The sequence below is a fragment of the Orbicella faveolata genome, unplaced genomic scaffold (assembly GCF_042242905.1).
Source record: "Orbicella faveolata isolate gen_17 unplaced genomic scaffold, um_ofav_v1 contig_1, whole genome shotgun sequence".
In the NCBI taxonomy this organism is placed as follows: Eukaryota; Metazoa; Cnidaria; class Anthozoa; order Scleractinia; family Merulinidae; genus Orbicella; species Orbicella faveolata.
Window position 1 is genome coordinate 29,315,648 of NW_028301536.1, and position 140,082 is coordinate 29,455,729.

Consider the following 140,082-nt stretch of genomic DNA (forward strand, 5'->3'; position numbering starts at 1 on the left):
CGGGCTCTGGAACCGAGTTTGAGGACCTTGTGACGTCACTGGTTGTATTCACGCAAGAAGCGCTTAAGATTCTCTCTTGTTTTCACTTGATTTATTTAAGTTTATTCTTCATATTGTCGATACCTACTAGTTTTCTACCTTGTAATTTCAGTCCAGTCTTGACAGGAAATACACATCATAAACGTTGGAGGGCGCCAGAGAGTGTAGATTCACTAAAATGAATGCTACAGATTAGAACAGCTCAGTATACTTTTCGAACATCTTGAGTACTCGATTGGAGATTTCGAAGACGAGTGTGGCAACTTTTGTATCACGTCCTGAAGTCTAAACACGATATTTCGTGGTCTGTTTTCAGCCTGGTTCTGAAATCTGGATTCTCACGTTTATCTAAGGCCTATTAACAAGGTTCGAAAATATCCTCAGCAACTTTGCTGCATTAAAAGCGGTAAGCGCATCAGCCATCCGCACAATCATGAAGTTATTGGTCCACAAGCTTTGAGTCGAGTACTTTTTTGCACACAGAGAGCATCTTTTTATGATACTAATAAGTGAGAGTTCTTGCGGTAGACAAAATGTATCTTTGAAAATTGTGATCCGCAGCAGGGTTTGCTTTATCGCCGCATACGTATCAGTGTAAACAAAGCGGGAATTTTGCATCTCCTTTACACGTATCTCCCAATTACAATATTTCACGACCGATGGATAACTTAGAGTTCTTTAGCACATACTTATGTCTATGATCTTCATTTAACAGTATTCAAGTTCAAAGCAATTCGTTAAACGTCACTAGTTTATTATTAAACAGAATTTGAACTAATTTGCATTTATGACCTATCACCGCCGACATTGTCACGCTTTCTCTCGTTTCCTGAAAACATATAACTGTAGGGTCATGGCAACTAAGTTTACCTTTATAGTTTAAATTCGCTCCCTCGTATAAAAGAAGAGAGTTTCTTAAATTGTTGCTGTTGTGATAACTTGTAGGATGTAGCAGATACAACTAGACTGAATGTCACTGTAGCACAATCTCGTCCGCGGTGAAACGCACAAAGCGTCCGGTTTCCTCGAAGCGAAGCGACTCCAAAACTCGAAACGTTGTTGCTGCGATTCGTGCAGCAGCACTCCGGATAATATTTTCAAAAGCCGCTTTCTCTTGTTTTCATGCCTTTTTTACTTTATGGGTGTAGATATTGTTTAACTGAGTGCTGGCCATTTTTACTAAGAGCGCCGATCATTTTGCGATCCAAGAACTCCCACTCGTTTGCTTTCTTACATAAAATATCCAATTAAATAGACTGAAAAGCCCCAGGATCGACTCTCCACCTCTTCATGTCTAAGGCTACTGTTATTATCTGCTTTAGAGCGCTGTGATGTCCTTAAGATTTTTTGGGAGGACTTCGAACAGTATTCTCTTCTCCTATAATCACTCTAAATTTTCAGCCCGGCATGAGAGTAATACAACCAGTGACGTCACTAGGCTGTTTTGGCCGCGCCAAGATGGCCGCCAATTTTGGGCTTAATCAGCCAACTTCGAACGGCTGAAAAAAAGCAGTTTTCGGTTACCGTATGCGAAAAAAAAGTCTGCAGTGTTTCCAAGTAAGGTTGAAACTTTATTACTAAGCAAAAATCTCACATACGAAAATTTCGTTTCAGTGCCACTTTAATATCATCGACATGTCACTGAAACAGATTATGACGCCTTCCCTGGCCGCAAGACGAAGAACCCTAGTGAGAGTATGTAAGGAATGCTAGGAAAATTTCCTACCATTTCTCTGCGGTACTTTCAGTAGAAGCCCCGTACGTCCCGTCATGCGGAGCGTCTGCAAAACTGCTCTCTGTCGAGATTCTTAAGCCAGGTAAACATCTAGCGTAATGAAAGTGAAGAATGATCATCGCAGTTAATTTTCCAATTTAAGCAATTGGAAAGAAGAAGCCTGAAAAAATCAGGGCTTCAACGGGATTCGAACCCGTGACCTCCGCGATACCGGTGCGATGCTCTACCAACTGAGCTATGAAGCCACACATTGGGAGCGAGGTCAATTAATTGAGTTCATATCTTCCCGTGAGGAGTGAAATGATGTGAAGTTTATATGAAATAATTCATATATGAACTGCGGTAGTAGATGAAAGTGAAGAATGATCATCGCAGTTAATTTTCCAATTTAAGCAATTGGAAAGAAGAAGCCTGAAAAAATCAGGGCTTCAACGGGATTCGAACCCGTGACCTCCGCGATACCGGTGCGATGCTCTACCAACTGAGCTATGAAGCCACACATTGGGAGCGAGGTCAATTAATTGAGTTCATATCTTCCCGTGAGGAGTGAAATGATGTGAAGTTTATATGAAATAATTCATATATGAACTGCGGTAGTAGATGAAAGTGAAGAATGATCATCGCAGTTAATTTTCCAATTTAAGCAATTGGAAAGAAGAAGCCTGAAAAAATCAGGGCTTCAACGGGATTCGAACCCGTGACCTCCGCGATACCGGTGCGATGCTCTACCAACTGAGCTATGAAGCCACACATTGGGAGCGAGGTCAATTAATTGAGTTCATATCTTCCCGTGAGGAGTGAAATGATGTGAAGTTTATATGAAATAATTCATATATGAACTGCGGTAGTAGATGAAAGTGAAGAATGATCATCGCAGTTAATTTTCCAATTTAAGCAATTGGAAAGAAGAAGCCTGAAAAAATCTTCTTCTTTCCAGATGCGAAGGAATACAATTGAAGTTTATTATAAAAAAGATCATTTATTTATATTCTAGGCCATTTTAGCTTGATGGCAACTCCAGAGGAGTAAACAGTTTGACTGCCACTTTGTAAAGTGAAATAAACGGAAAATAAATAATTCGCAGTAAAGTTGGTAAGAAGAGAAAATAATTTCACTTGTGTTCTAGTAATAATATTTAAAAACTTAAATTGAGGCAAGTCTCAGGAGAAATAAGGTTGTTGTAAGCAGGCTCGTCCACGCGGCCTCTCCGATTATTCAACTGAAATCTCGTTCGTCGCTACTGGTGCATTTAGCTTGAAATTTAAACGAAAACTATTTGGTCATAAACTCTGGTTCTCTTGTCCAGATGGAGGAACGTCCACCAAAATATCTTGTACTTAATACTAGGCTTCCGTGAGCGTAAATAAACTTAGTTTCTTCAGTACAAATTTAATGCTTAATTTTCCATTGTCGTATAGATTTTCCTTTTTAGGAAAGTTAATCTAATAGCCTTTGCCAAATCATTTAAATCGCAAATAGATTGCGTTACACTGTGTTTAATTTCTTGAGGAATAAATATAATTTATAGTTGTACACGATCCAAGGATTTTCTGAGTTTTCCAAACAATCTTACCGAGTTATTTTAATAGATACTCTGACCATTCCTCCAATTTCCAAAGTTGATAGAAATCATCCAAATAGCCATGGATCGATTTTATGTACCGATTATCGATTACATTTCTACCTACCCCTTTGTCCAAGGTTGTTAGAAGGTTATTTTCGTTTTAATTTTCTTTTCTTTTCTTTTCTTTTCTTTTCTTTTCTAAAGATGGTCTAAACTGATACCGCGGTTCTGGTCTCTTAAAGCTCTGTATGCTGTAGTGTTCTTGGGCAGGACACTTCACTCTCATAGTGCCTCCTTCTACCCACTTAGGTGTATGAAGGGGTACCCGCGGATTTAATACTGCAGGGTAACCCTGCGAAGGACTAGCATCTTAACCAGAGGGGAGTAAAAATGATGCATGTTACAGATCAGAAACCAGGCTTTATGGGTCACTTTACCCGACGGGCACTTTACTTCGTGTGCCGTTTAAGAATCACGAGAAATATTTCTCAGTTTGGGGCAAGTTGATTCTCCAAGTGGTTTGCAGTTTGAAATAAAGCACGCTTACATATAATTGAGACAATTATTAAGATATCATTGTTTTACCATGACATGATTTTCCGTTCAGTTGTGATAAGGTTGCAAGAAGGCCAGCATAACCATCCTTACTGATATGTGTACACGCTATTAGGAGCTAGTTGAAGAATATACTTAATTTAGAGGGCCTCAGATTCGATGACTTAATTTAAAGACTTTAATGGTCAGTATCATTGTATGACTGCTATGATGGTAAGGTCTTCCGTGACGAATTAACGATAGCTTTTTTTTTATTTTAAGTGTTTTTTAGATATGAGCTGGTTTCAAGACAAACACCTAGAATGAAACAAATTAAGTGAATAATCTATCTTTACATTTTAACAAGAATAATGATAAAGGTAATTCGGTGAATCACCTTTGAGGTATCAACAAAGAAACATTCCAAAACAAATGAATGAAATTCATTGAGCAAAAATGGATTTTTTTGTATCTGAAAGGGTTAACTCTTCTAGATGACGAGCGGGTAAAAAGCTGATTGTTTCTTAAAAAAAGCATTAACCACCTGAAAACTCAAGCCAGTAAATAATTAGAAACCAGCTCAGTAAAGTAAATAGTTTCAGTCCTTTATACTAATTTACGCAGACCTAAAGTGTTTACATTTGGAAGCTGAGATTCTTGGATCCTTTGCCGTTCCATTTCAATCTTTAAGATTCTGAGTAAATTAATTTTTATCAATTTAAAGACCTCTTCATCTGGAAATAACCTTAAACTTTATCATGAGAGGAGCTGTGGCAGTTATATTTCTATCCTGCGTTAGCCTTACACTTCTCGGTGAGTATATACCATCTCTAATTTACCTCCACCAGAAGTGGTATTTACCTCCACTGTAAAATATCTATGGCGTTTATGATGAAAAAGTGGTTCACAGCCGTGTAAAATACGCGCATTATTGTGAAAGGCGACGAAAATGGGAGCAGACAAACTGAGGTGTTTTTGGTTGAAAGAGAAATGTTGAATTGAGAAGTGATAGCTGTAACGCGGAAGTCATGACTTGTCCTGTTAGGAAGTGTTACAGACGTAAATGGTATCTGATTTTTCGTCGTCATGCAACTGAAGATGGTTTTTCGTTTGTCTTGGCTGATGATATAAATTTCCTTTTTAGGAAGGCAAGGAGTTCGTGCTAAGCCACCAGGCAAAGGTTGATACAACACACTGCATGTTTGTTTACTGGTTCACTGAAGTGTTGCTAGGTTAACTAACGTGATCTCAAACATAAAGAGCAAATCGTTAAAAAAATAAACTCGTTGACGGGGAAGGACTGAGACTAGTAAACACAGCTTAGATAGATTGCTACACCGGAACATTTAATGCATTCAGTCTAATTCTTGAGATTTATTTTGCTATTTCATGGTAACAGAATTATTCCATGGTGGATCCCTTGAAGAGACAAGAAACAAAAGGAAAAGAACAATATATGACGAGGAGGGATTCCCGGCTGATGACGATAATGATGACGACTATAATGATGATGACGATGACATGTATTACAGAAGACAACAGCAACACCGCAGATATTACAGACAATCCTAGAGCAAGACAGCCTTGTTAAATTGTACATTAGATCGTGTTAAGGGATGCAATGTAGTTTGGCTAGAATCCCGTATCATTAACGCTATTAAAATACTGTGTAAAGAAGAAAGAGTAAAAACGTTTGACCACTATATCTTGAGTGTTGTTTGAAATCAACGCGCGCACCTTAACTCACCACCCTCCACCCCCTACCTCCTGGGCTAAATAATAGAGATCATTCATGCATTAACTTTTTTTTTTACCGAGGTTGCCTTTTAAAATGGCGCTGGTAACCGTTTAATTGTCTTGAATAACATGAATTTGACTCGACGTCTCAGTGCAAGTCAGGTGTGCAAGTTTGTTACTTTAGCTTTCCGCAGTTTCTCAAGATGGAAGCCAAATTCTGATTAAAGATTCATCACACTTTTTGCTAACAAGACACACATACATTGTACGTTATCCTCTGTTAAAGTTGTCCTCAAAGGTTTTATGGATTTGTTTTACCATGAGCCATTATGTAACAGTTGACCTCGTTCAACCCTCATTTGTAAAGCGACGAGTACAAAATTACGAAAATATAATTTTTACATTGTTTTCTATATAATGAATTCAAAACAGAACTGGTGAAAAGCCGGTTAAAATTTGATTTTGTTAGGTTAACAGCCGACGATTGTTAACTTCAAAAGCGACGGGCTACATTTTCGATACAACTGAAACAAACTGTACGCGGACGAAATTTGCGAATAGGAAACAAAATGCGTTCACTAAATTTTTTGAACATTCTTGATACACGGCCAATTATTCTAGATACACGTGACAATTATTTTCTTGGTAGATTTTGTTTACCATCAGATGATAAAGGACTTTTCTTGAAACTGTTTTCACTAAACGAATGAATCACGTTATTTATTTATAAATTAAAAAGAGGCTCTGCAGTTGAAACCACAATGGAGGTCGAAATTGATCCGCGCAAGTTATAAAGATTTGTTAATAACGAGGGCAGATAAAAGTATATTCAATGCTTCATTGTGCCGTGAAAAACGTTTAATGCGACTTGAAGCTTTGTTCAACATCTTGACAGCTTTCTAAGGCCAGGTAAGTACAATTCTTAATACCCTAATCATAGAGGTCTAACGCAACCAACTTCTAAAATGTAAAAATGTCGTCGCATTCAGATGAACTGTTAATTGATCCATTCCTCTGATGGTTTTTATTGACATATAAGTTTTTGTAGGCGGAGATCAAGTTAGTATCAGTTACCCATCCTTACTAAATAAATACGATTTAAAATACCAGTGGCAGTCATTAGATTCGTTGGTTTATGACTTGAAGCTTTGTTCAACATCTTGACAGCCTTCTAAGACCAGGTAAGTACAATTCTTAATGCCCTAATCATAAAGTTCTAACGCAACCAACTTCTTAAAATGCAAAAATGTCGCCGCATTCAGGTGAAGACCGTTAATTGATCCATTCCTGTGATGGTTTTTATTGACATGTAAGTTTTTGTAGGCGGAGATCAAGTTAGTATCAGTTACCCATCCTTACTAAATAAATACGATTCAAAATACCAATGGCAGTCATTAGATTTGTTGGTTTATAAAGACCATGATTGTTCCCGTGGAAAAAAAACGGCGACACCCGTATAGGATGTAACCAAAGCCTATCGGCTCTAATTAATATGCACTTCACTAGCGAATTAATGATTTTGACGCGTTTGCAGGTTGTTATTCGATAATAAGTAAATACTTAATTTCATCTCAGTCCAAGATTGAATCTCCCATGTGAAGTTTTACTACGACATGTTGACTTCAAATGTTTTCGTTCTAGAAGCATTTTTTTCCTTTTGCTACCGAAGTCAAAAATTTGTTTGCTCTCTTAATCAGATTTGCCAGAGGAAGATGGAACAAACAAGTAATTCGAGAGCATTGTTTCATTTTTCCGTTAACTTCGTTATCCAAACAACAAAAATACTGATTTAACTTCTACAGTTTTTTAAAAGCGTTGTCAATATAATTAAGATCTTTATTTCAAGAGACGTTTTAAAGGGATGCCCGCCTATCTTTTATTTCATGCTTTACAGGTGTATTAAATTCATCGAACAAATGAATGTGGCACTTGTATTTGCGCTCGCTGCAAGTCTCGTGTTTACAACTGTAAAAGGTATGTTAGTGCTAGCTCAGTTGAATACTCTACCTAGGTCTTCCAATTATACTATAAATCTACCAGCAATCTATTACGAATGCCGTTCTCTGATTGGCTACGCTACTCACTACCTATTCTGTCGAAGATAGTCTAGCAGGGCGGTTGTTACAAAATGGTGGCCGCTTGATGCAAATAAAGTTTTGAACTTCTAGCAGGTTAGACGAGTAGAAACAATTGGATTATTCGCTATCGATTCTAATCGGCCTGCTGATAGGAATCACGAGCTCATAATCTAATTATTTAAGTATGTGTTCAATGTCTTATACACTGAAGACAGTGAGTGGTCTGTAATTGGTCTCGAGCATTCCCAGTCTCTTAGGCCAATGTTAGTCATCCTAGTTCTTTAATTTGTTGGTTTAATTTTGCTTGCCGCTACAGTGTTTTTGCACTTGACTAAACATTGTTTGAAGTTTCATTCAGTTAATTGAGTCACTTGAAGATGACTTTGTTATTTTGATTTTCAGGCACACTTCAGAGAGATGTCATCACGTACATTAATGTATTTCGTCATTTACATTCCGTGGGGCCACTATTAGTCGATGACGTCATCCAGAAGAGCGCTCAAAATGCGGCCACGTTATTTATGAAAGCAAAAACCAAAGATTCCGTACCTATTTACAGATATAGCGCCAACTTTTGTACTTATAGCGGCTCTGAAGCAAACCTGGATCGCACGTGCGTGATATCATGGTACGTCTCAATGAAGTATTACATTTGGTGCTATCCTCGAGCCGAGGGCCAAGCTCTGCCATTTGTCAACATGATTTGGAAAGCAAGCACTAAGGCAGGAGTGGGAATAGCGAAGGGAAATGATGGAACTTTCTACGTGGTGGTCTACATTGCTTTGCAAAATGAAAATAACGTCGCAGGAAACGTGCCACCAGTGAAAAGTACGTGACTAGAGCGGTTTTCAATTGAGCGTCGTAAAACCAAATCAATTACTTACCAATGAATATTAGACTACACAGCTTATCCCAAACCGTAGTAAAACCAAAACCAAAGCCAAAGTAGTTGTCTGATTACTTTGACACTCAGTTGAAAACCATTCTATACAAAGCAGTAATTAAGAATGCAAATTCCTTTTACTTGTCTTGGTATATTTTCCAATAACAAGAAGACTAATAAGTGTCAAGTAGATTCCTCTTTCTTTCTTCTCTCTGCCTCCATGCAAGAAAACCGATTCAAAACAAGGTCTTAAGTGCTATAAAAATTCTAATAATGTTATGTTCAATCTTATAATAGCTTTTATTAGTAGTTTAACAAACAAACGAGGCGATAGGGTCAATTCAGTGCTTTGAATTGATCCTTTCACTTGGTTTGTATGCCTTTTTCAACAAATGAATGTTTCACCGCAGACTCAACTACAGTAACAGCCATGGTCCATGTAAATTACCAGCGCGAGGCCTTTCAAAATTATATTATGATTTTATTGTATACAATAATACACAACATGACGGGTTGTGGTATTAGTGATGGCGAGAAAAATCAAATGTGTGTAATGAATGCAAATAATTATTACCTAGTGGAGCAAAATGTTGCTTGTCTACGTTTGTCTTTACTAATGTTGAAATGTTACAACTTCAATCTGTTCCTACACCTCTCAGCCTAAAAATTATGCAATTATGCAAGTAACATTAATTTATTTATTTTTTTAACAGTCGTTATGGAGGCAAGCCCAAAAGGTGAGAACTTTGAGAATTAGCATTTTTCACTATACTAGTTCAATTTCTCTGCCCTAGATTTAGAAATGTTATCTTGACTTGATTGCGTAAAATATATCATTTTAACTTTCAGCCAAGTGTCCGCCTGGTTATTCACGATTTCGCACTTCTTGCTTCAAGTACGAAACTACAGCAGTGACCTGGGACGAGGCCGTGACACGCTGCGCAAGAGAAAATGCCACTTTGGCCTCAATCCGGAATGTTAAGGAGGAAGAATTTGTAAGAGATCTACAAAAGACGGGATCAGGTGTAGAAACTTGGATAGGTATGATGCGTGGATCTTCAAAGCTATTATAAATATTAAAGACAACGAATTGTACCCAACGTTGAAGGTCATGAATTAAACACCCACCTTTTAATTGAAAGCAGTAACCTGGACACAGGCTTAAAGCGAAAGCTTCTCTTGCGCTCTATTCTTTTATCTTTTATCGGGAAGTACGTGTAGCTTGCCACGCAACTTTTCCTTGTGTCAAAGAACGACTGCTGGAAATATGGGTGAGGCTGTACAGTAAGCTTTATGAAAACCGTGAGACTTAATCTTTTTTGAGATCGAAACGTAATTTTTCTTCCTTTGAATCATGTCTGATTCAAAATTGACTACCTTATTTCACACCAGACAACATTTCTGAAGGGATGTATGGTAACGAAAAAAATTGTTGTCTTGGAAAAAAAGGACACCCAATTCCACACTGAATTGCACAAACCATACTCTAAGACCAAACTGGCTTCAAAATCTAAACCCTTCGCCTGTTCAAGTAGTTATTTAGTTCACGTAGGGTCCGGGAGATACCTCAGGATCTGTTTGTACTCTAAACTTACAAAATTTAGTTCAGCCGCATATTAGGACCAATTCGTCATAACGGCCACTTTCTTCTTCATCATTTGAAGGCCTGCATGACAGTTTGCATGAAGGACGCTTCAAGTGGTTCGATGGAGTAAGATTCCATAAGCATGTGTGCGTACCAGTGCACGCTGATGGCGGCAACGTGGAAAATTGTGTGGCATGGAGCATTAACAAGCCAAAGGGCTGCTGGGATGATAGACGTTGCAATGAAAAGATTCCATTCACATGCAGGATTCCTATTGAAGGTAGATAAGAATATTTTTTGGTTATTGTATGTGATGATTTACGATAACTGCAATTTTGAACTGAGTAATTTAGTGGACATGACAAATAAACCGTTCCACTGGCTTTAAATTAATATGACAAAAACAAAAACAGAAAGAAGGAGAAGAGTTTCTAAGTCCACTGCTCCCATGTTGACGTTTTAAAATTATCCCTACTGGTTCGCTCTAGTCATTAAGAGACCGTACATAGTTCTCTTGAATTCCGAGACTTGACATTACTAGGTAGGTGATGTAATTTGTTTGTCAATTTGTGAATCATCGTATATAAACCCTGCAGTTAGATACCGCTTCAGTCCTTGGTACACCCTGTTATCGAAGTAAACCCGTCCTATTTAATTCTTTGTACTTATTCCTATCAACAGGCAAATCAACTTACAGAACAGAGGTTTTGTTCAAAAAATTCCGTTGGAGACCTAATTATAAGGACAAGAGCTCCAAAGCGTACAGAGATCTGGTGAATGGCATAAAAGTAACGGTACGTAAATATTACCAAAAAAATAACTCCAGGAAAGTCAAATATTACTGAATTATTGTTAAATCCTAATAGTTTGGGAAAACAGGGCGATGGCGTCACTACATTTCCATTACACTGTGCTGAACACTGTGACGTTGAGCTTAAAATGGTATGTAATCTGAGTATTTTGCTGGGCTTTTCCTTTTTCCTCTTAGTTCAAAGAAATCTTCACGCGGATGTCAGGAAAAAAGAAAGGAGGGTTTCGAAAAGTCAAGGTCAAAGGCGTTAGGTACCTGTTTCTTTTCGTTCTGGATGTAACCATTTTAATAAAGGTTACAAGCTGGGTTTTGTTGTTTTAGATTTCTTTTCAATTATGTTTTTTTAAATCTAATGTTATATTTTCTTTGTTTATCCTGCTGGATAGGGCAATCTCTTTTAAAGGAAGGTAAGTTGCATGTCTTGTATTTATACTTTTAACCTTGGTCTGACAATTCCGGCTACCTTAGGTCAATATTCGCACGTGTAATAACAAATCACAAGCGCTTCGGTAATAAGTTATTGATACGTTTCAAATACTTCCTTGGATGCTTCGGTGGTTGAAACGTTAACCCTTCAAGTAGTCTGTCATAATATCCAAACCGCACCTCATTCAGGAACAAAGTACACGGCTCTTTCAGGATAATTCGGCCATAGTAGTACGATGTGAACGATAATGACACAATTCAGTTTGAATGCTCCTAATGATCACTTCACTCATTTCCCAACAGGCCCGCAGGTTTGGGGATCGCGGTTTCAATCAAGTTCAGATCGTTTACCCCAGACCCTACCCTCCGATTCCAGAAATTTCTGCGTCCGTCAGAGAAACTTTTAAGTATGGCCATTGACAAACCAGGTATGGCATGATTAAATTTCGGTTCTTCTTTCTGTTTTTGGCTTCCGTTTTTTGTTTCCATCGCTTAAAGTGCCACTATGATGAAATTCTCGATATCCATTTCTTTACATTTTCGTACACATTAGGTCGTTCCTAGATATCTTGCCAAATTTCAATTTTCTGCGAACATTAAAACTCGTGGTTTTTCGGACCTTAATTTCCGAGAATTTACGGCCGCCATCAAGTTTCCTTGATCCAAGTCTTGGTTGAGAATTTGAGAAAATGACGTAATTTTCTCAAAAATACCACACGGGTTGAAATTATAATAACAATTAGCACAGCAATTCGCATAAAGAATAACAAAACCTTTGGCTCATATATTCGTGCAATTTTTTACATTAATTGTTATCATAATTTCAACCCGTGCGGTATTTTGAGAAAATGACGTCATTTTCTCAAATTTTCAACCAAGACTTGGAACAAGGAAAATTAATGGCGGCCGTAAATTCTCGGAAATTAAGGTCCAAAAACCACGAGTTTTAATGTTCGTTGAAAATTGAAATTTGGGCAGATATCTAGGAAAGACCTAATGTGTACGAAAATGTAAAGAAAGGGATATCGAGAATTTCGTCATAGTGGCACTTTAACAGTTACGAGCTTCCTCGGCAAAAGCGATTTAGTAATTTTGTTTCTCACTCGGAAACTTCAAAATATAGTAAAATCGCATCAAATAAATTTATTGATATTATTCGATTTTGAACTAAATGTAGAAATACAATAGCATCTGGGAGGCTATTAAAGCAATCTAAATTGTATTAGCAGTAAAAAAAGGGAACTACACCTTTTTAAAACAAGAACAAACCTGCCCTTCTCGGTAAAAAAAGCCTGTCAGTATAAAGTTTAAAGCTGAATGAAATTCCTTCTTTATTGTTTCATCCTGCAGATAAGGTCGTAGGAAGGACAGGTAAGAACACAAAGTAGCTGCTTTATGTGATTGCTGATCAATTAAGTTTTACAAAGCTAAGTAGAATAAGTCCAATTAAATGTGAATTAAAGTTTTTAGCTCTACGTCACTGGTAAAGTTTCTCTTGAACATTTTGGAAAACAGAATGTAATTGTGAATCCCTTTCAGATTTGGTGGTTAAGTGGTAAAAAATTGTGTCTTTTTACTTTCTTAAGGGAGAGCTGGAAACTACTGCTACAGTACATGTGGCCATCAGAGCAAATGCAGTGCCTCGCTCCACCAGCCCTCTTATGGTTATTACCCAACATACCCTGCACCTTCTCCTCCGCCGTACGCCACTCCAGCTTACTCTGTCTACTACCCAGGGGGCGTGCAGACAGTAACAACCACCGGTGATTCTTACCCGTCAGGGTGTCCGATGTCATGCAGTCAGCATCCTACACTGGATTGTTATATGCAGTGCAATGACGAATGCTGCGAAAGCAGGGATGGTAAAAGGAAATGGAAGACCAATGCGCTGACAGCTAAGTCCAAAGAAAAATCTGCAAAGCTAAACGGTGATCTTACTGACGAAGAAAGAAAACGGTCTAAACACAAACCTGATGTTTTAGATGACAAAGTGATAACATCCCAAGACAACACTGACAGCATCACACAAGCAAGTAATGTAGAAAATGCGGAAAATGGTATTTCAGATGATCTCATCGACGAAGAAAGGAAACGGCCTAAACACAAGACTAATGCTTTAGATGACAAAGCGATAACATCCCAGGACAACACCACACAAGCACATAATGAAGAAGATGCGGAGAATGCTATTGCAAATGATATCACTGACGAAGGAAAAAAATGGCCTGAACACAAGCCTAATGTTTTAGACGACAAAGTGATAACATCCCATGACGACACCTACAACATCACACAAGCAAGTAATGTAGAAAATGAGAAAAACGTTATTGCAGATAATCTCTTTGACGAAGAACGAAAACGACCTAAAGACGAGACTAGTGTTTTAGATGACAAAATGATAACATCCCAAGACACGGCACAAGCACATGACATAAAAGATGCAGAGAATATTATTATAGCCCTTAAGAAAAAGATAAAAAGTCTTCAGATTCGTCTAAAGAAAAAGCGTCGCCCCGAAGAACACAACCAACTCGACAAACTTTTGAACGATTCCATTGGATCAAATGAAGACTATAACAGCGCCACGTCAAACGAAACCGAACTGTCGAGTTATGATGAGAAAGACAACGACAGATACGACCAAGGAAGAAACCAATCGACGACAACTTCACATAATCTCATTAATGATGATGACCAAGAACCGAGCAACTCTCACGATGAAGGAGAGTTACATAATGGGTTGGAAAATGACACAAGAACCGCCATGAATGAAAGTAGTTACAATGAAGAGAACAACGTAAGCATCACAAATAATGACAAAGAACCAGGCGTTGAAATTGACGCCCTGATAAACGAAGAGAACAAGATTAGCCCAACCCAAAACCCCACTGTCCAGATTACAAATGAAATTATTGATGACAAGGAGAAGTTGAATAAAAACTCAGTTGTTGATATGGACGACCTTGATGAAAAAACTGCACAAGAACCCGACGAAGACGAAAGTAGGAGCCGCAGTATTTTAACTGAGCCACCGAGTGAACTAGGGCTTGATAGTTTAAAGGATACTGCGATAGATCCAACAGAGGAGCTGCTGAATGAAGAAGCAATTGATGATGCCGGTAAATTTGGAAGAAAAAGAAATTTTATCCGTAAACGGAAAAAGCCACATTAAAATCACTCGACAAATTCCTGCAATTTAAACAAATAACCACTTTGTGTTAATTCCAGTTCATTCATGTAAAGACTTGGTAATTGTTTTTATTGCCACGTACCATTAAAAGAAAACAAGGTGCAAAATTTTTCCGGGCACCGTCTAAAAATAAGGTCTTTGCCAAACAAAGGGAAAAAATGTTTTTTTAAACACCCCTATGCCAATAAGTAACCTATTATGAAACGCACCCATATTCTAACGTCACCAGAAGTAGTAGCAGACGAAGAAGCGGGAGCAGAAGCAGAAGTAGTTGCAGTAGCAGTAGCAGTAGCAGTAGAAGCAGTGGCAATAGCAGTAGCGCTAGAACAAGCAGCTGTAGCAGTAGCAGCAGAAGCAAAAGTAGTCGCAGTAGCAGCAAAAGCAGTAGCGGTAGCAGCAGCAGTGGCTATAGCATGCAGTAGTAGCAGAAACAGTAGCAATAGGTATAGCAGCAGCAGTAGCAGTAGCAATAGCAATAGCAGCAGCAGCAGTAGCAGTAGCAGTAGCAGTAGCAATAACTGCTGTAGCAATAGCAGTAGCAGTAGCAGTAGAAGTAGCAGTAGTAGCAGCAGCAGCAGTAGCAAAAGCTGCTGTAGCAATAGCAGTAGCAGTAGTAGTAGTAGTAGCAGCAGCAGCAGCAGTAGTAGTAGTAGTAGTAGTAGTAGTAGTAATAGTAGTAGTAGTAATAGTGGTAGCCCTTGTAATAGTAGTAGTAGCAGCAGTCGTTGTAGTAGAAGTAGCAGCAGCAGAAGTAGCAGCATATATTTAACACGATAAAATAGTGACCACCACTTTACATGTAAGTTGGAAAACAGTAATCATTAAAAGAGACAAAACCAAAATGGGGCAGTAGTTAGGCATCACGCCCGGCAAACGGCTTATTGGAGCTCCTTAATTAAATTAACTGCTCAAGACTGAGTCGAAGGATTATGGCAACGCATTTAAAGTAACACACGCTTCCAATTATTACACTTCAATAATATGTAAATATTTAAAATCCATCAAATATTTTCGCTCGCGCGAAATTAGTTTAAACGTGTCACGTGACTGAACATGCCCCAGCTAAAATCGGGATATCCGAGTGGTATTCCCAAATTTTCAAGACATCCCACAAATATTTGAAGGATAATAAACACAATAGCCTCCTCCGAATATTTGTCCGTGGACATTGCCTGTTCCACGAAGCTCACAGTTTCCTATGAGCGAAGCTATGCAAAGCTCGAGGAAACTTTCTTGTCACAGATAATATCCGCGGACAGTTCAAGCATATTTTTGCGTCAGATGTAGACTATCGTTTCTTTGTTATCAAATATCCTCTGATAGTTGGCCGACAAACTAGAGGATCGAGTGGGTAAATTTTTTCCAAAACATTATTTAACAAACTGTCAAGGAAAAACATTTAGCAAAAAAACAGGCTGATGGGGCAGAAAATCTTGCGCACTCAGTCCGAACATGGCATACCTTACTAACATGGATTTTTTCACAATTGTTTTAAACATCGAGCAAGTGCCGAACTTAAAAACGGAAATTTTGATCAAATTTTCCAACGTCGCAAGTTAGTTTTCATGAAAAATCGCTCTTCGAAAATCCCGAAATAAAGTTGTCGCGAAAGTTTTTTAAAATCAGGTTTTAAGTCTTTGGGCCTCCATGCCACAAACTAGACATTTAGTTGTCGACAACTAATTGTGTCCGTTGAAACATGACACACATTTTAGCATGCGTATTGTGTTTTGAGCATGAGTAGTGAACGTTAGTTCCCAAGCTCTCGCTGACTTGACTTAGTTGTCGATAACTAGCACTCCAAAGTGTGGAATGTTCGCATCGGACACAATTAGTTGTCGATAACAAATAACTAAATGTCTAGTCGTCTGAGGAGGCCCTCTGAACCAATGATTCCCACTCACCGGAAAAATGGCTTTAGTTGTCAACAACTAAAGCAGTTTCTCTTTTCGAAAAGTGAAACTGCTTAGTTGTCGACAACTGAAAGTTTAGCGTTTAGTTGTCGACAAGTTACCTCACACACGACGTGTTTTAGTTGTCGATAACATTTAGCTGTCGACAACTAATCGTCTAGTGTGTTGAGGCCTTAATTATAACGAGGTACAGTCTGCGTCATCCTCTCTTTATAACATTAATAAGTTTTAAAGAGAGGGAGCTCTCCTATCTTTTTGTAAACTTTTATAAAAGACCAGTTTACAGATATTTGCATAAGATTCGAGGGCAACATTGAAGTGGGGCAATGTGGGGCTGGATACTCGAAGGTTTTGTTGAGCTCCTTATACGAGCTCAGTCACGGTATTTTGAGTTGTTTTGGCCACATACAAAATTACCTTTAAATAGTAGGAATCCTGAAGAAAAACAGTTTAGTAAGATTGAAAAATATCAAAGAGATAATGATAAACCATAAAGGAACAAGGATGGCTAAGGATGGAGAAGATTAACACGGATTACAAACGACGAATTTGAAAAATTGGGGCTAAACTTTTCAATATGCGCAAACCGTGACGTGGCTCCTTTATATCATTATAAAAGACAAAACATTCCATAGGCCATTTCCGAGTTACCACGTGCCTCTGTTTCAAAACGAGTCCTTGGGCAAAACCTTTCATATGAAAATGACTTTGATTTGCATGAAAATAAACCTGTCTCAGAAATGGCCCATTGGAATGTCAAGAGAACTAAAACTATTTCTATTCATTATGTTTGCAGAAAAGACATGTAAAATGCAGTTCATGAGTTAAAAGTTAGTCCTTCGTTTAACGAGCTGTTATAAAAACCCAACGATCGAAGAATTGTGCATTTTGTTTATCTGTATTCTATTTACAGCATTTGGTTTCCTTCACTAATTTTAGGAACTCGAGAACATTACAATATTTTACAGCTTGTGCTGATAGTTATTGCCTTCTATGTTTAGCAGTATTAAATCCGTTTTTCTTCTTGAAGAAAGTGTCGACTTCTGTGTCTGGATCATCATGTAAAATCTCTCTTGATTATTAATTCAAGAGCCCTAAAACTATAGTGTGTTATTTTTGTTATTTTCAATGTCCTATATTTTCAGTCTGGTGGAGGCATGGTGGCCTCATGGTTAGTGCGCTCGTCTCGGGATCGAGCGGTCCGGGTTCGAGTCCTAGCCAGGGACATTGTGTTCTTGGGCAAGATAATTTACTCTAGCAGTGCTTCTCTCCATCCAGGTGAACAAATGGGTACCGGCGAATTTAATGCTGGGGGTAACCCTGCGATGGAGTGGCATCTCATCCAGGGGGGAGTAGAAAAACTCCTAGTCGTTTCATGCTACGAAAACCGGGATAAGCTCTAGCCTGATGGTCCACTTCCCTCGTTTGCAGACTTAACCTATATTTCCGGTGTAGTGACTGAAAAAGGAAAAAGAACTATTTGGTTAGGACTCACACTACATGATTGCAGAGATTCAGTCACGGGTATACGAGTAAGAACAATACAAACATAGCATAGGCAGCTCATAACACCGAAAAACGAGATGAGCAACCCAAAACTAGGTTAACCTGAGACAAAGGGGAAAACAAACATAGCCGGTCTTTAGAACTTGCATGGGCAGGGTACCATAAGCGTTGTTTAACAAATCCCCATGAACCACGAGAGTATTTTGTAGAACCCCTGGCTTGCTTAAGGTCAAAATAAAATTCAAAACAGTTCGTCCAGTAGACAAAGCCGGTTTGCCGTCAAAAGCATAACGTTCAATGACTTTTTTTGTTTCAAAAGAGCTTAAATTTTACTAGATGGGGAAAGGACAAATTATGGGCACACCTCTAATTATCTGATTGTTCAGGTTTTTGATACAACCTAAACTAAAAATAAACTTGTGGAATTGCAGGTTTCTAAAAGTCAATTTAAAATAAACAATTCTTCGAATCTGAACTTCTTTTTCGTAGATAATGAATATATTTATGTACTACACTAAAGACTCAACAAATGGCTGTACTGTGCTAATAGCTAACCTTGGTGAGTATTTATGATGTACTGTAGCTGTAAGTTCTAACTCATTAGGGCCTGTCAGTTTGTAATCGGCTTGCTTACAAGGATTTAAAGATTTTACTTTATATAGGTCTTCATCGGTTTTGTTCTCGACATGCAGTAGACGTTGTTTTAATTCCAGTGAAATGCCGACTTCATCCCTTGAATATTATCTCATTCAATTATAACGAAACGTTGCCTTAATCATTTCAGTTCAAATACGTTATTCTTGGCATATAGAAACAACCACAAAAATGTTGTAGATATCGTGATATTTCAAAAGATATTCTCCATGCCTAAAGATTTATCTGAAATACTTTTCAGTCTTGCTGAAGTCTGACCAATGCGCTTGCCAATCAACGCACAAACTGAAATTCTAGACTTCCTGGATTGAGTTTCTTTATAACATTTAAGAGTTATTTAAAATGCTTGCTGACTGTCCACGATTTCTCTGTCCACGGTTCTTACATTGTGGTGCACCACCAATTTCTCCGTTAGGTAGACTATTACAAAGACGACCAGTTAGCAAAACAATTTAATGGCCATCTTGGCAAATTGATCGCTTAAAGCTTCATCCCACAGCTAACAGTATAGAGGCTTGAGTACTACTTGTAAGAGTATAATCAAAATGACACAAGCACGCCTTCTGGTCCTGTTATTTCAGAAAGTACATCAACTTCATTTTAACTTTTCTAAAAAAATTCATCGATTGATTGATTGATTCCTCACCAATCTACCTCATGCCAAATGGCACATGGTCTCATTCAGTTTAAATTTTCTTGTTTAATTTCATATTAGTGAATTTTCTATAGTCAGGAAGTCATCTCCTTACTTCGTTCCCCGAATGTAATTCAGTGCATGCCTTTATTACGAGTTATGTATGTATGGTTCTCATATAATCGTCCAGATCGTTTCGATCGTCGCGATCGTTTGCAACCGCCGAGTTAATCAGAGGCGATCCAAGCGATTGGGAGCGATAAAGGGATTTTCATATAATCGCCCCAATCGTCTGGTATGAGTAAAGCGCGCGGTCAAGGCCTAGGCCTGATGGAACACTCTTTCGTTTCTTCAAGTAACGTCATCTTCTCTCTGCCTTGGGGACATCCAAACCAAACTTTTCTCCTATAGCTTTCCAAGAGTTAAACCTAATATATTTATTTTAATTTGAAAGTGAAGAATGATCATTGCAGTAAATTTTCCAATTTAAGCAATTGGAAAGAAGAAGCCTGAAAAAACGGGATCCCGTTGAAGCCCTGATTTTTTCAGGCTTCTTCTTTCCAATTGCTTAAATTGGAACATTCACTGCGATGATCATTCTTCACTTTTATCTACAACCGCAGTTCAAATATGAATTATTTCATATATACTTCACATCATACTTATTTTAATTTATATTCATTTGAATACTTGCTGTATATACTCTCGGATTTTTGGACTTCTTCCATGAACAACGCCTGATTAAACTCTAATGTTTTAATGACCATGTTGGTTGTGAGGCCGTGTTGAGTCCTGGATAATACTGATGCACCATGGGACAGTTTAGATCGCTTCGATCGTCTCCCGGTGAGAAAGTAGTTCTCATAAAATCGTTCACGATCGCTCCGGTCTGCGACCAATCGCCCGGATGAACACGGACGATCCCAGCGATCGCGATCGCCCTAATCGCTACCAGCATTAACAATCATCTGTGTGAGACCACTTTTTGAAGTGACAGCGGTGATTGAAACGATCGGGGCCATAATATGAGAACCAGCCTTAAGCGTTGTCCTACGTCGTTAGCCTTGCGGCATTCAGCTGGCACGTGCCAGTGTTGGACATTTACACAGACTTGTTCTCTAGGACCTTGAGCTCAGTGAATGTCGGCGAAGATTCTCAAGGTTTTAGTGAGTAAAAGTTAGAGAAGTCAGGGAGATTATGGAAACAAAACAGAAATGTCATACTGGATCTTATTTAGGTGTTGCCGTAACATGTGTTAACTTCCGTGCTAACATCTCTCGCGCTTTCCACATTCCGGGTAGGATAAAAAAAAAAAAAAAAAAAAAAACTAACTAGCACTACTCTAAAAAACAATGTCAGTTCACTGAAGAAAAGTTCACGCGCCATGCTTCAAGGTGGCCCAATCCTGAAATGTGATTATTTTCTGCCAAATGATGGGTTTCTATTTTTTTTTTTTTTTTTTTTTTGTCACAAAAATAGTTAAAGTTTTTGAAACGGTGGAAATGGTTAATTGAATTATGTTCTGTCGGTCAACGTTTATTAAACGTCGTTTACTCGAATATTGTTTTAACGGGTTACTTGTGAAGTTCCACCGTACATTGAAAAAGAAAAACTGGATATTATCGGAGTAGTGACAATAGCAAATAGTTATTATTGTTAGCGACGAGAGAAAACGTTTCAGTGGATGATTCTGGTTTTCTTTCAGACTACAATGGCGTCACTACACTTCTTGCTGGCGCTGTTTCTACAGCTAGCCATTGCTGCTCTTTTCTTTCAACAGAGCAATGGTAAGTTCTCAAAAGATTCTAGATCCTTTCTGCAAAAGAACGAGAACAACAATGTTCAAGAATGGTTATTCAACCCAGGGTCCTTCTGGATACCAACCATGATGTTGAATGGGCCACCCTAGCTAAATAAAGGTTTTTCTCACTTACAGTTACCCAGTAAAACGAAAATAACGAATACGGTAGTTCATAAATAGCTGTGTCTCAATGGATAATGCTTATGGAAAAAAGTGAGTCACTCTTTTGCTTGCAGTATGATGTTCCGTCTACTCTCTTTATTGTTTTAATTAATAGTTACTCAAAAGAACTATTTCATACCATCCAACCGATCTAATCGTTGAAAATAGATTCGAACTTAGATAAGGACTTTCAACATCAATTAACTTTATTTTAACAGGAGCCTTCTGTAGACGACCGGTTGATATCGCCTTTGCAATAGATGCCTCGGGCAGTGTGGGAAGTTGGGGATATTACCAAGAAAAGACCTTTGTACGCAATACCATCGCCAGATTCGGAATCTCGCGCTCAGGCACACACGCCGCGGTCATAGTTTACAGCACGAGTGCGCAGGTCGCGATATCTCTCACTCAGTACACCAGCTACCCGAGATTCCACTCTGCCGTACAACGAATTCCTTACGCTAGAGGACTGACAAGGATTGATTTAGCACTGAAAGTGGCAGCCGAACAAGTGTTTTCGGATGATGGCGGTGTACGGAGTAATGCCCCCAAAATACTGGTGCTGATGACGGACGGTTTTCAAACTCGTACCAGGGATTCCTTGCCGCTTGACAAGGCGGTGCTGCCTTTGAAAGCTCAAGGCGTGCAAGTGTATGCTTTGGCTATAGGAAAATACACCGAAGAATATGAATTGAGGTTAATCGTGGAGAAGTCATCACATATTTTTCGATCCAGCAAGTTTAGTGGTCTAAAGAGAGTGATAGGAAGATTGGCAGTAACCACATGTAGAAATGGTGAGTATGCACTGCAGTAAAAATCAAACCGTTCGTGATTAATTTTCTGTCTTCTGACACGTGCGCAATTGAGATTAGTTACAAATTCATCACATGCTAGCTCGCGCTTCGTTTTTTTTTCTCAAACCGTTTACTTTTAACAAATTGTGTATATCGCTCCTTGTTTCTGGATCGTTGCCATCGTTCTTCCCGTACTTATTTAATTCAAATCTCAAATGCAAACGACCAAAAAAGTAAAATATTCCTATGTTAGTTAAATCCGTTTTAGTTACGACGAGATTAACGCCAATTTTTTTCTTCTAACTAACAGCTCTCCCTGTGGCATTTGCGATCTATCCACTGAACACGCAAACCCGGGGAAGGGACATCAGTGCACGAAGAGCCCCCACGGGGTATTTAAGTTCAGTAACCAGTGCAATGGGGCCGTATGGGAGACCTGGGGGATCTTTTTATCTACAAGGAACACCCAACAGCTACATCGACTTCCCTAATTCAGCTACAGGAAAACTAGACACGTGGACGTCAATTTCTATATTTTTATGGGTTTATCCCGAGGAAAAACCCGGCCCGATCGTCAACTATCGAAAAAGCGGGCACGGTCTTGGTCTTTGGCTATCAGGCACGCGTGTGCTTGAGGGTCGTGTTTACGGTCGTCGAAATTACTACAAAAGAAAACTGCACTTTACTCATTTCGTGCCAAGAAGATGGTATTATGTGGGTCTCATGTACGATAACACCCACGGATATGCAACCTTGTGGGTCAACGGACGGGTGGTAGGATGATTTCCATTGTACATATTTGAAAAATGTATAAATATCATTAATAACTCCCTATTTAAACTATGGTTCATGTGCATGAGGTTACTGCTCCCAAACACATTTAAAACGATAGCTAGTGTTACAAAAACGCGCATTGCGCTTAATTTTCGTTCGCCGGAACTCCAGAGAACAGGCAGTTCCCGTATTTCTTAAGGCCAATTGCCTTCCAGTGTTATTCTTGTTTTTCCACCAGTTTTACTACTTGATGTATGATGCGTACAAAAAAGCCCCTGGCCAATAAACCTGCTGAATCAATTCTTAAATTCAGTACAATACTTAACTAACTATAATACCAGATCATCCACGAATAAGTGCTTCTATGTAAAATTTTCAAGAACAGAGAAAACGATAAATCCTTTAAAAGGATATCCTTTATGCATCAGATAAGCAAATTTTACCCCAAACCTCGCTATTAAGGCGGGATATAACCTAAAATTCTGAAAGAAATTCGAAATTTTGTTTTTCACGGAACTCGAATCTTAAGGTATTGAAGTTTTATTCAGTGACAAGTACGGTTACTGTAAGTTTAAAGCTCGTTTTCTCAAAACGAGTTATTTTCGCCTTCGAGAAAAGATATCTTGAGAAGAATTTATTCAATTGAGCTAAAATTTTCAGGATTTGTTGTTCTTAGTGCGTTCTGTGGGATAAGCATAGAACTTTTCCATGCAGTGCATTCTGTCGAAGTTATGTATTGACACGTATGCTAGATTTTCTGTGAGATTTAACTGGTCATCACTTCGTGTATTTTTAACTTTTCAAAAATCTCTATGCTTATCCCAGCAAGCTATTTGTCTTCTTTTATAAAATGTAAAAAATCATTCCTTTAGATCAGTTTTTGTAGGAGTGATCTTTTCTCAAGTAAGCCCTGGCATTCGCCAGCAGATGGCAGATTTAATCAGCCGGTGTCATTAAAATTGTGTCCTAGACAAATTTAGAAAGCAGCAAAGATGAAAAGAATACCCTCGTGAAAACAACACGATGGTACCTGAGGTTTGAGAAAATTTCTCTAGCATGTGACGTAATCATGCATAAGACTTATTCACTGGTAATTAAGCTTCAATTAAAACGTCATAATGAAACGAATTGAAAACAAGGAAAGCTAGAGTGGGGATTACATCCGGAGGGGCTTATAACCGGATGTATTTTTTGGTTTAGCGGTAGATGGGTTCATAAGCGGGGGCCTTATAAGTGGGGCGGGGGGGGGGGAAGGGCTTATAGGCGACAGTTTACGGGGTTTATTAACAATAGGTTTAGAGACAGACAAAAATTACTTTACGAGATTATCTGAATACTAACTAGTAGCTCTGATTTTCAAAGAATTCCAGCAAGTTTTGACATTTTCTTTTGCATTTATTTGATGTTTCAGGTTTTTCGCACAAGAATGAGCCGAATACACCTGGCTACCCAGCATTCCATTCGAATGGGTGCCGTGAGTGGTGTTAATCAGTACTTTAGAGGTCGGGTCACGTGCCTGCAAATATATGGAATGATGTTGACCTCCAATCAGATAGCGACCATAAAGAAGAAGTGTGCTGCTAGGGACCGTAAGTGGCTTAATGTAATCTCTATGCAATCAGTGTATTTAACAATTATTCCACGAGCGTGCGTTAGATAAAAGATGGTTGATACCCGACCAGGCGGGAAGCATCGAGTTGGCTATAACCATCTCATATCTAACAAGCGTGAGTGGAATATATATTTTTTTTTATTAAAAACGCCCCTAAAATGTAGAACAAATTAAAATAAAAATAAAAGCGCCCCAAGGAATCACGCGTACGCTAACCATTTGTGTAGAGCAAGGTATAATGGCTCATATACCATGATGGCTAAGCCAATGAAAACTCTTGAACTGCATTATCCAATGATCCAGTTTTTAATATGATAATGTATTGTTGAATTGCATTCCTTTGAATAACCATTTTCTCTTCCTCTTATATCACGACTTTTTTTTATTATTTCAGAGAAAGATCCTTGTCTTTCCAGCCCATGTAAAAATGGCGGAAGCTGTATCGTCGCTTCAAAAGATAAAACTGGTTATCGTTGTCGCTGTAAACCTGGTTATCGTGGGCATAGATGTGAAGGTAATAAATAAACAAATAAATAAATAAATAAATGAATAAACTTCAATTCGTTTTCTCTGTCACTTCTGGTTAAAGAAATTATCCGTGTGGCTGCTGAAAAAAAAGCAGCCTGCTAATTGCCATTGCAAGGATAGTATTAATCACCTTGAACTCTCTATCCGCTGTCCACTACTTATTATGTGGCTTGTGTTTGTAGCCGATATAACGTGCGCTCTGAATGGCCAATTCTAGACCATTTTTCTCCGGTGATGTCCACGAGCCGTTTACGGGTCTGCAAAAGCAAAGCAAAAACCGGGTCAGCGGTGCTCATGGCGGTCGGATGTGCTTTTACGATCTCCTGCTACTTCACGTTATTTTGCCTGCTTTTACGAGCTTCAGCAACTGACTACAACTACTCTGGGAGTCCACTAACATCTGTGACTTCCAGCATATCTGTTGATCTACGAATTTTATCTGAACGACAATTTTGTGACGAATTATTGATACTTCCATCTGGACCACGTGGCGGCCATCTTGCTTTGGAAGGACGGCTTCGACGAATTAGGTATTTTTCCATACGAATTGCTTACCATACGAATGGAATTACTACAGTCAATTCATCTCCCTTTAAAATTATATGCAGCGGTGATGTTGAAACTAATCCAGGCGACGAAACTGTCGTTAATTCGTCTTCCAATGCAGTATCTTCAACCAGAAATCTTCGATGTTTACTACTCAATGCCAGAAGTTTGAGAAACAAGGTTCTTGACTTGCAAGCCTTGTTGCTGGAGAATTTTTTTCCGGTCATAGCTATTACAGAAACATGGCTCGACGCTAGCTTCATGGACTTCGAATTGGGTCTGAATGATTACTCTATTCGTCGCAAGGACAGACAAGATCGTAGAGGTGGAGGTGTCTTACTAGCGGTACATACAGACTTAATTTCGATACGAAGAAGGGATCTGGAGATCGATGACAGAATTGAAACCGTAATGGTGGACATTTGTCAAAAATCAATGGACAACATCCTATTTGGAGTCTGCTATAGACCACCTAGTGCTGATATGGAATATTCCCTCATATTACGTCAATGTCTGGAGAGAATTGAAATGACTAGATTTGCTACCTGCTATCTTGTGGGCGACTTCAACTTCCCAAGCATTGACTGGTATGGTTTGACTCCCACCTCAATCGATGCATGTACTGTTGATTTTTGTGACGTGCTCAACGATCATTTTCTGGTTCAATGTAACTTCAATCCAACAAGAATGCTAAATGAAACTGATGGCAATATTCTTGATTTAATTCTGACCAAAATCCCTGATTTGGTTAGTAATGTTGAAGTACTGACTGATCATTTTAACTCTGATCATTTTCCTGTCAGCTTTAGTACATAGTAGTACATTTTGAGTTCACAGCAGTGGGTAAACCGTTTGTGCTTAAGCAACTTAAATGCCTACTGACTCAAGAAAGCTACAGGTCTAGATGGTCTACCTGCTAGACTTTTAAAGGACAGCGCAGTTGTGATAGCTGATTGTGTAAAACATTTGATAAATCTTTCTATTGAAACTGGTGCAGTCCCGTCTGAATGGAAGCAAGCAAAGGTTGTACCCTTGTTCAAATCTGGAAACAAAGATGATCTGGACAATTACAGGCCTATATCAATTTTACCGATCTTGTCGAAAATTCTGGAGAAAGCTGTCTTCCATCAGCTACATAGCTACCTATCAGAAAACTCTCTTCTCTCGCCTTATCAATCGGGGTTTCGCGCAAATCATTCAACTCAGTTGGCCGTTACCTTCCTTACAGATAAAATTCGTGGTCATATGGACAAAGGGCTATTGACGGGGGCAGTGTTTATTGACCTGAAAAAGGCTTTCGATACTGTTCCTCATGACGGTCTTTTAAACAAGTTGTACAGATATGGAATTCAAGACCAGCCTCTCTCGTGGTTTGAGAGCTATCTCACTAACAGGACTCAGAGAGTGTCCATTGAAAATCACCTTTCTTCTGCCGCCAACATCAGTAGCGGAGTACCTCAAGGTTCCGTGTTAGGGCCTCTCTTGTTTATTCTTTACATAAACGATCTTCCTTTGGCCGTTGGTCTGTCTAGTGTTATGTTATATGCCGACGACACCGTTATTTTTACTGCTGCTTCAAACATTGACCAACTACAGCTGAACTTAAGCCTTGATCTCAATAACGTCTCTAACTGGTTAACAGCGAACGGTCTTTTCCTCAACCTAAAGAAAACTGAGTATGTTTTATTTGGAACTCGGCAAAGGCTAGTCAGATCTGAATCTCATAGTCCGCTTTGCATGGAAGGAAAGGAAGTCAACCAAGTAAAGTCATTCAAGTACCTAGGAGTCTTGCTAGATGAGTGTTTATCTTTCAACGATCACATAAGCTATTTAAGGTCAAAAGTTGCTAGCAGACTTGGCCTCCTGTCACGATTACGAGGTTGTTTAACCACGGAAGCAGCAAATAAGATCTATTTGTCCACGGTGCTACCGATATTAAGCTATTGTGATACGTGCTTTTGCCCTCTGGGAAGCACTAACAGAAAGACTCTTGAACGCCTGCAACGACGAGCTGCGAAAATCGTATACGGTTTTAAACCTGACATAACCACGGAAACAATACTCGAGAACCTACGCTGGCCCTCTCTTACAAAAACCATGGAAAAGCACTGTGCACTGTTAGTTAACAAGTGCTTGGTCGGAGAAGTTCCTCTATACTTTAAAGACTATTTCCTGTTACGCTGCCAGAGCGACAACCAACATGTTTTTAACAGATGCACTAGATCGTCAATCACTGACATTATACTTCCTAAATTTCGTTTAGATGTCGCTAAAAAGTCTTTTTATTATCATGGTGCATGCACATTTAATAGCCTTCCAACGAACATAAAGATTTTGCCACCTAAGGAACGTTTCAAGGCTATCTCCGATTTTTTTTCTTAGGTTATTTTTTAGAACATTTTCAATTCGATATCCAATTTTTATGAGAACGCTATTACCTTTTTAAGCTTTTTAATGTTTTTAAACATTTCAGCGTATCTTTTAAAGTAGTTAGTTTTTTTTATAGATATATATTATTTATACATGCTCTTTTTATTTTACGTTATACAGGGCCCCCGTTGATACCAGTCCTGCGACTGAAGGGGTCACCCTGTTTAAATATCGATTATTATTATTATTATTATTATTATTATTATTATTAAAATTTTGTCTGGTCGCCCTCGTAAGACTATCCCAAGGAAGGTCTACAATTTTAAGAAGGCAAACTTTACTAAACTGAACGTAGGATTGTGCCTTCTTGGAAGAGGACGTGGACATTTGTACTGAAAGAGTCAACGATCTATTATTGACTGCTGCTGATATGTGCATTCCAACCTTTACTGTAAGAAAGAAAATTAATCCTCCATGGATCACCAAGGACATTCTCAATAAGATCAAAAAGAAAAAAAGGTTATGGAGAAAACTTAAAGCTCATCCATCAGAAGCCTTAGCAGAAAGTTTAAAAAGTTACCAAGATCAGTCAAACAGCTTATAAGATCTGAGTATAAAAGGTATCTGCAGCACCTGTCCAGTCAACTGAAGGCAAACCCAAAACGATTTTGGAGCTACCATTCAATTAAGTCGAAATCAAAAAGGCTTCCTGAAGTAAACACTTACAACGGAAAATCTGTGGCGAAACCTCAAGAACAAGCTAATTTATTCAATATTCACTTCCACTCAGTTTTTTGTAAACAGAGTACTCGGGTACCAACTCCAAAACAGATTGACTTACAAGACTCAAGACTTGATGTCCTCACCAACCATGTGACACGTGGCACTAAAGAAGTTCAAAAATTGCTTAACCAACTTAATGCTAATAATTCTTGTGGAGTTGATAAAATGCCTGCTCGCCTACTTAAAGAGACTGCTGTCACATCTGCAATTCCCCTGAGTGCACTGTTCAATTTATCATTCAATCAGGGACGCCTACCTAAATTATGGAAATCAGCAAATATCACACCTATACATAAGAATGGTGATTGAGAGCCAGTAGAAAATTATAGAGGCATCTCACTCTTGACTATAATTGGAAAATTCCAGGAGAGAATAGTGTACCATGCTATTTATAATCAAGTTATCAGTTTTATACACGACTCTCATCATGGGTTCCTCACTGGTCGCTCTTGCACTACCCAACTACTCTTGGTACATCATGACTGGTTCAAGGCCTTGGATAGGAGTGGCCAGGTCGATGTAGTATTTATTGACTTTTCAAAGGCTTTTGATCTTGTCTGTCATGACATTCTCTTGACCAAACTTTATAAATATGGTGTTCGCGGAGTATTGCTTGATTGGTGCAGAGATTATCATGTTAACAGATCGTCAACAGCGTGTAGTAGTGAAAGGAGAGGCTTCTGATTGGCTACCTGTAACCTCTGGTGTCCCACAAGGTTCTTTGTTGGGACCTTTATTTTTCATAGTGTATATCAATGATTTACCTGGGGTAATTAGTAAGGGCAGTTCAATCGCTTTTTATGCTGATGACAGTAAAATGTACAGGTTATTAATACTCAAGAAGATCTGTCTAATTTTCAGAGTGACATAGATAAAATATCAGAATGGTGTAAGAGGAATAAGATGATAATGAACACTAAGAAATGTAAGATCATGCACATAACCAGGAAAAAATCACCTTTAGTTGGGGAATATTTTATTGAAGGTCGACCCTTAGAAAGTGTCAATGTGCACAAAGATTTTGGACTGTTTACTGCCGGTGATCTCTCATGGAATCAACATATAGATAAAATTACTGCTAGGGCTAATAGAGTGTTGGTGTTATTTGTCCTCCGTATTTGCGAATACACAACAACTGGCGACGAGGATGGGATCCAGCTAAACAAGCACAAGCGGTAAACGGAAGTGGGCTCGTGAAATTCACGTGAGAAGTTTAACGACACGACAGAAAATGCCGGACGAAGCACCGAACACGAGTCAAACCATTGGCAAAGTGACGAAGTATGTTGTGGGGACGGATTGGGAGTCCTACACCGAACAGCTGGATTTTTACTTCCTCGCAAATGGCGTTGGGGATGCCAAGACGAAGAAGGCTGTTCTTTTGACGAACCTCCCTGTGGAAACTTATCAATTGGCGAAGGATTTGGTGGCTCCCGCGCAGCTGAAGGATGAAGCCATTACGTACGATGTCATCGTGGAACGAATGAAGAAGCGACTTAAACCCGAAAGGTCAGCACTGGTCGCGAGGTATGAATTCGATAACCGAGCCAGGAATTCCGGTGAGTCAGTTAGTCATTATGTAGCCACTTTGAAGCACTTGGCCACGGAATGCAAGTTTGGAGAAGCTGTGCGAACTGAGCGTCTCCGTGACCGGTTAGTCTCGGGTATTCGCGACCCGAAGATGATTACTGACTTGTTGAAAGTAAAACTCGCGGACCTTACTTTTGAACTTGCGGTTCAAAAGTGCCTAGCTATAGAGCAAGCTAATAAAGATGTTCAAGTGCTTCAGGGAGAACAAGGGCCAGACACTCCAGTCAATAAACTTGACACTGCCCAACCTAGGGAGGGACAGGCTCCACCCAAGTTGCCACAAAAGACACAGGGTTCCCGGGGTAAGGACACCAAGCCACCTAAACCTTGCTACCGTTGTACAGGGTCACACAACTCGCAAAAGTGCCCCTTCATTAAGGAACGCTGCTTTCACTGTGACATAATTGGACACACACAGCGAGCATGTAAGAAGAAACAAGCCACTCAACAAGTTACTGTCGCTGGAGTAAATGTTATGGAGGGTGCTGATTCAGAAGAAAGCGATGGGGAATATGGGGAACTTTACCATGTTTCTGACAGTAAGAATAGAAAGCCCATTTCTCTTGAAGTCTACCTCGAAGGTCGACCTGTGATCATGGAGCTGGATACAGGTTCTGCTGTGTCAGTTGTGAGTGAGGGGGTGTATAAGGAGTACCTGCGTCATGTTCCGTTAAAGGACACCCCTTTGAAGTTGCGTACGTACACGGGCGAGTCAGTAAAACCTATGAGGTTTTGCTATGTGACTGTGCAGTACAAAGGGCAATCTAAAGAGCTTCCAATTTACGTGATGAAGAACGAGGGACCCACCCTGTTTGGCAGAGAATGGCTGGAGTCCATTCAATTAGATTGGCCTTTACTTCAGTTAGAAACATCAGACACCAATCCAGCCCTGGAAGAAGTTTTGAACAAACATACAAGTGTTTTCTCGGACGGTCTAGGCAGGATGAAGAAAATTCAGGCGCGGGTCCAGCTAAAAGAGAGTGCTCAACCGCGATTCTGGAAAGCCCGCCCGGTAGCGTTAGCTCGTAAGCCAGCAGTGGAGGAGGCGTTGAGAGAGCTAGAGGCTGAAGGGGTTATTAAAAAGGTGACCACTAGTGAGTGGGCTGCTCCAATTGTGACCCCTGTGAAGAAGGATGGTAGTGTTAGGGTGTGCGGTGACTTCAAGGTGACAATCAATCCACAGTTGGATGTGGACGAATACCCTCTTCCACGCATCGATGATATTTATGCCAACCTTGGTGGAGGTACATTGTTCAGCGTTATTGACCTGCGTCATGCCTACCTGCAAATGGAGGTTGAGGAGCAATCCAGGCCATTCCTTACCATCAACACAACCCGCGGTTTGTACCAGTACCAACGTTTACCTTATGGCGTGGCTTCAGCACCAGCCATTTGGCAGCGGGCCATGGACCAGGTCTTACAGGGTTTACCAGGGGTCTTCTGCTACCTGGACGATATCATTGTGACCGGCAGTACCATGGAGGAACACCTTGAGCGGCTGGTTGCGGTGTTGAAGAGGCTGGAAGAGTATGGCTTGAAGGCAAACCGAGAAAAGTGCAAATTACTCAGAAGCTTTGTGGAGTATCTGGGACATGTCATCTCTGCTGAAGGACTGCACCAGTCTCCCAAGAAAGTCAAGGCCATCACCGAGATGCCAACACCGCAGGATGTCACACAACTGCGCGCTTTCCTAGGCATGATCCAGTATTATGCCAGGTTCTTACCAGACTTGGCTACCCATCTGGCTCCGCTGCATCGGCTGTTACAGAAAGAGGTGAAGTGGTCTTGGGGAGCTGAGGAAGAAGCTAGCTTCAGAGTGGTGAAAGAGATGCTTCTACAAGACAGGGTTCTCGTGCACTATGACCCTGACTTGCCACTAGTTCTGGCCACAGATAGCTCCTCTTATGGTCTTGGCGCTGTCTTGTCACACCGGTTACCCTGGTTACAGACCATTAGCCCTTGAAGTAAATAATGGATCCTGGAAAGGCCGTGCCAGTTACCGCAGCAGCAAGGATACAGCGTTGGTGTCTCTTCCTAGGCGCTTTTGCATACAGCATTGAGTTCCGAGGGACCAAACAGCATGCCAATTGTGGTGGTCTATCCCGCCTTCCGCAACCACGGGCACCTGTTGACAAGCCAGATGAAGTGGAAATGTTCCATACGACTGTGGTCGAGGCCTTACCAGTCACCGAACAAGAGCTGAGAATGCAGACTCGGAGAGACCCAATACTTTCCCGTGTCCTAGAGCTCGTGCAGTGGGGATGGCAAGAAGCAGAAGTCCACCCAGAGCTAATCCCTTATGCTCATCGTGCGCGTGAAATCACGATCCATCATGGGGTTCTGATGTGGGGTAGTAGAGTAGTCGTCCCAACCAAACTGAGAGAGAGAGTTTTGAAAACCCTACATGAGGGTCACATCGGTATGGTCAAGATGAAAGGTCTGTCCCGGGTTTACGTTTGGTGGCCAAACATTGACAAGGACATCGAAGGAGCAGTCCGAAATTGCGAAGGATGTCAGGAGACAGCAAATAATCCAGCTCGTGCACCCCTGCATCGATGGGAGTACCCTGCCCTTCCCTGGCAAAGACTGCATGTTGATTTTGCTGGGCCATTTCAGGGGAAGATGCTGATGGTGGTGATCGATGCACACAGCAAGTGGCCTGAGATTTTCGTGCTGGAGAACACCACTGCTGAGGAGGCCGTGAGTGCACTGCGTTCCCTGTTTACCCGCATGGGACTTCCCGATCAGATTGTGTCTGACAATGGGCCCCAGTTCACATCAGAAACTTTCAGGAAGTTTGTTAATGCAAATGGTATTAAACATGCCACTGGTGCACCTCACCACCCCTCGACCAATGGTCAGGCAGACTGGTACAGAGACTGGTACAGAGTTTCAAGAAAGCCGTGAAAGCGGACAAGTCTGGAAGAACCCTGCAACACAAGCTTGACAGGTTCCTGTTAGCATATCGATCAGCTCCACATGCAACCACTGATCTTAGCCCTGCACAACTCCTGTTAGGCCGAAATGTCAAGACAAGGTTGGACCTAATTAAGCCCGACATTCAAAGAGAGGTCAACAAAAAGTTGCTCCAGCCAAACAACAGCACCTTGAAGAGTTTTGACCACAGCCAGAATGTTTGGGTCCGCAACTACCGTAGAGGTCCAAAATGGGTGCGGGGCACAGTCATTGGGCAAACGGGTCCAGTCTTGTACACAGTCAAGGTAAATGACCAAACCTGGAAGCGCCATATCGAGCAGCTACGAGATCGCAACATCTGTCCATCTGCAACGGAAGTGGTGAATGATGGTGCTGTTCCTGAGGAGGTGGAGCATGGAGTGCCTGCTGTTGTGGGGTCCGAGTGGAAGGATGTGCCGCCCCTGGCCGTGAGACCAATAGAGAGGGTCACCCCCCTGAGCCTGAAAGTCAGCGACCGATTCCAGAACCTGAGTTGATTGCTACCCGCAGCGGTCGAGTTGTCAAAGCACCCACCAGATTGAAAGACTATGTTTGTGACTAAGGAGAACTGTACTGTTGTGACTGTTTTTACAGTACCGGCATTTTACCTGAGAGACTTTGTTATTTGTTCTTGAACTTTGTTTTATTTTTGTTTTGTTTTGTTTGTTAACATTGTTTAGTCTTAAAAGGGGAGGAAATTGTTAGGTTTTCCCGGTTGGACTCCCTGTTTGTCACGTGATCTGTTTTCCATATTTGGCCTCCCACGAGGTCCTCGCGTTCAGTTGAATAAAGAGTGTTCCGCCATCTTGGTTTAGTCTTTTATTTGTCCTCCGTATTTGCGAATACACAACAGTTGGGATTGGTTAAAAGAACTTGTGGAGATCTCAAGGACATTGATACAAAGAAAACACTATACTGTGGTCTTGTGCGACCTTTATTGGAATATTCATGCGAAACTTGGAACCCTCATACAAAACGTAACATTGATAAATTAGAGTCTGTTCAGCGAAGAGCCACCAGATGGATTACTAAGTCTGATGATGATTACGGTCTTAGATTATCGAAGTTAAAATTGTTGTCTTTATTTAATAGGAGGTTTATTAGAGATACTACATTTTTGTTTAATGTAATTAATGAGCGTTATGATATAGATATCTCAGACAAGCTCATATTTTGTAAGGACAGAAGCACAGGCCACAACTTGAGGGAAAATGACACACAGGATCTTGTCCCAAATCTAAGTAGGACTAATGGTTTTAAATATAGTTTTTTTTTAACCGGATTGTTAATGAATGGAATAGTTTACCTAATCACATTAGAGAAGAAAATTGTATTGGAACTTTTAAAAGGACTGTTTTAAGTTATCTTATGGATAATTAGAATATTTGTATATTTGTATTTGTATTTGTATTTGTATTTGTATTTGTATATTTGTATATATATTTTAAATTTTGATAAGTGGGCACATCCCTAGTATGGTGCCATTGCGCTTTTGGTTGTCTCCTTCTCCACTGCTTTTTGTTTGTTTGTTTGTTTTTAGTTAGTTATCTTAATTTTTCATAATGTATTCGTATTGTATGGAGTAAATTGCAATAAATAAATAAATAAATAAATAAAAAGCCATATAATAAACAACTTGTTAACCTCAATCGATTGTTCGGTAAAGATCTCAATCCTTGACCTTGCCGTATTCACCTCGCCATTGTTTGGGCAATAAGGCAAGGCGGTCTCACTCACGGCACGGTTAACAAGTAGTTATTAATATCGCCGTAATTTGCCCGTTCCTCGTTTGTTATTCTCTTTACTGTAAGGCAAAATTAAATTTGGATTGGCGTATTAAACTTAGTTTAATTAAGATTAATTAATCAGGCTATTTTACTATTGCTGGAGCTGGAGTTTAATATTTAGGCGCATAAAAAACGAAAAAGACTGTCCAAGGTATATTACGAACCTATTACCTAGAAATACAGATAACAGGAGTGTCACCAGAGCTAACCGCTATGGAATGTGTAATTTGGTGTGTCCACGTTATAATAGGGAAACTGAAGGGAGGGGGAGTACTTTTCTAGTTCGTGGGTTTAAGCTTTGGAATGCGATTCACTCGATAAGAAAGACACCGTTGACGCCTTTAAAACTGCTCTTAAAAAATACTTTTTAGCCTAGTTTCTATGTTACGTGTATAAATGTCTTTTCATCAGAGAATTCTGATGTATATACTTTCTCTCATTTCCTAGTATTTTACATTTTTAATTTACTGTATTGGTCTTAGTATTATTATTACAGTAGAATCTCTATTAAGCGGCCCCCTATTAAGGGGCCAACTTTTATTTGGCGGCCAGCGGCCAAAGTCCCAGACAAATTGTCAGCTATACACTGTAATAAAAACATCTATTCAACGGCCACCTCTATTAAGCGGCCGCGGCCAGCTCTTGCCGTCCCAAGCGTGATTTTGTTTTCTTTTATACCTCTATTAAACGGCCAGGGAGATTTGAAGGTGGACGTTTTTAGCCAAATAAATCTAAAAGAATGACTGTGGAAAAGCAATCGTTTCTTTGGCTTTTGTTGACGTTATGGACCGTATTATAACCATCATTGTTCTACTTTTTCTCCACTTGCATTTGTTTGTACATATATATTTGATAAAGTGAAAACTGGACCACGCCCAATGTTGTTTTCGGGTGAACCTCTATTAAACGGCCACCTCTATTAAGCGGCCAGTTGTCTCGTCCCCGAGAGTGGCCGCTTAACAGAGGTTTGACTGTATTTGTAATTTAGATTGAGGGCCACTGGTTTATCAGTTTTTACTGTCGTGTGCTACCCTCAAAAAATAAAATTGTTACTTTACAGGAATACCTACAACAAGACCAACAGGAATACCTACAACAAGACCAACGGGAAGACCTACCACTAGATTAACAGGTAACCATTCCTTATCTTTAATTTTCTTCTTTTTTATGAAAGCAACAGGCTAGAATAGATACAATGGAAACGAAAAAACGTGTTAAGGTAACGGACAACAGTTCTTCCAATAACCATGTGTTACTGTGGATAATAAGTACTGCTGCTCCTCGTGGCTCCGGGAGACGTTGAATGAATGACAAACCCGATACGTGTTATCGAACGTCAACTAACAAGTTGTCTCTTAAAAACACTAACATCAACACAAAAAGGAAAAGTAGGCAGTGGAAATTAATATACATTCTCAGAGTCAGGCACGATCTCTTTGAGTTGTCTTCTCATGGAATAAACTGATTTGGTTGCCTCATATTTCGTTTGATTATATGATTAACACAATCCTTGTGACAGTAGATTTTTAGTGGGGAAACATCATGTTCTCTTTGTCTTTGTAAGGTTCACCTGCCCGAAAGATTTCAACTACAACTGCAGGAAAGTCCACCACTCCATCTGGCACAGGACGAGTTACCACACCAGGCGTTATTACGAATATAGGTTGGTTACTTCAAAAATCAAACTTTGCATAAGTTGGGTAAAAGCAATAGCATTAGGTTTAAGTTATGTGAATTTCGTCGTTTGACCAGCTCAAAGTCTTTACACCCTTTATTCATTTCTATGCATATCCTCTCACGTGTTTGTTTCTTTAAAATTTCTTATTTCCATGGAAAATTCAACGGCATACATATATCTTATGAATATACTTTAAAGATATTTTAACATCTTTATTGTATTTTACGAGTTCTTTATCTTTTAACCATACATCTATCAGTGGTACATGTATGACTACATTAGAGTGTTGGTTGCTCTTGGGAATACAAGGCAAGAAAGTTTCCTGAAACAAAATCGGAAGAGGACTCTAACACCTTCTCTGAGGAGTGGGAAGATTAAATTCTATTTATATGCAGTCCATAGAAAGCCGATACAGTATTTGAAGCCATGGTATTGTAAAATTGAGTATAATAAAAGTTAATTAGAAGTCAGTTAAACGTTAAATCCTGTTTTCGTTTCAGACGGATTCAGAATAGAAGTTGTGGAGTACATCAACCGATTCCGACGACTCCACGGCGCAGGCCCGCTTATCCTCTCGACTCGCATTTCCATAGCCGCTCAGAACTGGGCGCAAACGTTGCTCAGTCGTGGCACCACGTCGATAGATCCGAACACGAGTTACGGCACGAATGTCTTCTCAAAGGTTGGTGCTCAAACGGGATTGGCTCAAACGGCTGTGGTCACATGGTACACTTCAGTGAAGCATTATGACTGGGCGAGACGACAGTTAAAAGTTCTCGCGTTGCCTTTCATTCACCTTATATGGCTCTCAAGTAACTTTGTAGGCGTTGGATTGACCAGGTCGCGAACTGCAAAGTTTTTTGTTGTGGTGTACTTTGACCCAATGCCAGGAAATAAACCACCATCTTTACTGAAAGACAACGTTCTACCATACACAGGTACATTCACAAAATAAGTCAAAGTAACTCTAGTAAAACGGACCTGAATGTCTCAAAGATGACTTTTTTTATTATAGCTCTTGACATGTCTTGCGTATTATTCTTATCCTCTTACTCTTTTTTTATGTTCTGCTTAAGTTAAAGTGTTTTCAAGATTTACATTCCTTTAATTGACTAGTCACTATGTAATCCTGTTAGTTAATTACATTCTTCAATTCCCTTTTATTAATTAGTCAACAAGACGTAATCGAGGACATTTTATAATGAGATTTGCTTTCTCTGATCTAACTACCTTACGTTTTGAAATTTTTTTAGATGTGTTCATCCTGCTGCAGAGTGGTGAGTCATTTTTTTATATTTCTTATGTTTTATATTTTCGTAATGCATCCGTAGAGTTGCTGAATGGCACCCGGCTTATTAATCGTTATTCTCCAACATGACATTTGGCAAAATTGTAATTATCTAGTCGCATTCGTCTTCTGTTCTATTCACAACATTTGTTTGATTATTTACAGTATCCTCATTTAGCACAGTACTGATGATAAATATTCTGACCCAGTGAATTATTTATTTTATTTCATTTTCTCTGTAAATTAAATTAAATCAAATTAGCCAGGCTCTAGAGAGCGGTCTTCATATGAGTGTCCAATAGCGATTGGTTTTGCATCAACTACGCTACACGACTGGCTTAAAAAAAAACTCGCGCCACTATGTCATCCAATCAAAAGTAAAACCAAAACCCATTGTGACTCGCTCGCACTCTTTTTCCCGCGTTTCACGTCAGCTATATGAAATTACTTCGAGTTTTGATTGGTTAACTGTATTCTTGTCTGTGTCCTTTGAAATTGGTTTTGGTTTTACGACACTCAATTGTAAACCGCTCTATACATACAAGACTGAGACGTTGTTTAACACTGTGCTGTTTATTTAATAGCCATAGTGTCTTGCAACCCTGGCTATACGAATGAAGACGGCACTTGTTACAAGTATCACTCAGACAAGCAGAATTGGGACGGAGCATTGTTCCAGAGCGCAAAGGAAAACGCTACCTTGATATCGTTTCACAAGACATCAGAGGAAACTTTCGTACAGAAACTGGTCCCTACAGGAAAAACAGGTTTAATTTGGACAGGCCTGAACGATCTGATTACTGAGGGAACTTATACTTGGTCTGACGGCACCAGCGTCGAATACACCAGCTGGAAAGTAAACGAACCAACTGGATCAAAAGAGGATTGTGTTTGCATTGAAATGTCCAGTTACGGCACCATGTCCGATGCTCCATGTACTGAGCCTCATACTTACATTTCAAGGCAACCACTTGAAGGTGAGGGCTTCACTTCAAGATTATTGATAATTTTTGAGATAGATTTTTTATAATAGGAACAAACATATTTTCTTGTAGTGACCACCGTTCGTACGAAGTGGAATGCTATTTGATCGGACTGGGAAACGTAATCGTTTCCTTTCTTTCCCTTTTTTTTAAACTGCATACACAAAAGAAAAAGATCTCAATGAATGAATGATATATGTTTGCCACAACCTGATGATCCATCCTCGCCCTTCCTAAAATTAATACTTGCAAATAAACACGAAAGATACCAAGACAGATTTACAGCTAATAACAAAGACAAGACAAAAAGACAAGTATGAACTAAAGCAATAATTTTCATTCACGAAAACGTTGTCTTCTTTTGAAAACAAACATTTCAGGTCTCATAACATATCGAGTGAAACTTCAGCTGGTTTTCTTACTGTGGACAGATGACTATAGCCAAACGACCACACTATCGTATATGGAGCTGAAACAAAAGATAGAAATACTGGTAGGCATATAGTGCCGTAAATGGATAATTGATTCCCTTTATATAACCGCAGCGTTACAAATTCCCTCAACATAATGTATTGCGCACCCCAAGACATTGTGGACCTTTTAGGGATAATGTAAACAAAAGACCAGCCAACTTCAGAAGTGGTATTCTTGAGCCCCGGGACCACCTATTGACCACCTGGTCACTCCTCCTCCTGGTGCAGTTAATAAAATTTATCCCTAAGCCTGAGTACCTTACCAGCTAGGCTGACGCAATCATTATCTAACTCTGGTTCTCGTTACACGTAACCATAACTTTGTTGCATTTCTTTCGTTGCAATTGTATCTTACAGGAAGAAAAAAAAAAAAAAAAAAAAAAAACAATACAAGAACAATAGCCAGGGCTTGATTGCTTGACCCATCGGCTTTATCATGATCATCATGCATCATACAACATGAAGGGCTGCAAAGAACGTTCAAACTTTCTAGATGGACAATGTCGATATAGATATAGATATTTCCTATTTTTATGTTTATTATTTATCTTTTTTACAATCTTCTTTTCAGCTGTTGGAAATTTTTAAAATCGACACTACTTTTGTATCGGGATACGTCGAAGAGTTCACGTAAGTAACAGTTCAAGCCGCAATATTACTGAATTGAATAATTTTCAAAGCGAATCTGTTCAATAATGGTGATGTTTACAAATAATATATTATTTCTTATTTGAAATTTAAAAAATAGTAAAAGTACGAAGCCATCCCCTCAAACAACAACCAAACCAACAAAGCCCGGAATAACGACACCTGGTTCCCAGACCACCACATCGTCTGTCTCCGTTGCAACTGGCAGACCAACTGGCAAACCAACGACCAGACCAACACTGTTTTCACCAGGAACCACGCAGGCCACAACTCCGGCTTCAAAGCCAACTTCGAGTGGGACCTCCAAGTAGGTTGCTATTTAGTTTTTCTCAGCCAATTAAACGATTATTATGCTACAAGTCGAAGGCTGCTCGAGTATGTACGATTCTGAATTGTCATTAGGTGTGCAAACAACAGAACGACAAACCGACTGACCAACGAATAGACAGACGCGCAGGCTGAACGACAAACAGATGACATAGACAGCCTTCTTCATCAACTGCTTTATCTCTCGGTAATTTGTATTTGTCATGGTGAAATAATGGTGCCTTATAACTTGCCTTATAACTTGCCTTATGACACTCTCAGCGTGGTCGTCTAGCCAAATGGCATTTCGGCAAGTGAATGAGCAGGATCATATAATGATCAGTGATACGACTCAATTTGTCATCGCAATCCATATTCTCTCCCTACTTCACTACAAACTGTCTCAGTGGAAGTCATTGTTTCTTTAAAGCCCGCTACTGGTTAAGTATATTTTTTGCTCGAATTCGCCAGTGTGAAGCCCACAGTAACAGTGTCAACCATTCTGAAGTTTGGTCCTGGTGTAGCTCCTGACCCAACTAAGCCACTTCAAGACCATTTGAGGAAGAACCTTGGGCGACTTTCAGCTCCTTTATATCAGAAATCCCTTATTCAGTCTGTTAGGATAGTGCATCCAGGTATGGATTTTACTTTACATTTTCTACATAGATATTGTTACTGCAAAATGATAGGTTTTGCATTCGCGATCGTTGACGTGGTTCTCATTATTTCCTAAGATGTTTATGTAAACACGTTAACACAATGCCTTTCAGATCATGACTGTCTGTAATAGCGATTTAACTCTTGATCTACCAGAAGTGGGCGGCAAGGGAAGAGTTCAGTGAAGGCTTTCTATTTTGAGAAAGGGGACCGGGATTTTTGACGACGCTATCAAAATAATTTTGCAGAAGCAGGTGTATTTTGCAGATAAGAAAATGTCTTTCTTACTTTAAGTCTAAGGCAAGTGTTGCTCGTTGCAGGCGTTCCACCAGCGGTATTGGGAACTTGCACCTCAAGCTGCCTCACAACCTGCGTCGTGTCTTGCAACCCATTCTGTTGTAACTCTAAAAAAAAGTATTTGAATCAGATGGCTATACAACCACCAAGACCTGTACAGCTACCGTGTATCCCTAGTGCTGACAACATTTGTCCGCCTCAGATGAATCCCCCTGTAAAGGCAACGAAAGTAACAGATCCTCCACAGCATATAATTCATCTGCCACCTCCGCAGATGCAACCACCATGACGTGGCTCCTTTATATCATTATAAAAGACAAAACATTCCATAGGCCATTTCCGAGTTACCATGTGCCTCTGTTTCAAAACGAGTCCTCGTGCAAAACCTTTCATATGAAAATGACTTTGATTTGCATGAAAATGAACCTGCCTCAGAAATGGCCTATTGGAATGTCAAGAGAACTAAAACTATTTCTATTCATTATGTTTGCAGAAAAGACATGTAAAATGCAGTTCATGGGTTAAAAGTTAGTCCGCCGTTTAACGAGCTGTTATAAAAACCCAACGATCGAAGAATTGTGCATTTTGTGTATCTGTATTCTATTTACAGCATTTAGTTTCCTTCACTAATTTTAGGATCTCAAGAACATTACAATATTTTACAGCTTGTGCTGATAGTTATTGCCTTCTATGTTTAGCAGTATTAAATCCGTTTTTTTTCTTGAAGAAAGTGTCGACTTCTGTGTCTGGATCATCATGTAAAAGCTCTCTTGATTATTAATTCAAGAGCCCTAAAACTATAGTGTGTTATTTTTTTTATTTTCACTGTCCTATATTTTCAGTCTGGTGGAGGCATGGTGGCCTCATGGTTAGTGCGCTCGTCTCGGGATGGAGCGGTCCGGGTTTGAGCCCAAGCCAGGGACATTGTGTTCTTGGGCAAGATAATTTACTCTAGCAGTGCTTCTCTCCATCCAGGTGTACAAATGGGTACCGGCGAATTTAATGCTGGGGGTAACCCTGCAATGGACTGGCATCTCATCCAGGGGGGAGTAGAAAAACTCCTAGTCGTTTCATGCTACGAAAACAGGGATAAGCTCTGGCCTGATGGGCCACTCGGCTCGTTTAATTTGCAGACTTAACCTATATTTCCAGTGTAGTGACTGAAAAAGGAAAAAGAACTATTTGGTCAGGACTCACACTACATGGTTGAAGAGATTCAGTCACGGGTATACGAGTAAGAACAATACAAACATAGCATAGGCAGCTCATAACACCGAAAAACGAGATGAGCAACCCAAAACTAGGTTAACCTGAGACAAAAGGGAAAACAAACATAGCCGGTCTTTAGAACCTGCATGGGCAGGGTACCATAAGTGTTGTTTAGCAAATCCCCATGAACCACGAGAGTATTTTGTAGAACCCCTGGCTTGCTTAAAGTCAAAATAAAATTCAAAACAGTTCGTCCAGTAGACAAAGCCGGTTTGCCGTCAAAAGCATAACGTTCAATGACTTTTTTTATTTCAAAAGAGCGTAAATTTTACTAGATCGGGAAAGGACAAATTATGGGCACACCTCTTATCATCTGATTGTTCAGTTTTTTGATACAGCCTAAACTAAAATAAACTTGTGGAATTGCAGGTTTCTAAAAATCAATTTTAAATAAACAATTCTTCGAATCTGGACTTCTTTTTCGTAGATAATGAATATATTTATGTACTACAATAAAGACTCAACTAATGGCTGTACTGTGCTAATAACTAACCTTGGTGAGTACTTATGATGTACTGTAGCTGTAAGTTCTAACTCATTAGGGCCTTTCAGTTTGCAATCGTCTTGCTTCAAAGGACTTAAAGATTTTACTTTATTGAGGTCTTCATCGGTTTTGTTCTCGACATGCAGTAGACGTTGTTTTAATTCCAGTGAAATGAATTCATCCCTTGAATATTATCTCATTGAATTAAAACAAAACGTTGCCTTAATCATTTCAGTTCAAATACTTTATTCTTGGCATATAGAAACAACCACAAAAATGTTGTAGATATTGTGATATTTCAAAAGATATTCTCCATGCCTAAAGATTTATCTGAAATACTTTTCAGTCTTGCTGAAGTCTGACCAATGCGCTTGCCAATCAACGCACAAACTGAAATTCTAGACTTCCTGGATTGAGTTTCTTTATAACATTTAAGAGTTATTTAAAATGCTTGCTGACTGTCCACGATTTCTCTGTCCACGGTTCTTACATTGTGATGCACCACCAATTTCTCCGTTAGGTAGACTGTTACAAAGACGACCAGTTAGCAAAACAATTTAATAGCCATCTTGGCAAATTGATCGCTTAAAGCTTCATCCCACAGCTAACAGTATAGAGGCTTGAGTACTACTTGTAAGAGCATAATCAAAATGACACAAGCACGCCCTCTGGTCCTATAATTTCAGAAAGTACATCAACTTCATTTTAACTTTTCTAAAAAAATTCATCGATTGATTGATTGATTCCTCACCAATCTACCTCATGCCAAATGGCACATGGTCTCATTCAGTTTAAATTTTCTTGTTTAATTTCATATTAGTGAATTTTCTATAGTCAGGAAGTCATCTCCTTACTTCGTTCCCCGAATGCAATTCAGTGCATGCCTTTATTACGAGTTATGTATGTATGGTTCTCATATAATCGCCCAGATCGTTTCGATCGTCGCGATCGTTTGCAACCGCCGAGTTAATCAGAGGCGATCCAAGCGATTGGGAGCGATAAAGGGATTTTCATATAATCGCCCCAATCGTCTGGTATGAGCAAAGCGCGCGGTCAAGGCCTAGGCCTGATGGAACGCTCTTTCGTTTCTTCAAGTAACGTCATCCCCTCTCTGCCTTGGGGACATCCAAACCAAACTTTTCTCCTATAGCTTTCCAAGAGTTAAACCTAATATATTTATTTTAATTTGTAGTCGTTTAAATACTTGCTGTATATAATCTCGTATTTTTGGACTTCTTCCATGAACAATGCCTGATTAAACTCTAATGTTTCAATGACCATGTTGGTTGTGAGGCCGTGTTGAGTCCTGGATAATACTGATGCACCATGGGACAGTTTGGATCGCTTCGATTGTCTCCCAGTGAGAAAGTAGTTCTCATAAAATCGTTCACGATCGCCCCGGTCTGCGACCAATCGCCCGGATAGAACACGGACGATCCAAGCGATCGCGATCGCCCTAATCGCTACCAGCATTAACAATCATCTGTGTAAGACCACTTTTTGAAGTGACAGCGGTGATTGAAATGATCGGGGCCATAATATGAGAACCAGCTTTAAGCGTTCTCCTACGTCGTTAGCCTTGCGGCAATCAGCTGGCACGTGCCAGTGTTGGACATTTACACAGACTTGTTCTCTAGGAGCTTGAGCTCAGTGAACATCGGCGAAGATTCTCAAGGTTTTAGTGAGTAAAAATTAGAAAAGTCAGGGAGATTATGGAAAGAAAAGATAAATGAGACTCAGCAGTCGTTTTTCACAACAGAAATGTAATACTGGATCTTATTTAGGTGTTGCCGTACCGTGTGTTAACTTCCGTTCTAGCATCTCTCGCGCTTTCCACATTCCGGGTAGGATATATAAAAAAAAAAAAAAACTAACTAGCACTACTCTAAAAAACAATGTCAGTTCACTGAAGAAAAGTTCACGCGCCATGCTTCAAGGTGGCCCAATCCTGAAATGTGATTATTTTCTGCCAAATGATGGGTTTCTATTTTTTTTTTTTTTTTACAAAAATAGTTAAAGTTTTTGAAACGGTGGAAATGGTTGATTGAATTATGCTCTGTCGGCCAACGTTTATTAAACGTCGTTTACTCGAATATTGTTTTAACGGGTTACTTGTGAAGTTGCACCGTACATTGAAAAAGAAAAACTGGATATTATCGGAGTAGTGACAATAGCAAATAGTTATTATTGTTAGCGACGAGAGAAAACGTTTCAGTGGATGATTCTGGTTTTCTTTCAGACTGCAATGGCGTCACTACACTTGTTGCTGTTTCTGCAGCTAGCCATTGCTGCTCTTTTCTTTCAACAGAGCAATGGTAAGTTCTCAAAAGATTCTAGATCCTTTCTGCAAAAGAACGAGAACAACAATGTTCAAGAATGGTTATTCAACCCAGGGTCCTTCTGGATACCAACCATGATGTTGAATGGGCCACCCTAGCTAAATAAAGGTTTTTCTCACTTACAGTTACCCAGTAAAACGAAAATAACGAATACGGTAGTTCATAAATAGCTGTGTCTCAATGGATAATGCTTATGGAGAAAAGTGAGTCACTCTTTTGCTTGCAGCATGATGTTCAGTCTACTCTCTTTATTGTTTTAATTAATAGTTACTCAAAAGAACTATTTCATACCATCCAACCGATCTAATCGTAGAAAATTGATTCGAACTTAGATAAAGACTTTCAACATCAATTAACTTTATTTTAACAGGAGCCTTGTGTAGACGACCGGTTGATATCGCCTTTGCAATAGATGCCTCGGGCAGTGTGGGAAGTTGGGGATATTACCAAGAAAAGACCTTTGTACGCAATACCATCGCCAGATTCGGAATCTCGCGCTCAGCCACGCACGCCGCGGTCATAGTTTACAGCACGAGTGCGCAGGTCGCGATATCGCTCACTCAGTACACCAGCTACTCGAGATTCTACTATGCCGTACAACGAATTCCTTACACTAGAGGACTGACAAGGATTGATTTAGCACTGAAAGTGGCAGCCGAACAAGTGTTTTCGGATGATGGCGGTGTACGGAGTAATGCCCCCAAAATACTGGTGCTGATGACGGACGGTTTTCAAACTCGTACCAGGGATTCCTTACCGCTTGACAAGGCGGTGCTGCCTTTGAAAGCTCAAGGCGTGCAAGTGTACGCTTTGGCTATAGGACAATACACCAAAGAATATGAATTGAGGTTAATCGTGGAGAAGTCATCACATATTTTTCGATCCAGCAAGTTTAGTGGTCTAAAGAGAGTGACAGGAAGATTGGCAGTAACCACATGTAGAAATGGTGAGTATGCACTGCAGTAAAAATCAAACCGTTCATGATTAATTTTCTGTCTTCTGACACGTGCTCTATTGAGATTAGTTACAAATTCATCACATGCTAGCTCGCGCTTCGTTTTTTTTTTTTTCTCAAACCGTTTACTTTCAACGAATTGTTTATATCGCTCCTTGTTTCTGGATCGTTGACATCGTTCTTCCCGTACTTATTTAATTCAAATCTCAAATGCAAACGACCAAAAAAGTAAAATATTCCTATGTTAGTTAAATCAGTTTTAGTTACGACGAGATTAACGCCAACTTTTTTCTTCCAACTAACAGCTCTCCCTGTGGCATTTGCGATCTATCCACTGAACACGCAAACCCGGGGAAGGGACATCAGCGCACGAAGAGCCCCCACGGGGTATTTAAGTTCAGTAACCAGTGCAATGGGGCCGTATGGGAGACCTGAGGGATCTTTTTATCTACAAGGAACACCCAACAGCTACATCGACTTCCCTAATTCAGCTACAGGAAAACTAGACACGTGGACGTCAATTTCTATATTTTTATGGGTTTACCCCGAGGAAAAACCCGGCCCGATCGTCAACTATCGAAAAAGCGGGCACGGTCTTGGTCTTTGGCTGTCAGGCACGCGTGTGCTTGAGGGTCGTGTTTACAGTCGTCGAAATTACTACAGAAGAAAACTGCACTTTACTCATTTCGTGCCAAGAAGATGGTATTATGTGGGTCTCATGTACGATAACACCCACGGATATGCAACCTTGTGGGTCAACGGACGGGTGGTAGGATGATTTCCATTGTACATATTTGAAAAATGTATAAATATCATTAATAACTCCCTATTTAAACTATGGTTCATGTGCATGAGGTTACTGCTCCCAAACACATTTAAAACGATAGCTAGTGTTACAAAAACGCGCATTGCGCTTAATTTTCTTCGCGAGAACACCAGAGAACAGGCAGTTCCCGTATTTCTTAAGGCCAATTGCCTTCCAGTGTTATTCTTGTTTTTCCACCAGTTTTACTACTTGATGTATGATGCGCACAAAAAAAGCCTGAATTAAATTAAATTCAGTACAATACATAACTAACTATAACACCAGATCATCCACGAATGAGCGCTTCTATGTAAAATTTTCAAGAACAGAGAAAACGATAAAATCCTTTAAAAGGATATCCTTTATGCATCAGATAAGCAAATTTTACCCCAAGCCTCCCTATTAAGGCGGGACGTAACCTAAAATTCTCAAAGAAATTCGAGGTTTTGCTATTCACGGAACTCGAACCATAAGGTATTGAAGTTTTATTTTGACAAGTACTGTTACTTTACGTTTAAAGCTCGTTTTCTCAAAACGAGTTATTTTCGCCTTCGAGAAAAGATATCTTGAAAAGGATTAATTCAATTGAGCTAAAATTTTCAGGATTTGTTGTTCTTAGTGCGTTCTGTGGGATAAGCATAGAACTTTTCCATGCAGTGCATTCTGTCGAAGTTATCTATTGAAACGTATGCTAGATTTACTGTGAGATTTAACTGGTCATCACTTCGTGTATTTTTAACTTTTCAAAAATCTCTATGCTTATCCCAGGAAGCTATTTGTTTTCTTTTATAAAATGTAAAAAATTATTCCTTTTGATCAGTTCTTGTAGGAGTTATCTTTTCTCAAGTAAGCCCTGGCATTCACCAGCAGGTGGCAGATTTAATCAGCCGGTGTCAGGTTACAATACAGTTACAGGGTACAGAAATACTTTTTCCATAATTTTTGGTCTTTAAGCTTTTTAAAAATGTATACTTTGCCATGGTTTGGAGTTAAATCTTAGCCGCGAGAAAATGTTTAAAACATGGTGTTGTTTCAAGTCCCACCTTAAAATGCAAATTAAAAATTGTGTCCTAGACAAATTCAGAAAGCAGCAAAGACGAAAAGAATACCCTATTGAAAACAACACAGTGGTGCCTGAGGTTTGAGAAAATTTCTCGTAAACGAGGCTTGGTGGTGAAGTTTGAGCATGTGACGTAATCGCGCATACGACTTATTCACTGGTAATTAAGCTTTAGTTAAAACGTCATAATAAAACGAATTCAAAACAAGGGATGCTAGAGTGGGGATTACACACGGAGGGGCTTATAACCGGATGTATTTTTTGGTTTAGCGGTAGATGGGTTCATAAGCGGGGGCCTTATAAGTGGGGGGAGAGGGGGGGGGAGGGCTTATAGGCGACAGTTTACGGGGTTTATTAACAATAGGTTTAGAGACAGACAAAAATTACTTTACGAGATTATCTGAATACTAACTAGTAGCTCTGATTTTCAAAGAATTCCAGCAAGTCTTTTTTCTTTTGCATTTATTTGATGTTTCAGGTTTTTCGTACAACAATGAGCCGAATACACCTGGCTACCCAGCATTCCATTCGAATGGGTGCCGTGAGTGGTGTTAATCAGTATTTTAGAGGTCGGGTCACGTGCCTGCAAATATATGGAATGATGTTGACCTCCAATCAGATAGCGACCATAAAGAAGAAGTGTGCTGCTAGGGACCGTAAGTGGCTTAATGTAATCTCTATGCAATCAGTGTATTTAACAATTATTCCACGAGCGTGCGTTAGATAAGAGATGGTTGATAGCCGACCAGGCGAGAAGCATCGAGTTGGCTATAACCATCTCATATCTAACAAGCGTGAGTGGAAAAATTTTTTGTAATTAAAAACGCCCCTAAAATGTAGAAACAAATTAAAATAAAAATAAAAGCGCCCCAAGGAATCACGCGTACGCTAACCATTTGTGTAGAGCAAGGTATAATGGCTCATATACCATGATGGCTAAGCCAATGAAAACTCTTGAACTGCATTATCCAATGATCCAGTTTTTAATATAATAATGTATTGTTGAATTGCATTCCTTTGAATAACCATTTTCTCTTCCTCTTATATCAAGACTTTTCTTTGTATAATTTCAGAGAAAGATCCTTGTCTTTCCAGCCCATGTAAAAATGGCGGAAGCTGTATCTTCGATTCAAAAGATAAAACTGGTTATCGTTGTCGCTGTAAACCTGGTTATCGTGGGCATAGATGTGAAGGTAATAAATCAATCAATCAATCAATCAATAAATACATAAACAAATAAATTTCACTTCGTTTTCTCTGTCACTTCTGGTTAAAGAAATTATCCTTGTGGCTGCTGAAAAAAAAAAGCAGCCTGCTGATTGCAATTGCAAGGATAGTATTAATCACTTTAAACTCTCTATCCGCTGTCCATTACTTATTATGTGGCTTGTGTTTGTAGCCGATATAACGTGCGCTCTGATTGGCCAATTCTAGAGCATTTTTCTCTCGTGATGTCCACGAGCCGATTACGGGCCTGCAAGAGCAAAGCAAAAAGCCATATAATAAACAACTTGTTAACCTCGATTGTTCGGTAAAGATCTCAATCCTTGGCCTTGCCGTATTGACCTCGCTATTGTTTGGGCAATAAGGCAAGGCGGTCTCACTCACGGCACGGTTAACAAGTAGTTATTAATATCGCCGTAATTTGCCCGTTCCTCGTTTGTTATTCTCTTTACTGTAAGGCAAAATTAAATTTGGATTGGCGTATTAAACTTAGTTTGATTAAGATTAATTTATCAGGCTATTTTACTATTGCTGGAGCTGGAGTTTAATATTTAGGCGCATAAAAAACGAAAAAGACTGTCCAAGGTATATTACGAACCTATTACCTAGAAATGCAGATAACAGGAGTGTCACCAGAGCTAACCGCTATGGAATGTGTAATTTGGTGTGTCCACGTTATAATAGGGAAACTGAAGGGAGGGGGAGTACTTTTCAAGTTCGTGGGTTTAAGCTTTGGAATGCGATTCACTCGATAAGAAAGACACCGTTGACGCCTTTAAAACTGCTCTTAAAAAATACTTTTTAGCCTAGTTTCTACGCTACGTGTATAAATGTCTTTTCATCAGAGAATTCTGATGTATATACTTTCTCTCATTTTCTAGTATTTTACATTTTTAATTTGCTGTATTTGTCTTAGTATTATTATTAGAGTAGAACCTCTATTAAGCGCTCCCCTATTAAGGGGCTAACTTTTATCTGGCAGCCAGCGGCCAAAGTCCCAGACAAATTGTCAGCTATACACTGTAATAAAAACCTCTATTCAACGGCCACCTCTATTAAGCGGGCGACCAGCTCTTGCCGTCCCAAGCGTGATTTTGTTTTCTTCTATACCTCTATTAAACGGCCAGGAAGATTTGAAGTAGGACGTTTTTAGCCAGATAAATCTAAAAGTATGACAATGTGGAAAAGTGATCGTTTCTTTGGCTTTTGTTGACGTTATGGACCGTATTATAACCATTATTGTTCTACTTTTTCTCCACTTGCATTTGTTTGTACTTATATATTTGATAAAGTGAAAACTGGACCACGCCCAATGTTGTTTTCGGGTGAACCTCTATTAAACGGCCACCTCTATTAAGCGGCCAGTTGTCTCGTCCCCGAGAGTGGCCGCTTAACAGAGGTTTGACTGTATTTGTAATTTAGATTGAGGGCCACTGGTTTATCAGTTTTTACTGTCGTGTGCTACACTCAAAAAATAAAATTGTTACCTTACAGGAATACCTACAACAAGACCAACGGGAAGACCTACCACTAGATTAACAGGTAACCATTCCTTATCTTTAATTTTCTTCTTTTATATGAAAGCAACAGGCTAGAATAGATACAATGGAAACGAAAAAACGTGTTAAGGTAACGGACAACAGTTCTTCCAATAACCATGTGTTACTGTGGATAATAAGTACTAAGTGAAGTGTGATCATCGCAGTAAATTTTCCAATTCAAGCAACTGGAAAGAAGAAGCCTGAAAAAAATCAGGGCTTCAACGGGATTCGAACCCGTGACCTCCGCGATACCGGTGCGATGCTCTACCAACTGAGCTATGAAGCCACACACTGGGAGCGAGGTCAATTAATTGAGTTCATATCTTCCCGTGAGTGAAATGATGTGAAGTATATATGAAATAATTCATATTTGAACTGCGGTAGTAGATGAAAGTGAAGTGTGATCATCGCAGTAAATTTTCCAATTTAAGCAACTGGAAAGAAGAAGCCTGAAAAAAATCAGGGCTTCAACGGGATTCGAACCCGTGACCTCCGCGATACCGGTGCGATGCTCTACCAACTGAGCTATGAAGCCACACATTGGGAGCGAGGTCAATTAATTGAGTTCATATCTTCCCGTGAGTGAAATGATGTGAAGTATATATGAAATAATTCATATTTGAACTGCGGTAGTAGATGAAAGTGAAGTGTGATCATCGCAGTAAATTTTCCAATTTAAGCAACTGGAAAGAAGAAGCCTGAAAAAAATCAGGGCTTCAACGGGATTCGAACCCGTGACCTCCGCGATACCGGTGCGATGCTCTACCAACTGAGCTATGAAGCCACACATTGGGAGCGAGGTCAATTAATTGAGTTCACATCTTCCCGTGAGTGAAATGATGTGAAGTATATATGAAATAATTCATATTTGAACTGCGGTAGTAGATGAAAGTGAAGTGTGATCATCGCAGTAAATTTTCCAATTTAAGCAACTGGAAAGAAGAAGCCTGAAAAAAATCAGGGCTTCAACGGGATTCGAACCCGTGACCTCCGCGATACCGGTGCGATGCTCTACCAACTGAGCTATGAAGCCACACATTGGGAGCGAGGTCAATTAATTGAGTTCACATCTTCCCGTGAGTGAAATGATGTGAAGTATATATGAAATAATTCATATTTGAACTGCGGTAGTAGATGAAAGTGAAGTGTGATCATCGCAGTAAATTTTCCAATTTAAGCAACTGGAAAGAAGAAGCCTGAAAAAAATCAGGGCTTCAACGGGATTCGAACCCGTGACCTCCGCGATACCGGTGCGATGCTCCCAATGTGTGGCTTCATAGCTCAGTTGGTAGAGCATCGCACCGGTATCGCGGAGGTCACGGGTTCGAATCCCGTTGAAGCCCTGATTTTTTTCAGGCTTCTTCTTTCCAGTTGCTTAAATTGGAAAATTTACTGCGATGATCACACTTCACTTTCATCTACTACCGCAGTTCAAATATGAATTATTTCATATATACTTCACATCATTTCACTCACGGGAAGATATGAACTCAATTAATTGACCTCGCTCCCAATGTGTGGCTTCATAGCTCAGTTGGTAGAGCATCGCACCGGTATCGCGGAGGTCACGGGTTCGAATCCCGTTGAAGCCCTGATTTTTTTCAGGCTTCTTCTTTCCAGTTGCTTAAATTGGAAAATTTACTGCGATGATCACACTTCACTTTCATCTACTACCGCAGTTCAAATATGAATTATTTCATATATACTTCACATAATAAGTACTGCTGCTCCTCTTGGTTCCGGGAGACGTTGAATGAATGACAAACCCGATACGTGTTACTGATCGAACTTCAACTAACAAGTTATGTCTCTAAAAAACAGTAACATCAACACAAAAAGGAAAAGTAGGCAGTGGAAATTAATATACATTCTCAGAGTCAGGCACGATCTCTTTGAGTTGTCTTCTCATGGAATAAACTGATTTGGTTGCCTCATATTTCGTTTGATTGTATGATTAACACAATTCTTGTGACAGTAGATTTTTAGTGGGGAAACATCATGTTCTCTTTGTCTTTGTAAGGTCCAACTGTCCGAAGCGTTCCAACTACACCTGCAGGAAAGTCCACCACTCCATCTGGCACAGGACGAGTTACCACACCAGGAGTTATTACGAATATAGGTTGGTTACTTCAAAAATCAAACTTTGCATAAGTTGGATAAAAGCAATAGCATTAGGTTTAAGTTATGTGAATTTCGTCGTTTGACCAGCTCAAAGTCTTTACACTCTTTATTCATTTCTATGCATATCCTCTCACGTGTTTGTTTCTTTAAAATTTCTTATTTCCATGGAAAATTCAACGGCATACATATATCTTATGAATATACTTTAAAGATATTTTAACATCTTTATTGTATTTTACGAGTTCTTTATCTTTTAACCATATATCGATCAGTGGTACATGTATGACTACATTAGAGTGTTGGTTGCTCTTGGGAATACAAGGCAAGAAAGTTTCCTGAAACAAAAACGGAAGAGGACTCTAACACCTTCTCTAAGGAGAGGGAAGATTAAATTCCATTTATATGCAGGCCATAGAAAGCCGATACAGTATTTGAAGCCATGGTATTGTAAAATTGAGTATAATAAAAGTTAATTAGAAGTCAGTTAAACGTTAAATCCTGTTTTCGTTTCAGACGGATTCAGAATAGAAGTTGTGGAGTACATCAACCGATTCCGACGACTCCACGGCGCAGGCCCGCTTATCCTCTCGACTCGCATTTCCATAGCCGCTCAGAACTGGGCGCAAACGTTGCTCAGTCGTGGCACCACGTCGATAGATCCGAACACGAGTTACGGCACGAATGTCTTCTCAAAGGTTGGTGCTCAAACGGGATTGGCTCAAACGTCTGTGGTCACATGGTACACTTCAGTGAAGCATTATGACTGGGCGAGACGACAGTTAAAAGTTCTCGCGTTGCCTTTCATTCACCTTATATGGCTCTCAAGTAACTTTGTAGGCGTTGGATTGACCAGGTCGCGAACTGCAAAGTTTTTTGTTGTGGTGTACTTTGACCCAATGCCGGGAAATAAACCACCATCTTTACTGAAAGACAACGTTCTACCATACACAGGTACATTCACAAAATAAGTCAAAGTAACTCTAGTAAAACGGACCTGAATGTCTCAAAGGTGACCTTTTTATCTTAGCTCTTGACATGTCTTGCGTATTATTCTTATCCTCTTATTTTTTTTTTGTTCTGCTTAAGTTAAAGCATTTTCAAGATTTACATTCCTTTAATTGACTAGTCACTATGTAATCCTGTTAGTTAATTACATTCTTCAATTCCCTTTTATTAATTAGTCAACAAGACGTAATCGAGGACATTTTATAATGAGATTTGCTTTCTCTGATCTAACTACCTTACGTTTTGAATTTTTTTAGATGTGTTCATCCTGCTGCAGAGTGGTGAGTCATGTTTTTATATTTCTTATATTTTATATTTTCGTAATGCATCCGTAGAGTTGCTGAATGGCACCTGGCTTATTAATCTTTATTCTCCAACATGAAATTTGGCAAAATTGTAATTATCTAGTGGCATTCGTCTTCTGCTCTATTCACAACATTTGTTTGATTATTTACAGTATCCTCATTTAGCACAGTACTGATGATAAATATTCTGACCCAGTGAATTATTTATTTTATTTCATTTTCTCTGTAAATTAAATTAAATCAAATTAGCCAGGCTCTAGAGAGCGGTCTTCATATGAGTGTCCAATAGCGATTGGTTTTGCATCAACTACGCTACACGATTGGCTTAAAAAAAAACTCGCGCCACTATGTCATCCAATCAAAAGTAAAACCAAAACCCATTGTGACTCGCTCGCACTCTTTTTCCCGCGTTTCACGTCAGCTATATGAAATTACTTCGAGTTTTGATTGGTTAACTGTATTCTTGTCTGTGTCCTTTGAAATTGGTTTTGGTTTTACGACACTCAATTGTAAACCGCTCTATACATACAAGACTGAGACGTTGTTTAACACTGTGCTGTTTATTTAATAGCCATAGTGTCTTGCAACCCTGGCTATACGAATGAAGACGGCACTTGTTACAAGTATCACTCAGACAAGCAGAATTGGGACGGAGCATTGTTCCAGAGCGCAAAGGAAAACGCTACCTTGATATCGTTTCACAAGACATCAGAGGAAACTTTCGTACAGAAACTGGTCCCTACAGGAAAAACAGGTTTAATTTGGACAGGCCTGAACGATCTGATTACTGAGGGAACTTATACTTGGTCTGACGGCACCAGCGTCGAATACACCAGCTGGAAAGTAAACGAACCAACTGGATCAAAAGAGGATTGTGTTTGCATTGAAATGTCCAGTTACGGCACCATGTCCGATGCTCCATGTACTGAGCCTCATACTTACATTTCAAGGCAACCACTTGAAGGTGAGGGCTTCACTTCAAGATTATTGATAATTTTTGAGATAGATTTTTTATAATAGGAACAAACATATTTTCTTGTAGTGACCACCGTTCGTACGAAGTGGAATGCTATTTGATCGGACTGGGAAACGTAATCGTTTCCTTTCTTTCCCTTTTTTTTAAACTGCATACACAAAAGAAAAAGATCTCAATGAATGAATGATATATGTTTGCCACAACCTGATGATCCATCCTCGCCCTTCCTAAAATTAATACTTGCAAATAAACACGAAAGATACCAAGACAGATTTACAGCTAATAACAAAGACAAGACAAAAAGACAAGTATGAACTAAAGCAATAATTTTCATTCACGAAGTCGTTGTCTTCGTTTGAAAAAACATTTCAGGTCTCATAACATACCGAGTGAAACTTCAGCTAGTTTCCTTACTGTGGACAGATGACTATAGCCAAACGACCACACTATCGTATATGGAGCTGAAACAAAAGATAGAAACACTGGTAGGCATATAGGGCCGTAAATGAATAATTGATTCCCTTTACATCACCGCAGCTAGCTAGCGTTACAAATTACCTCAACATAGTGTATTGCGCACCCCAAGACATTGTGGACCTTTTAGGGATAATGTAAACAAAAGACCAGCCAACTTCAGAAGTGGCATTCTTGAGACCCGGGACCCCCCTCCCCTTGACCACCTGGTCACTCCGGCTCCTCCTCCTGGTGCAGTTAATAAAATTTATCCCTAAGCCTGAGTACCTTACCAGCTAGGCTGACGCAATCATTATCTAGCTCTGGTTTTCGTTACACGTAACCATAACTTTGTTGCATTTCTTTCGTTGCAATTGTATCTTCCAAGAAAAAAAAAAACAATACAAGAACAATAGCCAGAGCTTGATTGCTTGACCCATCGGCTTTATCATGATCATCATGCATCATACAACATGAAGGGCTGCAAAGAACGTTCAAACTTTCTAGATGGACAATGTCGATATAGCAAATATTTCCTATTTGTATGGTTATTATTTATCTTTTTTACAATCTTCTTTTCAGCTGTTGGAAATTTTTAAAATCGACACTACTTTTGTATCGGGATACGTCGAAGAGTTCACGTAAGTAACAGTTCAAGCCGCAATATTACTGAATTGAATAATTTTCAAAGCGAATCTGTTCAATAATGGTGATGTTTACAAATAATATATTATTTCTTATTTGAAATTTAAAAAATAGTAAAAGTACGAAGCCATCCCCTCAAACATCAACCAAACCAACAAAGCCCGGAATAACGACACCTGGTTCCCAGACCACCACATCGTCTGTCTCCGTTGCAACTGGCAGACCAACGACCAGACCAACACTGTTTTCACCAGGAACCACGCAGGCCACAACTCCGGCTTCAAAGCCAACTTCGAGTGGGACCTCCAAGTAGGTTGCTATTTAGTTTTTGTCAGCCAATTAAACGATTATCATGCTACAAATTGAAGGCTGCTCAAGCATGTACGATTTTGTATTGTCATTAGGTGTGCAAACAACAGAACGACAAACCGACAGACCAACGAATAGACAGACGCGCAGGCTGAACGACAAACAGATGACATAGACAGCCTTCTTCATCAACTGCTTTATCTCTCGGTAATTTGTATTTGTCATGGTGAAATAATGGTGCCTTATAACTTGCCTTATAACTTGCCTTATGACACTCTCAGCGTGGTCGTCGAGCCAAATGACATTTCGGCAAGTGAATGAGCAGGATCATATAATGATCAGTGATACGACTCAATTTGTCATCAAAATGTGAGATGCAAAACTAGCATAAATTGCAGACGTTTACAATCCATATTCTCTCCCTACTTCACTACAAACTGTCTCAGTGGAAGTCATTGTTTTTTTAAAGACCGCTACTGGTTAAGTATATTTTTTGCTCGAATTCGCCAGTGTGAAGCCCACAGTAGCAGTGTCAACCATTCTGAAGTTTGGTCCTGGTGTAGCTCCTGACCCAACTAAGCCACTTCAAGACCATTTGAGGAAGAACCTTGGGCGACTTTCAGCTCCTCTAAATCAAAAATCGCTTATTCAGTCTGTTAGGATAGTGCATCCAGGTATGGATTTTACTTTACATTTTCTACATAGATATTATTACTGTAAAATGATAGGTTTTGCATTCGCGATCGTTGACGTGATTCTCGTTATTTCCTAAGATGTTCATGTAAACACGTTAACACAAAGCCTTTCAGATCATGACTGTCTGTAATAGCGATTTAACTCTTGATCTACCAGAAGTGGGCGGCAAGGGAAGAGTTCAGTGAAGGCTCTCTATTTTGAGAAAGGTGACCGGGAGTTTTGGCGATGCTATCAAAATAATTTTGCAAAAGCAGGTGTATTTTGCATATATATAAGAAAATGTCTTTCTTACTTTAAGTCTAAGGCAAGTGTTGCTCGTTGCAGGCGTCCCACCAGCCGTCTTGGGAACTTGCACCTCAAGCTGCCTCACAACCTGCGTCGTGTCTTGCAACCCATTCTGTTGTAACTCAAAGATAGTCGCTGCCAATAACGTCCAATACACCGGCATGCGACATGCAGTGATAGCCCAGGCAGCCCCTAAAGGATCGATTCTTCCTCGTTTGTTTAAGTACCCAATGAGCCCACAAGTTAACATGTTTCCTGCGCAAACTGTAGCTCCACAAGCCCGGCCTGTAACTGTGCCAGTAACTCTGTCCGTGAGATGTGTTCCAACCCTACAGAGACCTTGTCCACCTGGAACTCAAGCTGCCCAAACGATACGGGGATCTTATAAAATGCCTCAGCCGGGAATTCCCCGGAGAATCTTTCAGCCGCAGCCACGTCCAGTACTTGTCCAGCCACTGGTGTTGCCTGGAGCTCCTATTCTCACGCCAAAGTATTTGAATCGGATGGCTATACAACCACCAAGACCTGTACAGCTACCGTGTATCCCTAGTGCTTACAACATTTGTCCGCCTCAGATGAATCCCCCTGTAAAGGCAACGAAAGTAACAGATCCTCCACAGCATATAATTCATCTGCCACCTCCGCAGATGCAACTACCATGTATTCCTAGCCTTTACAATCCTTGTCCACCTCTCATGAGTCCCCCTGTTAAATATAAGACGACAAAAGTAACAGACCCACCACAACATATAATTCATCTGCCACCTCCGCAGATGCAACCACCATGTATTCCTAGCCTTTACAATCCTTGTCCACCTCTCATGAGTCCCCCTGTTAAATATAAGACGACAAAAGTAACAGACCCACCACAACATATAATTCATCTGCCACCTCCTCAGATGCAACCACCATGTATTTCTGGCGCTTACAATCCCTGTCCACCTCTCATGAGTCCCCGTGTTAAATATAAGACGAGAAAGATAACAGATCCACCACAGCATATAAGTCATCTGTCACCTCTTCAGACGCAGCCACCATGTATTCCTAGTGCTTACGATCCTTGTCCACCAGCGATAAATCCTCCTACCCAGACTACAAAAGTAGTGGACCCACCACAACACGTAATACATCTGCCACCCGCACCACCCGCACCTCCACCACCTTCATCAAATTTCTTTCCCATGCCATTATCTGTTCCTGTACTGTGCATTCCTCGCCCTTTCTATCCTTGCCCGCCAACGGCTGGAGCAAGAAAGCTTTCGAAACCCTCGCATATGAAAGGGAAGTCTCGAGCTGTCATGCCTAAACCAATTGTAGGTTCCTATCCAGTTCCTTATGGAAAACAACCATATTGGCAGCCTCCAGTTGCATCATATACCCCGTTTGCCCCACCAGTGATGCCTCTTTCCCTATTGCAGCGACCAGCGCAATACACACCAAATATGTATGGCTATCGTACTCCGTTTCAAGGGTATCGCCCTCCTGTATGGCCACAGGTTATGAGAAGGCCCCTGGTGACGTCCCCTTGGGTTCCAATGCCTCAGCGCCAGTATCCTCCTGTCATGAAACCAGTTCTAGATGACAAGCCAAAACAGAAACCACCTAGACCTATTCCAGCCAAAGGGCCCATTTCTCTAAAAGGCTCTATTTTAGTGTATCCGAAGCCAATACCAGCTATTCCTCCTTCTCCTCCGGCTGCGGGTCCATGTATTCCTACTATAAATAATCCCTGTCTTCCCTCTCGTCCGTATCCTATGGGACAAAACACTTTCTCCATGATGAAACCCTGCATCCCTTCCGTAGCGAATCCCTGTCTTCCAAACACAGGAAACATACCAACAAAGCCCCCAACAAAACCAGACGAGAGTGAGGCAAAACCTATCCTGTTAACAAGGCCACTGCAGGTGCAAGGGAGTGTATATTTCAATTTTCGCCCACCTCCTCAAGGATCAGCTGCCCGTTCCTCCGCCCCAGTGCCATGTGTTCCAACTGCGACTACGCCGTGTTCACCATTAATGCCACCACGTCAACCTTTTATGCCACCAAGCTACGTTGCCTCGAAGGTCCTAAATCCTTTCTCTAACCTAATGACTCCCAAAGTACCTCAGCCAGCTATTGGGGGTGTTGTTCCTGCCCTTGTCAACCCGAATGTACCAAAGATTCCTCCTGCAGCTCCACATTCAATTATTGTTCAGCTTCCTGAAATTTCCCTTCAGGCAGCCCCAGCGTCGTCTCTTCCACGGCCTTTCATTCCTCCCCAGCCGTATACACCAGTCTTTCCAAGCAATTGCCCCGTGTCATGTACTCACTTTCCAGGTGTTTTCTGTCCACCATATTGCGCAAGTTACTGTTGTAAAAACAGAGGTGGAAACCGAAAGAATACTAAGAAGAAAACAGAAAAGAAAAAGAAGGAAGTTAAAAAAGGAGGAAAGGGGACAAAAAAGAAAACTAAAAAGCAAAAGAGCATTTTGAAAGTGAAGAAAACTAAAAAGGGGTAATTTTGATTTTATTTGTTAGTAAGTCGGTACATAGTTAGTAGAGGTCGGTATAATCATTGTTTTCCAGCGGAACTAACTGAATCTATTAATGCAACAAACACACACCAGCGACAGAAGCCTCACCTGAATTCCTACAGAGGAAAATTCTTGACATTCCTCTCAGTCTCACATATGGAGAGAGAAACAAACAGCCACCGCAACTCGGGCATTTCTTCTCTAAGCATGTAAAATTATGATATGTTTTGAAAAAACAGGATTCGTTTGTAGAACGATTTAACCAGTATCAAATCTAGCTCGACATGAGTGGCTAGCTATTAGAATAGTTTAATAAATAGACATTAAAATTATTCAAGGTACCGTCCTTTTGTCGTCATTTTTACAGCTAATACTTACTAAGTAAGCTAAAACGTTCTCGAGGCGTAGTATATTCTGTTTTATATAGAAATACATTTACATTTTTATCGCTGATTTATGTTATACATCTTAGTGCTCTTGGTGCTGAAATTCATTTAAGAAAAGCATCCGTTCAAGAAATGCATGGAAAAATAAAAGACAGAGTAGTCTTCAATTAGAGTCTTAATGAAAGTTAGGGAACAAAATGAAATAATAACTTGACGTAGATGAATACCTCAATAGCACGAGAAAAGTACGGAATAGACAGATATATCTTCAGTTGTAAAGTACGTGTTAAATTCCTGACTGAGTTAGAAATGGTGTGAGTAAACTAATATAGAATACCATGGTGCTGTGAAAAGATTACTGAAGGACTATAGCGATAATCCAAAAAAATCAGTTCCCTTATTGTAGTTAAATATAAATAAATCCATGCAATTCAACGCTGAATTTGTCTGTTTTGTCATTTAAAGATTCGTCTGTCGAGTCAATAAAACAAATCTCAAACTAACGTCAATACATTCAATTGATGTTAAGAAGATTTCGCACATAATTTTGAACAAATAGAACCCATTTGATTACAGGCGAGTGATAAAATTTGGTCCAAGGCCAATAGTGCTCGGCATCAAATTCATAGTGCACAAAAATGATCCCTTTTTAATTGTTCATTCCAATTACTGAGAGAAACTGGAATAACTGTGACCACGATCTAAACTTTACGCAGATATTTCGTTTTCCAATCCTTGGAGATACTTGTCTGTAAGAGTTCCAAGATACATAGTTCCATCTCTCAGATAGAGCAAACCAAGTTCGAAGTGAAAGCCAGTGGAAATATGCTAGTTTGTTCACAGTCTATTATGCAATTAACCTGATGTGTTACGGCGTTACAACAATCATTCTAGGCAATACGGCGCGGCGTGTAATTCTGGGTTGAAAAGTATCTCCTATCACTCGTTCCCATTTTTCCTGGTATGTCTACCCAGTCCCCATTTGGTTTGGCGTGACGTGAGGTGACAAGAGATGTGCACTGAGCTAGCAAATTAAACAGTAAGTAAACGGGACGTTTTGGGATTCACAAGCAATTAAATGGTGTTTTTTAATTCATATACCAGTGACCACATACAGTGTACGTAATCCTAGTCTATAGTTGTTAGCGCTTTCATCAGTTGTAACTGATTTGCACATATTTTAGGCACAATCTTTTTGTGTGAAAAATATCTTATTCTCGTGAATTTACCCAACCGGCGTTTGTTTTAAACAAAGTAGACGTTTTGGGGGAACATCCTCATAGGATTGTTATGAAATGGCGTTAAAAAACAACCTGTTAAACTTCTTTCATCTAAGGCTGAAAACAATTCCAGAAAGTTGTAAGCTGGATGTACTCTACTCATCAAATTACTTATTTTACTATTTCGATAATAAAACAGCATGCGCCAATATCCTAGAGACTACAAGTTTGTTGGAAAGCTATACTTCCTTTTCCAGTATTTTTTCATACCATAGAATTGTTCCAAAAACACCATAAATTTTAATGACATAAGGGAGCCCATTTCCTCGAGCCTTCACCGAATTCGGTTGTCTGCAAAAATAAACTTGTGACGTTAGTGCAGTAATATTCAACAGCAAACATACATTTCTTCTAAATACATCCATTTATACACATACTTTTATGAGAAAAGAGACAAACTTGTTCCTAAAATTGAACTAAAACGCCGACATTTTTCGTTCATTGTTTCTCCAACCTTGGACGAAATCCCATCAACAGCCAGATGGCGTCATGTTTGATTCGCTATTTTCAGCAACCTGGTGTTTTACCATGTTTTGACAAAAGAACAACAAAACAAATGGACAATCTATCGTTTCTGTTGGCCAGCCAATTGAAAACATTGAGTGACTTATGATTGAAAATATTTAAACCTTTGGGATTGAATCACTACAATCAGACTAGGAGGTAGTTCTAAGTGAGCCATGTCTGGAGGGTTCTAGCCAAGACCAAAGGACTTCATATATTTGGCTCCGAAAACTGCCTTATTAGATACAGGTAAGAGAAATTCATCGCTTTGACCGATTTATTAACAAAGGTCGGTCGTATTTGCAGCCCGATTTAACGGTAGCGTTAAATCGATTAATGATGGCATTCTGATAGAGGTAAAACATTGAGTAGCGTCGTCGGTCTTTGAGTGAAAAGTGTTCGATATATGGGGTAAAAATGTCATCCTAGACAATGTGAAAAATTTTACTTTATCTCCAGTTTTGTTTCTTTTTGGAATTTCTAGTTCAGACGCAAATTTGATATTTTGCGGATTAACCTATATTCTGCTCTTTATCCCCGTGGCTTAAATACGTAAGCCCTTCTTTAAACATTTCGGTATTGAAACATCATTGAAAACAGATGGAGATAAAGACTGAATTAAGAATTGAATTACGTTATTTTGGACTTCGCTTCAAGTCTTACGTTAAATCGTTATTTTAACTTGTGACCGTCCATGAGTAATGGAGCAAAGAGTGTTTTTTTTAAATCTTGTTCACACCATGAAGTGATCGTTTATATATCAAAGGAAAACAATTTACGAAACGACGAAGTAGAAATGTCATCAGCCTGTAAACAAGAAAATGGATCTTTCGTTAAGGTCGCATGTAAATGTGATAGATGGGGTGGAAAAGAAAACACTTGTTACAGCTGATTAATTTCAAAACTTTGCATCGTTTTTGCCAGTGTTTTAGCTTTGTTTCTTGTAATTTACACGTTTGTGGCAACATAAGTCTTCAGTCGATATTGTTATGAATTTAGCATTCCGTCGTGATATGGTAATTTAACTACATGAGATAATATATGTTATCTTTCAAATGATTGGCATGTCTTGACTTTTTCCGAGATCCTGAAACATGCCAACTCCTTTGAAATTTATTTTAACCTGTCCTTTCCTTGGAACAAAAAAAATCCAAATTTCCCCTGTAACACTGCAGGGTTTAATTGCTTCAAAAAAGAGGCCTAGGAGAATACCTGATGTTACACCCACCTGTCATGTTTATAGATTGTATGTTATTATATGAAATGATCCGTGCAATATGTAATACTAAGTGACTGGTTTGTTCATCGTAGGGACGACGCTCTTTGATCAGCAAGGGAAACTCGAGATTGAGGTGAGGGAGAATCAATTGTCGAACAATGAATAGCGAGTTTAACTTAACCTTTGGCTCTTTTTCAGAGTGAATCTTTCATATCAAATATTTCATGTGAGTAGTTAAAAGCGAAAACCTCAAAAGTCACACGTCTTTCCCAGAAGTCTTGCCATCTGTCTAGAGAAATATAAGCAACTTATATATTGTTGTGATGGACTTTTCATGTAAAGATTGTGTATTGTTAAGGTCTTAATTTTTCTTATGACTAAATCAAACTAGCTGTCATATAGGACAGAGCTGAGCGTTTGCTAGAGTCGACTTATTCTACATGAAAGAGTATTCTGGTATGCCTTGATGTGTGAATCAGCAAAGTAGCATTCCTTTGAGTTCCCCAATTGAGATAAATACTGTAACTTCTCCGTACTCCGTTCATCAGCGTTACTATTGAAGGGTACAAAAAAATCCATTCCATATATTCTCTAAAGAACCTTGCCTAAACTTCCATTTTTCAGTCTATCCCGCAATATATTCTACAGAAAAAAAGCTCTTATTACATAATAGAATATATCCTTGTCGTACTGCGTAAAAATACCGCAACTGTAAGTTAGCTTGTGTAATGCTCTATTTCTTTATGTGTTGGAAGATTTCTGCTACATGCATGTTAAACGACATGTTAACTGATACAAAGACGTAACGTTGCTCACTTTTACTTTGTATCCTTCGTCGCTACAGGTTTGGAAAGCCTAGCCGACTGATATGAGGGGATTCTTAGCAATTTTTCTACTAACGTTTGGTCTCCTCGTAAGAGCTAGAGGTGAGATTCCTTAAGTTGTGGGATAGATTAAACAAACGATATATTAATGCTGAATTTTAGTTAGATTTCTGAGTCACTATTGTTGTAGATGCAATATAACGTGCCGTATTATGAAATAAGATGGACTGCCGTGTATCATCACCTCTTGTCAACAGACTATGTTCTATCATGTCAAGCCCCTTTCTAGTCGCTCAGTTAGCAGTCACTTTGATTATGTCGGACTAGCCATACTTAACTGAACAGAGGTGCTCATAATAAAAGCATGTTTTTCTTAAGGTCAACTGGTGGCTTTTTTCCCAGACTGAATTATTAAAAAACCTTTTTTCCCAAAGCATTATTACACAAACTAAGCGGATTTAATTCCGTGTTAACTGACATATTTGTGTATCGAGAGAGCTAAAGACATCATTCTGCCGTTAAGTTCTTTAATTGAGGTTGCCGTGTTACAGATTGGCAAGCTCTTTTATCAGGAGTAAAATGGAAAATAATTAAACACCATCACTGGAAATTTTCCTAAATAGACACATTTTGAGATTTTGAGATTTCATTAAAACCAAATTACGCGAATTAAACCAACTAGTCCTACAAAAAACTGCTAAATGAAAAGACTTGTTGTATTAGCTAATGGCAATATATTTAATGTCTCTCTTTTTCATCTGATAACTTTAGAACATGACAGGTTTTCTCCAACAAGATCCAGTCTCAATGACGGTTTGTGCTCAGATTTGATCTTTATATTAAAAATAAGTTCTACCCCATTTTAAGGCCTAAAATGTCAGTTCAGTCCATGGGAAAAGGAACCCTTTCACAGCAAAACCCAATTAATACCTGCCGAAGAATGGCGAATTTTGGGAATAATTTTAGTTCTTAGAAATTATACTATTCTAATCAGAAGTTTATTTAAAAATAAAGTACAATTCTCTCTTTCAATCAATAGACCAATCAGGGTGGCACATGTAAAGTTCTAAACTAAAATTCTTAAAGATAACTAAGTATAATAACGTTTGATCAATAACTATAACAGCCACTACTTACTTAAGAGATTTAAAGATTTCAGAATAATAATAAGTTAAGCCCTTTGGATTTTTTCCCGAAATATTAAGAAATAACTCATAGGAGTCTATTGTATAGCTAACAAGGGTTAAACTCAGATATCAACACATCTCATACACACTGACTCTCTTTGTGGCGTGCGCCAGTCGAATAGCGGGCTTAGTTACCGATCGTTACCGTTGCTAGATGTATCTATAGTGTACCAGTCGTGACAGTGCGTTCGTCAATTATTTGTAATCATTTCTGCATGAACAGAAAACGTGTTTGAATCGTATGTTATCTCTGACTTACACTATCAGGTTTACCAGCTTAACGGCATCCAGCATGGTGTAGGCATGTTTTCACAAATAACACTGACCAATGGCAATGATTTAATTGCAGCATTTACTGATAGCAGTGACGAGTCGGCTGCACCATCATCGTTTTCTGATTCCGCATCACGACATAACAACAACAACAACAGCAACAACAACAACAACGACTGGCTTACTGATGATGATGACGATGATGAGGATGACGTCATGGACGAAAGTCAACTAAACGTGCAACCAGCAGCTAAAGCGGCAGCAGCGAAAACGGCAGTCAAGCCAAAGGTAGCTGTGGTTCCACTCAGTACTGGTAAGTTATTGGCCTGTCTCCGAGTGAAATCAATATCACGCTGTTTTAATAAGTGTCTTATCTGCTGTCCTACTGTTAATTTCTCTTATTTGTTTTCTGACCAAATTGATGACATAAATCTTTAACTGAAAGCTACCTTTTGTCTAAGTTTCCACTTGCATGTACAGATGTTAACACTTATTACTAAACATAATTTTCATTCCATCTCATCCATCTCATATTTCTCCTCAGCGCAAATAGCGAGCAAACTGCTCTACGGGCTAAATGGTTTGCGTCGCAGCTTTGGAGCAGGGCCTGTAATTTGGTCGCCAACCCTCGATATTGGAGCTAAGGCCGCTAATGACGCAATGCAAAAGGCAGGTGTAGTCAAGAAAGATCCCAACATCAAACACGGAACCCTGCAGTGTATAAAACTAACAAGTTCAGACAAAGTGGTTGCAGAATGTTTATCGTTTTGGGGGCGGCAAATGCAGGATTATGATTGGTCAAAACCAGCAATCAAGGAAAACAACAGATTTTTTGTCACAGCCGTTTACAAGGCAGCGACACATGCTGGTGTTTCGGTCAAGAAAGGACCTTCGGGAAGATTCTTTTGTACTCTGCTGCTAGATCCTGCCCCTGATGCATCTAAGTTGAAGGACAATGTGAAATCATACACTGGTAAGAGTGTTTTTAATGTTCCTCAGAATTTTCAGTAGGCCTAGTAAGTACCTAGTCACTTTGAGTCACAAGCCTTCCAATGTTTTTAAAGGACATCATATAAAATTGCCTTTTGCACCTTTCATTTTCCGAGAAACAAACCACAAGACTTTGTATTTTCCACTCCCGAAAGTTATTGGTGGGATATGCACTTGACGGACTATGAGTATGTTTGTAGGTGGCACATTTAATTTTCCAAACTTTAAAGAAGTATTCAATCGCTTTCAGCAGTTGGTTACTAAATATATCTTCATATTTCTGTCGTTGATCGTTGATCATGCAACCTCTTCTGCCTGGTCCTGTTGAATTATCAAAGGGACTTTATAATTTCATAATTTCTGCAACTAGTCAATTATCTTTTTACTGCAATGCAGTTGTTTCGACTTACTTTGATCCCTCTTTGTTTCAGATCTTTTCACTAGTGTTCCTGGAGGTAAAATATTTGTGTTGTTTACCGTTTTATCGCTAACATAGTTATGCTTAATCCTCTCAGCCCCAATGCAAGCTTCATTTCAATATATGAAGATAAGCTTTCAATTACGTACTGACCATGCTTACATTAGCTGAAGCATGGTTTGACTGATCTTTTACCAGTTGAGAGATATAGCTCTGATAAGATAAGAGGCAGCGCTTTCATTGTTATAGCCGCCATGTGAATGAAAAGTGCTCACTTTGTGCAAGCATAATTCTTCCTGATTTTGCCGCTTTTCACCCTTTTTTGCTATTTCTTCGTAGCTAAATGTTCGACTGGATTTACCGAATTCGGAGGATCCTGCTACAAACTTCACAAAGACAAACAAACCTGGATGAATGCAAACGCAGAATGTATCAAGGAATCTGCATTTCTGCCGCCAATCGGGAGTACAACGGAAAACGAATTTTTTAAACAGGGGCTCTTGAAAGGCGAGAAAGGTTTCAGCTGGCTCGGTTTCAATGACCGCCTTTCAGAGAGCATGTATATGTCAGTTGAGGGATCACAAATCCGCTTCATGGACTGGGTTAACGGTCAGCCTACCGGCAAAAATGAAAACTGTATAGGGTTCAATAAAGACGCTAAATATGGAACGATGGCAGACTATCCATGTACCACAGCTAGCACATATGTGTGCAAAAAGCCCTTGGAAGGTAAGTAGGAGTTTCATTCAAAGTAACAGACGACTTGAGTGGTAAAGTCACGAGACGTAAATTTTCCATAAACTAGAATCAAGACTCCCAGATTTGTTGAAGAGAGCAGTGTTCCAAAATTTTGCCTATAATCTGACCGTGCTTGAGTAATCTTTTGCCACCGTAAAAAAAGGATGATGTTTCATATATTCACTTTTATATGATTTCATTTTAGTCATGAAATTGGGAGCAATTGAGTAATTGGAATTTGCTTGTTCATTTTAGGTGACATAACCTATCTCCTCAAGATTGTAATAGAATCCATGCTGTGGTTGGACGATTTGAGCAATCCTGGCTCCCTCGCTTCACAGCAGCTTTCCAAAAAGCTCCAACAGGCGGTATGCATAAAACATTTCTTTGTCCAGATAATGTTTGCTATTAACAGTGATTGAATAGACTAGCTTTTAGAAAAAGCAAAACTGCATGTACCTGGATCAATTTTAAGTTTAATAACAGAAAAATAGATAAATGAAGTTAATGAGTGCATGTCAGTTTAACAGAATTAACCAAAAGCGACAAAGGTTGTGCAGCTTGGGTTCCAAAATGATCAGTCTCAATAAGAAAGCAGCGATGTTGTATAATCATTGATAATGGATCATTTGCTTCCCCTTTGATGTGTAGATCAAAGAAATTTACACGAAGGCGGGAGTCAAAAACCTTAAGGCTGTCACTATCACCTCCGTTAGGTAAGTTAGAGCAAATTCCTTCAAACTAACAGCATTTAATTTGTTATAATTTGTAAGTTGGACAGATATTCTGCTGTTACAATGACGTCAGTCATTTTATCATCCCTGTCATCATAGGCCAAGTCAAATCCTGATGCTTTCTTTGAATGGATAATTCCTTAGTGATGGACATCGTGGTAATTCACGAATATGTGATAAATACTCACAACTATGTGAAAAATATTTTCTCTGAGGATACTTACTGAATAAAATAATGTCATCCCTTTCAGCAATGGTTTACCACCACAGCCAGCACAAGCATACCCAGCATACAACTATCTGGGCAAGCGTCAGGTGACTGCCATTAGAGTCACCCCCGCACCTACCACGCCACCCAAACCCAAACCCTCAGCTGGAGCCGCGAGCAAACCTACTGTCAAACCCACACCTCCCAAAGTTCCAACAACAAAGTAAGGAGTGACGTCTTTCGATTTGATGATATTACAGTGCATTTCATTACTTAGTTAGTGTAAAGGCTCGCAGTAAAGAATAAACGCATGGTTTCCATTACAAAGGTGTAATTTAGCTGCCAAAATGTCCTTCTTAAATGCTTTTTGGAGGATTTTTTGCAGGGCACAGTACTAACTTATGTATTGATCATTTTGTGCTCGGAAGGAAGTAATTTATGTCTGAAACGAAATATGAGTTGTCTCTTTAACTTGTGCTCCAAATGAAAATACTTTCATATATTTTCAGGCCAAAGAAGAAGGTTACTGTCAAACTTTCATTGACGTTCGGACCAAGCGGCATTCTACCTGACCCAACCGCACCTCTTCAGGATTATCTTCGTGCCAACGCCAACAAACTACCAGCGCCATTGAACGAACAAGTTAAACTGCTTTCCATTAGCATTGCTCCTCCAGGTATATAAAAACGTTAATTTTTTGGTAATTATACTTTTCTCTGACAACGTTCAACTTCGTCGCTTGTTGTAGTTCCATCACAAATCTTGACGTAAGCAAAAGGTGAGGTCTAACTTTTCAGTTATGTAGGTCATTTTGTACGATTTCCATTCGTTCCGACGCATGACAACAGAGTAAACAGTGCAAATCTAAACGTTTGCGGTTATGATTTTAGGTTCAGCGTCCTGCCCTCCTATCTGCTCCACCTCATGCGTGTCAAGCTGTGCACCGAGTTGTTGTTTCAGACCGGCGCCTGCCCCAGCTCCATACGTACCCCCCCAGCCATGTGTCCCCACTCCATATAATCCATGTCCGCCTAAACCAGCACCAACACAGCCAGCGCCGACACAACCGAAGGTCCCAGCCAAACGACCCGCGGCAAAATGTACACCGACTCCATCAACACCGTGTCCACCACCAGTGCCTTATCCTTACCCACCGCCAGCATTTCCTCAGTACCCGGCTCCACCGTGTGTTCCAACTGTAATGAACAACTTTTGCAGGAACCTAGTCGCCAAGCCGCTTGCAGCAAACAGAGGAGGGTTCTTTGCTCCAAAGCCTGTCGTGAATCCTGTCGGCATTACTTACAGATATCCACTTCAACCGGCATACAGGCGTATCATGCCTAGGTTGGTATCTTCAAGGCCGGTGTCTCGCGCTGTGTTGCCTGTTCCACAGGCAGGGGGTTATAGGCAGTGTGTTCCTACTCCTTTAAACCCATGCTCTCCAATAATGATGCCTCCTCCTCCACCTCCGCCTCAGCCTATGATGATACCTCAGTTTCCTATGCCTCAGGTAAGCAATCGATTTGCTCCATTGTGTTGCATGCCAAAACGTCCATGTTATAGCGGTACGAAACACCATAAAAATCAAATACAGCTAGTAAGCAAAGGACAGCAAGAGTTCCGAGCGGCCTTTTATGAGATTCAAAAGCGGGAATTTATAACAAGGATGAAGAGAATTCGATAAAAATGCTTGAAGAAAAGAGCAAATGCAATAAATTCACTGACTAACAAGTGGTTCTTTACGCAAAACCTTTCTGTGACGAGGTGAGGATGAGGAGAGGTGGAAGGAGACAGGGAGGGCTTATACATATGGGTATTGACAGACCTATTCCAGCCTTTATAATCTGTGGGCACTTTTATATATGTAATTTATTATGTAAGTTAGACATAGAGCGCTTTCAGATAAAAGTAAATTTATGATATCTGATTTGTAACCAATCCTGACTTAAAGCGTTGTTCGATTCGTTCCAATTTTAATCGCAATTCTTTTTTCTCTTTCTTTTCACAGATGGCACCGCCCTGCATTCCAAATATTTCCCCGAACTGTCCCCCAAAACCTCCACCGAAGAAGCCGGCAGCTAAAGCGGCGAAACCAGCCAAACCTTTACGCATAATGGGCTGTACTTATCCACCATGCAGCGTAATGATGCTACCTCCACCACCTCCACCACCACCTCCTCCGATGCCAATGCCGATGCCAATGCCCATGCCAATGCCCATGCCTTGTACCCCGACTCCTTTCAACGCCTGCCCACCTCTTTCCCCTCCAAAAGCAGGCAAGACTAAGTCTAAAAGCACTGCTCCCAAACCGTGCGCTCCAGTACCTACACCCGGATGTGTACCACAAATGCCCATGCCCATGCCCATGCCCATGCCAATGCCAATGCCCATGCCAATGCCAATGCCTGTGCCGCCAATGCCTGTGCCGCCAATGCCCATGCCGATGCCTTGTGGGCCTCCACCGGCAAAGCCATGTGTCAAACCAACCAAGCCGCCACCGCCCAAGCCAATGCTAATCAAGCTCCCCGCCATACAGATCCAGGTTCCTCAGCAGCCAGCACCCCCCATGGTCCCACCCATGATGCCACCTATGCCTCCTTGCCCTCCAATGTGTGTAGCACCTACCCCTGTTTGTCCGCCAGCGTGCCCCAAACCGTGTTGCAAGAGGGCAAGGCTGGGAAGGTCCGTACAGTCTTCCAAAAGGGAATAATTGACTTTTCGTATCAACGCTTTCCAATTAATCGCCAACATGCTGTAATTAGCAGTGTAAGTTGACTACTGAGGAGCTAGTCTGTATATATAGCTTGAAGTGCAGTATTTTGCAATTTTTTAGCCAGATGTGGTTTGCAATTTGTCACCTGGTATTCGCGTGTTTTAAACGCGATATATTAAACAATAACAATAAACTGCACGTTTATAAACTAATGTTAGACGCATAAGCCAAGATAAAACATTTCTTTTTCTCCAAACCACAGCTTATTAATCGTATTTCGGTTCTGCATTCCAAGTCAGTGACGAGATCCATGAATCCGACCTTTTCCGTGCATTGGTTTAATCTCTTTCTGTTCCGTCTGGCGGCAGGAGTTCGATAGGAGTCTCTTATCGTTTCTTTCTTAGAAAGAAAAAAGATAATGTAGGGTATTGAAGTTAGAGTTAGGTTGACAAGTGCATATGTATATTTTATTTTGGCTTGAATTTTATTGTAAATTAAACTATTTGGTTCTTAAGTGATTAAATTGAGATTTTATTTACGAGGGTTCTAGATCCTAGCACAAGGTGATCGTTTTCTGTGATCACGCGTACATAAAATATTCAATAAAGCAGTGGAATAAGCTATGTTCAGTTGTGTCATTCTGAAAACCTGTCACGCATCATGTTTACCACGTCCGGTGATGTGCGGCACAAAGGAACTTAACCCTTTAATAAACCCACACAGCCTCCACCCCCGTCCATGCTGATCCCAACTCTTTCAATCTGTCCCTGGTACAGTCTAAATTCTTCACTTTCCTCTCCATTGCCTGCCTTCTAGTTATTTCTTTCTCTTCTCTATTTCCGCCAACATTGAGGATTCTACTTTCGGAGAGCTCTACTGGTGAAAATTTAAGGTAGAGGTTCCTCTAATTATATGAAGGCAAATGACGTTTGTTATAAAGAGGTCGAAAAGTCTGACTCTCTGCTTTCTCTTTGGGCACTTCCTGGCTGGTAAAACTCGATTAACGAAGGTGTATACGCTTATACATAAAACCAAAAGAAAACAACAACAAACAACAAAAGTCGGTGACAGATTTCATTATTGACTCCTTAAACCAAAATAAAGTAACCTCGCTGTCGTGAAACAAAAAACAACTCTAACAATCAATAGGAAACAGTTTGCATCAAGTTGTTACTCGCGCCAGTCATGTCCAAGTAGCTCAAGCTGAACTTACTGAAACACACTTCGATTACTGCAAAAAAGAACAAAAAAAAAAAAACAGAATTCGAGAGCACTCTATCGACTTCTCATTTACTCCTCTTTCTCTTCATTAAATGTAGAAGCAAAAGATACTACGCAATACTTAGTAACTAGCGTCCACTGCGAAGGCTTGTTTGTACGAAAAATAAAGTGCTGAAAACAAAGATGGTCGCCACCACTACGGGTTGATGTTATCGACAAGTAGTTACAGGTCGACCCAAAACTAAAAGATTGACAAATTCGTCGGTATAAAAAATTGCTGGGATTGTAATGAGGACGACAAAAGTAGGTTTTCTCTTTTAAAACATTTTTTCCTGAGGAGGATTGTTTTATTGTCGGTGACCCCTGACCTAATTTTTCTAACTTTTGTCATCGATGACTTGCATCACACACTGTTGGCTCTGTTGCCATGGATAATTTTTCTAGGTCGAACAATCAAAACAGCTTAATAATTAAGATAACAATTTTACTCTAGTCTTTCGAGCCCCTTCAAAATTAAAGAGGAAGATAGAGGTAAACAAATCTCGGAATATGAGAGAATACCTTACCGGACCACGCTTAAACTTCATTTCCTCTCATTGCGGCAAATTTTGATCGTTATAATCGGGAGGTTGGTTATATCTCTTGTTTTCCCGCCTTTGTCAGTACATTTCCGTATGTATTAGGAAGCAACTTCCACAATTTTCAGGTTCAACCGTGCGTACTTTTTGTTTGTTCTTGTTTCTCTTTTTCGGTCAACGCTTAATTCGTTTTGTCAGTCAAATATACAAAACTTTTAGTTTAGCTTACCTTTATCCTTTCTTTTAACAGAAAACCTTTTTTCTCTGATTTAGTACTTAAGCCTTCGCAGCTGCATACTGTGACTGAGGCATTGATGTGAGTGGGCGTGGTAATAGAATGAAATAATCCCTTTGTCCTATAGATCGGAAGTAAGAACCAACCTCTCGGCAATTCGTATGTTAATTAAGTTTCGACCTCAATTATTGCCCACGCGCTCGGGTGAAAATCCATTTATCTGGACGGAAATTTAAACACTATTTGAGATCTCCATTTACTTCCCTGATTGCCTCATTTTTGAGATTGTATTGTCAAACATGAATAGTGTGTGGTGATTATCTCGCAAGCTACAAGCTGCTGTAATAAACACGTTGTAAAAAAAAAAGGTTTATCGGCTGAATAACAGGCTATGGAAATTTAAAGAGATCTTCCGTTCTGCAGGATGTGATAATTGCCTATACCTTTAAATGTGGATGATTGAACGTGTTTCTTGCGTTTCCTTTGAGTGTAGTTGATATATCACTTTTACTTTTTTTTTTCAATCAGGATTCGCAAGAAATGAAATCAGATTCATTGAAAATACCGTTCCTTTTATTACCTATAGTGCCTTTCTCCAATCTTGAATAAATTCAAATTGTAGCTTTCAGGCGTAACTGAAACTAAAAGTTTGTCCGGCCACCTGTTGCCTCACTCTTTCTTTTGTGTATTCTTAAGCCGCGTTTCCTTTAGAATCCCATATTTTTATCAATTTCTTAAATCACTGTAAAAATATAGTAACTGTTCGCTGTTTCTGCTCTAGTTTTTTTTTCTGTGATGTGCTGTAAATCCCCAATAAATGTTCCTATTCCAATTTTCCTGATAGTTTCCGCTCGAACACAAAGTAACGTTTTCTGACTCATCCTATTAACATCAAAGATAAAAGAGCTGACGTCACCCTAACTACGCCGCGTGTTTCATTAAGTTCACTTTCAAGTAACCAATTTCTTTTTCACTGTACAAAAAGAAGCTTATCAAAGCTTTTTGTCCGTGGGTGGAGCTCAATTTTCCACGAACACTTTTAATTTCCGGGTTTCCGCGTTACTCGATCTTATTGTCAAGCTCTTCTGAAATTACTGGGCTAATGTGCGATATCACAAGAAAGAAATACTTCATTATTGTTCCACCAGTTGGCATAAAAACCTAGTGATAATCATTGTGCTTCAGTAACACACTAGGTACGCGCCGTCGAAGGAACATGACCGGGAAAGCCAGTCTCTGGTTTGGGTACTTTGTCCTCTGTACGATTATCTCGTGCACGATATCAACCCCTCCAGTCAGAGTTCAAGGTACTTATAACATTCTCAGAGTATCTATCATTATTCGTTGTGATTTCAAGGCAAAGTGATTCTCTTCTTACTGTCCAAAGACAGTTCAATCTATATTATTGAGATATGCGAGAGAAATCCATTCAAGAGCAACTGTTAATACTTGTCAGTAGCGATATGCTCGATATTCTACTTACAATTAAGCGATTTACCATATTTCGTCGAACAGTACTGGTAACTCCTGATAATTATTGTTATCATTCCCCTCAATAAAGAGCGATTACCGGTTATTTGAGATGAAAGTTACCTGGGGAAAAATCGTTTCGTCCGCTCACAATATCTTTTATCCTTTAAAAGTAAGAGAGTTTATTCGTCTCACCACGGCGAATGCAGTTTACGCCACCAAGCAACTTAAAACAGGAGACAACTTCAATCTAACCTGCGTTCACATGAGAATATTAACATAAATCAGTACAAACTGCCCAACGGTTTCTATCAGGAATAACATAACTTATCTTGTTAATACTTACAGAAGCAGTCAGTGCAACGGGTTTTTCCTCATATTTTATATGAAATCACTTTTTTGATACTTTTTGTTTACAGATATATAATCGAAATTACAAAAAAATATATGACTCTCAACAATTATTTTCGGAAACACTGTTTTCGCAGTCATCTTCAACTATGGTGGATTTTATTGAGAAGAATGCATTGTCAAGTATCAAGTGACAAGATGAAAAAAGATAGTCTATGTTACTCAAACATGAGAACTTGCCAGTGAAACGCGACTATTTTTCTCTTCCGTGTTCTTGTGTGATAAAATATAATGTTCCAGAATAATGTTTAACTCTGTTCTCATTTGAGGAACAGTTTCCTTAACCGCTTAAGTATTTCTTTCAACACTTTTTGGGTAGGAAATCCTTATCCCTTCTACCAAAGTCCTGACCCGGAAACTGGTGACTCAGAGGGACTGGAACTAGAACGACCAGAGTTTGAGAGAGCAGTTAAACGAAATCCAGCCCCGCCTGTAGAGTGCGTGCAATGTTGCAATAACTTGTGGTAAGTAAACAAGTAGCTTATTTCTTTCATTCTCTTTAATTATTACATGTTTCGTATCTCAAGCACAATACACAAGGATCAGCCTGACTGCAAGACTGAACAACTTAAAGAGTTATTTATTTGTGGTTTGATCACGCACTCTTCTGAATCTATCTTGAAACTATGATTTATAAGCCGTACTTAGACTGTACTTGTCAGGCAGCAGGGTCAAATGATACATTGTAATTAGTAACACTGTGATATAATGCGTCCATTATACTTTCGCCCTGCATTATATTACCAACATTAACGGCCTTTTCCGGTACAGTCTGTTTTGTTTATGTGGGTACAGTTAGTACTTTCGGAATTCTATGGTAGTTATTTATCTATCATTTAGAACCTTCGTATATCCTATTCCAAAGACCTGACCTGTTGAAGCATTACCGTTTAGTTCTCAGTGCGTGGATCGGTCTGTGTGTCGAGCAAGTTTTCAGAACAGGCGCTAGCTGTAATCACTAGCTAACTTGAAATTTATGTAATTACATATTGATACGTACCATGCGAGTGAAGCAACTAAGATTTAGAAACTTGGTAGACAGAAGCTTATAATTATGCTATAAAATTATTTATTATCTATATGTTTTTATTGGAAGTAGAGGAAAAAACTCTAGCTTGTCTGCGATGTCTTAGCTATGTTTGCAAAGACCGGAACATACGAGTTTCACCCCGTGTTTAAATTGAGGAGTTATTAAAAGCGATTTCTTCATCCTAAAATTCAGTCTATTTACGTTAGTTTTCATAGGACACTTAAGCGTCTTAGCAGAACATGGCTTATGTTTTTGTCAACGAACTAACAAGCAACAGGCTATTTGTATTCAGGGCATTAATCTGAGCTAACTGTGTTCAATGTTGCTCTTTCCAGGTGCTCTTACGTCAACACTCGATGCCTTTGCACTCCACGGTGGAACATCGGCCCTTAACTTATTACTATTTTTTGATATCAAAATAAAGCATCATCTCATTTAACAATCGTCTGTTATTTCGTATCAGAATATGATAGACCGCTATTCGGCTGGGAGGTGTCTAATTTTCCCATAGTATTTAATGAATACGGAAAGGGGCAGGGGAAATAAATATGTTACATTTTGTAGTCCCCGTTTTTACCTCGCAGTGTGTTACAGTTGTCACATAAGCAGTTACATTTTCCCAGCTCCATAGCCAGAAATTCCATACAGCATGGCTGCCAAGCATGCGCAGGGGGCACACATGTGGATTTAAATATGGCGGCCGAACATAGAGAGAGTGTGGAGAGTAATGTAAACTTTGCCAGTTTTTGCTAATGTTGCCTAAAACACAGCTTTCCCCAGCTTAAAAATGCGAAACACAATGTATAAACAACAGTTTATTCGAACAACATGCGATGATACAATTGTTTTAGTCGGTGCCTTTTACTGGTACGTAACCTCAGAAATAAGCGTACCTTTCTCCCATAAGTCTCTGTAAATGGTGGTTACCTTCATATTTTCTTAAGCTCTTGATGCAAAGATCGTCGTACCGACACATTTCCCCAGCATTGCATTCGAAAGATAAGATGAAAAGCTCGCCAATTAAGATATCTTCTCCCATATAAACAGCAGCTAAGGCAGTGCCATTTCAAGATAAAAAGTGCTATTTTCTGTAAATGTCATCAACGAAGTGAGAGCCATTACACTGAGGCAAGAATGGCCGTTGCTCCCGTCTGTTTTCGTTCTCTTCGACAGCCATTTTGTTTTTCCTCGTTTCCTTGGTCAGTGGTGTTCCCTCTTGCAATAGGAAAGCCGCTGAACATGAGAACCGGCAGGATTTGGAAAAAAGCGGGAAGATTGCGGGAAAATCTTGGGAAAATAAAATATTTATAAATGCCATGCCTGAACTACCACCAAATAAATCATTTCAACCTTGGAAAATCAATATTGTAGATAAATCTTTGCAATATGCAAGAAACATAGCAACAAGAAAGGTAGCCTTAACAATTTCTTTGGCATATTCAACCATTAAAGAGTGGTATTATCTTGTGAGGGAGCAAGAAAAGTTTCAAGCAGCGGGTCAAGATGCTAATTCCTCTCATCAAGAAGGTGAGTAATTTTGTCCTGATATTTACAACCTTGTAAACTTTTTGGTATATTTTCTTAACCTTCTCTGGTGATTCCTTGATAAGAAGGTAGGGGTGGTAGAGAGTGAAAGGGGAAGGGAATATCCATAAGATGAAAGATACAAAGTAACATAACATAAAAAAATATATATATAATCATCACCAACATTTCAGCTGCATAAAATGTACTTCACGAGGCCTTAACATGACCCTGATGAAGGCCAGTCTATCCAGCTAAAAAAAGGTGATGTGAGAGCAAAATACATCATTTTTGTCCTCATTATTTTGTGATCTACCATACACTTTATTATCAACAGGATCTCCTTTTTTCAGTGGATACTTTTTTTGTGGGTTCAAATCTCACTCACCTTTAATTTTCTTTTAAATATATATTCAGTAAATATGATTATTTACAGTGTATAAAGCCAGGATTCTCTTCTATACTGTCCATTGATTGATTGATTTATGCCTGAGAGTATGTTTGTTTTTATTGATTATTTTTTTAAATTTTCTTTTAGAAACTACAAACAACTCTGAGAATATCAACTTCCTCTGGAACTATAGAGGCCTCCAGGGAATTCTATATACCAAAAGCAATGGGAAGGCCAAGTTTTACTATGTCAATGATGGAAGAAAGCTAATGTTTCCAGATTTAATTGATATGTGTACACCAGCACATGCATTTGTAATCAACGATGACATGGGTACACGCCAAAATGTCCATGAGCAGTTTGCAAAAAGAGCAGCAAATGTTCTATCACTGTATCGCACAAATAAAGGTAAGAGAAACTGGGAGCAATTGGACGAGAAAACATTGAAATTTCATTTACACGAAGACCAATTAGCTTCTTTTCAAGAGGTTGAAGATGAGGTAGTTTCTCTACAAAATGATCTACAAGAATGGAAAGCAGCACATGCAAACCTGGAGGCAGAAAAAAAAAACCTTTTTGATGAAATGAAGGACACTATCAACAGAATGGGTAAGGAACTATGTCAACTTCAAAATACCAACAATCAACTTCAAGAGTATATCAAATGCCTTGAGAAAGATGAAGGGTTTTCCTACAATGGAAAAAAAATTTCTGAGACTAAGAACAGACAGCGCACATTGAAGGCTTTCCTGACTAGAGCTGAAACAGCTTTGTGGTTTTCACAAGCATTTGGCCTTCATGTTGAATCACTTAGAGTTAAAGAGGCAGACACAGGGAAAACATACGAAGTAAATGTTGAAACCAAAGCACAAAAATCAGGCGAATGTTCAAATCCTGTTACTAACATAAACGACTCCGACATGGAAAAAGTTGAACAAATTCTTTATCTTCTTGATAAATTCTGTGTCAGTGATGAATTTTACCACGAATTTAGCATGATTGAAAATGGTCTTCCAAAATCTTATCTGATTAAACAATGCAGAAATGATCTGGACAAACTTTGTCATGTGACACCTACTCCTGGAACAAATGAAGGTGCACAAGTATCATTTGAATCACTTCTCTTGCAGCAAATTTCAGCTTTTAAAAAGGAAAATCCAGAGTTTGATTTTGGCAATGAAACACTAAAAATAAAAATCAGTGGGGATGGAGCTAAAATGACACAGAAATCTAATTACATTCTTCTCTCTTGTGCACTACTCCAGAAACAAGACGAAGTTATGTCTGCCAAAGGAAATCATACCATTGCAGTAGTCAATGGTAGTGAAAAGTATGAAACACTACAGGTATCTTTCAAGACTACATTTTCAGAAATAAATTCTCTGATTGACAAAGGCACTATTAGTGTTGATGGTCAAGAAGTTAAGCTTGAGTTTTTCCTAGGAGGGGACTATAAATTTCTACTGACAGTCATGGGACTTAAGGGGGCTACATCTTTATATGCCTGCCTATGGTGTAAAATCCATAAAGACAAAAGGTGGGAAACAGACAAGCATTTCCATCACTTTAATTCACCACCAATGATGAGAACACTATTGGAAATTAAGGAGCTGGTGAAGAAAGGAAAAGGTGATTACTGCTGTGTGAAGGAACCACTTTTGAACATAGACCTTGACCATGTCATTGTAGATGAGTTACACCTGCTGCTACGTGTAATGGATGTGATGCTAGACAACATTATCACTGAAGTCATTGACTGGGATAAGATTGAAGATTTCGAAAAATCATCCAAAGAGCCTCAAGGCATCCATTTGAAAAAGCTCGTGAGTGAGATCAGATCCTATGGTGTGGGTTTTGATGTTTGGGAACTCCGAAATCCAGCTGACAATAAAGGCACTGGAAAGTATGAATTTACAAGTCTGTTTGGAAACGACAAGAAGAAAATTCTCTCCTTGCTACCAGAAAATCTCTGTAAAGTGCTGCAGCCAAATACCTGCACTGAAATATCCAAGGTGTGGAGTGATTTCAGAAGTTTGTATGAAGACATAAATTCCTGGTCCTCAGACAAATCTGTTGACACTTTTTGGCACAAGGCACAAAACTGGTTGGAGACCTTTATTTCTCTCAGAGGAAAGAGAATTGGCTATGAAAGAAAGAGAATTACTCCATATATGCATGTACTTTTTGCTCATGTCCCTTATTTCCTCCATACACATAAATCTCTAAAAGTATTCACTGGTCAAGGAGTTGAGAAAAACAATGACTCAGCAAGGAATGTAGTGCTTCGAAAATCAAACCACTTTGACTCAGTTGGAGATATTCTTAGACTTGAAAACAGACAATGGCTTCTAAGAGAAAGAGAAAGAGCAAGCAGAAAGTACACAAAACACAATTCTCAATACTGGGAGCAAGAAATCAGTGTCAAGCGTGTGGGTAAAAAGAGACAACCTGAAGCAAACATACCCAACATGGAAAGCAACAACTTGCCAGACACATCTACATCACAAGTTCAGAATGAACAACCCCAAGCAAGAAATGGCACAGATCATGAAAGGCCGGGAAATAAAAGAAAAAGGCATATAGACGATGGGGGAAAAGGAAACAGAAAAGGGAAAGGAAAGGGTAAACAAACAAAACAGAAAAAAAAAAAGAGTCTAGCCTGAGCAGCTACAAAGCATGCACATAAACAGAGGAATCTTCAAAATATAAACAAATATAAACAACAATTTCAAAGCCTTTATGTAACTTTCTGACTTGACATAACAACATAATTTCTTAAAAGCAGGGTTATTAATGCGCTTAATAAGCAGGGTATTAGCTTGTACCTAAACCCATCTAAAAGCATGCATTCACATTCTCAGTTTCAATCACAATACTGCAATTGAGCGCTTGTTAAAACTTAAACTTACTTTTTCGAGATGGTATCTGGGCTTAGGTACAAGCTTCCCCTCCACAAGTTTATGTGTCTGTGGTCCCAAGCTCACAAAAGGTTTTGCTCTAATTGGAAATATGACTTGTGTGCCATCTCCAAGGTTGTCTATGTAAGAGTCCCAGTCGGGACATTCTTTTAAAAAAGAACAGCGGTTAAAGTCAGTCTTCTCTAACAAAGTACAACCAGATTTTGTGCTGGGTCTTCCTCGTCCTCTAAAAATATAATTAAAGACATCATGTCTAATTTCTACTACAGTTGTGGCTGAGGCTGTCTGATGTTTGCTCTTGAGATGCTGGAGAATAGCAACTGCCAGTAGATCAGATCCCTCTTTAATTCTTTCCTCTGAGGGTTTGGACATTCTAAATGCCCTAAAGAAAATAGTTGGGATCCATTATTGTCTAAAATACATGCAATATTTTTGCAGAAAGTGAAACAATAACCAAATAAAAACACTAACAAAATTGCTTATAATGCGAAAGATGACATAAAATTGTTATCTTCTCTTCTCGTGTCCCAAACTATTTCGTACTAGATCGAGGAGTAGTAAAAAATTAAGTTCGTACGTTTAATTTTGACTGGACAAAATAATGCTAAAAGAAGCACCTTATTGCGGTTTTATTAAGGTTTTCCTCCACTTCCCACGTGTCCTCCAGCGAACTGTACCCTTTCCAACGAATTAGGTACTCATTCTTAAAGACAAAATACATAGAACACTTGTTTATGTGTGCGGTAAAAAGTGTACATAAGGTTATCAATTCATTAGTGACGTTACGTGCTTCAAACAAGCGTCTTATTTACCTTTCCTTTATTTCTCCTGCAGCTTAAAACTCTTTCCACTTGAAAGTAAGGGCCTTTTTTCCTTTTCCACCGACTCTCAATGAAATCTGCCGTATTGAGAGCATTTAAGCTCCGATAATAGCCTTGGGAATGCTTTCTTCTTCGTTTATCCGCCATCTTGAATGCAGAAATTTACGCGCCCGCCGTTCGAGCCGCTGACTGTACGGGATTTCTGGCTATGAAACTTCTTTTTCACAGCAGACACACTAAGCCTTTTGAATAAAGAAGTTTATTCATTTGATCTGAATATGTGGTGATATCTAAAGAGTTGGACTGGTTAAATTCTCCAATAATGATTCCTTTTGCGAAAAGATAGAAAATAAAAACATGTGAGCTATTGAAAAGTAATTAGATGTTGAGCAAACGTGTCCTTCGATATTTACAGCATCTCCAAAGGAAGTTTGAAACATGAAGTCCCGAAGCAAGAAAAATATTTCAGCCACTCAATAAACTGTATAAAGTAATGTGTTTATCAAAACAGTGAACCTCTCCCTAATCAAAACGGATCTGGAAAAATGCCGCGAAATACTTCAAAAGAATAACGCAAAAAAAATTCACGACTCCGAAATACAGGTTATCCTGCTCGTAAATAGTTAAGTCAATCCAAAAGCGAGTTGCAGCCAGTTTTTTAATACTGCACGAATCGCCGGTTTAGTAGGCTAGAAAGTGCCCTGTAGGCTAGAAAGTGTCGTTAAATCTTGCGATGATAGCCGGCTCAACAATGGGTGTGTCGAACAGGACTGTAATACATGAACAAGTCCAGTTGGAATTCTAATGTGCTAAGTAATGCTTACTTTATTTCAATACTGCCCAGTTATGATATCAGAAAGACAATTCCCTTAAAGTAGTCAGCTTGAGTGATTTAAAACGTCTTTTCAAAATCAACTGCCCTTAAACTGTACTTTAAGAGAGAACCAGTTCTGTAGACTTCTCCATAAATGAGTTTCAAGTCAGCTCGGCTTGGGTTATTGACGTCAGTTATGTTATGTATTTTTTTTCGTGAAACTCATGTGCTGTTGGTGGACTACATAACATGTTATGAATTAAGGAACTCCTGCAGCCCTGGGCACCTGCTATAATAAAAACATTTTCTTATTAAGTAAAGCAATTTCGGAAAATAATGAAATCAATTACAGTTCACGCAATTCTGTTGGAGTTGTTTGGAGTCACAGTGAGGACTCATTGTCCACCGTTGTTACCATTAACCAGACAAGGCAAAAAGATAGACTATATCTGTCTGAGTAAAATTGTTGGTTTCTTTTCCAAGCTATGGCAACTTCGTATCAGATTTGGAAACGTGGTAGAAGCACGACTTTCTCAGTCGATCGCTTCAACTTAATTAAAAAAGAAAAGCGGAACAAAATAAACATTTTAAAAATGTAGCAAAATATGCTCAGGTTATAGGAACGAGGTGATAAGAAGCAGCGTGCCACCATAAAAGATTTAAAGGCCGTGGGAGTTAATCGTGTTAACTTCATTGTATGGCTCTCTGATTTTCTTGAAATCCGAGTGAGAATCGAGTCAGTTTCAACTGTAGCTATGAAAGGCCTCACTGTCTTTGCTGCGTTGTTTTTCTTGGCCATAGCACTTCATATTGGTATTGCCGCTCCTTATTTTGATGACAAAGAAAGAGGTACAATTGTTAAATCGTTGTGCACAATATCACCATGCCATTGGCAATGTTTTTATTTTTTTCACTGATACTCAGGTACACCTTCTTGACGAGCTTTAAATACTATTCTCTAATATGGTACCTCTCTTATATGGTACTTGTATGTTGTTTTTTGGCGTCGAGTGTATACTGAGCTATTCTAACACAACATTTACCAGATGTTTATTCTGACTTTCGCGGCGATGACGCCAATTCTCCGAGGAACGAGTTAGGTCTCAGAGACAATGACTACAGAGACATTTACGACGACAACAGATACGAGGATGTCTCGGAAAGCCTAAGAGAAGCTCTGTTCAACTGTCGATGGTAAGGAGAAAAAGTCTCATCACAAGCAAAAAAAGTTACATACCCGTGACTTCACCGAGGAGGGGGTTGATAAAAGGTCATGTAATGAATGATGAGTTAAAATTCCCAGAAAATCCAATCACGCTCTCCTTGTCTATTGACAAGGTTAAGTCCCGCCTATAATAGTTTTTTAAGAATCATACCATAACCGTTGTAATTTTCTCGTACTGAACTCTTGATCCTCTTCATCCATGAAAGATATAATCAAGAATTCTCACTTATACTAAGTTCTACACCATTTCTAGCTCGATTCAGTCAGTCAAGATCTCGTTGACTGGGATTAAGTAGTTTTCTTCTTGTCTGTCATCATCAAACCAGCCCAACGCGAGAGGAGGAAGCGCTCATCTTTATTTTTTTGGCCATTATTTCCAGCTAAACACTATTTGAATTTTTTTTGTTTTTTACACTACATGTATATACTTTGTTTTACTGAAGTTTACAATTGACTAAAACGTTTTTTTAAGGTGGCTCAGAACAATTTTTAAATTTTAAGGTGGCTCTGAACTGTGCCAAACGTTGCTTCCTATCATGCTTATCAAAATTTGATAATATGAAAAAAATTCACCGTGCCGTTTTTGAATTGTAAGCCTCTAAAGCTGTAATTAAGGGTGTCTTTAGCAGGTCATACTTTTGCTATGGTAAACCATTGTGTCACAAAAATGATAGCAACGTGTTCACAAATGATTGGGCAGTTCGTTTATACAATGATTGTAGCATCAAGTGATAAAGAGTGCTTATAATGACCCATCAAAATCTAACTACTGGAATCTGTTTTGTGCCACCCTGAGACAAGGAGCTAAGTTGTTTGTCCCAGTAATATAAGGAATTAACAAATTGATAAGTATTTTTTTAAGCATTTGACTCGAAAAATAATTTTCATTAGAAATAATGTACACAAACCCATTACCCTTTCTTTCCTTCCCACAGGTGCAAGACGTTGAATCTTGATAATTGTTCCTCAGTTTGTCGGTGACAGTCGTTAGCGTAGTTACGTGGCCATTGCATGTGTATCGCAGGCATTCACAACTTCACAGCCTGTAGTAACGAGGAATATATGCTAGTGTTGAAAAAGCAACACTCTTAGCTTGGAAATAAAGAACACGCATTTAAAACATCGTTGTCCCAAGTAATCGTACACCCAGATCTTCTTTGATCTCTGCCACGCCCTATTTAAAGCAACAGCTAAAGTACATTTTCTTGTCTGGCTATTTGCTGCAATCAATAGACCTATAAATCTATTTAAAAATTGTCCTTGCAAAGTCTTGTGACTTCGTTGTTTGAATCGATGAAGGAATCCTTCGGCGAGCCATGTTCAGCAGGAGTTTGCATGATACAGAGCCACTCCTGTATTTACATCACATATATGATAGTTGATAATAACTTTTTTTTGGCAAAAAATAAAAATAGAAACCTAACCTGTTAGTACAGTTGCACAAATAGCAGGTAGGATTTGATCAAAGAGTAGAAACGTAACTGACCTGGGACCATAAATACGGCGCATAGTGCAAATATGCACCCAAGATCGGTGCAACGAAAAAACAACTAAGCAAACAGCAATATTTAGAGGGTGGGGCATATTGCTAAGGGAGTGACCCTCTATTGCTCGGGGGAGAGAGTTACCCTTCCCCTGCTGGTAGAGTCCCCTTAATCGTTCCTAGATATAGTCAGTATCTAGGAAAGACGGTTGCAGGGTAGGTTTACCCTAGATACAGTTGAAGGTAGGATGACTCTACGCTCAAGCCAGCTTTTTTCCAGGTAAGCGCTTTGCCAATTCTTCCTCACCTACAAGGACATTGGGGGACATAAAGAACATGCGTAGAACCAAGAGCCCCAAGTTTTGGCTCGACCGGCAGGAACAGGCTCAAGGAGAGGGGAAATTTTTCTTCGGGTAAAATGTTCTCCTTATAAACAGTCTCCCAGAATTATTTCTGAAAAGCCCAATAATCTGCTTCGAATCCTATCATATTCCCCATGCATTGTCCTGAGTTTCACCAACACATACAACGAAAAGGATGAGATGCCTGGATTCAGCCCCTTCGTAGAGTAGGGAGGGGTAAGGTAAGGTAGAGTAAAGTAGGGTAAGGTACGTTACACGAAGAAATAAAGCTGAGGAATGTGATAGATATGAAAAAGAACTGAAGTAGTGTAGTGATGTTTAATAGGATATTGCAATACACTTAAGTGTGATCGTACAAGAGCTGAGTAAATTTAAAAAAACTGCCACGTTTAAGAAACACAAGTGATAAGCCCACATCTCATAATCATGGTTGCTATCAGTAGTCCGTTACTCCTGGTACTATAAAGGACATTTATTTGTGAATTAACGCCAAAGAAAAAATCACAAGAATTCGTTCGTCAGGAAATTGCTTATGAGTCTAGTGATAACGTTAACATGATCAATCTCATCTGACTGCATGCTTCTTGGATCTCGTATATTCTTAAAAACAACAGTAAAAATTAGCTTTGCATAACCATAAATTTTTACAGTACTGCAAAAGCAGCTTAACAACTGACAAGAAAAAACAATAACGTAATCATTCATCTGTAATCTTCCAGTTTCTTCAGTTCCGGCAGTGACAAAGATGAGCAAAGTTGGCGACACACCTGTAAAGCAAGCAAAACGTATTACACGAGCAAAATCATACACTGAAAGCCTTTTTGCTAACCTCCTTAGTAGGGCAGTAAGAAACTTAGCTTTTTAACTAAGTGCGAAGGCCATATTTGGAGAATATCGGCCCGAGGTCTTGACAATACGGACCAAGCGCAGCGAGGTCCGTACAAAAAAGACTGAGGGGCGATGGACTCGTGGCCCTTAATATTGCTTTCATAAATGACGTTATCTTCATTCAGCGAATCTCATGAATCACATCACTTTAAAAAAAATAATACGCATTGACGGATTTGATCCTGATGACATAGACTCAAAGGACGCTAATATTCCCTTCATTCAAATATTCAGATTATTGTATATGCGGATTGAAAGACGTGTTTTTGGTCAATATCTTTAGATAACTTTGACTTAAATCTTTTGACAAGAAAATTACGCATCTTTCAAAAGAGTGACTACTCATTCAAGCCCAGTCCTGATGCATAGATTTTCGTTTTAAAAGGGTTTTGTTTCGCTTTTATCCGTCCTTATTTAGTGACTGCGCATAACAGCGTACTATTGCCGATACACCATTGATCTTTTTCTCGTTCTAGAATACTTCTTGCTGTTTGTCACATGTATAAAGGAATGCCGTACTTTCAATATATGATTACAGCTGAGTCCATGAATAAACTATATATATTTAAAATGAAACTGTCGTTTCGAACGTGAGGTCATTACTTCAGCAAATTTAACTGCTCACGACAGCAGCCTAGCTCTCGTCAAACTCTCGCAGTGCAAAACGTTCAGCAAACACAGACTACCACCTGTACTTTGACGATGTAACCTTTGATTTACCTGATAATATTGCAACAATAGATGCAGGGAACCTGAAGACGGGCACGCTTTGAAAGAACCTCTGCCGGGTAACGGCTACGATCTTTTCCATGCTGATTCGCCAAGAATTCATACTCTTCAGAGACCAGTGTATCATCGTTTTCATTTGCGAGCGCAAGACCCATTGTAACATCATCGTCGGCATTTGCGTGAGCCTCTTGGTGACTCTGAAAGGGTGTTCTGTACCCTTCAATTGAGTTGTCATCGTTTTCGCTGAAGTCGAACGGGAAACTATGATCTTTTCCGTGCTGATTCGCCAAGACTTCATGCTCTTCGGAGCTCGCTGTATCATCGTTTTGATTTGCGAGCACCAAACCCATTCTTACATCATCGTCGGCGTTCGCTTGAACCTCTTGGTGATTCTGAAAGGGAGTTTTATATCCTTCAACTGAACTGTCATCATGTTCATTTAAGTCTATCCCCGTATCATCTTCCTTGTTGATTATTTCCTCAATGGAAAAGTGGCCGTTTTCATGAAGGTTCTCAAATGGTAACGCGTTTTCTCCGTGCATGCTGTCATCGTCTTCAGTGGCCACCATTTGGCGAACTCCCTCTGACGAGTATACCGCGTCCTCTTCAGTCCTGTGACTGCCTGCATGATGGATGTTAAATCGGTCTTCATATCCTCCCAAAGAGCTGTCGTCGTTCTTGTATTTCTCAGACGCACGTGGCATGTAGGCCCGCTTTGCAACATCATACCCCATGTATTTAGTAAGACGGTCTAAAACAAAAACAGAGTTTAAATAGGAGATAATTCATCCACGAAACTGAAGTGACATTATAGCTATCAGTTACAGTGTTTTTGTATTACGCGTTTCATCAGTGCATTGTTAGTTAGGCTGCAGGTGATTTGCCATTTTACCGCACCCAAATTCAATCAGAATTAGCCAATCAGAAACTCAATCTACTGAGTAGGAGAGAAAAGCGTGCATGTTGAGGCTGCGTTTACAGAAACTCAGTTTCAAATCTACACAGTTAATTACATCCTTTCGAAGCTGTATCGAACAGGACACTGTTTCGAAGCGTTTACATGACAATGATTTGTCCATTTCCCAGCTGTTATGTCATGGCCGTGACAGGTTTAGTTACTGAGATCTGGAGACGGTTATACCTTGACGTGTCGCCATTTTGTTTTAAAAATGGAAGCGTAAAGAGGTCAGTAATTTTATTTGCACAGACGATGAAGTAGAGTTTCTTTCGAGAATACCGAGCGATAACAGAGTAGATAAAGGGCAGAAACTGTTGATTGGGAGTACAATTCTTCTCCCCCACAAAAAAAATTCTCCCTTTTTTATCGATCACGCCGAACTAAAGCCGTTTTCAAAACGACACCGGCTTTTACCCCCGTTTCCACGTTTTGAGAGCCCTCCACTGTTGACAGCGGTTTCAAAAAGATGCGCTTCATTATTTCTTCCATCTTCGCCCTGTAAACGGAAGGCCTAACCGCATCGAATAAGATGCAGTTACAAATGAAACCGCGTCCTTGCAAACGGGACTTGAGACTCCCACGAAGTAAATAAATTTTCGCGCCATAAACAGAGCTGCCACACCGATCGCCTCAAGTCACGTTGCTGTGGTTTTGGGTCCAAAAGTTTCATCCTCAGACAATTCCATGTTGTTTAACCCAAATTCACCCTGTTGTAAGAAAATTTAATCTGACCCATTTTCCAACCACGAACAGTTAAAATAGACAATACAAAACAATTTTTGTGGTTTGGCGTCAAATATTAGCTTGAAGAGGTCAGCGTGGAACCATCTAATACTTCTCCCTCCAGGGTTCAATATCACCCCTATAAAAAACGAACGAGAGGAAAGTTCAAAGACTTAAACTAAACTAGAACAAACTTGAAACTACACCGGATAATTTTCATTTCCAGGAATAGAATAATTTGGGATTTGTGTTAAAGACGTTTGCATCAAAGTTAGAAAATTAAATCATTACGCACTGAGAGCAAGATACTAAACTGCTCAAAAAAAGTATCGAAAAAAATATACACATTACAGCCATACGCTATAGCAATTTTTGCCAGTTTTTTCGCATTGAACAATATAACTTAGTCTGATTGAAATATTGCTGCACCATGATTATATATTTTGAAAACGAGCTTTATAACTAATTTTCCTCTGCGGCAAAACAACGAAATATAGTGGTTTTTTTTTCTAAAATAAAGATTAATTCTCAAATGCTGTGCGATTTACTTACTTGCAGCTGGAAACTTCGAAGGTCGTCCACTGACTTGAAGAATAGGAAAAACTATCATTGCCAATGTGAAGAAACTAGCCATGTTAGTATAGGATGTAAATCATACAATGTTTCTATCATACAGGCGTTGGCAATTGTGAGGGACAATGAGCGTGGTGCAAGACCTAAATTTCCCGCAGCACCTGCCAATAAACCACGGGCTGTAATGAAGGATAATAATGCTTCATTAAGGACTTTTCAAAAGTTCTATATCTTTTAAGCGCCTGAAGACTTTTTTTGTGAGAGTTAATTACTGCACAAAACGGTTGTTGCTTCTTTAAAATATTTATAGTTTCCTCCGTAAAAAATAGAACAAAAGGAAAGCACGATTGTTTTTCTTCACAATTTAGTACTGCAAATTATACAATGTGCCATGCGAATGGGCAGGTGTCCGAGCGGAGGTTTTTTGTTGTGCCACTGAATTTTTTTTAAGAACTATGAATTCATTTTCAAAATTACATTGCAAAGGTAGTTCCAAAAAAAAAGCTAGAATGTTGTTTTACCTATTCACATTGAGAGACGCCTTGACATCTGAACATGACCATCACGTGCACAGTAATATGCCGATCAATCCGGTGAAGAGTTTCTTTGTTAGGAAAAACTTCTTGACTTCAAAAAACAAAAGTTGTTTTCTCTTTTAATCCATCCCTGCGTGATCTTTCCTCCTTCTATTCAGAGTTTTTCAGTCTCAGCACGGGGTTGTAACTAATTTGCGACTGTTAATACAAATGCATCATTATCGTTCACACCGCGGTATCATTTTTACATCTTACTCGATCAATCCGGCAGTGACACGCGAACGCATCTTTTTATGTTCACCTATTGTCAACCTGTTGCCTCTGATGCACCTGTATTCTTGATCAATGTCAGTCAAAATGTTAATGACCGACCGGGATGGGGAGAAAAATTTATATCTACGCACAGGTCCATGCATTTAATAGGAAGGTCCTCCCCCCCCCCCCCCCCCTTCCAAAAAAAAAAAAAGCCGAGAAGGTCCAACCGAGATTTGAGCTCGGATCGCTGGATTCAAAGTCCAGAGTGCTAACCATTACACCATGGGGCCCAATCCATGATTATACTCTAGCAATAACAGTATTGAACTTTTCTTAACCTTTCTTAACCTATTGTTTTACAATTTTCAAAGCTTGCCATAGAGCCCGCAAAGAACAACTTCAGAAAAAGAAACAACAAATTTTGAAAACCCCTAGCTCAGTCGTTCATTCACTTTTTGCTGTGCTTGGGAAGTGAGACAGCATGTGTAGAAGGGTTTGGATGGGGTCCTCTAATCTTTGGCTAAGTTCAGACTTGTTACCCGAGCGGGCGGTGCCCGAGTGCGATTCTCGCTGGATAGTAATGTGAATACACCCCTTTTTCCAATTACTCACCCCAGAATTCGGGCACAGAGCTAGTGCCTGGATACAAGGTCTCGACCTATTACTCGAACACTAAATGGCACTAGAATACTTGGAGCACCAGATAAAGGGTCTGAACGCTACACGTACTATTTTGTGCCAGTGTCCAGGTACCAGTGCTCCAGCACTAAGTGTGAACACAGCCTTATGAGTGAGAGTTTTGGCGATATCCCAGCTGATTGATAAAATATCAGTCAATATTTCAGATTTCACATCTCAGCTGAAATCTGTCATATTTCTCAGCTATCAGTTACAATTTTGACCAGCTCTCATCTGTATCAGTTAAAAAAACATCGTACAAGACTTACTTAAGCCACAGCAGACTGAAAAAGATCCGCCAATGCAATGAACGCACTGCTAATTAAAAGAACATTAGAACCTTTTAATCGCAAAGCAACAGACAATGACGAGAAAGAGAGGTATTTTCTGATTTGATGCAAAAAATCCTAGATTATTCAATCCACTACTTTGCATACAAAAGATAACGTTCTTCTATTAAAGTTAAAAAATATATCTATGCTATAGGTCCCACCGAGATTTGAACTCGGATCGCTGGATTCAGAGTCCAGAGTGCTAACCATTACACCATGGGACCTCTGTTGTTGACAAACACTTCATACATAGTAACTAAAAATGGACTTTTATTGTACAGCGTGTCTACACAGCAAAGTCCTCGGTGTAGCGACCCAAAAATTCCAGAACGCTCACCATTACACCAAGGCACCTAACCCACGTTAGCTATAGCGCACTAATGGCTTTTAAAACGATGTTTTAAAGTGCACCTAACCCCAAAAATTTTTTTTCGCTAGAACGAATCTACTTACTATTTGAAATAGTTCTGCGAAAAAATTTTTGAATTCCGTTAAATCCTCGATTTTCCGTGCCACGATGAAATCTCGAAAATAGCTCCAAAACACCGCCATTTTGTTTCACGACCGAGTTTGAGGAGAATGGGTCCAGCGGCTCTTGTGACGTCTACCCAGGAAGGTTGGATATCTCATTTCCTCTCATTTCCTTCAGGATGGTGCAATACACATTCGAAAAGTGCGCAGAAACGCCTTCCAGAGGTGCTATCGGCTGTTGCCGCAATATTCCAGATTTAAAGAAAGATATACTGTACAATTTACTGACGATGATCGGCTAATGGTGCAATAAAGACATAAACGATGGTTGATTTTGTCGAACCAAAACAAGCGAACTGAATCTGTGAGAACCATTGAAGAACTCTCACTGGAATTTGTTCCGCAGACTTTCGAACGCTATTTTCATAAATTTTCTGCTTAAAGCTAACCAGAAATTTGTAGAAATACTACCTACAACCTATATCTTCCAATCCCGCAATATTTATAACATAACCGGCAAAGTTGTGTGATCCGGTCATGATCAAGAAGCATTATACTGATATGTAAATAGATCGCAACTGTACGCCGCTAATCAACACTTATTTCTCTTTCGATTTAGATGAAAGTCGAAGATTAATCCTCTAGAATTACATGATAACAAAATTGTTAGACTCACAGAGTTTTTCGAAGGTTTGGAAATCAGCAGTGCGACAAAGATTCTGTGCAATAGCGTCGAAAATATGACCGCGTAACATTATCTGCGGACCGCTTAGGGAACACATCCTTTTCGCTTATCCGACGAATTTCACTGCAAACTTTGAGAACAATTTACATTGGTTATTTGGAGTTACGACTTAAAACGTGTGACAATGTGAAATCGGTAATTGTATGAAATGTTTCCTTCCGCCTTGCTTCCCGCAGCTTCAAAAATACAGGTCCAAACAATACGATTTTCAATCGATCGAAGCCAATGTTTTGGAGGTCATCAAGTCTCGAAAACTGCAACACGTACGTCGCTCTTATAAACATGAAGCATTCAACTGAAAGTAAAACACAAACTGGATTTAACAGAACCTTGACAAAATACATTCTCGGTAAGGACAAATGTAAACGGGCTATAAACACGCGTGGGAATCTTATGTTTAGTTGACGAAATTACCATCCAAAGCAGTCCTCGAGTTTTCTTTCCTGCTTTTCGTTTGCCTGCTCCTCCACTTCGTATGTAGCTTTCCATTCCTAATATACAAGCAGCTCGTCCGCAAAAACGTCTTCCCCGTCGTCGCTTGAAATATTGTAAATTGCTCTCAAAGCTCTAAGCAGTGAGTTCACAGTCGTCGAACGTGCTCGATCGAAGTTTATTTCGGAGCCTTCCGAATCGAAACTTAACTCTGACTCCAGTGACGAAAAAGAAATGATTCTGAGACAAAACTTGGACGTTTTAGTCCCAAAATACATCGGAACGATTAGTTTTGCGTTCTATTTTCTCGAGCAAATACAGAGAGTTGACTGAGGCGCTATTGCGTTTGGTTCCTGGGTAGACGTCATCAGGTACCGCCGCCCCAGACTCCCTAAAACGCGGTCGTGAAACACTTAATCGCGACTTTGAAAGGGCATAGAAAATCGAAGATTCAACCAAATTCAAAAATTTCTTCGCCCAAATGCTTCAAATAAAGTCTAGATTTGTTTTAGCGAAAAAAAAAATTTGGGGTTAGGTGCACTTTAAATACTGGAACTAGATCATGAAACAAGAATTAAAGATTGCTCAGTATTCTGGGTTTTTATCAACTTTGGGTTGCATACATAACGTTGAAAGCGCGCCAAAGAAGCGTAAGACTGTTTCAAGAAAACACATTGTTAATCGATGAACGACAGGAAAAAATACGTTTGGCCAGTGTCTTTTTTTTTTTTTTTTTTAACGCAGCCGCTATAAAAAAGTGACGAAAGACAAAATATATACTCCGATTTAAAAAACATAGGACCCACCGAGATTTGAACTCGGATCACTGGATTCAAAGTCCAGAGTGCTAACCATTACACCACGGGACCCTCAGTCACTTCCATTATGAAATAACAGTGCCTTAACTTTAATTGTTTATTGGCTTGCAGCAACACGCGGGACGTTGAGAGAGCACATTCAAGACACAGGTTGAAACCATCATATAACGAGCAGTAACTTCTTTAACACCATGGCCTCGAGTTTCAAAGGATGGATAACGCTATCCACCGGATAAAACACTATCGATAAATGTTCATAAAACAAACCTCGCTATCCACTGGATAGTGATTTATCCGGTGCATAGGGTTTTCCGCCTCTTGAACAACCTGGGTCAGGTTGCCTGAGAAACAGAAGCTATACCCTGATTTACCACCTTGAATTTTGCCAATGGTAGGATCGCGATCAGTAATTGTAGTTCAGTAATATTTTTGCCGTTCAAGAAAACTGACAAGAAAGTTGTCTCAAAGATCTGAAAGCTTCTGAACTTGGATCGCTGGATTCAGAATCCAGAGTGCTAGCCATCACACTATGGGATAACTCTCGTTTGCACATTCGCTATGAAAGAAATGCAAATGAAATTTCCATTGCTCAGCCTGCGTGTAGCGGGCTCCTCAGTGAAGATACTTATGAGGAGAGAATGAGGGATGGCCTTATGGAGAGTGGAAGAGAAAAAGAAAGAGTGGCTAGAGACGCGAGCGGTATTTAGAAAATAAATAATAATAATAATAATATTCATATTTTTATAGGGCGCATTTCTCAACTCGATGCGCCTAGCAACACTGAAAACACTGCAATAGAAGCTTTACGCATTTCAAAATTATACATTCAGTGAAAACATGGGATTCTCTCAGGTTTTTATCAATATCAATATCGTATTATTTCCTCGTTCTGGCGCCATGTATTGAACAGTTGAAGTGAAAGTAGGCCTGTTAAATATATAAAAAAATTGCCGATCGATCCCAAGGAGATACCCTGGATACTTCCCTTGCCCTTATATAAAAATTCGAATTAGTGCGACAGAAAGCTTCACACCGAAAAAACAAGGATATAAACTGTGAGGTCCCACCGAGATTTGAACTCGGATCGCTGGATTCAAAGTCCCGACTGCTAACCATTACACCATGGGACCCGATCCATGCTTATACTCTGGCAATAACAGTATTGAACTTTTCTTAACCTTTCTTAACCTATTGTTTTACAATTTTTAAAGCTTGCCATAGAGCCCGCAAAGAACAACTTCAAAGAAAGAAACAACAAATTTTGAAAACCCCTAGCTCAGTCGTTCATTCACTTTTTGCTGTGCTTGAGAAGTGAGACATCATGTGTAGAAGGGTTTGGATGGGGTCCTCCAATCTTTGGCTAAGTTCAGACTTGTTACCCGAGCGGGCGGTACTCGAGTAGGATTCTCCCTGGACACTAATGTGAATACACCCTTTTTCCGATTACTCACCCCAGAATTCGGGCACAGAGCTAGTGCCGGGGTACAAGGCCTCGACCTAGTACTCGAACACTAAATGGCACTAGGATACTTGGAGCACCATGGTCTGAACGCTACACGTACTATTTTGTGCCCGTGTCAAAGTACCAGTGCTCCAGCACTAAGTGTGAACACAGCCTTTTAAGTGAAAGTTTTGGCGATATCCCAGGTGATTGGTAAAATATATATCAGTCAATTTTTCAGATTTCACATCTCAGCTGAAATCTGTCATTTCTCAGCTATCAGTTACAATTTTGACCAGCTCTCATCTGTATCAGTTAAAAACATCGTACTTAGGCTACAGCAAACTGAAAAAAATCCGCAAATGCAATGAAAGCATTGCTAATTAAAAGAACATTAGAACCCTTCAGTCGCAAAACAACAGACAATGTCGAGAAAGAGAGTTATTTTCTGATTTGATGCAAAAAATCCTAGATTATTCAACCCACTACGTTGCATACAAAAAATAACGTTCTTCCATTAAAGTCAAAAAATATATCTATGCTATAGGTCCCACCGAGATTTGAACTCGGATCGCTGGATTCAGAGTCCAGAGTGCTAACCATTACACCATGGGACCTCTGTTGTTGACAAACACTTCATACATAGTAACTAAAAATGGACTTTTATTGTACAACGTGTATACACAGCAAAGTCCTCGGTGTAGCGACCCAAAAATTCCAGAACGCTCACCATTACCCGGGCACCATTACACCAAGGCACCTAACTCACGTTAGTTATAGCACACTAATGGCTTTTGAAACAATGTCTTAAATACTGGAACAAGAATTAAAGATTGCTCAGTATTCTGGGTTTTTATCAACTTTGGGTTGCATGCATAAAGTTGAAAGCGCACCAAAGAAGCGTAAGACTGTTTCAAGAAAACACATTGTTAATCGATGAACGACAGGAAAAAATACATTTGGCCAGTTTTTTTGTATTTTTTCACACAGCCGCTATAAAAACTTGACGAAAAACAAAATATATACTCCGATTTAAAAACATAGGTCCCACCGAGATTTGAACTCGGATCACTGGATTCAAAGTCCAGAGTGCTAACCATTACACCATGGGACCCTTCACTTTCATTATAAAATAACAGTGCCTTAACTTAAATTGTTTATTGGCTTGTAGTATCACGCGGGACGTTGAGAGAGCACATTCAAGACACAGGTTGAAACCGTCATATAACGAGCAGTAACTTCTTTAACACCATGGCCTCGAGTTTCAAAGGATGGATAACGCTATCCACCGGATAAAACACTATCGGTAAATGTTCGCAAATCAAACCTCGCTATCCACTGGATAGTGATTTATCCGGTGCATAGGGTTTTCCGCCTCTTGAACAACTTGGGTCAGGTTGCCTGAGAAACAGAAGTTATACCCTGATTTAATACCTTGAATTTTGCCAATGCTAGGATCGTGATCAATAATTGTAGTTCAGTAATTTTTTTGCCGTTCAAGAATCCCCATAAGACTGACAAGAAAGTTGTCCCAAAAATCTAAAGCTTCTGAACTTGGATCGCTGGATTCAGAATACAGAGTGCTAGCCATCACACTATGGGATAACTCTCGTTTGCACATTCGCTATGAAAGAAATGCAAATGAAATTTCCATTGCTCAGCCTGCGTGTAGCGGGCTCCTCAGTGAAGATACTTATGAGGAGAGAATGAGGGATGGCCTTATGGAGAGTGGAAGAGAAAAAGAAAGAGTGGCTAGAGACGCGAGCGGTATTTGGAAAATAAATAATAATAATAATAATATTCATACTTTTATAGGGCGCATTTCTCAACTCGATGCGCCTAGCAGCACTGAAAACACTGCAATAGAAGCTTTAGGCATTTCAAAATTATACATTCAGTGAAAACATGGGATTCTCTCAGGTTTTTATCAATATCAATATCGTATTACACCTTTTGCTGTTCATTTACAGAAAACAAACATTCATTTGTGTCCAAATTTCTTTCATTATGGTCATTAAACTCTCATTAACACCAATATGGCCTTCATTTGCGCGTAAGGAACGTTCAAGAAAAACATTTACATATGCATTAACATTCAAAATCATCAAAAGGAAAACAATACCTTCATTTGACATTCATTGACTGTAAATGTATTTTCATTTTGGTGGAAAAAAAATTCGTTGTCACGAAACGACAATCATTTACACTTTACGAAATTCAGTTTTCAACAAAAGACTTTCAATAACACAATTTGCATGAGAACTAACATTCAATTGCATTATTATGCAACCATATCCATGAAGGTAACAATCTTTAAAGCGGCGAGACAAACATTACAGCCATAATAACATTTATTTTTGAAAGATAGAAGATCAAATTCGCTGAACGATTTATCCTTCAATTGCCTCACTAGTAAATAGTAAATAGTCTTCGTTGACATCTTCAAAAGCCCTGACTATCCTTTCGCGGTGTTCAAATGCGATTCTATTTCTTCGTGGCATTTCTGGACAAATCGAACTGTCACTACATGTACATGTACATGTATGTCACACGGATACTGTACTGCGCCCTCTGAGTTGTACGCAAAAAGTTTCGTAAGTGGCCGAATTTATATCTGCAAGGGGAGGATTGTGAAATTATGATTTGAAAAAAGTACATATGGTCCCTTGTTCTATAATCAAATTTTCGAGGAAAATTGGGCGAGATATCTCTGTGCAAAAGAATTACGCTAATGAGCGATTGTTTTCTCTTAACGTTAGGTAAAAACACGGTAATGTATGTCTCACCGCATTTAAGATTGTTACCTTCATGGATATGGTTGCATGATAATGCAATTGAATGTTAGTTCTCATGCAAATTGTGTTATTGAAAGTCTTTTGTTGAAAACTGAATGTCGTAAAGTGTAAATGATTGTCGTTTCGTGACAACGAATTTTTTTTCCACCAAAATGAAAATACATTTACAGTCAATGAATGTCAAATGAAGGTATTGTTTTTCTTTTGATGATTTTGAATGTTAATGCATATGTAAATGTTTTTCTTGAACGTTTCTTACGCGCAAATGAAGGTCATATTGGTGTTAATGAGAGTTTAATGACCATAATGAAAGAAATTTGGACACAAATGAATGTTTGTTTTCTGTAAATGAACAGCAAAAGGTGTATTTCATTGTTCTGGCGCCATATATTGAACAGTTGAAGTGAAAGTAGGCCTGTTAAATATAAAAAAACTTTCCCGATCGATCCCAAGTAGATACTTCGGATACTTCCCTTGCCCTTATATAAAAATTCGAATTAGTGCGACAGAAAGCTTCACACCGAAAAAAAAGGATATTAATGGTTATTCTCTAGCAATAACAGTATTGAACTTTATTTAACCTTTCTTAACCTATTGTTTTACAATTTTCAAAGCTTGCATAGAGCCCGCAAATTAAGAACAACTTAAAAAAAGAAACAACAAATTTTGAAAACCCCGAGCTCAGTCGTTCATTCACTTTTTGCTGTGCTTGGGAAGTGAGACAGCATGTGTAGAAGGGTTTGGATGGGGTCGTCTAATCTTTGGCTAAGTTCAGTAGGATTCTCCCTGGACACTAATGTGAATACACCCTTTTTCCAATTACTCACCCCAGAATTCGGGCACAGAGCTAGTGCCCGGGCACAAGGTCTGTTCTGTCGCACTTTGTAATAATCATCGCACTTTGTAATACCTGTCGCACTTTGTAATAAAACTGTCGCACTTTGTAATACCTGTCGCACTTTGTAATAACACTTGTCACACTTTGTAATAAAATAGCTGTCACACTTTGTAATAACAAGTTGTCGCACTTTGTAATAAATTAAGCTGTCGCACTTTGTAATAACAAGTTGTCACACTTTGTAATAAACTTTCAAATTTCCTTTGAATAGGATATTTGGTAGAAATTATATGACTTAACTAATCCCCCAAGGCACAAATACGTTCTTCCTTGATATTTTGCTCTGCATACTAAACTGACCGGACGAAAATGAAACTCGTTCTCCCCCACGCTTCTCGCAATTGTTATTTTGGAGATAACACAGCTTGCTTAGCAACGATGGAATGCAATAAGTGAACAGAGGGCAAATAACTCCTGGTAAAAATAAAAAGATACGCGAGAGGGTTGAGTCCAAGGGTTAGTAAGGGAGATGGAGACTTCAAGTGACTTGCCACATGTTCTATATGAGGTAATTTTTGGGGGAGTAGTCACAGGATTTAAAATAGTTGCTACAATCATGGCTAAAAGTCGGGATACCTTGAACACCATTACAAGACAAATACCAAAATTCTTTTTGCTCTTTTTATTTCACCTTGTCGCGATTTCATGAAGTTACTTTATTCTTTTTTTAAATGACAACTGCATGTACTAAAAAGTGTGTTCATCCGTTTGCCTAAATAATAATGTACAGATTCGTTTTCGGTTCTACTCGAACGGCATCCCACGACATCTCATGGTCGCCACGTTGGCGACTCATTTTCAAGCCTGGTCACCAGAGGCAAAATTTTAGTCGCCATGGCGCCTAAACTGGTCGTAACTTGGAGGGTTAATATTTATAAGAACAATAATAATAATAATAATAATAATAATAATAATAATAAAGCTAAACAAATTATAATAAAGTTAATTAGTACATGGATAGTGAACATATGAACAACTCCACCATAGGCTCTTCCGCTTATGGGCGGTCTTGGAGAAAAACGTCATTTAACTTTGTGTCAATTTTGACGCCTAGGAGCCGGCTTTTCTATTATGATAAGACTATTCTTTTATTGTGCAACTTCATAGTTTTTTCCTTCAATAAAGCCGGTATGGCATATAAATGGATCTTAGCCTTTATGAGCTGCCTTATGCTGTGTTTTTGCAGTTTCGGAGCAGAAAAGAAAGGGAGATATTTTCATTCATTAAGCGACGAGGCTTACGAGACGCTGTTGCTGCTGGTACAAGGAAATTTTAACGTGCCCGTGGCAGAACGCACACGCGAACAGAGGAATGCAGTAGTGCGCTATTGGCGCCAACGTGATAGCTTACACCTTGGACCTCAGTCTACCCCAACACTGTACTTTGATGGCAAGAAAGTAGTTAAGAAGTCGTCGATAGCAAGTCTTGTTGCAAAAACGTTTGATCAAGCAAAAGCTGGTGGATGTAAAAAACTGCGAAATCGAGCCGCAGATGGCTTCGCAGGTCTGAGCGAAAGAAATATCCTACGAGTGACAAACAACGAAGCGAAGTATCGCATATACAATGTCAAATTCACAAATAAAGCCACGCCAAGGCCAGTAACCGCCAGGACCATTCAAGGTCAACATCAAATTGACCTGATGGACTTAAGCAAAGAGGCTGTCAACCACAACAGGCACGTGTACAAGTATGTTCTAAGCGTAATGGATATTTTCAGTAGGTATTTGTGGTTGCGGCCGCTGGAAAAAAAGTCAAGCCAACATGTTAGTCGGACACTTCAGAGGATCTATAGCGAGCACGGTCCACCGGATCGCCTTCAAAGTGACAGAGGAACAGAATTCGAAGGGAAGGTTAGAGCTCTTTGCAAACAGTTAAAAATAAAATTAATTAAATCGAGACCCTACCACCCGCAGTCGCAGGGAAAGATTGAGAGATCGCACAGACGATTAAGAAAAAAAATCATGTACGACTTAGTATCCCTGGGTAAAAAAGGGGTTAACTGGGCAGCGAATCTTGAAGACTATAACCGGATTTTGAATGAAGAATGTAAAGAAGAACTTGGCTGGAGGTCTCCTTTCGAAATATACTATGGGCGGAAGTCAAATCAATTAGTGAAGGCGTCGCTGGACTGTGTAGATTCTGATGATAACATGGTTACCACAGCGCCAAATAAACGGGAATTGGCCTGCCACCTGAAGAAAGTAAAAAAGATCCGACGGAGAGCTAAGCTTTACAGCAAGAAGCTTAACGATCGAATGGTAAAGAGCCACAAGCGACGCCACAAAGCGGAAACTTTTAAAGTAAAAGAGCACGTTCTGGTACGCTACAGACCGCAAAAAGGAGGTAAACTTGCACCGAAAAGAAGGTTTGTTGTTAAAGGCACAGTAGTAAAGAAGAGAAAAACAAATCCTGATACATATAAAGTCAGATTTAGGCCTCCAAATTCTTCTAAACACATAGAAGAATGGTTTTCGGTAGAAGACATTGCAAGCATTAGAAAACGCCACCGAGGAAGCACAGCAGAAAATAAAACAATAAAACAGCAGAAAATAAAACAGCAGAAAATAAAACAACTTCGAAAAAAAATGTACATACCGTTAACAGCCCGCGATCGTTTTCTGGATCTAGACTTTCCCGACATGGATTTGTCTCTCATGTACAATCCACCAGGTGACGGAAACTGTCAGTTTGGGGCACTGTGCTTCTGGTTAAACCGTCTCGGTATACACCGATCAGCAGAAACTGTCCGGGAAGAAATTATAAAGTACCTGACGAACAATCCAAACAACAGTGAAGGTATGCCTTTGGAGCTTTTTGCGGCCACACCCTGGGCAGAATATTTACACTCAATGGCAAAGAATGGCACCTATGGTGACCAAATAACTTTACAAGCGGCAGCAGATTTGTACAATATTGAAATTGTTGTAATTTCGACCTTGGGACCTGATGCCACAGCGGTAATTTCTCCCTCTTCTAGCATACCCACTGCAAGAGTTCAGCTGGGGCATTATGCAGAGAACCACGGAGAACACTACATATGTGTGGACGGCAGAGTGTTGCTGGAGGAGGAGGAGCAGGAGAAAAAGACAAATGGAGAGGTGGAAAAGGTGGAAGATGATGAGCAGGAAGAAAGGGCAGAAGAAGAGGTGGAAGATGATGGCGCGGATTTGTTATCTACTCAGGAGGATTACGCACACGGCCAGTATATGGGAAAGGAAAGAGAGGTGCCTGAACAAGATCAACATCGTATACAAATCCCCATCCACTTCGTTGGAAACGAGACCGTTGGAATGGTTTCCACGAACGACGCAACCACCCCCATAGAAAGGCTCCCGAATGAAATTTTAGAGAAAATACTTTCCGAGGCGTTATTATCTTCTGGCTTTTCCTGGCCTAACCATGTATGCCGGATGTATAATAACCTATGTTCAGTCAACGTCCGTTTTCGTGATATCACCCGTAGACTGGTCTCGATGCTCCCGAGTATTTACTTCTCTGAGGGTGGTGAACTTGGCATCGTTAGCGTCAGGAGCCTAATTAAAAAGTTTGGATCTTCGAGTGGTGTTGTGCTGGAGGTACGGCGAATAGTTGCCAGTCCAAATTGGGCAAATGCTTGGCTGGATCTGCGATTTCGTGGTTTGGGATGGTTTATCATCCTCAACATATTCTGGCGAAAAAGTCAAAAGTAGCATTTTGTTGAAATCTGCTTTGTCATTATTATCCACTCGGCTAGAATAGAATCACCCATGGTCTTTTAATGACTTTTTGCTTTAAAACAAAAAACAGTTCCTTGAACTGAGGAGAGAGAAACATTCTGTTCGTTCAGTTGTGTATTAAGTATTTATAAACAACTAGTTAATTCCGTTTCATGTTATAGTTCGTTGTTGTTTATTCAAGGTTGAAATAGACTTTTATTCAATGGTTCTGATTCAATGCTTTAATACCACATATACTGATTACGGTTATGATGGTTGCTGTTCCATATTCTGGCTTATGTCAAGCCAATGCGATTTTTGAATTAAAATACGATACTATTTCACAATTATTCTATTCAACTATAGTTAACGGTCCCTTCTTAGAAGACTCCCAGTCAAAGCCTTTATTTCCGGATCGTACCATTTTGTACAGCTGTTATAAATACCAGCAAGATGTGTCCTCTACTCTTTTACTGATACACTATGTCCCTGCAAGTTGCTTTCCAGTTTCGTCCTCTCTAAAACTCCCACGGAAACAAACCTTTTTATTTTCATCCGCAGGAGATGCCAGTATATTTAAAATTCGAATCTTTATTTAAGATGTGATAAATACCTTTTTAATACCTGAATTAAGCTATCATTTACAAATTAAACATGCAATAGGGTCTCATTTGCACGATAAATTAGACTAGTACCTAGCCAATGGAGCGGCTTAACAAAACCGATTTTTAAGTCATTATTCGTGATGACAAAGTGTTTCTGTCGCGATACATCGTAGTCAAGACAAATAACAATTGCGAGAAGCGTGGGGGAGAACGCGTTTCTTTTTCATCTCCTCAGTTTAGTATACAAAGTAAAATATCAAAGAAGGACGTATTTGTGCCCTGGGGGATTAGTTAAGTCATATAATTTCTACCAAATATCCTATTCAAAGGAAATTTGAAAGTTTATTACAAAGTGTGACAACTTGTTATTACAAAGTGTGACAGCTTAATTTATTACAAAGTGCGACAACTTGTTATTACAAAGTGTGACAGCTATTTTATTACAAAGTGTGACAAGTGTTATTACAAAGTGCGACAGGTATTACAAAGTGCGACAGTTTTATTACAAAGTGCGACAGGTATTACAAAGTGCGATGATTATTACAAAGTGCGACAGAACAAGGTCTCGACCTATTACTCGAACACTAAATGGCACTAGGATACTTGGAGTACCAGATAAAGGGTCTGAACGCTACACGTACTGTTTTGTGCCAGTGTCCAGGTTCCAGTGCTCCAGCACTAAGTGTGAACACAGCCTTATGAGTGAAAGTTTTGGCGATATCCCAGGTGATTGGTAAAATATCAGTCAATATTTCAGATTTCACATCTCAGCTGAAATCTGTCATATTTCTCAGCTATCAGTTACAATTTTGACCAGCTCTCATCTGTATCAGTTAAAAAAACATCGTACAAGACTTACTTAAGCCACAGCAGACTGAAAAAGATCCGCACATGCAATGAACGCATTGCTAATTAAAAGAACATTAGAACCTTTTAAACGCAAAACAACAGACAATGACGAGAGAGAGAGTTATTTTCTGATTTGATGCAAAAAATCCTAGATTATTCAACCCACTACTTTGCATACAAAAGATAACGTTCTTCTATTAAAGTTAAAAAATATATCTATGCTATAGGTCCCACCGAGATTTGAACTCGGATCGCTGGATTCAGAGTCCAGAGTGCTCACCATTACACCATAGGACCTCTGTTACGTTGTTGACAAACACTTCATACATAGTAACTAAAAATGGACTTTTATTGTACAACGTGTCTACACAGCAAAGTCCTCGGTGTAGCGACCCAAAAATTCCAGAACGCTCACCATTACACCAAGGTACCTAACTCACGTTAGCTGTAGCGCACTAATGGCTTTTAAAACAATGTTTTATATACTGGAACTAGATCATGAAACAAGAATTAAAGATTGCTCAGTATTCTGGGTTTTTATCAGCTTTGGGTTGCATACATAACGTTGAAAGCGCGCCAAAGAAGCGTAAGACTGTTTCAAGAAAACACATTGTTAATCGATGAACGACAGGAAAAAATACATTTAGCCAGTTTTTTTTTTTTTTTTTTTTTTTTTTACACAGCCGCTATAAAAACTTGACGAAAAACAAAATATATACTCCGATTTAAAAACATAGGTCCCACCGAGATTTGAACTCGGATCACTGGATTCAAAGTCCAGAGTGCTAACCATTACACCATGGGACCCTTCACTTTCATTATAAAATAACAATGCCTTAACTTTAATTGTTTATTGGCTTGTAGCATCACGCGGGACGTTGAGAGAGCACATTCAAGACACAGGTTGAAACCGTCATATAACGAGCAGTAACTTCTTTAACACCATGGCCTCGAGTTTCAAAGGATGGATAACGCTATCCACCGGATAAAACACTATCGGTAAATGTTCGCAAATCAAACCTCGCTATCCACTGGATAGTGATTTATCCGGTGCATAGGGTTTTCCGCCTCTTGAACAACCTGGGTCAGGTTGCCTGAGAAACAGAAGCTATACCCTGATTTATCACCTTAAATTCTGCTAATGGTAGGATCGTGATCAATAATTGTAGTTCAGTAATTTTTTTGCCGTTCAAGAATCCCCATAAGACTGACAAAAAGTTGTCTCAAAAATCTAAAGCTTCTGAACTTGGATCGCTGGATTCAGAATCCAGAGTGTTAGCCATCACACTATGGGATAACTCTCGTTTGCACATTCGCTATGAAAGAAATGCAAATGAAATTTCCATTGCTCAGCCTGCGTGTAGCGGGCTCCTCAGTGAAGATACTTATGAGGAGAGAATGAGGGATGGCCTTATGGAGAGTGGAAGAGAAAAAGAAAGAGTGGCTAGAGACGCGAGCGGTATTTAGAAAATAAACGATAATAATAATAATATTCATATTTTTATAGGGCGCATTTCTCAACTCGATGCGCCTAGCAGCACTGAAAACACTGCAATAGAAGCTTTAGGCATTTCAAAATTATACATTCAGTGAAAACATGGGATTCTCTCAAGTTTTTATCAATATCAATATCGTATTATTTCATTGTTCTGGCGCCATATATTGAACAGTTGAAGTGAAAGTAGGCCTATTAAATATAAAAAAACTTTCCCGATCGATCCCAAGTAGATACTTCGGATACTTCCCTTGCCCTTATATAAAACTTCGAATCAGTACGACAGAAAGCCTCACACCGAAAAAAAAGGATATAAACTGTGAGGTCCCACCGAGATTTGAACTCGGATCGCTGGATTCAAAGTCCAGAGTGCTAACCATTACACCATGGGACCAAATCCATGATTATACTCTAGCAATAACAGTATTGAACTTTATTTAACCTTTCTTAACCTATTTTTTTTACAATTTTTAAAGCTTGCCATAGAGCCCGCAAAGAACAACTTCAAAGAAAGAAACAACAAATTTTGAAAACCCCGAGCTCAGTTGTTCATTCACTTTTTGCTGTGCTTGGGAAGTGAGACAGCATGTGTAGAAGGGTTTGGATGGGGTCCTCCAATCTTTGGCTAAGCTAGTTCAGACTTGTTACCCGAGCGGGCGGTACCCAAGTAGGATTCTCCCTGGACACTAATGTGAATACACCCTTTTTCCAATTACTCACCCCAGAATTCGGGCACAGAGCTAGAGCCCGGATACAAGGTCTCGATCTATTACTCGAACACTAAATGGCACTAGGATACTTGGAGCACCATGGTCTGAACGCTACACATACTATTTTGTGCCCGTGTCCAAGTACCAGTGCTCCAGCATCAAGTGTGAACACAGCCTTATGAGTGAAAGTTTTGGCGATATCCCAGGTGATTGGTAAAATATATATCAGTCAATTTTTCAGATTTCACACCTCAGCTGAAATATGTCATTTCTCAGCTATCAGTTACAATTTTGACCAGCTCTCATCTGTATCAGTTAAAAACATCGTACTTAGGCTACAGCAAACTGAAAAAAATCCGCAAATGCAATGAACGCACTGCTAATTAAAAGAACATTAGAACCTTTCAATCGCAAAACAACAGACAATGACGAGAAAGAGAGTTATTTTCTGATTTGATGCAAAAAATCCCAGATTATTCAATCCACTACTTTGCATACAAAAGATAACGTTCTTCTATTAAAGTTAAAAAATATATATATGCTATAGGTCCCACCGAGATTTGAACTCGGATCGCTGGATTCAGAGTCCAGAGTGCTAACCATTACACCATGGGACCTCTGTTGTTGACAAACACTTCATACATAGTAACTAAAAATGGACTTTTATTGTACACCGTGTATACACAGCAAAATCCTCGGTGTATCGACCCAAAAATTTCAGAACGCTCACCATTACCCGGGCACCATTACACCAAGGCACCTAACTCACGTTAGTTATAGCACACTAATGGCTTTTGAAACAATGTCTTAAATACTGGAACAAGAATTAAAGATTGCTCAGTATTCTGGGTTTTTATCAACTTTGGGTTGCATGCATAAAGTTGAAAGCACACCAAAGAAGCGTAAGACTGTTTCAAGAAAACACATTGTTAATGGATGAACGACAGGAAAAAATACATTTGGCCAGTTTTTTTTTTTTTTTTTTTTTTTTACACAGCCGCTATAAAAACTTGACGAAAAACAAAATATATACTCCGATTTAAAAACATAGGTCCCACCGAGATTTGAACTCGGATCACTGGATTCAAAGTCCAGAGTGCTAACCATTACACCGTCCGCATGGGACCCTTCACTTTGATTGTAAAATAACAGTGCCTTAACTTTAATTGTTTATTGGCTTGTAGCATCACGCGGGACGTTGAGAGAGCACATTCAAGACACAGGTTGAAACCGTCATATAACGAGCACTAACTTCTTTAACACCATGGCCTCGAGTTTCAAAGGATGGATAACGCTATCCACCGGATAAAACACTATCGGTAAATGTTCACAAATCAAACCTCGCTATCCACTGGATAGTGATTTATCCGGTGCATAGGGTTTTCCGCCTCTTGAACAACCTGGGTCAGGTTGCCTGAGAAACAGAAGCTATACCCTGATTTATCACCTTAAATTCTGCTAATGGTAGGATCGTGATCAATAACTGTAGTTCAAAAATCTAAAGCTTCTGAACTTGGATCGCTGGATTCAGAATCCAGAGTGCTAGCCATCACACTATGGGATAACTCTCGTTTGCACATTCGCTTTGAAAGAAATGCAAATGAAATTTCCATTGCTCAGCCTGCGTGTAGCGGGCTCCTCAGTGAAGATACTTACGAGGAGAGAATGAGGGATGACCTTATGGAGAGTGGAAGGGAAAAAGAAAGAGTGGCTAGAGACGCGAGCGGTATTTAGAAAATAAATAATAATAATAATATTCATACTTTTTTATTGGGCGCATTTCTCAACTCGGTGCGTCTAACAGCACTGAAAACACTGCAATAGAAGCTTTACGCATTTCAAAATTATACTTTCAGTGAAAATATGGGATTCTCTCAAGTTTTTATCAATATCAATATCGTATTATTTCCTCGTTCTGGCGCCATATATTGAACAGTTGAAGTGAAAGTAGGCCCGTTAAATATATAAAAAAAAAATTGCCCGATCGATCCTAGGTAGTTACCCCGGATACTTTCCTTGCCCTTTTTTAAAAATTCGAATTAGTACTGCAGAAAGCCTGGCACCAAAAAAAAAAAGAAAAAAGATATCAATTGAAAGGTCCCACCGAGATTTGAACTCGGATCGCTGGATTCAAAGTCCAGAGTGCTAACCATTACACCATGGGACCACAGGTGAAAGAGGGGGGTAGAAAACCAGATTTAATCAAAACCACCAGTTATGAGAGGTTTTGATGTTTAAATATTTATTTATCTTGAGTGATGGAGTTGTACAAACTTGAGATAATGTCTACTATTTCCCTCATTTTCCCATGTCACTTTTTGTGTTTTGCAGCGTTTTAGGCCTTTGGAGTTATGGTTAGTGAGTGACGGGAATATTGCTCACGCACCACAGGTCCAACGCCAATCGTTTTCTTGGTAAGGCTATTTAAAAAGGAGTATAAATGAGTGATTTATTGAAAGTAAACTGCGATGAATGGACACGGAGGCTAGATCTAGGCAACATCCTAGATGGATCTAGTGGCTGCCATCTTTGTAACTCATAAATTTAATTTCTCTTACAGGACTTTCTGTATATTATTTTCAGATAGTTCTAGTTAGGTGTCCCCTATTAGCAATGGTCATTCTCCACTGCTAGATGTGATTGACACGATAATGAAGTCATTATCATCATCATCATCATCATCATCATCATCATCATCATTATTCTTATTGTTATTATTATTATTATTATTATTATTATTATTATATCTTACTCGCTAAAGGTCATTATCATTATTATCGTGATCGTCAGGATGAGGGTAGCTCACAAAATACGAACTGCTGATACTCCTGGGTTCAAACCATTTACTATCATCATCATCAACATCATCATTATCATCATCACCGTCATCGTCCGTGTATGTTCGCTGCCTCCCTGAACTGCCATATCTTTTGTTGCTGCCAACTCCGCTCAGAATTCAAAACCCACCCCGTTTCTTTGGTCTGCCTACCAGCTTTGGATGACAGGGTGGCGAACGGTAAATGGAAGACTTTACGAGAAGACGAAACTAGCGTTTTTCTGTACGAGCCCGAGACATTTTGAGTTTTTAAATTGCGAGACCGAAGCTTCAAAGCATTTTTAAATGCGAGTGCGATATGTTCTGATTAAAGGGCGCGATCCATTCAACCAAAATTTCCGGAAAATTCGATCTAAAACTGAATGGATCGGTTCGGTCCAACCGGAAAAGTTTCGAAAAAGCCGGTCCATCTTCCCAGGTTGACCACCTTCCTCCGTTGGACCGGTCCGATATGATCGAAAATTGACCATCCATTTGACTATTCCGACCCATTCTCAGTCCCAGCACCTCGCTGTTCTGTACTTTCTGTCTTCAACGTGGAGAAAAACACTTACAAATGCAGCATGTCAGCGGATTTATCGGTGTTATTCGTACATTCATGGGTAGTCACAACACAGTGCAGGTTTTGGCTATTAATGAAGTGGTGTTTGAACTGAAACGGCAAATATCTGGGAACGATTTCCTCAAAATAACCCGTTATGCGGCATAAATTTCTGCGCATGAAACAGCTCGCACATTATCATTGATAAAGTCGAAATCGTTATTTAACTTTAACTCCTGCATCCTCCATTTTAAACAAGAATGCGAAGCCCTTTTTGCGAATGGAATGGAACGAGACCGTCCATTCGCCATCAAGAAATTTTACAGCCTCAGCCCCGAAATTTTGGTCGAATAGATCGCCATAAGACGCTCAGACGCCAGTTTTACAAACAAACAAATAAAATTGGAACTTCCAGACTTTCTTATTGGTCTTTCAAAAAATCGAGACTCTGAGACAGCTTTGGTGAAAAAATCGAGGCTGCGAGATCTCTGCCACCTTCAGTCCGCAGTCCGCAGTCCGCAGTCCACAGGCCGCAGTCCACAGGCCGCAGTCAGCAGTCCGCAGTCCGCAAGCCGCAGTCCGCAGGCCGCAGTCCGTGGACCGTGCTGTTAAGCGAAACCATTCCAAGTCCTACCGAGATCACTGGGGGCTATCATACATACTCCCAGACTACATATTAAAAATCCCAGTAACGAATTATTGTTTAGCAGTTGCAAGGCCCAGATTGTGCGTAGTATTGATCAAGGCGAAAATAAATGAGTCTATTGGAATATAACGATTTGTTTAAAGAAACAGTAGTTGAAACCCTTTTAGTTTGAGTTTATACCTGACAGCCAGGGGCGGGGCAGAAGACTCCTGAAATTCGCGTATCTGGATCATCCACCAAAAAGTGACGTCACATCCGGTTTAAACTGTGCCGCGCAGCTCGTTTCACAAAGCGAAAAAATGGCGTTTCGATTGGCGAAGATTTTCCTCTATTTGCAAACCATCACGTTCGTGTCCTTTCATACTGAGGATAGAAGGATGTTGCAGGCACATTTCTTCGACTTTTTAAGCAAAACGTTCGGCAAAACAGCACAGTTTAGTATTTTTTTGAAGGAAAATAACGGAGAGCCTTCTGTCATCGAATGGCGGATTTTACACATTTGCAAAACTGGTGTTGTTCCGACTTTTGGTTCTTATTGTTCGTGATTCGGTTATAACACTAAGTGCAATAGCCTGTAATGTTAACAACAACCTGGATGAAGTATTGCTGGCCATAGTTTGCACTGTGCACTACGGGAACATGTTTAACAGAAGCCGTTTTTTTCTAAAAGTGAACACAGTTGAAGCTCTCGAGCGTGTGGTGGAAAATCGTATACGCAAGGTTAGTATTCTATTTCCGTATCTCTTGTTGAATACTTTTTTTTTCTGTGTAAAAAATAATCTATATTGAGAGCTAGAGTTCATTGTAAATGCGTGTTTTGGGATATCAGATTTCCCAGAAAAGATCAACAAAGGGGTAAAGCAGTCCAGATGAGTAGAACTAATTTCCTTCAGTCATCCAATGGTTAATTGTACATTCCTCTGTATTGTCTGAACTGCAATACTGGCTTGGGGATCAACTTCTTTGGGCAGTTCAAAAAGGGGGGGGGGGGGGGGGTTGGCCTGTTTAGGGTTAGCTCCAATGGTATGGTATATCCTTACCTCTTAACTTTACCCCTGCTTTTGACAGGTACCCACTTCTGCTGTGACCCGGTAGGGGGGGGGGGGGGGGGGTGTCTACTCCCTTACATGCACTATATAGGTATGTGTGCCTCAAAGGGTATGGTTTTTCAGCCGTTTTGGTCATAAATAAAGTATGGATTTTGGCCACTTTGGTCTTAAATAGGGTATGGGTTTTGTAGTCTAGTCTTGAATTGGGTAATGTTGTTTAGAAGAAGCTACTTTTTCATCATTATTGATAAGACCATAAACAAAAGGCCTTCAAAAATTATGTTTAGGGCAACTGTGTCAGCGGCAACAGTTGTAAATAGGTTGTCAAATAAGCAGTTTCTTCACAACACATTTTAAGATGATAAATAGCCATAAAAATGACATTTTTATCTCTGAGATCATTTTCAAGATTAAAAAAAGTTATTTTTATATATTATAACTTTTTTTAATCTTGAAAATGATCTCAGAGATCAAAATGTCATTTTTATGGCTATTTATCATCTTAAAATGTGTTGTGAAGAAACTGCTTATTAGGAAAATATAAATGTTCAACGAAAAAAATGAACAGAAAAAAACAACAAACTATTCTTTCAGAGGAGCTCCTATATTTTATAATTTTTGTAAACCTTTTATAGAATGTAACTTTTGGATAGGTTGCACTTCACTGTAAAGGAAGAAATCACACCAGAGAGGCTTTGTATCTTTATTATGATTTGCATTATCAGTAAAAAGAATCACATTTGGACAGGTCCACTGGCACTCTTACATGTATGTTAAAGATGGGAAAAGCAGGTTCAGCATCATCTAAATCAAGGGATTGTATGTCAGTGTGGGGTGTATATGCCAGGAGGTAACCACTTAAGAAAATACAAACATAAATGACAGTAACTAAAATTAAACAACAACTGAGAACTTTTAGAGACCCCCATCAGTCACAAAAAGACCAGCAACCGGATCTTTTTCAGTTTAACAAATTGACGTCAGTTTTTCATGCATCTGTCTTGAACCTTACTGATCATGAATTTGGTCATAACATGGATCCACGGGGCGATAGCATACACTCAAACACTCATCTGCAAACACAGGAAAAACTGACACCAATTTGTTTTTTTTTAAATAACAAATTCATTGCCAAATTGTATGCTCTTGCTCATTGACACATCTCTTAAATTATAAATTTATGTGCCTACAGATCTGCTTATTGACGATGAAAATTAGCCAATGAGTGCACAACAATTTCTACAGTTATCGTAAAAAGTATAATTTTCGTTAGCAATGATTATTTTGTTAGTAAGGGTTTCAGAGGAAAAGTCCAGTGTGAAAATGTTATCTCAACAGAAAAAGTAATTTAGTTTAACAAGAGGAATTCAGAAGAACACTGATTAAGAAGAGAAATAAAGTGCCTCTCTTGTTTGTATTTCTCTTGTGGGTATTTGCTCATTTACCACCTAAGAAAAACAAGATATAATGTATAATTTTTACCTCTGCTGTAAATTTTTCAAACCAGTTTGTTTTCACTTTCAGAGTGGTTCTTGAAAAGAATCACAAGCACACCACCCACCCCCTAAGTCCCTATTCCTACCCTACAACAGTACAGCCAGGATCCCATATCAACCCCCCAACATAACTTACCATAATACTCTCATACTACAATACCATCTTTTTTTTTATTTTGTACAGACAGACCTAGATTCAAACATCAGATCTCTGACCTTTTGGTCCACTTCATCTCCACTAGACAATGAGAGCAATCATTGCAAATTTATTTATATTTGTTGGTCTAATTTATTATTGTTCTCAGATTCCCCCTTCTCCTTTGATGACATTAAATTGGTTTAAAAAAATAAACAAGTGTAAACAAATTAAAGCAGAGGTAGAAATTGAGCCATAAAATTACTATAATTTTGGCATGAGGATATTAAAATAACTATACTATTAATATCCATATGTTCTATTGTAAAGACAGTGTATTACTACTTAAATTGAACTTCAATGTCAGAGACAAAAACCTAAAAACACCTAAACACAGGTCAGTGAGGACATTGCCAGTTGTGCTTTTGCCAACAACCACTCTGCCTCAAAAATATAGAAGATAATAACAAAAGCAATAGCAAAGCCAACCTCTGTCAATGCAATAACCACATCAAATTCCCCTCCAAAATTCTCTTCAACTCAACGCTTTAACATGCTTCTCTCATTTAACTTTTACTGCTTGAGTCAGAATTTGTAGGTGTATCACATAGAATTCCACAAAAGATTAAAAATGCTGTTAACCTTTTGCAAATATCTGCATCAGTTTCAAAGATGTTTAAGTTTGAAAAATGTGTAAAATATGCAAATGAGGTTACCGATGATGTCATACACTCAATCCAATATTACATCAAGTGGGCAGGCTTATAGTTCTACTGGAAACACACCTATGGCTATTAAAATTTAAAGCAAAAATATCAATTTACAGAGAAGAGAAAATTAACTCGGCAAAACCCACTGTGATTGAATGACTGAGGGAAACTCAAACAAAGAGGGATATTTGCACATTTGATTATTCAATAATCAATAATTGAATAATCATGCAGGGTCAACTTCAGCCAAATGCATGGGGAATTAATGGCAAAAAATCACTTTAAGATCAAACCAAGCTAGAACTTTCAGCCCACCCACAATGGAGCAATCACAACTGACCTTTGTGAATTATTTGATACATGCATATGAGACCCATTTTTCCTTTTTTCTTTACGAGATGGAAGGTAGATGCCATTTAAACATTGATCAAATAATGAACAAAGGTCCTGTTGCTACAGAGCTACATTGTATCCCTACCAGATTAACAAAAGATGAGGTATTGAAAATAGATCTTTGGAAGAACGTAAAAAAGCTGTGTAAACAACCACCAGCAGCCTGTGTTCTCACACCATCTCTCGTTGAGTTAATTTGATAAAGAACATAACTTTAAAATCTCAAAATAGTTGAATTTAACTAATTATGAAGTCCTACAAGTATGAGAATTTCAGATTGTATGATTGCACCCAAGTATGAAGTTTGATAGAGAAACAATGGTAAATCATACAATTCTACTTAACAATATTATTGGATTCCGAGCTCAAGATTCCCATCAGGTAATAATACGGTTGATACAGCCTCAAACTATCACCTCAAAGAAGCCTTGACCTCATAGTCCAATTGTTGAATAGAAAGAGAGAAGATGTTCTCTATTTCATTATTAATAGATAATAATTTACAGGTTAAAGCTAATTACAAGATAAAATCTGAATTCTGTCCAGCATTTATTTATGAACCACTCTACAGTACCCGGGAGGGGGTACTACCAGAAAAAATTGGTGGGGGTGTGTGGCCTGCTTCCCAAAACCTATTGATCACCAAAATCTGCGATTTTCCCTACCCTCTTTATGACCAGATAAAAAATTTGACAACCTGTTTACAACCGTTGCCGCTGACATAGTTGCCCTAAACATAATTTTTGAAGGCCTTTTGTTTATGGTCTTATCAATAATGATGAAAAAGTAGCTTCTTCTAAACAACATTACCCAATTCAAGACTAGACTACAAAACCCATACCCTATTTAAGACCAAAGTGGCCAAAATCCATACTTTATTTATGACCAAAACGGCTGAAAAACCATACCCTTTGAGGCACACATACCTATATAGTGCATGTAAGGAAGTAGACCCCCCCCCCCCCCCCCACCGGGTCACAGCAGAAGTGGGTACCTGTCAAAAGCAGGGGTAAAGTTAAGAGGTAAGGATATACCATACCATTGGAGCTAACCCTAAACAGGCCAACCCCCCCCCCCCTTTTTGAACTGCCCAAAGAAGTTGATCCCCAAGCCAGTATTGCAGTTCAGACAATACAGAGGAATGTACAATTAACCATTGGATGACTGAAGGAAATTAGTTCTACTCATCTGGACTGCTTTACCCCTTTGTTGATCTTTTCTGGGAAATCTGATATCCCAAAACACGCATTTACAATGAACTCTAGCTCTCAATATAGATTATTTTTTACACAGAAAAAAAAAGTATTCAACAAGAGATACGGAAATAGGATACTAACCTTGCGTATACGATTTTCCACCACACGCTCGAGAGCTTCAACTGTGTTCACTTTTAGAAGAAAACGGCTTCTGTTAAACATGTTCCCGTAGTGCACAGTGCAAACTATGGCCAGCAATACTTCATCCAGGTTGTTGTTAACATTATAGGCTATTGCACTTAGTGTTATAACCGAATCACGAACAATAAGAACCAAAAGTCGGAACAACACCAGTTTTGCAAATGTGTAAAATCCGCCATTCGATGACAGAAGGCTCTCCGTTATTTTCCTTCAAAACAATACTAAACTATACTGTTTTGCCGAACGTTTTGCTTAAAAAGTCGAAGAAATGTGCCTGCAACATCCTTCTATCCTCAGTATGAAAGGACACGAACGTGATGGTTTGCAAATAGAGGAAAATCTTCGCCAATCGAAACGCCATTTTTTCGCTTTGTGAAACGAGCTGCGCGGCACAGTTTAAACCGGATGTGACGTCACTTTTTGGTGGATGATCCAGATACGCGAATTTCAGGAGTCTTCTGCCCCGCCCCTGGCTGTCAGGTATAAACTCAAACTAAAAGGGTCTTCTTCGAATACAAAAAGGTCTGACGAACTGAATTTTTCCAGGTATTTGAATCTTCAATAAACGAAAATCTAGGTCTCTGAAAAAATTTTTCCTACTTACCCAAACTTGAGGTAGACTGCAATAGGTTGCAACCGAGGTTCCTGTCATCGACCGCTACATAAACAGCGGTGGAAAGCTAACAGTAAAAATATTTACAATTGAAAATATTATTTCACCTTAGTTTTATTAGTTTTAATGCTGTAAGATCTCGAAATGGTGAAAAAAAACACGACGAAGGGAAAAGAAAAGGAAAAAGAAAAAGAAGGTCCCACCGAGATTTGAACTCGGATCGCTGGATTCAGAGTCCAGAGTGCTAACCATTACACCATGGGACCATCACATGTAAAGTTCTTGAAAAATTAACTTATTTAAACAATATATTATCCAATTAAAATGGTCGGCGGTGATACTTTCTTTGGTTTCCGTAGCATTATCAAGCGAGGCTAAATTACAGTATTTTCACAATAAGCTTATTCTTCATCTTACAATCTTTAGAGTTGCGTGTTCTCTTCCTGAAACAGACGTTACGTTCACCGGCTCGCTAATTACGCTTTTATACATCGCTAGTGACAAAAGCTTTACTTAACACGGCTTAACACCTAAGCAAATTTCTCCTCGAAAGCATCACAACTCTAAAAACACATTTGAGGACAAAGTCAAGTTCAGTATTTGATAGAACAAGGTCGAATTAATTATGGATGCTACAACTACTTCGCAAATTACTCGCAACTCGAATAGGTGACCTTCGTCATCAAATCTCGCTCGCGACACTTTCGTCCACAACTGCACTAACACGAAGAAAACATCGTCGCAAGGGAATGTTTTTATTCCATGAAAACGCTCCCAAAGGTGCTGGAGAGCTTTTAGTAATGAATAAAACAGGAATATACTGACAAACTGACAAACTCCAATCCGCCATGTTGTTCCGTCATGTTTAGCTAAAACCGCTGACCAACCCAGGCATAGATAGATGTGGACGCAAAAGTCAACAGAACAACGAGTGACAACGAAATGAGCTGCATTGGCACATTATTTTACGCTTTTTTGCACTAATAGTGTCTCTGGTTACGCTAAAATTGATTTTCTTTCACTTCGCTGCGTCATTTTACACCGCCTGAGGCTAAGTTGGGGTCTGAGTGTTTAGACAGGAAAGTTTGACTCAACAGTGGTAGAACTTTGAACAGTGGATTCGTCAGTTTGTTGTAAAGGACAGCCGCTATATTGTACTTGGCCCTTTCCAACGAATAAAAGCTAACCGCAAGCGAACATGAGTAAAACTAGTCCCAAACAACCAGTACATTTGCCGATCGCCGTTTGGCGTTCTGCGAATGTTCCAGCCGGTTTTGACAGGTGTTCAGATACTTCTGTTTCCGCAAACTTCTTCCAATGTGGAACGTAGACGCCTAATTTTCTGGACTATACTATTCGGTAGCTGACTGGTGTCATATAAGATGCACCCTCAGTCAAATCATATGAACGATAATTGCTGTTCTGTAAATACTAACGTTAAAAAAATTTAAATGGTGATCCGGGTGGGATTTGAACCCACGACCTTCCGCTAACAAGTCCGCTGCTCTACCAGTTGATCTTACATGTATTTAAATAAAGTCTACGAGTCCTCAGCTTCTACGTTCGCTATGAATGATCAACTGAAAAGTTTGAAGTGTAAATGGAGGAGCACTTAGCAAATGATCAAGGGCTAGGTTTATTGGCTCAGTTGAGTTGCGGACAGAAATACGTGAACGCGGGCTGAGCGTGTTGCTAGCAGGAAAAAGATCATATGTAAATTTTCTTCTGCTTTGAAAACAAACCTTTTGAAAGTGCTTCTTTGTTAACAATTTTTTATGATTGCGGCGTGATTGAAGGAAGTTTTGCGCGGACTAAAATGTCCTTGAGTAGTTTTTCTTTCTTGTAAGATACAATCGGTGGCTGGTTAAAGACATGTGCACGTCTAGGCTGCCGTTGAATGATATGCCAATGTTTCACGAGAATCATTCCGTGTGGCCGGGTTATAAGCGGTAACAAACGGTAAAATTTCTTTCGCCTTCTTTGTTTTGTTACGAAGAGCTTCTGTTCTGTCTGAGAACTGAACTTCAGTCAAGATTTTATGGGATAGCCTCTGTTACAGAGTCTTTGCACAAAATCTTGTTTGTATTTATTAAAATTCTCTTTGACTGAGTTGGTTCTTAAAAGACGTAATGCTTCTCCCTTGATAAAACCCTTTTTAGTATTGAACGGGTGGCAGGATGAGACGGTGCGTATACTGAAAACTTTCAGTGGACTTGAAGTGGGTTTGTGAATCGAGAATTTTAAGAGTTGAAAGGCGAGGTCCTTTGAATACCTCTTTGTCGAGAAAAACAGCGCGTTCGGATGACATTTGAATCGTAGGGTGGAACGAGTTAGCGAAGTTAACAAAAATGGAAACTTTTCCCATTGGAATGTTCCACAAAGAAAATATGTCATCGATAAACGTCTTCCAAACAAAGGGTTTCAGTTGGCTAGCCGCTAGCAGTCGTTTTTCAAGGTCCGACGTGAAAATAACGGAGAAAGTGACCGCCATTTTAGTTCCCATAGCAATGCTGTGAGTTTGTACGAAGTGTTTGTCATTAAACTTAAAGGAGTTTTCTTCAAGTATGAGCCGCATTAGTTTCCGTAAATCTTACACGCAAGGGGTAAATATGCAAGGATGTTTGACGCCATTCTTATTCCAGGGCATTCAGTTACTAGCTTTAGAGGCGTCAAGCCTAAGGCGAGAGTCGACGAGTGGCACTGGTGAGTAGGGTTAAGACTCCAGTGTGGTCTCCAGGAAAGACTGGTGCGAATAACTCGTTCAGTCACTCTGCCTTGATTGTTGCCTCCATGCAAAATAAATTCTCATTGCTTTTTTGTTTCGTTTCTTCAGAAACGAGAAGGTGTTTTTGTAGCTTCAGTGGAAAACTATTTATTTTTGAAATAGCACCTCGTTATCTTTTTCGCTATACAATATCTTTCTTCACTAAATGTGTAAGAAACACAGTATAACATCATGAGCAGAGGTCACTGGGCTTGGTGACTTCTCGCTGACGTCTTTGACCTTTACCTTTTGGTGACTAAAGAACGTAAGGTTAGTTCGAATGACCATGCATTGTAATGAGCGGAATATGGCCATTTAATTTTACGAAAGTCATTTTGAACCTCTAATGCTGGCAGCATCAAGGGATGGTAAGAAAAGGTGAGTATGTTACCAAGACTCCGGTTGCGGTCGCACAACTGTTTCATCTGACTTCATTAAGCCTGGTAAGGTCATTTCCAGATGATTTTTATCCACAAACTTGTTTTATAAATCTCTTTTTTAAAAAAAAAAATCTATAAATAGTTATAACAATTAGTATGATTATCTCCAGTTGCAATGTCATATTAAATGAAGAAATTATTTAATTTTGAACAGTATTGCCACGCATTCTGTAGGTAAAAAGCAAGCTTTTTAGGTGTTTTGCACCTGCCGTTAGAACAAACGTTTCAAATAAAAAATTAGCCTTCATTCTAGAGGCCTTAATGGTAAAGCCTGACATGATTTGTTTAGCTTTATTTGGTAAGTTTGATTTGTCCAATGTTACATTGTCTACAACGCTTTAATTTTCTTTATAAGAACAACCGGAACAGAATACAAAATACAGCCAAAACCTTCCTTATGTACGTATACATTCCTTAGAGGTTTCACAACCGTCAAAGCGTCGTGTTTTCAGCTTTCCATCCCTAGACCAAGTCTAAGTTCGTGGTTAAGGTTCCAGAGAAAGTGGAATAGGAAACGCGAAGCCACTCTTTCTACCATACTTGCTCACACACTCACCAAGACGATTCAAAAAAATTAATTTTCAAATGACCTCTACGCTGTCGGAACTTTCATTGGTTTTCACAGCATGAAGGATCATAAATCAGTTTCGTAGCATTAAGTAGAGGCTACGTGTGACACCAGTCACGGGAAAAACTGTATCAATGTAAAGATGATGTATTATATAGAGGAACTAACTATTTACAGCTCCCACTAGATGGGATCTGTTAGCCCATCCAGCGCAGGCCATGGGAAATAAAGTCAACACATTGTTTTGGGGCTGACTGGTAAGTACTGAAATATTGGGAGTCCAAAGTCTTAAATTTAAGAAAAAGGACAACACACTCGATAACATAATACTGCCCAGTTTATTCCCTAATTGTTTGTTATCCAAACATTTCTTTTCAAGTTGAAAACATAGTTTCCACTCGTCTGCTTCTAGCTTTGTACTTACATCAAGACAGGAATATCAAAGATTTAATAGTATCATATCAAACCAGAGAGATAATCAATAACAATATAAAATCACAACTTACTTTACACGAGATCTGTACATTAATTTCTAATCATGATAACTACTGATTTGCTGTTTACATTGCCTTCATAGTGGACGGATAAAGAGTGGAATTGTCCAGTAAAGTTCCATACATAAATCTCGAGCTCTTCATCTTGTACCCATTGTGGCTGAGACGCTGGTCCTATCTCTCTCGTAAATTTCACAACATTTGTTGACGTCACTTAATTAACCTACCAATCTTGTTTTGAGCAAGTAAATGTATAACTAGCGATGACGTGAAATGACACAAAAAGCGTCATAATTGCAAAACGTTTTTAAATGTTACTTTCCATGTCTTAAACCTATCTCATATCCCCTCAAAAAAAGATTAATTCGCCAAAGGATCTATAAAGCAACCTGGCCTATCTTACAAGTTGTTTGGTTTACCACTAACCGTACAGTTGAAAAAGAAAGATATTCCATTTCTAACCAACAATTTATCTAGCATCGAGCTTGTTTGCATAAGTGACGTCAAACAATAGTATTTTAATGTTATTTTACAGCACGTTGACGCTGCGTGATCCTCTCACGGACGATCTCTTCAGAACTGCTTCCTCCACCGATTCTTCCTGAGGAAACTTGAATTTGTTGTTGGGACCTTTTCCACGGTTGCCAAATTCCGAGTCCTTATTCTGGTCTCTAAAAGGAAGCTTCTTGGTAGTGGCAGTGGCGGGAGGTGGGGTCGCGGTGGGTGCGCTAGTGGGGCCGGCGGCCGCATCTGTTAAAAACAAGGTCACTTACATTAATAAGAAACAAAGACGAGGAAACGGGTGCTGTGTCAGTTTCAGAGAAACAAATCTGTAATTAATCCGTTCTTCATACTTTTCATTTAAATTAATGCTTGTAGGTTGTAGATAATATAACAGTATATGATAGACCGAGATTTACGTTGTTATTATATCTGAACAAAAAAAAAGATAGGGTTAGGGTTTACATTGAACTTAACAGTAGACCAACACAGGTGTACTCCTTACAAAGCTTAGTACCTGCGCTTAATGTAAAAAAAACCGTGACCAAAGTAGGTCACCTATTTTTCTGGTCTTTTCAGCAATTACTGTTGCTAAAGTTATCACTAGGTTATCAGTACAGACGTTTGGCTGTGACGGTTGTTATAAAGAGAGAGCCACATACAAGCAGCAAACGAAATAACTAAATGAGCATGAACCAATAAGAATACAGAATAAAAAATAGTGTCCATGGGGAAAAAGAGACGTGTTTGTGCCGAGAAGTAGAAAGAAGAAGGAATGAACCAGATATTAGTCCGGTAAGAGTTTATCCCACCAGCTGAGTCTATCATTAACTAGAAATTGACTAGAATATGCTGCAATGCTTAAAGGAAAATAATTGAAGAACTATGTTACTGCCAAACTCTGATTTTCTCTATATATTATGATCCTTTCGGGTCTAGAGTCCGAAAAAAAAAGCCTGGCTCAAATACTGCTCTTTCCGATTTTCTTTTTTATAATTTTGCAATTAAACTGTTACCAAACCATACTATTTGCCTTCGCACCAAAGGTGAATAGAATTTAACTGGTTCAAGCAATCAATTTTCCATCAATGCAACATTCTATATTATTTTCTTGTATTCTGAAGAGTTAGTGTTTTGTTCGTTTGTTTTTTGTTTGTTTTGTTCAGTCTAAATATGACTAAGGCAAATCAAGTTGTGTGTTCAGAGCTTTAACCGTGCATGAAATGCAAGCCCACGAAGTTTCACACTTTTCGAAAATTCTGCTCTCAGTTATGTAGTAGTTATCATACAGCTCAAATGAATTACGATTGTATTCAGTTGAAGTATTAAACTGATTTTTGATAATAATTGGTTTCGAGTATTGACTTGGACAGCAAATTTTATGATTCTAAAGCCGAGCGTAATCAAGGATGAGATCACGTGCTTCATCAAGAAAATAAGAAAAATGAAAGGTCTGTGTACAGTCAACTCAGCCAGAAGGATTTCCCTACCACGAATTAGCATTCCCCTTGGTTTAGTGCAAACGCGTGCCCTGTTTATAAACTTATCCTAACTTGAATGATTGAATATTTAATAATATGTCAATAAAGACTACAGGCTAAAGTAACACTGCCCAGGTTTATTTCCATGCAAGTTGTTTTTGATTCTAAGATTTCTTTCAAAATTGAAAGTATAGGTTTTACTTGTTCCCTTCTGAATACTTACATAAAGTCTGATCCCCAATTAACAAGCGTCAAACAAAATCGTCAACAACAATTATAAATACAGGCTTAATATACAAGCAAATTGTTCATTCAGCTTTAAATCATTACAGCTTTTCATTTGCTGCTTGGATAATTGCCAAGGAAGAGACGGTGAAATCTTCATTACATTTCCTTGAAGGAGTCCTTTCATTTTGGTGCCCGTTAGTGCAAAGTTAGTTCTATTCCGTTTGCTGAATACTAAACAATTGTTGACGTCACTAAGTTATCCCACCGATTTACTTGACGAATTATTACAAAACAAATTACTGCAGGTAAAAACGAAAAAAATTTAATCACAAAGATTTTTGGTTTGTCTGAAGTGACAGAGGCAAGTGCTTTGGAATTGCTGCCATGTGTTATCTTACATTATTTTTTTTTAAGGCAGTCGTACTCCAAAACAAAACTAGTTGAAGACGCCAAACATTGCGGCAAAATAAACATGATGTATCCTACACGTGTCCTTAGACATTTTAAGGCAAACGGTTTTCAAAAGCAAAGAAGTCTTTTATTTTTGGAAAACAAGTGACGTCATATAATCGTATTGGCAACGTAGTTCTACAGTATAATGACGGTGCAAATCTCTAGAGCACTGCTTCCTCCACCGATTCTTCTTGGGGATGATTGAAGCCGTTCCTTGGACCATTTGCGATGTGTCCGAATAGCGCATCATCATTGGAAGGCATGTCTTGCAGGTTTATAGGTTGTTGGATTGGAAAGGGGCCGAGACTGTGACCTTTCAAACAAGACTCATTTAATACGTGCATACAGTTTAACTTCTACAGTCGAGGAACAAAAACTGTTTCTGGCAAGTCTTCGCTGAGACACTCAGAAAGTTTCTGATTTTTTTATCCAATCAAATAACAGCGCATGTATACTCGAGATCAAGTGCACCGAAAGTTTTCACGCCGAAACTGCAGGCCTCAGTGCAGTCTTGCCATCAGCTGTAACTTGTTCCACTCGACTTTCTAAGCGGTAATTATACTAACTTGAGAAAATGAAAGCCCTTCATTTCTGAATTAATAGTCCTGGCGCACATAGATAGACAGATAGATTGGTTTCGTGCGTACCAGAATACGTAACTTTTTAAGCATTATATATAAGTCAAACATGGACTAAATGAGAAACAATACCTGGAAGACACATTTTAGCCAAAGCCTCGATCTCAACCTTGTTCAGAGCATAGTTGTAGATCCTGAATTCATCGATGAATCCCATGAGGGGACGGCCAGCCTTGTGGTCGCCGATTCCAGCGCGTGACATCCAATCCCTCGACAGCAGTCCTCCACCGTTCGTCATGTTACGCAGCTCACCGTTGATGTATATCTTGGAATGGCCAGTGGCTGAATCATAGGTTCCTGCCAAGTGAGCCCATTGATCTAGAAAAGAACAGATAACAAATGAGGTAGAGGCAGTGTTACACCAAGGAGCTTGGCTCACAAGGGTCCATCCGATGCCATGTGCAACATAGAGACCCTGTTGATCATAATCTTGCTTTTTGCTCTAATTTGTGATACTTTGTTGTCTAGCTTCTAGACAAAAACCTCTATTTTGAGAATCCAAGGAGAGTGACAAGTCATATGGTTTGATTTGTCCTTTCCCGCATTAACATTGTACTAATAATTCTAGTGTTCACACTTTTCTAATTGACACTAGAATTACCATAATACTTACTGGGTTGGACTGGTTTTCCCTCAGCGGTGCAGCTGAAAATGATGTGCTGGGTTTCATTCCTGTGGAACCAACGCACGTTACCATAGTTGACCTCAAAATGGAACTGACCGCACTGGTGACTGATGCCAATGGTATCAAAGATAGAACGGCTACCTTCCACGTCCTTCAAGTTGATGAAAGCAGCTATCGTGACTCCCTCTCTGGGTTTGGCCTGAAAGGTGTCCCCGTGGAACAGAATATCACCACAGTAGGTATAAGCTGCATTTCCACATTTGCTTTGAGGAAAATTCACAACGATGGCCCCGTCCTGCATGATGCCATTGTTAGCGTAGCCCGAAGAATCCTCAATTACGGCTCCTTTGGTGCCATTAAACTGCAAATGTTCTACGAGGCGCTCTTTCACAGCAAAGAAAAACGTTTTTGTCCCATTAGTAACTCATTCAAAGTAAACAGTATTGCTCTAGCTAGCAACTGAGCTAGTAAAATCACTGAGCATGCATGCCAATAGATAAGTCTTAATTTAGCCCGTGATAATCGGTAGGAATGAATGCAAAAGAAGTTTACTTACTGTCGATACCCATGTCATTTGAAGCTGGGTTGTCGCCCACCACCATTGGAATTCCTTGCTTTTTAGAAAGAAACTGGCCTGGTTTGGGATGCCGACATGAGGCCAGTGCACCTATGATGAAATGCATAATCAAAATGAACCACGAAAACATCACATTCAATTCTGGAACAAAGACTGTTGCTTGTAATCACACTCGTGAAGTTCCATAACTGTGTCCTTACTCATTTAGGCAAAATCGAGAACATCGGCTGAAGAGTTTGCAGTTCCTCAGTTTTTTCTCCAAGTGAGGAAGCTCTTGGAAAAAACGAGATCCCGGTTCAGCTTGCGTATTAAGGTGAAGACGGATAGTATCTAAGCAGTTCCTTCTCACTCCTGATTTTCTGATATTTTTCTTCCTTATGGCTTTTTCAGTGGTTTGAGATCGTGCAGTCAGTAAAAATCTGCCGTTGCTTCTAGTAAGGCCTGCAGACTTACCTCCTTCTTGTCAATTTTTACGAAAGGTACAGGACACAGGTGACAGGAAGAGGGGAAACCGGGAGAGACCAAATCAAAAGTTTTATGTTTTGCCATACTGCTGTTAACTTTTCTGCTTCTTTTATTTCAGGTTTTTTTGTGTATTATAAACTTGTCTGAAAAACTCAACAGACAGTCAGAATTCTTTACCAGTTGTTTCTTGGTGATACAATCGTGCCATTTAGTTAAATTTCAACGCTTACACAACGACTCCTTGAAAAGGTGTAATAAAAAGCTGACAAACATATCATAAGCACGTGATCAAGACCAGTGAAGGTCAGCAGTCTTGACCATTACATCACGGAGCGTGTTATTAGAAGCAGGTAACGGTATTGTTTAGAAAACATGAAATCACTCGCCAATGATTCTGGTTTGTTTACTGCAAATATCGTGTCTACTTGTGAATCCAGCAGTAAAATGTTACAAAAATAATTTCTCTGTTGTGAAAATAACCCCACTTTGAGGGAAGCTTTCTAATTGCTGCAAATAAAAATACGTCTACAATTTGTTTGTTTTTTTTTTTAAATGTCCAGAGAGCCAGCTAAAAGGAATCCTGTCAAGTATATATGATCCTCGTGGTTCAATTACTAGCCCACTAAAATGCATCGAAATATTCTAAGAGATAAATTTTAAGCAATATCCTAGCATCTAAACTTCAAAATGGGTTGTAAAACTGTAAAATTGCAAGTTTTTAAGGAAAAAGTCTTTTCGGGGACATACGAATTACGCGACGATAAAAAGTCACCCATGAGCCTCGAGTTAGTGAACATGATAATAAGTACTGGCATAGTCGTTCTTTTTGGCTGAATCGTAGCTGGAATGGAAATTCTAAGGCCAGACTTAAGTCAATTACGGTTCCGTAGGTTGATAATACCATCCTAAGTTATTTCTCTTAAGCCGGCTCCGAGGCTTCCAAAACAGAATACACCCGTTCGTAGCTCAAAGAACAATTACAAAGCCATTCTATGATATAAACAGTTTATGTTTTAGTTACGCCTCTAATGGAGGTTGTAAAGGAAAACAGGGAACGAGAGGAAACTTCTATCGCACGATCTTTAACGCTTACAACCTAATTAAATTCTTTGAACTCTGCGCAACGTGCAGGTATTTAGATTTCGTGAAAATTACGTCTTTTACTGCGATCTAAAAGTCCTTGAGGTGTATTTCAGGAAGAAAGCAAATAGTTTTTATAAATAATATTATTACAGTTAAGGAAAAGTATACAATATAAAGCCGCAAGGGGATTTGCTAAACAATGCTTTTATTAATTTAGGCTCTATACCTACCATACTCTCATTAGCCAGAAATGATATCTTACCTCGTTGGGTCGATGGCTAAGAGTTTGTTAAACTATAAAATTTTGGAAAAGAATCTAGCTAAGTAAACCGATGAAACTAGAAATAAATAAATGCTAGATAAATACCATTGGCATTTCTTCCAGATTTCTATTCTCATGAACAAACCAAATTCCAAACATTAAGACGATAAAATGGTTACTCAATAGGTAACTGAGATTTGCGTGGTAAAACGTCTTCGTCTCAACAAACTTCTAGACCAGCATATGTTGTTATTTTATTACAAGATATTCATAACCGGAAAATTTGAAATGAGTGTGCCAATCTTCAAGGAATATAATCACAGTAAATCACTATATTACTTACCGCTTATGGTTAAGGCTAAAACGAAGACAAGTCTTTCCATCCTTCCTACAAAAAGAAAGAAATTTCAAAATTGTATCGATCAGACAGACAAATGTTTTGCCTTTTACAGGAAAACAAAACTTAATTACCAACGGGTGAAATACACGAACGGAAATCAAAATTGTTATGAAGAATTAACATAAATATTGACTAACAATAGCCCGTCTGCGTTCGTCCTATAAACGCGGTATAAGCACGCTGCTCCGACGTATCGAATACAAGGGTTGATACCTGCCTTCGTACGATGTTTGGAGTGCGAGGGGTTAAGTACGATTTGCAGTTACGTCAGTTGAAAATCCTTGTTTCTATAACCACGAAGGTTTCCACAAAGAACAACACGGCTGCTTGTAACAGGTAGAAGACAGGTTGAAATCAAAACCTACCGCAAGTCATCTCGTGCGGAAATATACAACGACAGAACGCGGACAATCCCTAGTGATTCTTACCTTGAAAAACAACCAAACCCCAAAAAAGTCCTTGTCGAACTTTGTCGGCTGATCCAAAATGGTTTTCAAGTTTCTGATTTCCTTATTTTGACGTGTCTTATCTGGGAGTCTTATTTAATCAACTACACATTCCAAACTCATGACCCCGGCATTCTCTCACTTACCTTGCATGAATATTTCAGAGCAAATGTCAAGAAAGGCGTCGTTTGCGGGAACGGGAAAATCTACTCGGAAAATCTCCACAAATAATGAAGAAAAGAGCAATTAAGTTTACGCAGCGAGTATTTAGCGACTTAAGTTTTGCTTTGCTATCTTTGGGGTATGTGTTGGCGGTAAGGTCAGAAATTATTCCCTGCAGGTTCAGCCACCCAGCAATTTTCTCACTGACTAACAAGGGGCGACAGATTGCTGACACCACCAGTCAAAATCCTCTTTATGAAGTATCTGCCTTTGTTCTTTTTTTATTAAACCAATGAGAAACACTACAATGGCGGAACTGCAACTGTGCGCGTCTTACTAAAGCGTAGAAAAGAAAACAAACCGTTTGCATGACAAAAAAGAAAAAACGTGGTGCCTTAAGCTTTTCCTTTGAGTTTTTGGACAGCAAAGACCAGCTACGACTATTAATTTTTCAAACGTTTTCCAATGTGTTTTTCTATTTCATTTCTTTCTTTTTACGCGCCTTCAGCAAAAAAATCTCTTGATTGCCTTATCTTGAACTCTAGAGTAGGCTACTGCGAATTTGCACAAAATCAACCAGCTACAAACGAAATCACTGATCGCTCAGTGACTCTAAACAGGTTGTTTGCAATATGAGCAGGTAGGTCATGAACCGAACCGCTCGCAGTTCTTTCATTAATTTAAGTTTTCATTTTCCATGTCAATGTGTTCAAATACCATTGTTTGTATTAGTTTTGTGACTTGACACAGTGGAAGGCGGGAATTCTCAGCAGTTCATAACGGAATATGTCCCTGGGTTTTGTAGCCCCAGGATTGTATATTTAGCCGTTGAAATCTGTTCCAAAAGTCGAAATTTGAAAATCACTGAAATGGAATATTGATCTGGTCTGTAAACTGAAATACTGACAATTGAACTTTGACTGATAGAGGATAGGTTATGGAGAGGGAGTTTGTTTCTCGGTGTGTAAGTTATTGGTAGATTGCTTCATTAAGCAATGAATGACAACTTCTGCGCCCGCGACATGTACTGCTCTTTCAGTGTGACAGTCTGTCGTGTTGCCCGCGATGTTATAACTTTTCCTTTCTTCCTCTCAGTTCTACTTGGCACCTTTCTGTTTCTCTTTTTTCATCAATTGACGCTATTGTATAAATGTAAAAAAAAATACCAAACTAGACTACCAAACTTAGATGTTGGTCTCCATCCTTTCAGTTCGACCATGATCATAGTCTCTTGGTGCAATCGATTGCGCTTAGTTGCAGGCCTGGTCGCTAATTAAACTCCCATGGCTTCGACTCGAGATCAGACACTGTCAACTCTGTAGCATTGAAGCATTGCAACTTTCAGTAGTTTGGTAGCCGGGAAGCAATGATCGTATGTCAAAAGGCCAATCATGGCGAGTTTTGGTCAAACCTGGCCAAATTATGACTGAGTATTTTCTTCTGTACAAGAAATTCCGATTACCATGCGCCATTAAAAAAGAAAAGTGTCAGAGGCATTTGTGCCTCTTGCATGAATTACAACACAACGGCACTGAAAAAACTAGTGTTTCAAAGAGACAGACGTACGAATATTATCTCAAAGTTCCCAATAGGTTCAAACTGGACCTCTTACATGAAATTCAGGAATAAAGTGAATATCGAAATTAAAACCGCCAAAATTCAATATTACAACTCTTTTTTTTTTTTTTCAAAGAAACCCTAGAAACATTAAGCATGTTTGGCGATCGAGAAATCAACGGGTTGATGGGAAATGAATCCAGATCCACTAAATAACTAAAATTAAAGAAGGATTAAAGGATTAAAGATATCAGTAACATTTGTAAAGGGAAATTTTTATAAAACGGGACCCTCTTAACCTGTCAGATGTAAGACACGCCCTCTTAATATACTGCAGGATTACATTACCCCAATGGAGCAGACTGAGGCAACGTGCCAGGAGACATCATTTAGGGGATACCGTGTAATGAAGTAGCTGGTCTTGCTAATATTTCTGCTCGTTTGCTGGAGGGGGCTGTGCACACCCATAATTACTTTTAGCTTAACTTTTAGAATAAATTTCTCGACTACCACAGGAATATTTTCACAAGCCTGGAAATTGGCTCGAGTCTCCGTTATATTCAAAGATGGTGTGAGAACCAATCCTGATACAATACATTTTATATTCCAGACTTACACTCTCAGTACCAGTTGTAAGTAAATTAATTGAGAGAGTGACTTTTAAGCGCCTTTACAATAAATACCTAAGTTGCTAAATATTCTATACAGTCCGGATTTGGGCCTGTATTTTCCACGAAAAGTTTACTCAGTTGAGACCACGTCACAAACCAAAGGCTTTGGAATATCAACTAAGGCCTACTAAATGAAATATTATTTTCAGTTCTGAAAAAGTCTTTGAGACCATGGACCATGGTTCTGTTGGAAAAGCTCAGACTCTTTGGTATCAATACTCTTTGGTAACACAAAATAATGCGAAATGATAAATTACATTCTCTTTTTTTTTTCTTCTTATTTTATTGTTTATTTATCTGCTGGCTCACTAAACAAATACAAGAATTGTGTCAGCTTTTTATTTAACGGATTATTGATAATTCTACTCCGAAGTAGGTATATGCTTTAAGTGCAGGAGTTCCTCGATCTGCACGACGCTCTTGCATAATATTAATAAATTACACCAGAAAGCTTTTGCCACTGATCCTCAGCTCAGCTAAGCATGTTAAATTTATGCTGTCTTTATAGACTATTTAAAGATCAGTTTTTCATTCACGCTCGACTGCTAGGGAATCCCATATGAATGCAACGGGAATTAGGGACGACCAGCGCGTGCGCTATGTTATAAAGCATTTTAGTATATGGATATTTTTTTTATGTAATCAGTCTTGAATTAATTGTTATATGCAAGCTTAATCACACGTTCCCCGGTGTTAGTTACTACATCCTTTTGTTTCGCCATTTTCATGTTCTTTAAGCGTGATGTGGCGCTGTGTTTTATTGTTGAACTTGCTCGGAGACGGCAGCCATCGTTTCCTGTTGTCAATGTCCAGTTTAAAATTCTCATTGTTTCACATCTGATGTTCATCTTCGCCGCCAGCCTCCTCATAATTCTTGCTGCAGCTCCGTTTCGACAAAGCATACTCGCTCCTCAGGACAGAAGGAACCGTCTGGTGGCGCGAAGACGAAGAACTTGCCACTCTTTGGGGAAGGAAAGCCGAGAACTTCGAACAGCAGCATCTGGCAAGCACCCTTTTAAACCCCTGGCGGTAATTCTCACTGAAAATGGCGTAAACCGCTGGATTGAGAGCGCAGCTGGCGCGCATGAGTATCTCACACGCAAAGTAAAGCGATTCAGAAACGACAGCGTTTTGGAAAAAAAACATGAACGTAGCGATCTGCAATGGTAACCAGGATACGATAAACACCACTACTACCGCGATGAGCATTTTCATGACCTTCCTCCGTGAATTGCGCCGCTTCAATAAATTTTTCGATTCTTCCCTCTCTGTTTCCCCAGGAGGCTTTATGTACCACAGATGACGACAGATCACCGTGTACAATACAGTTATTACGCAGATGGGAAGACAAAACATTACGAAGAACAAAATCAGCGTGTAGTTTTTACTCGCTGTTTCATTGTCAAACGCTGGTTCCCAGATCTCGTGGCAGGTCAAGCTCCCGTCCTCGTCTTCAACCACTCGTAACACCCACAGCAACGGTGTTGCCACGGCAACAGAAGTCACCCAGATGACGGCTATAATCCAGTTGAAGACACGTTTGTTGATTATGCGCTTCAGTGGCATCAAGATGGCGAAGAATCGATCAAAAGCTATTGCAGCTAGAGTGAGAACTGAAGCAGGAACAAGCATGAACTGACCGAAGTTCACAACTTGGCAGAAGAAGATTTCGAGACCGCGGCTACTCATGGCCCAGCTGTATCCTTCAAATATCATAACGAACAAAGGAGGCGTAGCAACTAAGGTGTAGAGTATGTCTGCGCAGGCCATGTTCACGATCAGGTAATTTGTTACAGTGCGCATGCGCAGACTTTGCAGGACGACGCAGATCACTAAGGAGTTTCCGAAGAACGAGCCAATCATAACCAGTATGGTGGCGAGTGTCTTTATGATCTGAATTGGCACATTTAATGGCGCTGTTTCCCATGTACCGTCAGAGACATTTTGAGACATCACACTTGAGTCATTCATTTCCCTCCTGTAACAAAAACATTTGGTAAAAATGTCATATATTTCAAACTTTATATTTCTATTAGGAGGATTACCCTACCTGTTTCCTTTGCTGTATGATTTTAACTTGCAACTCGAAAAGCAAACGGTTCTAAAGTAGTTAGTTGTTGAAATTGCCCCTTTTATAGTTTAATCATCTTCTGAGATGATATGTTTCGACAGTCGATCGCCTGATTTACTGTTTCAGACCTTGAAAACGCCCATTATATGATGGCAAAGATATGAAATCGAAGCAAGCTTGCAAATGTTGGTTAAATTAAATACACGATGGATGTATTGAGGTATCAAACAAGAAGATAACATATATGGAACATAACGCAGTAAAATATGAAACTGAAAAGAAACGAAGGCCTGTAAACGCAACGAGAGATACTTGGCAAATAATCATCATTCAAGTACTTCAATTCAATATTCAACCCACTCATAGCACAGACGCATTTCCCTTATTGATAAAACGAACTGAACGAATAGTTAAAGAGAACGGGAAATACTGAAACTATTTATCACCCGGTAGTAAGAATAAATGTCATGGGAAATACAGTGTCAAGAGAAAATACTTGTTTTCAAGTTAACACGACTGAAAAAAATCATTTTACTGTTTAACTAATACTGAAGATTTCTATCATTGCAAACAGATTTCCAGGAGTGCTTCGGGTCATTTTAGAGAGTACTAAAATGGCCATATATATATCACTAAAGGTGTCAAATGTCAGGATTTATAATAATCACCTTCTCTTCCTGTTATTTTGTATTGTTGACTGTCTTGTCGTGTCGATCAAGCAAATGACAAATATAACTGTTTAGGCATCATGATGTTCTTAAATCTAATATCAATATATTTTCATAAAAAAACCAGCAATACTCTCCAAATTGCTTTCATCTTGTTAACAGTACAAAATAGGAGACAACTTGTCGCCAATATTTCCTATTGAAAATTAAAATCCTTTGTTCATCTCTTGAGACTATTTATACCGGGTCAAGAGTACTATATCTTGATCTTAACATCAAAAATTGCCACCTTTGTTTTCTTTTCTAGCCCTCGAGGACAGTAAATTCGTGACATGTTTGACAAATAGTATGCCAGTAACACGTAAATGATATTTCCTTATTCAACGATTAGATATCAAATATCATATCCTGTATGATGTGCTTTTGTTGTTGTCTTTTTCTTGAATAAAGTAAATGAATGAAAACATTGAGAATTGTGTCTAGAATGGGTGTCTAGTCCATCAAAAATTGAAAATACTGAATATTTAATCACATTAAAAATCTGATTGAAATCTCCGGCAGGATTTCATTAACGCCTCGCCTGGGCGAAAGAGGCGAAAAAGTCAACATTCGCAATGGAACTGAAAAAAAAAATGTTTTGGAAAAGCAGTAGATCTAGACATGGCCTTCAGTCAAGTGGAGACTGTTTTGATTTGATCAGCGTTTGAATTGCTAATTTGTGTGCGTATTTTCTTAGCTCAGTCCTGACTTCAAACTATTTAAGAGGATACTCAGTATACTCTGCACCGCCCTCCCCCCCCCCCCCCCCCCCACCTTTGTTTCTTGGGATAAATAGATTCAGTTATAAAAGATTCCTACCAGCCTTAAACAAGTAAGTATTCCCCCACGGCTGACAAAGTTAAAAATTCCATGAACTCTTGAATACTCGCTCTCCATCTTCGACACTGTTCAGCATATGATGCCGTATTTATAAATAGCAACTAACTAAAATGCCAATCTTGAATTGTATGCCTGTATTATTTTTGTCCTGAGCTAAATATTGTTCAGCTGAATTATAGTCTCCGACCCTGAGCTCCTTGTTTAGTTCATCAGGCCACAAAACTTTACTGACGAGCTATGAATCCAGCCAGAGATAATCAAATCTTGCCTTATATTTTACACGCAAAAAATTAAGAGTGCATTTGTACCCAAAGCCACAAAAATGTTGTGAAGTTTTGTACTCAGGTGATAATGAACAAAAACGTCGTGACGGTTTTTCGGGCAATTTTTTCCTGAGAAATATTAAATGACAGCAATTAGACGTGTGAGTTGTTGCTTTTATATAGGTGCGCAAGTCACTAGCTGGAAACGTGACAATGTTTCCCATAATCTCAATGATAAATAAGCGGTTAAGGAATAAGTGGATATATGTCTATTGGTATAGGTTTCCGTGTCCTAAAAAAACAGAGGAAATGAAGCCAGATCAATTATCAAAAGCCATTTTCTTTCCGTTTTCTTTAAGGTTAAAAGATCCATTGTCCGTTTGTCACGCGGGTTGCTGTTAAATGTCACATTTGGTATTAGACTTAACATCATGCACTTTTCACGAGTTTTGTTTTCTCAATAAAGTTTGTCTTGGCCCTTTTTTGTGTGTGCACGGTTTTTTAAAAAACTTTTCAAATCATTTTGGCATTTCCACGGGGCTTAAATATTCAAGGATAGGTTTCCATTGTTAATTTTCCAATATATATTACCTAGGTTGATATAATTTCCTTTAAAGTGGAAAAAAATAAACGGCTTTTAGAAAAATCAAAATTCAGTAGCCTTATTGTCATGTAAATGTCCATTGTCATTTTAAATTTTTATGCAAATTCTTTATTAAATGTGTATCGCGTGTCATGCATAAAAGAAGAAACAAAAACAAACACCAGAACATAAATTCAAAGTAAATGAATAGCATTTGTATTCCAATTTCTGTTATTAAAACGTCCGGAAAATTAACAATACTAGCCTAGTAACTGAAAGAGAAAGAGTCAGCGACGTGCCCAGCTATCAAAGTTTTACTAGATAAACATTAATGCTAACTCACTGTGTAACAGTTCCTTTGAAAAAAAGAGAATTCCTTTAGCAGACGTTTTCTTTATGGCATTTACGATGGTTGTGTTTTCTGTCGAGACGACGCGACTATTTAGACAATGAACCTGTATTCCCTCAAGCAACAGAGATAACTCACTTTGTCATAGCTTTATTAGGTCAGGCGGTCGGAAGATTGAAAATGACATACTGTATTGACCTGGATCAAATGATTAATAAGTTGACAGTCACTTTTGAAGCGTGTATTGTGAGTTTTCTCCTGTTTAGGTTTCACCGTCCTAGTAACATTGTTCCTCTCAGAACAAACTGTCAATTTTAGGTTTAGTTTGCTTTTACGGTAGTTTTACCTTTCACCTGATAAGCGTTTTCGATTGCTTTCAGGTTCATGCTGTACTACAAAAGTCATTTATCGATTAAATTTTTTCGTGTTCTGTAAAAAAAAAAAAAAAGAACAATTATGGAAAAATTACTGTTAAAAAAATACTTTTGATTATCATCGTCATTGCCTTGGTCGCTTCCAGCTACGCAGCGAGGCACACATTTTTCAGTAAATTGACAGTAAGTCAGCCTAAAGTGTGCTTGATTTATCGAGTTTCTGCTCAAAAATGCTATCGGAAAGGGACCTAAGGTTCAGTTCTTACTATAACAATATCTCATTTTGTTAAATATGTATAAATATATATTCATTTATTGATATTCGTAAGATACTGCACCCTTATTCGTCAAATAAACTCAGTTTCAGTAGACAATCATCTTCCAAGCACCTTCGCATCACATAGCAAATGATTTGCGTTTTTTTCTCTCCATAAGATCATTCTGTATGCCTCTATATGGCAGGAAAAGTCAACAGCTCATTCTAAAGAGTTCAATTTCCATGTTTGGCTTTTACATATTTACAAATATTTGCAGCTATGGCCGGATAAAAGATGAATAACACTACAAACTTCATCTTGTTTCTAAACGGAAACAGCCAGAAAAAAAATCCTTATAAAACAAACTGTTCTTGAGGTTTATTTATCTTTAATTTATTTTTTCCACTTTAAGGCTTTTATCAATTTTTTTACAGTTTGATTGTATCTACATCTTTTATAGAACCTAACTGATTCTTAGATTGAACAATCTAGAAAGGGCGGCCTTTTTTGAGCCAGAAACGGAAATTACACCAACACCATTTGCAAAAACAATGAAGTGAGCAAAATGTGAAAACATGATGTTACTAAAATTCTAACTTGCCCTGTTCCAGTTACACTGTAATAGTTTTAAAATATATATCAATTTCAGCAGAAGAAATGCCTTTGTAAAGAAGCTGTTATGAGGAGCCCATGGCTTGCTGTCACTAGGAAAGTTAGTTACATTAAAGTCGATGGCGATCAGATCAAAAATCACAAAGCTTCTGTAAATTTGCACGGTAATGCTACTATTAGAAGCGAGCACGGTTTAATTAAATATAGCTCGAGATTCGTTCTACTCTATTTGGTCAAAACAACAACGAAACATAGGAATATGTTAATTCTTAGTTGACGATTTAAAGAAATATTTTAGTCTTTTTTTCAAATTCTTTTAAATTTCTTTTGCATTTTCATTTAAAAAGAGGCAATTAAATCAACTCAAAATCCCTTTATTTTCTCGCTGATACCAACATTGTACACGTAATGTAGCACTAGTTAGTAAAGCCTAATTACATATCGTTTTTCTTTTAAAAAAATCTTCTTGAGTAGTAATCCTTGTCCATATTGGAGTTAACAGGTAAAAAGTACAAAGAAAATTTCTTTCCTCATTTTATTTTTAACGTCGAATCACTGAGTTGAATAGTATCTCCAGAATTTAACTTAATTGAAGCAAAACTACATATTTTAATGGATGTATTTCGTGCGAGTTTTAGTGTCATCCATTTTTCCAAGTAAAGAATAATTTCCCTTAGAAACTGGGAAAAGTTCCCTTTTTGCCTTAGATAACCGTTGCCTTGTAATCAGATCATCACATCTTGCTGAAATTATTCCGTCAAATTTCATCTGGCCAGTAGTGCAAGCTTTTAAAGAAAATGCATTAGCCAAAAACGTTTGACTCATGAATAATATGGCTTTTTATTTAACTTGAGCCGCCATCATTCTAGACAAAAAGTCTAAAAAAATCTTCGGGTTTTTTTGACCATTGACACCAGATGCTTTCAATTGACTTGAACTCGGCGACACTGAGAAGTGAAATTAGCAACTTCATTCGTAAACAGGATTAAGACGTTCCACGCCCTTTCCTTTTACAAGGAAAATGATCAAAGTTTGCTGATTACTAAGAGGACCGTCAATCGCTTTCGATCGCTTGCTGAAGAACAAAAACAAATAATGCAAATTTTTATATGATGGGAATGTGCCAGAACGTCCGCATGATAATGCTAGTGGTACAATAGTAATCTTGAAATTATTGCAGCATTTTTCAAATTTGTCGAGCGTGACCCACGTTAATTTTTCGGATCTTGATCTATTTTGTTTCGTTTTTGTTTTGTTTTTTTTTACTTAGAATTTATGTTTATCTTATTTAATAAACGGTTCTGTCGATGTTTCCTTGGATTATAGGGTAAGTTTGTACACAACGAAAATGTCACAAAAGACTCCGACATTTTCGAATTAAAGTTACAAGAAAACAAATTCAAACAAACTAACCAGTAGCCTTCAAACGTAAATCAAAGGAAATATGGGTCTTGACTTTAAATTTTGCTGGTGAAGGCGTGAAATCAGGCAAATATTTTTGGCAAACTTCGCAGTTCCTAACAAACCACTTATGCCACGTTGTATACGAACTGGACGTTGATAAATTGTATTTAAGTCCAGATTTACAGAAAGAACTCTTTCGTGTCATAAGCGAATACAGGATCAACGACAAGGAAAAGATTAATTACATTAAAAAGCTCCTAGCCTCTCTTGACGTTACCCAAAACAAGGAGAACACGCCCCTTCAGGTAATAAATATTCTCCCTAATGGTAGCTCTTTAAGTTAGTGGTTTATTTAAAGTAAACAAGAGGAATTTTTGTTCGACGTAATCAAAGCGGAATAAGTTGCAAAGAAAGTTTTAAGACCGTACTATCGGTCGGAAGATGCAACTCTTTCGTGGCACTTTGGTCGAACTATATTATGGGAAGTAATGAAAAAAAGCGTGATATGCCAAATTAAAACAGGTGAAATTCATGGGTATGGATCTCAATCACATTGTGCTCATCCTCTCCCGAGACAAAAAAATGATTTGTATACTGGGGGATATTTGATTTGATTAATGACTTCTGAAAGGTTTTCGTTGTTAATGCTAGAGACATACTGTAGACGTAATATATGAAGCCAATGCTTGATGTAAAATCCGTTTATAAACAGTGGACCTAAAAACTCAAAACTCCTTTGCCATTAGATGGACATAGGCAATTTGTAGTCAGAAATTTTTTTTTTTTTTATCGCAAAGAATAAGTGGATGGCTGGTACCTTTTGGTTGAGGCCTTTTCTATCTAGTTTGCTCGAAAGTTTTCTGTTTCTTATCAGTTTTGTTTTGTATTCTTTTTTCATGCAGAATCACTTTGTTTCAGTAATTTTTGGACATTTCAATCTGAGTATCTTGATTTTTATATGTGTTTATTTATTTATTTATTTATTTATTTATTTCTGCATTTGATAAGTTCGATTATTTGTTGTTGTCGGTGCAAAACAATAAAACTTGTGGCGTCTTTTGTCAAATCAAATGAACGCCCACCTAAATACGTTAAACCTGATAAAAACTGTCAATTGTTACTTGATTCTTAGCGTTAATACCATTCTAAGTTCATTAACTGTAAGTTAATGAATTGAAAAGGCGTTTGTCTAGATTGTTTGCAAGATTTAGGCATTGATTTCAAAACAAAAGACTAATCTTCTGCATTTTGAGTGACGTAGATCATAAAACTACCGAAACCCATTAACCAACAAATAAAAAAGGAAAATTACTATAATGAAATCTATTTAAACCCTTTTAAACGATATATTTGCTCAGGAGATGGACCTAATGGCAGACGGTAATTTACTTTCAAAGCTGGTTTTATATGCCAGTGAAATATTGCAACCCTAAAACAAATTACACTCTCTTTTAATCAGTTGTGCAAATGTTTTGGGATTTCTGGTAAGAAAAAATTAGATGTAAAGCAAATGACTATAGTATGCTATGACAAGTTGTAGGCTTTAATGACGCTAAATGAGAAAAATTTGGTCCGGCAGAAATTTTCTGTCATTTGTCCCTCACCAAGAAAAAGATATCACGAATTACTTGCATTTTGAAATGAAGTGTTAAAAATCCGGGAATTTGTTTTAGTTAAACCGAACGAACAAAATAAACTACCACGATTTTTTAAAAAAAAAAACTTCATTGACGGCTAAATAGTATCGCAAATTAATTTCGCGATTATTTTAGGATAAGAGTCGGTAGACTAAAAACGAAAAGAAACCCCCGACTTTCTGCGGTTTAATCACGTCAAGTCACTAGCGATAAAAATAAACTAAGTTTCTTTACATAAATTTGGTTTTTGATTCGTAAACTTAAAAGCTGTAGAACGGCTAAACCATGTTATTGAATTCAGGCTAGAATTTAAGAAGCTATCGACGACAAAGGCTAAACTGACCACAGGGGTAAAGGAATCAAGTTATGAAACATGAAAGGATATTGTCGGCGGCGGGACAATCAGCTAAAAAACGACAAAACAGAAGAGGATAATCTGTTTTAATTAACGTAGATGGAATCTG

At 39.0% G+C, this 140,082-nt stretch overlaps 12 protein-coding genes, 3 long non-coding RNA genes and 11 other non-coding genes across 30 annotated transcripts; 10 read left to right on the plus strand and 16 right to left on the minus strand.

The window, feature by feature from the left end:
* The first annotated feature begins 4,143 nt into the window (after window positions 1-4,143).
* LOC149118691 (uncharacterized) lies at window positions 4,144-5,577 on the plus strand. The gene is made up of 2 exons (XR_016201345.1): window positions 4,144-4,685; window positions 5,272-5,577. It is a non-coding gene; the product is annotated as an uncharacterized LOC149118691 (long non-coding RNA).
* A 1,848-nt stretch (window positions 5,578-7,425) lies between these two features.
* Window positions 7,426-15,424, plus strand: LOC110052855 (uncharacterized). The gene is made up of 11 exons (XM_020759048.2): window positions 7,426-7,583; window positions 8,090-8,515; window positions 9,284-9,307; window positions 9,420-9,611; window positions 10,235-10,435; window positions 10,837-10,949; window positions 11,144-11,217; window positions 11,353-11,373; window positions 11,696-11,820; window positions 12,743-12,763; window positions 12,979-15,424. Exons 1-11 carry the CDS (start codon window positions 7,493-7,495, stop codon window positions 14,562-14,564), a joined length of 2,874 nt encoding a protein of 957 aa, XP_020614707.2. The 5' UTR covers window positions 7,426-7,492; the 3' UTR covers window positions 14,565-15,424.
* Window positions 15,425-21,000: 5,576 nt separating this feature from the next.
* On the plus strand, window positions 21,001-22,893 carry LOC149118692 (integrin alpha-D-like). The gene is made up of 3 exons (XM_089289752.1): window positions 21,001-21,076; window positions 21,471-22,046; window positions 22,357-22,893. The coding sequence occupies exons 1-3, from the start codon at window positions 21,001-21,003 to the stop codon at window positions 22,827-22,829; spliced, it is 1,125 nt and encodes a 374-aa protein (XP_089145878.1). The 3' UTR covers window positions 22,830-22,893.
* Window positions 22,894-24,791: 1,898 nt separating this feature from the next.
* Window positions 24,792-42,811, plus strand: LOC110052704 (uncharacterized). Its single transcript, XM_089271162.1, has 11 exons — window positions 24,792-24,946; window positions 36,052-36,123; window positions 36,556-36,654; window positions 37,170-37,607; window positions 37,923-37,946; window positions 38,542-38,934; window positions 39,321-39,433; window positions 39,985-40,043; window positions 40,162-40,368; window positions 40,839-41,002; window positions 41,345-42,811. The coding sequence occupies exons 4-11, from the start codon at window positions 37,553-37,555 to the stop codon at window positions 41,608-41,610; spliced, it is 1,281 nt and encodes a 426-aa protein (XP_089127288.1). The 5' UTR covers window positions 24,792-24,946; window positions 36,052-36,123; window positions 36,556-36,654; window positions 37,170-37,552; the 3' UTR covers window positions 41,611-42,811.
* Window positions 42,812-44,389: 1,578 nt separating this feature from the next.
* On the plus strand, window positions 44,390-61,134 carry LOC110052859 (uncharacterized). Its single transcript, XM_089289815.1, has 14 exons — window positions 44,390-45,389; window positions 45,784-46,359; window positions 46,674-47,137; window positions 48,712-48,889; window positions 49,307-49,426; window positions 53,019-53,117; window positions 53,633-54,070; window positions 54,382-54,405; window positions 55,001-55,393; window positions 55,778-55,890; window positions 56,441-56,499; window positions 56,618-56,812; window positions 57,323-57,486; window positions 57,833-61,134. The coding sequence occupies exons 1-14, from the start codon at window positions 45,293-45,295 to the stop codon at window positions 60,289-60,291; spliced, it is 5,379 nt and encodes a 1,792-aa protein (XP_089145941.1). The 5' UTR covers window positions 44,390-45,292; the 3' UTR covers window positions 60,292-61,134.
* A 1,490-nt stretch (window positions 61,135-62,624) lies between these two features.
* On the plus strand, window positions 62,625-72,403 carry LOC110052927 (uncharacterized). Its single transcript, XM_020759120.2, has 14 exons — window positions 62,625-62,725; window positions 63,788-63,828; window positions 64,540-64,621; window positions 65,291-65,332; window positions 66,056-66,292; window positions 66,524-66,952; window positions 67,401-67,424; window positions 67,727-68,116; window positions 68,381-68,493; window positions 68,777-68,841; window positions 69,111-69,290; window positions 69,577-69,743; window positions 69,958-70,577; window positions 71,076-72,403. Exons 3-14 carry the CDS (start codon window positions 64,564-64,566, stop codon window positions 71,775-71,777), a joined length of 3,027 nt encoding a protein of 1,008 aa, XP_020614779.1. The 5' UTR covers window positions 62,625-62,725; window positions 63,788-63,828; window positions 64,540-64,563; the 3' UTR covers window positions 71,778-72,403.
* Window positions 72,404-72,840: 437 nt separating this feature from the next.
* Window positions 72,841-74,129, minus strand: LOC149118693 (uncharacterized). Its single transcript, XR_016201368.1, has 2 exons — window positions 73,809-74,129; window positions 72,841-73,011 (listed from the first exon to the last, which is right to left on the minus strand). It is a non-coding gene; the product is annotated as an uncharacterized LOC149118693 (long non-coding RNA).
* A 749-nt stretch (window positions 74,130-74,878) lies between these two features.
* On the plus strand, window positions 74,879-77,167 carry LOC149118694 (uncharacterized). The gene is made up of 3 exons (XR_016201375.1): window positions 74,879-75,121; window positions 76,015-76,159; window positions 77,061-77,167. It is a non-coding gene; the product is annotated as an uncharacterized LOC149118694 (long non-coding RNA).
* A 1,128-nt stretch (window positions 77,168-78,295) lies between these two features.
* Window positions 78,296-81,327, plus strand: LOC110061418 (uncharacterized). Its single transcript, XM_020768253.2, has one exon. The coding sequence runs from the start codon at window positions 78,910-78,912 to the stop codon at window positions 81,301-81,303; it is 2,394 nt and encodes a 797-aa protein (XP_020623912.2). The 5' UTR covers window positions 78,296-78,909; the 3' UTR covers window positions 81,304-81,327.
* A 29-nt stretch (window positions 81,328-81,356) lies between these two features.
* On the minus strand, window positions 81,357-82,564 carry LOC149118695 (uncharacterized). The gene is made up of 3 exons (XM_089271185.1): window positions 82,371-82,564; window positions 82,176-82,261; window positions 81,357-81,940 (listed from the first exon to the last, which is right to left on the minus strand). Exons 1-3 carry the CDS (start codon window positions 82,524-82,526, stop codon window positions 81,508-81,510), a joined length of 675 nt encoding a protein of 224 aa, XP_089127311.1. The 5' UTR covers window positions 82,527-82,564; the 3' UTR covers window positions 81,357-81,507.
* A 1,306-nt stretch (window positions 82,565-83,870) lies between these two features.
* LOC149118696 (uncharacterized) lies at window positions 83,871-85,540 on the plus strand. The gene is made up of 3 exons (XM_089282700.1): window positions 83,871-84,042; window positions 84,240-84,387; window positions 85,354-85,540. The coding sequence occupies exons 1-3, from the start codon at window positions 83,949-83,951 to the stop codon at window positions 85,397-85,399; spliced, it is 288 nt and encodes a 95-aa protein (XP_089138826.1). The 5' UTR covers window positions 83,871-83,948; the 3' UTR covers window positions 85,400-85,540.
* A 1,027-nt stretch (window positions 85,541-86,567) lies between these two features.
* LOC110052750 (uncharacterized) lies at window positions 86,568-90,246 on the minus strand. The gene is made up of 3 exons (XM_020758914.2): window positions 90,114-90,246; window positions 87,872-88,631; window positions 86,568-87,030 (listed from the first exon to the last, which is right to left on the minus strand). The coding sequence occupies exons 1-3, from the start codon at window positions 90,193-90,195 to the stop codon at window positions 86,988-86,990; spliced, it is 885 nt and encodes a 294-aa protein (XP_020614573.2). The 5' UTR covers window positions 90,196-90,246; the 3' UTR covers window positions 86,568-86,987.
* A 1,841-nt stretch (window positions 90,247-92,087) lies between these two features.
* Trnaq-cug (transfer RNA glutamine (anticodon CUG)) lies at window positions 92,088-92,159 on the minus strand. The gene has a single exon. It is a non-coding gene; the product is annotated as a tRNA-Gln (tRNA).
* A 2,221-nt stretch (window positions 92,160-94,380) lies between these two features.
* Trnaq-uug (transfer RNA glutamine (anticodon UUG)) lies at window positions 94,381-94,452 on the minus strand. The gene has a single exon. It is a non-coding gene; the product is annotated as a tRNA-Gln (tRNA).
* A 1,935-nt stretch (window positions 94,453-96,387) lies between these two features.
* On the minus strand, window positions 96,388-96,459 carry Trnaq-cug (transfer RNA glutamine (anticodon CUG)). The gene has a single exon. It is a non-coding gene; the product is annotated as a tRNA-Gln (tRNA).
* A 425-nt stretch (window positions 96,460-96,884) lies between these two features.
* Trnaq-uug (transfer RNA glutamine (anticodon UUG)) lies at window positions 96,885-96,956 on the minus strand. Its single transcript has one exon. It is a non-coding gene; the product is annotated as a tRNA-Gln (tRNA).
* Window positions 96,957-100,664: 3,708 nt separating this feature from the next.
* LOC149118701 (uncharacterized) lies at window positions 100,665-103,481 on the plus strand. Its single transcript, XM_089271204.1, has one exon. It carries the CDS (start codon window positions 100,666-100,668, stop codon window positions 103,222-103,224), a length of 2,559 nt encoding a protein of 852 aa, XP_089127330.1. The 5' UTR covers window position 100,665; the 3' UTR covers window positions 103,225-103,481.
* A 1,428-nt stretch (window positions 103,482-104,909) lies between these two features.
* On the minus strand, window positions 104,910-104,981 carry Trnaq-cug (transfer RNA glutamine (anticodon CUG)). Its single transcript has one exon. It is a non-coding gene; the product is annotated as a tRNA-Gln (tRNA).
* Window positions 104,982-105,419: 438 nt separating this feature from the next.
* Window positions 105,420-105,491, minus strand: Trnaq-uug (transfer RNA glutamine (anticodon UUG)). The gene has a single exon. It is a non-coding gene; the product is annotated as a tRNA-Gln (tRNA).
* Window positions 105,492-106,501: 1,010 nt separating this feature from the next.
* On the minus strand, window positions 106,502-106,573 carry Trnaq-uug (transfer RNA glutamine (anticodon UUG)). The gene has a single exon. It is a non-coding gene; the product is annotated as a tRNA-Gln (tRNA).
* An 861-nt stretch (window positions 106,574-107,434) lies between these two features.
* Trnaq-cug (transfer RNA glutamine (anticodon CUG)) lies at window positions 107,435-107,506 on the minus strand. The gene has a single exon. It is a non-coding gene; the product is annotated as a tRNA-Gln (tRNA).
* Window positions 107,507-107,938: 432 nt separating this feature from the next.
* Window positions 107,939-108,016, minus strand: Trnaq-uug (transfer RNA glutamine (anticodon UUG)). The gene has a single exon. It is a non-coding gene; the product is annotated as a tRNA-Gln (tRNA).
* A 968-nt stretch (window positions 108,017-108,984) lies between these two features.
* Window positions 108,985-109,056, minus strand: Trnaq-uug (transfer RNA glutamine (anticodon UUG)). Its single transcript has one exon. It is a non-coding gene; the product is annotated as a tRNA-Gln (tRNA).
* A 7,844-nt stretch (window positions 109,057-116,900) lies between these two features.
* Window positions 116,901-116,972, minus strand: Trnaq-cug (transfer RNA glutamine (anticodon CUG)). The gene has a single exon. It is a non-coding gene; the product is annotated as a tRNA-Gln (tRNA).
* A 3,825-nt stretch (window positions 116,973-120,797) lies between these two features.
* LOC110052917 (uncharacterized) lies at window positions 120,798-128,204 on the minus strand. 5 transcript variants are annotated; one of them, XM_020759109.2, is made up of 6 exons: window positions 128,114-128,204; window positions 127,629-127,673; window positions 125,455-125,565; window positions 124,887-125,282; window positions 124,346-124,591; window positions 120,798-121,722 (listed from the first exon to the last, which is right to left on the minus strand). In XM_020759109.2, the coding sequence occupies exons 2-6, from the start codon at window positions 127,666-127,668 to the stop codon at window positions 121,502-121,504; spliced, it is 1,014 nt and encodes a 337-aa protein (XP_020614768.2). In that variant the 5' UTR covers window positions 127,669-127,673; window positions 128,114-128,204; the 3' UTR covers window positions 120,798-121,501. The 5 variants fall into 5 exon arrangements, with proteins under 5 accessions (XP_020614768.2, XP_020614767.2, XP_020614769.2 ...); XM_020759108.2 differs by lacking the exon at window positions 128,114-128,204 and adding an exon at window positions 128,051-128,069; XM_020759110.2 differs by lacking the exon at window positions 128,114-128,204 and adding an exon at window positions 127,823-128,018.
* A 2,575-nt stretch (window positions 128,205-130,779) lies between these two features.
* LOC110052916 (QRFP-like peptide receptor) lies at window positions 130,780-132,493 on the minus strand. The gene has a single exon (XM_020759106.2). The coding sequence runs from the start codon at window positions 132,490-132,492 to the stop codon at window positions 131,353-131,355; it is 1,140 nt and encodes a 379-aa protein (XP_020614765.2). The 5' UTR covers window position 132,493; the 3' UTR covers window positions 130,780-131,352.
* Window positions 132,494-140,082: the final 7,589 nt, after the last annotated feature.

What these genes read in the sequence shown, in the direction of transcription:
- LOC110052855 (XM_020759048.2), top strand. Translation starts at nt 7,493, where the DNA reads ATGCTTTACAGGTGTATTAAATTCATCGAACAAATGAATGTGGCACTT. An exon ending in CGTGTTTACAACTGTAAAAG is followed by an intron (nt 7,584 to 8,089) that starts GTATGTTAGTGC and finishes TTTGATTTTCAG; the next exon opens with GCACACTTCAGAGAGATGTC. An exon ending in GTCAAGGTCAAAGGCGTTAG is followed by an intron (nt 11,218 to 11,352) that starts GTACCTGTTTCT and finishes CCTGCTGGATAG; the next exon opens with GGCAATCTCTTTTAAAGGAA.
- LOC149118692 (XM_089289752.1), top strand. Translation starts at nt 21,001, where the DNA reads ATGGCGTCACTACACTTCTTGCTGGCGCTGTTTCTACAGCTAGCCATT. An exon ending in TTTCTTTCAACAGAGCAATG is followed by an intron (nt 21,077 to 21,470) that starts GTAAGTTCTCAA and finishes TTATTTTAACAG; the next exon opens with GAGCCTTCTGTAGACGACCG. An exon ending in AGTAACCACATGTAGAAATG is followed by an intron (nt 22,047 to 22,356) that starts GTGAGTATGCAC and finishes TCTAACTAACAG; the next exon opens with CTCTCCCTGTGGCATTTGCG.
- LOC110052704 (XM_089271162.1), top strand. Translation starts at nt 37,553, where the DNA reads ATGCCAGGAAATAAACCACCATCTTTACTGAAAGACAACGTTCTACCA. An exon ending in GGATACGTCGAAGAGTTCAC is followed by an intron (nt 40,044 to 40,161) that starts GTAAGTAACAGT and finishes TTTAAAAAATAG; the next exon opens with TAAAAGTACGAAGCCATCCC. An exon ending in TGTTAGGATAGTGCATCCAG is followed by an intron (nt 41,003 to 41,344) that starts GTATGGATTTTA and finishes TGCTCGTTGCAG; the next exon opens with GCGTTCCACCAGCGGTATTG.
- LOC110052859 (XM_089289815.1), top strand. Translation starts at nt 45,293, where the DNA reads ATGATTCTGGTTTTCTTTCAGACTGCAATGGCGTCACTACACTTGTTG. An exon ending in TGTGGGTCAACGGACGGGTG is followed by an intron (nt 47,138 to 48,711) that starts GTAGGATGATTT and finishes TTGATGTTTCAG; the next exon opens with GTTTTTCGTACAACAATGAG. An exon ending in ACTTCGAGTGGGACCTCCAA is followed by an intron (nt 56,813 to 57,322) that starts GTAGGTTGCTAT and finishes CGAATTCGCCAG; the next exon opens with TGTGAAGCCCACAGTAGCAG.
- LOC110052927 (XM_020759120.2), top strand. Translation starts at nt 64,564, where the DNA reads ATGAGGGGATTCTTAGCAATTTTTCTACTAACGTTTGGTCTCCTCGTA. An exon ending in CAATGTGAAATCATACACTG is followed by an intron (nt 66,953 to 67,400) that starts GTAAGAGTGTTT and finishes TCTTTGTTTCAG; the next exon opens with ATCTTTTCACTAGTGTTCCT. An exon ending in GTCACTATCACCTCCGTTAG is followed by an intron (nt 68,842 to 69,110) that starts GTAAGTTAGAGC and finishes CATCCCTTTCAG; the next exon opens with CAATGGTTTACCACCACAGC.
- LOC110061418 (XM_020768253.2), top strand. Translation starts at nt 78,910, where the DNA reads ATGTTTCCAGATTTAATTGATATGTGTACACCAGCACATGCATTTGTA.
- LOC149118695 (XM_089271185.1), bottom strand. Translation starts at nt 82,526, where the DNA reads ATGGCGGATAAACGAAGAAGAAAGCATTCCCAAGGCTATTATCGGAGC. An exon ending in GCAGGAGAAATAAAGGAAAG is followed by an intron (nt 82,262 to 82,370) that starts GTAAATAAGACG and finishes TTTGTCTTTAAG; the next exon opens with AATGAGTACCTAATTCGTTG. An exon ending in CTTAATAAAACCGCAATAAG is followed by an intron (nt 81,941 to 82,175) that starts GTGCTTCTTTTA and finishes TATTTTCTTTAG; the next exon opens with GGCATTTAGAATGTCCAAAC.
- LOC149118696 (XM_089282700.1), top strand. Translation starts at nt 83,949, where the DNA reads ATGAAAGGCCTCACTGTCTTTGCTGCGTTGTTTTTCTTGGCCATAGCA. An exon ending in TTTTGATGACAAAGAAAGAG is followed by an intron (nt 84,043 to 84,239) that starts GTACAATTGTTA and finishes AACATTTACCAG; the next exon opens with ATGTTTATTCTGACTTTCGC. An exon ending in GCTCTGTTCAACTGTCGATG is followed by an intron (nt 84,388 to 85,353) that starts GTAAGGAGAAAA and finishes TCCTTCCCACAG; the next exon opens with GTGCAAGACGTTGAATCTTG.
- LOC110052750 (XM_020758914.2), bottom strand. Translation starts at nt 90,195, where the DNA reads ATGGCTAGTTTCTTCACATTGGCAATGATAGTTTTTCCTATTCTTCAA. An exon ending in TTCGAAGTTTCCAGCTGCAA is followed by an intron (nt 88,632 to 90,113) that starts GTAAGTAAATCG and finishes TTTTTGTTTTAG; the next exon opens with ACCGTCTTACTAAATACATG. An exon ending in TATTGTTGCAATATTATCAG is followed by an intron (nt 87,031 to 87,871) that starts GTAAATCAAAGG and finishes CTTGCTTTACAG; the next exon opens with GTGTGTCGCCAACTTTGCTC.
- LOC149118701 (XM_089271204.1), top strand. Translation starts at nt 100,666, where the DNA reads ATGGCATATAAATGGATCTTAGCCTTTATGAGCTGCCTTATGCTGTGT.
- LOC110052917 (XM_020759108.2), bottom strand. An exon ending in TTTAGCCTTAACCATAAGCG is followed by an intron (nt 125,566 to 127,628) that starts GTAAGTAATATA and finishes ATTTCATCATAG; the next exon opens with GTGCACTGGCCTCATGTCGG. An exon ending in GGCTAAAATGTGTCTTCCAG is followed by an intron (nt 121,723 to 124,345) that starts GTATTGTTTCTC and finishes TGTTTTTAACAG; the next exon opens with ATGCGGCCGCCGGCCCCACT.
- LOC110052916 (XM_020759106.2), bottom strand. Translation starts at nt 132,492, where the DNA reads ATGAATGACTCAAGTGTGATGTCTCAAAATGTCTCTGACGGTACATGG.